Source organism: Takifugu flavidus, chromosome 4 (assembly GCF_003711565.1).
Source record: "Takifugu flavidus isolate HTHZ2018 chromosome 4, ASM371156v2, whole genome shotgun sequence".
Classification (NCBI taxonomy): Eukaryota; Metazoa; Chordata; class Actinopteri; order Tetraodontiformes; family Tetraodontidae; genus Takifugu; species Takifugu flavidus.
This window is the reverse complement of record NC_079523.1, coordinates 7292926-7437104: the sequence shown is the minus strand read 5'-3', so window position 1 is coordinate 7437104 and position 144179 is coordinate 7292926. Positions and strand designations below refer to the sequence as shown.

The 144179-nt window shown below is 45.1% G+C and overlaps 3 protein-coding genes across 8 annotated transcripts in view; 2 read left to right on the top strand and 1 right to left on the bottom strand.

Annotated features, from left to right (window-relative positions):
• Positions 1-11063: 11063 nt before the first annotated feature.
• snta1 (syntrophin, alpha 1) lies at positions 11064-29710 on the top strand. Its single transcript, XM_057030695.1, has 8 exons — positions 11064-11471; positions 16661-16846; positions 25169-25364; positions 25518-25707; positions 25973-26103; positions 26467-26663; positions 28120-28307; positions 28437-29710. Exons 1-8 carry the CDS (start codon positions 11189-11191, stop codon positions 28527-28529), a joined length of 1464 nt encoding a protein of 487 aa, XP_056886675.1. The 5' UTR covers positions 11064-11188; the 3' UTR covers positions 28530-29710.
• Positions 29711-37666: 7956 nt separating this feature from the next.
• On the bottom strand, positions 37667-111847 carry tox2 (TOX high mobility group box family member 2). 4 transcript variants are annotated; one of them, XM_057029723.1, is made up of 10 exons: positions 111272-111843; positions 86828-86920; positions 76074-76133; positions 61092-61373; positions 49336-49596; positions 48171-48401; positions 43636-43716; positions 40794-41189; positions 40529-40677; positions 37667-39601 (listed from the first exon to the last, which is right to left on the bottom strand). In XM_057029723.1, the coding sequence occupies exons 1-10, from the start codon at positions 111362-111364 to the stop codon at positions 39559-39561; spliced, it is 1689 nt and encodes a 562-aa protein (XP_056885703.1). In that variant the 5' UTR covers positions 111365-111843; the 3' UTR covers positions 37667-39558. The 4 variants fall into 4 exon arrangements, with proteins under 4 accessions (XP_056885703.1, XP_056885705.1, XP_056885706.1 ...); XM_057029725.1 differs by having other exon boundaries at positions 40794-40949; XM_057029726.1 differs by lacking the exon at positions 49336-49596 and having other exon boundaries at positions 111272-111847.
• A 27904-nt stretch (positions 111848-139751) lies between these two features.
• The window catches only part of st7l (suppression of tumorigenicity 7 like), an 11436-nt gene continuing 7008 nt past the window's right edge, over positions 139752-144179 (top strand). For all 3 annotated transcript variants that reach the window (XR_008950142.1, XM_057030536.1, XM_057030535.1), the window contains exons 1-11: positions 139752-139953; positions 140309-140391; positions 141120-141279; positions 141361-141415; positions 141550-141665; positions 141765-141843; positions 142064-142152; positions 142680-142780; positions 142911-143025; positions 143118-143190; positions 143266-143368. Coding sequence is in view for 2 of the 3 variants with exons in the window: in XM_057030536.1 (XP_056886516.1) it covers positions 139785-139953; positions 140309-140391; positions 141120-141279; positions 141361-141415; positions 141550-141665; positions 141765-141843; positions 142064-142152; positions 142680-142780; positions 142911-143025; positions 143118-143190; positions 143266-143368 (1143 nt within the window). In the remaining variant the exon portion in view is untranslated. The remainder of the gene's footprint in view (positions 139954-140308; positions 140392-141119; positions 141280-141360; positions 141416-141549; positions 141666-141764; positions 141844-142063; positions 142153-142679; positions 142781-142910; positions 143026-143117; positions 143191-143265; positions 143369-144179) is intronic.

The following is a 144179-nucleotide window of genomic DNA, read 5'->3' as shown; positions in this document are numbered from 1 at the left end:
GTAAACAATAACAATATTAATGCCTCACAGACTGGAACATTATGAATAGTTTGGATTTGGAGTCTTCCTGAAGAACATTCCAGTCTCTCCACGATTCTGCAGAAAGAATATGCAGCAATCAGGAGAGTGATGCTTAATTTTCCAAACGATTGAACATGCACAAAACGGTGCACGCACAGCCAAACTGTGCAGCAAAAATTAGAAAGTATTTAGCAATGCTAAAATGAATAAAACTCTGATTATTGTCCTTGATTCTTGCTGTTTTTCCAACACCTGCACACGCAGCTCTTATCAGCCTTGTTTGTTTTGTCTCTGCACAGTTTTAGCTGCTGGGACCACGAAGTCGCCTCTGGCATGTCTGCATCTTCACTGGCGTAAACCAGGACGTAAGCCAGTGGACAGAAAACTGTCACGTTTCTGTCAAAATCATACAATATTACAATATTCGGTTGTGAAGTGCAATCAGAACTGCAGGAATTCCTGCAGGGACTGGAATTCACATTTGTTTGTTAGCTTTCCTCAGATGGGATAAAGGGAGATGGAAAAAGAAACTGGGACGCGGAGGTTTGGCGGGACAATTGGACGGAGACGGAACGTCACACAAAGACAGGGGCACTGGTGTAACCTTGGAAAGCGTGGAGAAAAGGGAGAACCAATGCGAACTCCTCTTTGTCTGAGCCAAGTGGGAAATGATGGGGGGGGGGGATGGGCATTAAAAAGCATAACACGGCGATAAGTTCTATTATCCTGCTTTTATCCGTGACCACTCAGATTCACCGTGCAATGACCAAACCAACACCCCTCCACTTGAAGTAAAAGACCGAGTAAATGCTCGGGCACAATTCAGCCGCCGTCCTGGTAAAAGATATGTAGATTTAAATGAAACTGTAAAACACAAGGAGAACAGAAGAGGCTATAATCCCCTTTAGCTGAATGTTTCAAAAGCCATTTGACAAAAATATGCTAAACCATTCTTAAAACCTCCCCCTGAGCAGCCTTTCTGCAATAGTCAAATGTGTCAAAGTGATGTTTACGCTAGCTCCTGACACCTGAATGCATGGTTCGCAGCGGTGGCGGGCGGCAGAACACAATGACAGTGTTAACAACTCCCAGGAACTGCAGCAAAGGCTGCAATCAAGAGGGGGGCGGCTGTGGAAAAGGCATGTTTTGTCAACGTTTGGAGCAATACGTGGACACTTTAATAGCCCTCCTCTCTGGTACGGCTCGGTATTTCTGAGGATTGTTATTGGCGGGCGATCCTCGGCGCAAGATCACATCTGGATCCTATCCTCCCAGCTACTCCGAGCAGCGCCGCACAGCAACAAGAAACAGCTGTGCAGACCTGGCTTCAATTAGCTGCACATTCTCCCCGACAGTAAATCCCTTTCTACTCTCTTTCTCTCACTGTTGTTTTTTTCCTTTAATGGTTTGGTCACTCCTCTCCCTCCTTTTTTTAAAGCCTGACATCAGGTTGCCACACTGTCTGAAGTAATGGGCAGGGGAACAGAGCGGCCAATTGGAAACAGACAGAAGCCTCATAAGTCTCACAGATCTACTGTTTTGTTTTTGGTTTGTTTGTATTAAACAAAAAAAAGGGGCAAACTTATAATTAGACTTGTAAATTCAACACTTTCTAATTTTTTTTTGTCATCAAGTCATAAAGGCCTCAGCACATGTCAGATTTATGAACAGATTTGTCACGATAGATCAAACCATAGCTGACTGGATTCTTAATTGTGGTTCCGACGTGTGGAAGACTCGAGTGTCAGCAAAGCAACGTGCTTACTTAAAACGTTCATGTTCATGAGTCATTAATCAAACTCAGCCCGGATCGCACCGGTCCAAATGCGCACCATCTTGACTCACCTAAACGGCACCAGGGGAATCCAGCTCAGATCGGAAATGGGAGCCAGATTTTAGGTAACAGACTCGAGCTCATGGACTTGATGAGGAAATCTGGATGGTTGTGCAGTCATTGTAGCCCTGGGGCCCCGAATAAAGCACTAACAGGTGGTAGTGCTGGTGGAAGAGACCCACGCAGAGACCAGAGGGAGTGAGAATGATACTGGGCTCTGGGCCCAGCACACAAACACACACCCAAGCACAAGCATTTTGCAGAAAAACATAAACACAAGCCAACCACATGTGTGTGACACCACAGCAACCCACAGACGCAGGCTCCGGAGCCTAAAACACACACATGCACACACTCGAGCAGATATGTCTGATGCAAGCAGATACGTAAACACCCCACACACCCGAAGTCGTGCCGGGGTGACGAGCAACCTCTCGCGCTACCTCCAGCAATGCAAATCTCCCACGCGGCAAAACACAGAGAGCCCACGTCTGGCAGTCTGGCAAAGCTGACGGGGCGCTCAAGCCAAAACCAATTAGGTCCCTAATGCAGACCTGCTGGGCCCCTTTGTCTTTATTTCCCCTTTTAATGTCAGAGGATCGGAATCTGACTCCGTAACCCACCCCAAGAACTTAAAAAAAAAAAAAAAGGAAAATTATGGAGAGATCCAAAATGACCCACATGTTTTCTGGTTGGATCTAATTGAATCAACGGAGCATGGAAACAATTGATCAGTGCAAACAATGTTTAGCAAGTCGCCCCCCCCCCTCCCCCCTTCACATTTCCATACTACAGACAGCGGCCACAGATTCCCAGAGGGCCTCGTAGCTTTCCCAAGGCTTGTAACAACAATCACAATAAAGGATATTTTATTGTCTCTTGACACGTAGCTGCACATCCCAAAGGTGCTAGAGGTGTAAAAGCACAGCGTCTCAGTTCCGTGTTCCAGTACACGCTTTGCTGCTCCCTGCTGGCTACTGTACAGTAGAGTCTCTAACAATGCTGTCACTGTGACAGTCAAAGAGAATTTCTGTGCAGTGACACACACACAAACACACACATACACACAAACACACACCCACACACGCGCCCCTGGGCCCTGTTGACCCCACTTGCGTTGCTTGACTGTTCTTCTGACCCCTGACTTAAGCAGCCGCAAACCACAGGCAAAATGGAAAAGGAAAAAATAAAAAGTCTTTCTCCCGGCAGAAAAAACAGTGGCTCCAACCTGGTTTCGTGCTGCCTCGTGTTTTTTTTCTTTTTATCTTTTAAAGCTGTAAACTCCAGATGGTGTGAAGCAACCTTGAAAGAGACAGAAAGAAAGAAAGAAACTTCGTCTGGTGGATTATGGGGTCCAAATCCATCCTGAAAAGACACATAAAGACCAAAAGCTGCTATTCAGTCAAATCGGGGCATAATAGCTGACTTGAGGGATAATGCATACAATGTGTTATGTGTCGTATATTCTTTAACACTTTAATAGATTGTAATGAGCATCGAGCTCTTAGCAAACAAAAGACTTCTGTTCAGGTTATAATGATTTGATGGGATCTTAAATAACACACTGAAGTTTATTTTCTACAGACTCATTCTGCTACAAAAGAACTGGGAACATCCCTCTCACGTATAGCTCCCCCATCATAGATCTGGAATATATTTCCATATACATCCCTCAGATTTTCTCTTTAACAACTCAGCAACACAGAAATGACTCTTTCTTTGACACAGAATAATGTTCATCGAAGGTCAAGCGGAGGCATTATAACATCAGAATAAAACATCAGCATGTCAGGTAAAAGTCCCTTTTCTCAGTGGAAAGTTTATTGAACTTTGAAACTTCAAGTTGTTTAGTTCAACTTCAACTTCAAGTTGAAGCCACCGGGAGCTACAGGAGCAACAGAGAACCACTAGCGTGGGTGGTCCTGATTGTCAACGCTCCATTACAGCCCAGAAAGGGAGTCTCGGTAATGATTAACCCCCGAGCTGCAGCACAAGGACACCGGCGCAAGTACTAAAACCAGCGGACACGTTGTTCAATCCCCGTCAGCCGAAGCGTTTATGACCTCGACTTGTTGTATTGATTTCATTGCTCGTAGTCCGGAACGCCTCCACGGGCTGTCGCTGAAAAAAGAATGGAGGCTTTTCAGCTGGGCAGGTTCACCGTGAGGTGCTCTCGCTTGTGGGCAATTTTCCACCGAAGAAACTACTCCAGCATCCCTCCTTTAGTGTGTTCACACTGCAGCAAGTAGGGAAAAGTATAGATGAACTATTCGGAGAAGGGATTTTACTTGTGCATTGGATTCTATTCTGATTGGTCCAATGCCTGCACCCACCTGAACACATGTCAATCACAGCCAACCTGTGGATCACCAAGGTAGCGCTGTTGGATAAAACCTAGAAAGAGGATTTTAGCCTCCTTTCTGCTACCAGGACATGGGTCACCTTGTGCTCTGTGAAGGTCAGAGCTTCCGGTACATTGGATGTTTGGGCAAACTGGGAATTGATGCTCCCCCTTTGATTATTTCTTTGTGTCGCATCTCACAGGCGAAGCTTCTACTAACATCAATCTCAGTTCTAATGGAACAGAACAAACATGGACGGATCTCCACCTTTAAAAGCATCGTCGCCTGGATCCCGACGAGTTACGGCACCTCCCCCCAGCACAATCGCATCCACCCGTCATCCGTCCGCCCTGCTCTCTCGCCCCAACCCCCGCAGCCAGCCGCATATGCCACGCGCTGGTGTCCTCCCCCGCCCCACCGTCCTCCACTCCTGCCAGGCTGCCACCTGCTCTCTGCAGCATGCTGCACAGCTGCTCTGCTACAATAACAAATTAAGGTCCGCAGCGGCAGGCAGGAGTCATTACCTACAGCTCCTGCTGTACACGGCCCAAGGAGACACCAGCGACCCCAACTTTGTGCAGGGGGGGGGCAGAGCACCCCCCTTCATGAACACAGCAAGCTGCAGCACTGTCACTTGTTTGTCATGTGCTGGAAAATTCATTATTTAAGTACAAATACATATTTGCATATATAATTTAGCACTATACTGATGGGGGGGGGCTGTAGTTCCTCTTATCTCCCACCCACGCGGTCTGTGGCAGGTGCACACAGTTAATGAAGGAAGATGAGATGCTAGAAGGAACGTTACTGGGGTGAAGCAGGCAAATCCATGACAGTGGGTTTTTGAGTTAGCAAATTTACGCTGAGTCCAGACACATTTTCATGGACGTAGTCATGATTTATTGTGTGCATATTGTGGTGTTGTGATAATGGTGGAGGTTTAGTGTGGCTTTATCTTCAGGTTGATCTTCGTTATTCATCATTTTCTTCATTGATAAATCAAACCTGTAATGTTTTTTATACCTGTGTGTGTAACACTCATTCAGTGGCCGCCTGACACTGACTGGATCTGGACTGGGCCTCGTAAAGATGTCGGACGGAGTTCATCCTGTCGGCCGGCTCTGTGACGGGTTAACAATGACACGACTAGTCAGTTAGCAGGAGGCTGGATTCAAAGAAGAAACAGGCTCAGACGGTGTCGGGATTTGCCGTGGTCATTATTGTCCCCCCTGCGTGACAGCTGGCCGTTGCCCCCCTCTTGATCTCCTTTCAGCGTCTTTGTCACAGCGCCTTTAATCACACCAGCAGGGCTGTTACACAGCAAATCAGCTGAGCCGACCTGCTGCACGACTGTCTGAGCACTTCTATCTGTCCGTACCTCAATCTTCCTCAATCCAGGTTCTGTGGGAACACTGTCAACGTGCTTCTTCACATGCTGTTAGACCTCTTTTATTGCATTTATTTGAAATTCATTCTATTTAAAATAGTGTCCCTAAGTCATTAAACCGGTTCTTAATTGACCATATTAAATATGACTGTGTATCACAAAGGAACATTGCATTAATTAGCCACATTTTATATTGAATATATTGTCAAATATCTGTTCTGCTGCCATTTGTGCCAAATAACATTGGTTGTACAGTAAAACCCTCAAACTGAAAATGAAAAAAGAAAAGAAACCCCACCCTTCTATAGAAAGGTTGTGTTAGTTTATGACAGTCCTGCAGAGGATCCCTGAACGCCTCACAAACAACATGTCAGAATGTCAGTATGAATATATTAAAATAAACAATTTATTCTGTTACACAACAGCAAGATGAGGAACAACAGGGACAAAAATTGGATTTAAATTTATAGTTTATGATTAGTATCTAAAAGTTATATGCATTTTTTTCATGGAGGCAGACTTTAGCGCTCCTTTAGTCATTAAGCTGGATTCACTTAAGAAGAACACAAACAGGAGTTCATCCACGACCTCCAGTCTGACCTCTTGTGCCTTTTGGGGCGTTATGTGTCCACCTCCACTCTGCATGCTTTCTGAACTGCCGCGTTGGAAACCTTCCCTCTTATTTCCGTCTTTACATTACTTTATCGAGGGCTATCCGCGCCATCTGCGTCAGCGCCGTAGGTTGCACAAAGCCCGGCTGATTCAACACCTCCACAAAACCTGTTTGCTCCACCGTATCGGTCTGCTCCTTCCCCTTTTATATTTGCCTGTTCTGGATTATACTGAAGAAATGGACCCACGACAATTCTTCTCTTGATTTTGGGGGCATTTTAATTTTCTCCCCTTCACATATAACACAAGGCTGATTTTCATGACACACTTCTGGTTCCAAATGAAGACTTGGAGCTCAGCCTAAACACGTGTGACCTTATAACGAATAAACTGACGTTGCTCCTCTCTTCACTTTAGTTACAGGTTCACAACTATTCTTTTGGATCAGAGTACGGTGCATGAGTGTTTTCATACGGAGAAAACCAGGTTAATGATTTGACGTTTGAGATCTCTCAATCGTGTTAAGGCCCCCCCCCATCCCTCCGTTGTGTACATGCCTCCTCTTCCTCTCCTCCTCCTCCTGTCAAGCACGGCAGCTGACAGACCAGACCCTGCCTGCCAGTGACACCTCACCCACGCTGACCCGAGCCAGATCACTGGCCCATGACGCGGGGGCCAGTGCCAGAGCCAAGGCCGCTGTTTCTGCTGGGAGATGGGGTGTGTGCAGGGGGGGGTGGGGGTTGCAGGGGCCATCAAAATGGCCTCGGTCACGATAATCATTCATTGCCTGCTGTTCCTTCTGTCCTCCACCCATACTCCCACTCCTCCCGCTTTGTTGTCTTCCTCGTGTCGGGGGCCGGCGCGGCACGCGCATCAGCTGAGCCCAGGATGCTCGGAGTCAATGGGGTCAGGTGGCAGACGCCTGGTTAATTCTCCCGAGGCTGCTCAGCGCTCATGGCGGCTCCTGAAGCTGGAACGCACATATAAACACTCATATTCCTGCTGGTTTATGGTGCCTGTACGACAAGCAGAGCAGAGCAGAGCAGAGTCTAACTTGGTCGTGAGGTTATTAACGAGAGCTAAAGTGCCAGGAGATTTTATGACAGTTGACGGGTTCGTCCGATAAACACGAGCGAGGCTTAGGAGGGAGGAGGGTGAAGATTATAAACATATGAGCAGATGGACAGAGAGATAGCCCTATTATGTAGATCCCCTCGTCTTTCATGCATGTATACTTTTACATTATTCAGCAGGCTATAATGAGTAACTGAACGTGTTGGAGGGATGGTGGTTGGGCCTTTTAGACAGCAGAAGGTGGGCCACAGGTGTACATTGCTGAGAGTTATTCTTCAGCCTGACCCCTCATTATCAGCCCCCCCAATTTATAATCCTGTGTCTGCAGGAGGAGGATGGCGCCGTGTCTGCCGACCACAGGCTGTTGGCTGATGCACAGTCTGCCGTACATATTTCTGCAGATCCATTATGCCGTATCTTTTTTTTTATTGTCTGCGGATGTGTTTGCCCGTCTCGAGGTCCACCCATCTGTGCTACACTTTTGCCCCAGTTCTGATCACCTTTTCCACGTGGTTTGCGTTTGACATGGCAGCTGCTTATCAATGCAGGCTTCTGCTGACTGCACTGTAGGCGGTGGGATCGATTGGAATCCCTTCAGAACCGCACACTGCAGTGTATCATAATGATTGTTATCATTATTGTTGTTATTATTATTATTGTCTGTGATCACTTATTTATCCATCTATCCACCAGCTTGTCTCCCTGTAGAGGAGTGGTCTGTTGTTCCAAAGGAACAGGTGGAGCACACACACACACACAACACACACACACACACACACACACACACACACACACACACACACACACACACACATATGTGAGCTACAGGAAGGCAGGCAGACCGCCTGGTCCATATGGTAGACCTCTGGAGCTGTTGCCCTTTGCTGAGATAAAGGAGGGATGGAGGGATGGTTGGAGCCAGTGGCGAGTGGGGGGAGGTCAAAATCATCCAGAAGGCCACCCTCAACTGTCCACTGTCCTTGGGGAGTTGAGACATACATATATATACTTGAAATAGGGGTGTAGGGATGGGGGTGGTGCAGAATCTGCTTACCACAGAACAGGCTTTCAGTGTGTTATCAGAAACCTGTGTGCCAATAAAGTTCATCATGAGAAACTAAGACAGAAAGTCAGTAAGTCCAAAACACACCCAACATCTGTCAGCTATCTGGACCTGAGTCCTTCAACATTTTCATGTGTTACAGTGCTAGGGGGTGTTTATTGCATGTTGTTTATCACCCTTTTGTTGAGGGTTCTACTAGCAACAGAAACTCAAGAACATTATAGCATCAGTAATGCTGCTTAAAAATGAAGTACGGCTGCATTTTCACATAAGAATGTAATTAAACACTCAGACCCAAGAGTCTTTTTTTATAAATGGGATTTTTCTTAAACTACAGAGAGACAAAGCAGGAATATATGCGGAGAACATTTTTTGTCATGGGACTTTATTTATCAGAACAACAAAAGAACATTTAACAGGGGGTAACGTTAACTACAAACATTTAATGACTTAACGAGTCTGTTGTGCCAGACTACCTTACAAATCCTGTTGTTCTGCTGACTGAAGCTCTGAAAACCCCAAAGGTCTGCTTCTGTTAAAGATAAGCCGGCCACCTGCCATTCACATCACAAATGAATAGGCTGACAGATGTACAGACGGGAGGTCAGACCGTCAAACGCTTTGTCATAATGCTAGACGTGAAGTTGCATCAGAGCCCCAGAGTTTCTTTTTCCTTAAACATGCTAAAAAGTCCAACACTGCTGATTAGATTTGTTTTTTGCTCAGTCAACTGTATTCAGTTGTCAATTTGAGTGCTTGGATTGATAACAAAGTTCTGACTTTGCATAAATACAAACATTCAGTAGAGCACTCTTTAATCTTCTTCTTCATCTTCATCATCATTATCATCATCAATTTTAAGGTTATTATTATTATTATTATTTAAATAATATTTTGTAACAGATGGTCAACGTAATATATTTCTTCACATATGCTTTAGTATATATAGTATATTGACAGTGCTCTTAATCCGGGGACAGCTTTTAATTTTCATATAAATCCTATGTTTAAGAGGTTAATCCATAGATGCATTTGAGTATGCGATTAATAATCTCTGTCCACTAGCGGTGTTTAAGTAAATTTGATTTTATTTAAAAATAAATAAATAATAAAATCAGAAATCCCGACAGCTGAAGACGTAATGAGCACATTTGTCCACTAGAGGGAGACAAATTACGTGAATTAAACGGGCAAGCTCAGTGGGCATTATACAGGGTTTTAGTTTCTAATCTTTGCCTTCTGTTCAATAGACTCGTGTTACCTTGTTACAGAAAGTAAAAAATGAATCAAATCAGATATGAAGCAATAACAAATTAAGGCAACAGTCTGCGTCGGTCATCATCTGCTCCGCTGCTTTTAAGATTGTATTAACAGATGAGCCTGCAGTATCTGCGCCATCTGTAGGGGCTTACAGTAAGCCCGTGCAATGCTCCACGTTTGTTTTCATTAAGAGTGCAATTACCCTTCACCGAAGCACACAAGAAGCATGCACGCTTTCTAAATATAGACGCCACCGATTCTCTGCTGTTTCACCTGTTGTTAAGCAGATGCAACGCAGCTTTCCGGCTCACACAAACAGCTGACTGAAGACACACGATGGCTTCGTCAGCATCACCCGACTTCTTGTGCGTTCTTAAAAGTCTGCTCCATGTTAGCAGTGCACACTGACTCACCTTCACACTGAGTTGAAAGTCGGGGAAAGAAAGGAAATAGGTCAGAATTAATCATACAGAAAATTAAATTTCACTGTTGGTAAACTTCTCCCAGGGTTGTGAGCCTGTGGGTCGGGGACCTGGCAGTCATTGCCGTTCTGAGAAGTCCTCAGCAAAAGCACCACATCCACCGAAAGCTTTGCTTTGCTTTAACACCAGTTTTTGAAGCTCCATCATGTTAGATTTCCCCCATAAAGCCAAACATATTGCATATGTTCATGCAATTATTATCTGTTTTCATTTATCTAGTGACATATTTACAGAAATAGAAATGCGGGTCCACCAATTTCTGCACCTGAAACCGACCTTTCACACTTTCTCCTTCTTAAATCTGCCATTCATCATTCATCAATAGCTTTGGTGAAGCAGCAGTGTGACTTGGCAGGAAAGGGACTTTTCTTTTAAGCTGATAGAATCATAGAGGAACGTTTCAGGCTATAATTAGGTGTCCTCTTGACATCGCGTCCACTTCAAGCATTTTTATATCCTCTCGGCACGGCTCAAACTGGAGAGGAGCCGTGGATTTTAAGGCTGATAAGAGCCACGCTCCGTCCATTGAAAGGGAAGAATCTCCCTCTTTCTCTCTATGTCTTGCACTGGGAGCACTATTGATTTTAGTTTCTCAATGACAGAACTTCTGTAAAGGACCATCAAGCTCGGCAAATGAGATCTGTGGTCTAAGCTGCTGGTCTGATGTGCCGGAAATCAGTAAATATATTAATAAATCAACGTGTAATTATGCCTGAGTGGAGTGGCTCATTGATGAGATGACAAAAGAAGAAGCTTTTTGAACTTTTTAGCATGTGTGTGTGTGTGTGTATGCTATAGCATAGCACTGTAGTGAGGACCAAGTTATGCATTTCACCGGCAAAGTGAGGACATTTTGGCTTCTCCTCCCAACTTTATAGGAGTGTTTAAAGACTTTAAAGTTACGGGTGGGAGTGGGTTTAGGTCAGGGTGATGGTTCCAGTTAGGGTCTGCGCAATAGCAGTGAAAGTCCTCACAAAGACACAAGTACAAACGTGCGTGCGTGCGTTTGTGCGTGTGTGTGCGCGCGCAAGCGACCGCGCGCAGGCGGGTGTGCGCGCGCCCCTCCACCAGGACTGGCAGCCCGTCCTGAGTTATTCCAGGAATGCGCTGAACATGGCTGCCGCGATGAAGGCACAGAAAACGGGACTGCTGGAACTTCGAGTCACCGTGGACCGCTGGAGACGGGTGCTGGCGACACTTACCGAGGATACGCTGACGGTAAACCCCAGCGAGGCGAGCGAGGAGCCCGCGAAAGCCGCCCCGACCCCGGTGGGTGCTCTCAACGGAGACCCCCCGAACCTCAGCTCGTCCCCGGTCCCGGAAACCATCACCAACGTGAAGCGCACCGTGCGAGTCACCAAGCAAGATGTTGGGGGGCTCGGCATTAGTATCAAAGGTGAGACATTTTTGAGTTTTAAAGCGCCTGGCTGTCATGAACGGCGAGCGAACGTCACCTCTCATGAGTTCTGCCCAAGTTCGTTCCGTCCAACTTCGTAACGACTGAGTGGCCCACTTCAAACTACCGAGAAATGCCACTTTAGGCTCCTCGGCGGGTGGTGTCGGTGCCCCCCGAGCCTGCTCCGACAGCCAAGGCTGCTGCTGGGTTTGAGGGAACCTGACAGCTGCGGGGGGACAGGAACCGCTTCGGTGTCCCGGAGTGACCGAGCAGGGCAACTATGGCAAAAGTGGCCTGGAAATGTGGAAACGAGAGAATTATTACCTGCAACGGCGGGAAAAAGTGACAAGAACAACCGTCAGATGCGCGTTTTCTCTGTTTTGGGTTCGGGTATTTGCATGGGAGGGTTCCAACATTGTTTTAAAGGGGGGAAAAAACCATTTATAGCCTGTTATTAACTCATTTTAATATTGATCCCGTAGTGTTGTCTGTGGGTTTGAGAACTGCCTGCTGATAATGAAATAGTACAGCCAAAACCACAGTTTAAAACTTTTTTTTTAACAATCAGATAGCTGAAATCTTTGGTCTGTAACCTTGCAGAGGGGGAATTACCAGTTCTGATCACCAGCCTGACGGAACGGAACCCAGGCCGCCTGTAATTGGGATAAACCCCTAAAAACAGCTGCTTTTGCCCTGCACAGACAGGATTTGTGGCGGCACCACTGTTACGTCACCCTCTTCTGCTGGGCTCTATGGAAAAAACCTCCATATCTGCCAGCGCATCAACATAGCTGTGCTATCAAGTGTGCAGCTGCCGATAGCAGACCCCCCCGTTCTGTTTCATACAACAGGCCACTATCTCAGTGCGGATCTCAAAGCGAACCGGACAAGGATGAACGTGCTTAGATGTTCGGCATTTCTTTGATATGCCTTTTATTTAGCTTGCCCGCATTCCAGTGTGATGTCACAACACCAAAAATGATCCATGCAGTAGACGTCGTGCAACCTATTCCTTTAACTCTGAAATAACAGCACGTCGGGTTATTTGTGGATATTGTACACACAGGACATGTTATGCTGTTCATGCCTTGCGACTTTCAAAGGCAAAACAACTTATCTCCATAGTAACCTCTGGAACAACTGCAACGGTTATAAAAAGAGGTTGTTTTTTTTTAAAAAGATTATAAATGAAGCCATTTCTTGACCTTTACCTGTGGAACCTACTTGATCTAGAATGCCATTTTAACACAGTCTCATCTTAATTTTCAACTGTGTAGTAACGGCTCTTTATTTGATACATTCTGAGTGTCTCATGCCAGCTAGCATGCACAATAAGGGGAACTTAGAAATGTGCATTTCTCCTACAATTCCTTCCTAAAATTGGGTTGCTGCTCTGAAACGAGTCTCCCGCCTTGCATAAAGTGGATATGATTGGCTGTCGTGGTGCCACTCCGATGTCGCTCTTAACAAAGACGGGTCATCATTGTTGCTGCTGGTGAAATGCTAATTATATGGCCCCCCACAGCTGCCACTGGCACCTTCACCACCACCTCCACCGCAACTACCAAGAACAACATCAATGCCAGCCCATTATGACATAAATGTAATGTCCATCTTTGTTGAAATGGGTGGCTTTGAAAGTCAGACAGCCATGTTATTAAACCACAGTCTCAGCTGGCACCCCGGCGACGCGTCATTGTGGATGCGACGCCGGGCGGTTCAAAGGCGTGATTGAAAAGGGAGAGCGAAAGAAGGTAGCTGAAGAAAGTGAAAAGGAACGGACACAAAAAAAGGCAAGGCTGAGATGAAACAAACACAGCGGGGCAAAAAGCCAAACAGGGCACATGATTGGAAAGAAAATAAAAGGAATGGGAGGAAGGCATGAAATAGGAACCAATTAAGTGGCAACGGTACACAGAGGAAGCAGCAATGAAAGACGAGGTGAAGTTGAGGTTGGTTGAGCTGACGCCACATGGGGAACAGCTGAGAGGAGCAGCGGACAGTTGTCATTGGCCGAGGATAAAAGCCCTGGAGTATTCAACTAGTGTTTAATTTTAGGGAGCCTCCTTTTGGGCACTCGCAGTAAAGCTCGCAGACGGCCCGACCGGTACTGTTGCGTGTCTAAATTTAAGAAGCGCAGCTTGGAGGCATGGCTCCACATCTCTGGACTGAGCCACTGATCAGAGAAGAGATAAGTGGGCTTCCACAGAGCGCCGCTGCAGTTTTTCCTCTGAACTTTACACAATAAAAGACAGGCAGGCTGAGATGCTAACACGTTGGGGTTTCCTTTATAATTCGTCCAGATTTGTATCACAGCGTGACTCCCTTTGCTCCCTAAGGATGCTAAATTGTGGTAAACCCACTTCATACATCAGATTTTGGATGCTCATATTTGTGCGTGGATGCATTGTTCCAGTATATAGGCTATCTGCTCTGCTCCCCCATTCCTTTCCCCTTCCTGTTGTAGTTTCATTGTTCATTAGCCCAGTGCACTCAGCTGATGTGCTTTGAAACAAACTGCTGACCGTGCTGGATTATTTCAAAAGGAGCATTATCACAACAAACACACGGTTAGCATAGCTGGCCTAATTAGCTTCTTATCCCGTACCATTCATTTACCTGTCATGGGTACTTGAAGGAGCTTCACCTCCCCTCCTCTGCTGACACCCGCCTGGCGAATGAGTGATGGGCTGCTAGCGAGAGGGCGTGTATGATGTGAACAGTCCAAGAAAGAAATGCAGAGAATTTGGTTGGGGGGCGTTGTGGGTTGTGTAAGCATGATGGACGACAGGCACACTGATATAAGATTTCATCATGTCCACTGTGTAAGAATGATGGACGTATTGATATAGGATTTTTTTGTACCACGGCAAAATGTCAAAATTGTTTGGCCCCGTGTCACAGGTGTAGATTGTCATGTTTTCGTACCCCTTTGACCCACGTCTCGCCCATTTCTCACGTTCTGACATACATTGACATGCATATAATCTAACGTGGGGCATTATGTTGGGCTTTTGCTCATTCTTTACAAGATTTTACCGGCTTTAATGACCCTAAAGGTCACTCACCCTTTTTGATAATGTTATTTCCCCCCATATTTATTATGCATCTATATTAATCATTTTTTCCATATTTAAATCATTGTTTTGCCAAACAATCGGGGGTTTCTACTTCTGTCAGACTCTCTGTAGGTGTTCTGTGCTACTGGGTGTTGACTCTGGCTCCTTGTGTTGTGGGTAGGGGGAAGTCAATTTCTATCCATGATTGCTGAGTTGGTTTGGGATTTGAAGCATTTTGTGGTCCAGATCAAATCCTCGGACTCTCTGCTACATTCCTTGAGCCATTCCCCAATGATATTTATGGTCTGGCAGTGCATCAGGGGCTGTAATGGGTCTGCAATAATATTTTGATCACCTATGTAAAATCTGTGTGATCTCCACATCATTCTTTTTTCATCTGTTTCCTTTTGCTGCTGATCCAAGAGCATGTCATTATTGTTTCTGTAAAGTATGTGTGTGCAGCTCCTGATGAAGGTACCAGAAAGTTCTTAAAAGCATCTTGTGACTGGAAGGGGCCCAGCTGGAACGGTGTAACAGATCCAGACTGGACTGAGCCGTCCTGAGCAGCCCGTTCACTTAACATTGAAACACCAATATTTGGATTACTTTACTGTCTCTAAATGACGGCAGTACTTACTGGCGCCGGCTCCCAAACTTTCTCCTGCACAATCTAATGTACGTTGACATTTCTTTTTACATTATCATTTCCCACCGTATGTTTTTAAACACTTAAAAACTGTAAAAATCCTATTTCATAATAGTGAACATAGATGTATAGTTTTATAATGTATAAGTCTGTTGCTATATACCTAAATGCTACCGTGTTTGTTAATGACTGTTCAGTCAGCATGACACATTCTAATAATATAATAATAATTCTAACCAGACATCTCACTATTATAACCCACATCTCACTCACAAGTCCTTCTGACCATCGGGTCACCCATTTCTAACCTTTTTCTCAAAGCACATTTCATAAGCACGATGTGTTCTAACCATCCATTATCCCTTTTGTATCATTAGAAAATGCATTTTGCCTCCAGACAGCCATATGTAGCCAGTCCATCTGGCCTCTCTATCCCATTATTACGCGGCCGGTTGGCCTCAATGAGGCCCCTCACCCATGGTGATTAAGCACTGCAGCATTTTCCAAAATTGCGCCCGATGATCAAATGTTTTAGCTGTTAGCATTTTGCCATCCAAGAGACTACCCTTACGAACCGCTGCCGTTGCTCGTTGGGACGTGTCATTCATCCCTCGGGCTCTCGTCAAGTCAAGCTTTCAGTGGCTGATTGAGTGATGCTGTCACTTTTCACACTGCAGGCATTTCACTTATTTTTCCTGAAGTTTTATTGAGTCCAAAGGAAAATTTAAGGTTCAAGAATCCACCTAAGCATTTGGAATACCCTTTTGCCATTAGTCTCCTCTCACTGGAATTAATTTACATAGTAGACCATTTCTGCTAGGTTGCTAAGCTCTGAAGTAGTATAATTAGTGGATATGATGTAGTAATAGAATAGTCAGGGGGCTATAATTTTATACATGGCTGCATTGTTGCCCTTTACCTCCTGTCTGCATCACAGCAACGGCACAACATGATTCAGAGGCTCGGTAAGACCCCGACGCCCCTAATATGCCAGCAAACAATGATCTGATGCTAAGAAAGTCATTTACTAGCTTTTAAAGTTCTTTTAGTCGGACCTGAACAGCACATTTACAAGGCCTCGCCTCGGCTCCGGGGCCAAGTGACTGCGGCTTCCTCAGGACGATGCATGAGTGAAATCTCAAGGAAATAAGCAACCTGTGGAGGATGTATTTTAAGTTAATTAAATGTAATCGACTCGGAGGTAATTCGTCACCAGCCCCAAGGCCAGAGTCCCGAGTGCCGGCTGACATTAACGGTGATATTTTTCAGGGAAGGTAGAAGCCCACCGCAGGACGTTGGCTCATCAACTTTCTATCTGACCTTCATTTCACATGAGATGGGAAGGGATGGGAGCAGAGGAGGAGGAGATTGATGGAGGAAGCTGTGGAAGTGGATACACAAGGATAATTGTAGCCGTCCGCCCTCGTCTGAGAGCTCCACATGTGTGACCTAGGGGCTCAGTTTCCCTCCCTTTTTGCCAACAGGTGGGAAGGAAAACAAGATGCCCATCCTCATCTCGAAGATTTTCAAGGGCCTGGCCGCTGACCAGACGGAGGCGCTCTACGTCGGGGACGCCATATTGTCCGTCAACAGCTACGACCTGCGCGAGGCCACGCACGACGAGGCTGTGCAAGCACTGAAGAAAACCGGCAAAGAGGTCGTCCTTGAGGGTGAGACAGTTTTCAGTCCTAAATGGTTTCGTTACGGCGAAGAGTTCGAGGCTCAGAACAAAGTTTCCCCCACCGAACCAGCTTCAGCTGTCGCTGGGGACCAGGAAGCTGACACGTTGTTGTTTGGGTTATTGTTTTTTATTGATCTGCATCCGGCGTGTATCATAGTCGGTGTTTTGAGAGGGAGCTCACCCACAGAGTGTAAACACAGATGCGTTCAGTGATGTCAGTCTCAGGCCCCACGTGCTCCAAACGCTCTGCTGCAGATATCGCATATCTGTTCAAAAATCATTGGAAATGTGGGCTCCATTAAACGGTAATGGGAACAAGTTGCTGGGAAAATCATGACGGGAACTTTCCGTTTGAGAATAGGCCGCCAGTTTTCCACAGCGTTTCTGTGGTTTTACTGGTTCGGTGGTCCTGTGGTTCTAACAGCAGAGCACATGCAGCCAGGGGAAATTACTGCAGATCTGCCTACTGTGCGCTTCGACACTCAGGCAGAAAAGTGTTGATATCGTCGCCCCCCCCCCCCCTCCCCCCGAGGAGCCGATAGATGAGCAAAGAAATGCTCGGAGGGAAGAAGCTTTGTTTTCCTGCTATCGTGCAATTCCCTGTGTATTTTGGTAAACACCTGTCTGCCCCACACAGGCCAGGGGTTGCATCTGCACGCAGGATTTTCCTTAGAAATGAAGCGTTCAAACATAAGCGTTGTCACGATTGATTAGGAATATATCCATACGCCAAATAAAAAAGAAATACTCGCAACAACGCGGAGCGTAAAGTTCAACTGCTGTGTTTATTTTGGTTCTGGCGTCTTATCAAGAAACTCAGCGGGTAACAAACTTTTTCTTGGCACTACTGAAGTGTTAAAGGTCAGTCTAACAGTCTTGTTTACATGCGCACAACAAAAAGCGAGCGGCCATTGCTCTGCTCAAGGCTGTTTTCATCACTGTGAGGTTCACACGGATCCACCGTCAGAAGGAGAAACTATATCAAATAGATGGATTTGAGAAATATCTGCAGGAGTCCCTGCTTCACTGTTACATTAGAACCCATGCCATCTTTTTTTTTACTTCTGCACTTTGAGTTTCATGCAAGGATATGACTTTTCATGTATACATTTAAATAAATTGTCCTCTTTTAACGTCTCTCAGCATTTAACAGAACGTGGAAACCTGCTTCATGATTTCTTCCGATTCTGTTTTCAAAAGTGCTTTTTTTTCAGGCTATTTGTAGTAAGAAATGAGAACCTCTGCTTCGCCATATGTTCCCAATAAGATGCCCCTCAGTCATCTTTCCCTGAGTTTCCTGTCACAGCTCACATCAACAACAGCGATGGAATAATCAGTGTTGCCACGAGGGAGGGGAAGCAAACGCACGGAGGGTCGGATAAATATAACGAAACCACAAAATCCACGCTGCCTGCATTTCACGTCAGTGACATTTATGGTGTGTGTACGTGTCTGTGATTGTTCGAGTCAATGCGTACGTGTGTGTGGGCTTTAATCTTGTCCAACGACTGTAAGTGTGTATGAAGGGAGGAAAGAGACTGATGTGCTGATGATTCACTGTCCTTTGACCTTTCAGCACAATCGTCTATTGACGTATTTCAGGAGCTCTTACGTCTTCAGATGGCTCCTTTATTTTTTAAAGATGAAAATATAAAAATGGTGGGTTTATGGCACAAAGGGAAGTGACAGTGATTTTGGGACAGATTTATGTTTAAGCTTTGCAGTTTCATTCATTTCCACATCGGTTCTTACATGTTGGAGGTGCCAATCAGAATGAGACGTACTGGTCCAAATAGTTGTGAACGCAACAGCTTAGTGGGACAAGTGCAACAGTGTTGGATGCAGAAGTGTGTAGCATAAAACAGCTCTGCTGGGGATGGATGACCCTCACGGAGGGTGTGCACGGTCTGTACGCTACTGTACGGACAGATACATCGGAACTAGCAAAGTTTAATGTGGGGTTAGAAAGAAAGGAAATTCGAATGGGAGGATAAAGGCAGTGAATGTTGCTGAGCAGGCTACAGTAGAGGAGCCAGTCAGTGGTCAACTTGATCCTCTGGCCTTTTGCATTAATTATTTGGGTTGGCATTTTTATTCCTGTGTGGACCTGTTCCCATAGAGAAAGACAGAAACATGGGATTACCATTAAAAGTAGGGTTTGGCCTGCTTTCGCGAGTATATTAGCTGAAGGTCAGCTGAAATTTCTGCAGAATTTGACAATTTGGAGGCTGCCTGTGAGCATAAAGACAGGAGAAATTGGGAGGCAGAATGAGTAAGAGGTCAAGTGACTGCTGCCAAGACATTTTTGGACTCTTGTGGTTCTTTCTGTTGCTTTCTTTTCATTAAGGCTGCAGTAGTCCAAGTGACTAAGTGCATACGTAGATTAGGTAGGCTTAGTTGTGGAAGCTCTGTGGTTACACTCTTTTCCTTGACTACATGCTAAAGAGAGCGTGTCTTCCCCACAAATCTTTTTATATTGGGACAAAAGTGGTGTGGAGAAATTGACTTAAAGTCTTCAGCACTTACTTTGTTTTAATTTACTGTTTTTGACTGCGGTTTAGCCATCAGAAGTTAATTTCAATGGACACAAGCAGAAATAATATAGGAGGAATAGCAAAAGCTTTACGTCTGTTTAGGGATGCTTTGTTAGCATTCTCAGCAGTCAGCCCATCTTTAAAACACACATATTATGGATTATTTCTCTTTTAATGCAACTATATTCTATTGTTTTAGTACAGTACAGTACTACAGTGTGTAGTTACTGGTCAGATATAACATGAGTCAAGTCAAATGTAGTGTCTCACAGGGGTGTTCACCCATCATATGATCTGTAAGACTGTATAGAAACACATGGCTTCTATCTGGACTGCTACTCCAGAGGGGGTTAGACTACACTGGTTACACTACACCAAATGCATATCCAGGGATGCACGTGTGATTTTCTTAATTCCCAGTTTCCCCACAGCATTTTCACAGCCTGAAATAAAGAGCTGGTGTTAATGGGGTTCAGCTCACTTATTCATCTCACTGCTGACCGTGTTGATATAATAAGCATATAGTTTTTTAAAAAAAATCATCCATTCATTGATTTTGTCTGCCTGTTTCCTCCCCCAGCTAAATCATTTTCTAGCAGCAGTTAGCTGCTTGAGTTGTGTTTTCACTCCCATTGTTCCATTTTTCTCTCTCTTTCACCGATGAATCACCACAACCTTTTTCCATCGTTACCAGTCAGCTTTTTTGTTTTTACACTTTTCTTGCTTCACGTTTGCTTGGTTATTGAAAAAAATGACTCACAACCTCCAGTAGTCATTGATTACTCAGGACCAACAATATTATCTGGAAAGCATTGTTCCCCCACTTACTCACATGCCGATTCATACGCCACAATCAGGACCTAAACGTCATTACACTGCGTACAACTGGAGGACTGACGCCAACTGAGGCACATCATAACCGCCTACGCTATAGGTACAGTTGTACGGCTGACATCTGTATAATTAACTTCCTTGCTCTCAACTCCTGTGACAGAATAATTGTACTTTAAAATAAGCCTTCGCCCTTGAAATCAGAATGAAACCTCAAGTCGTCCCCCCCCCCCCTTATAAAGGCGTTGTAGAGTAGCCAAGAAAAATCACCATGTTAGATACTGAAGAATTGAGATTCATGTCTAGTGAAGACTCTTCTCTGGGTTTTATATAGTATGTAAAATATTCATAAGTAAGTGAAGAATAATTACTGTATACAAAATGATATTTTGTGTTACTTTGAGATACTAGCGGAAGAAACTGAGCGGGAGTGGCACCAATACACTTTCCACAAAAAGAAAATACATAGATGATGAGTACCTATGACTGCTGATAGATGTAGCTAAAGACTATGGACATCTATAGATAAAACATAGTATAGGAGGATAGCGCTAATCCTAATAATGATCATAGTCTGTTTTGAACGAAGCAACATCCCATCATCACATCCACCTGAACCGCTGTCATCCAGCAACAGTAATATTACCTGAATGCTAACATCACCTATTGTTTTTCTCTTGCAGCTTTCAATGCAGCTTTTTGTGAGAGCCAGCGGCGTCTCGTAGTTCTGCGGCTGACTTTCATCACCAAACTTCTGCCTATTTTGTCGTTGCGCCCCATTAAAGTCGGTAAATCGCCTGGATCCGTTTTCTTCTAACATCGCCGTCGACCGCAAAAGAAAAATAAACAACACCTGAATATTTAACTGTTAAAGATACTTTTTATCCAGTTGCAGTAGGCAAGGGCACTGCCGTCCGGGACTGTGCCGCCCTCCCCAGAAGCCCTTGAAAACTGCATTTCTCTGGTGTGAAACATCTTAACTCTGGACTCAAATGTGCAGCCTGGGAAAGCCACGAGCACGTCCCGCTCGGAAACTTAAGGCGACGGTTTAGCGCACAAAACAACACGGTTTTATCAGATCTCCATTCGGCCGTGCCCCCTCTCCCTCCACGGCATCATGTTTGCTTAACAGGCTGCCTGGGAGCGCTGCTGCCCTGATCCAGGGCCCCTGATAAATTGGTGGCCCAGCCTTTGTGCCATTTTCACTTCATTACAGGCTTTGACTTCACTCAGCCATCTCACATGAGCATGCTGGGAGAGGGCACAATAGTCCCCCCCCTTTCTAAACTGTGATTTAACCACAATTCACAATACTAAGTAGGTTTCCAGGTTTCCTTTGTTATTTTATAGCCTTTAATGAGGCTAATATGTGCCTGCTTTAAGCCATACTGAGCAGATTTGAATGGAACTGTCAATGGAAAATGAAGTTTGTTAGAAAAAAAATTGGGAATAGGTCTCCTGGTGCAAAAATTGGACGTCAAAATGAAACTGTCAGCAGACAAACCCGCCCTTTCCACAGTTTTTTTGGTTTCTTTGCCAGATCCTGTTCAAGTCTCCTTCGCTTTTACTTTGTTGAATGAGGATAATTAACTCTCCTGACACACTATGCAGAGCAGTCAGATCTGTGCTCTGGCAGTATGTGAATTAGTTAGAAAGTCCGATTCATCCGCTAGCTTGCTTTCCCTGCGATGCATTAATCTGACCTTGGCATTTAGCCACAATTTTAATGAGATGAGATCTGAACGTTGAACTCAACTCAAGTGACGCTTTTACAGAAAGTCAGAAGAGAACGTGCTGCTGATCAGATGCGTGCATCAGCATGCATGTAATGCCTCTCATTAATATAGTTTTACATGCATTAACACCACAGACTTCAGTAAATGGTGCTGAAATAGAGCTTAATTGATACTGAGCTAATTTAATGTCATCAGTGCTGTAAAGTCAGTCAGTCCCGCTTAAGTATTTTTAAAAACAATCTAATGTAGTATCATTAGAGTTATTAACTGTGCTTACTGGACTTTTTTTCTAAGGATTTAACGGACCTCATTGTGCTCCAGTCAAACAGCAAGTGTCCTGTATTGTGCTTCATAATTTATGACGTTATTTGGCTGAATGGATCTTTTCTTGTTGCTGGTGTAACTTTAGGACATTCTTCACTTGACGTGGTTTACAGAGCCAACAGCATATTTCTGAGGTCACTGACTGGCCAGTGACATTCTAGCTGTTCCCACGGCAACCAGTGATTGTGCATATGGGCGTGTGCGTGCGTGCGTGCGTGTGCATGCGTGCGTGCGTGTGTGTGTGTGCATGCGTGCGTGCGTGTGTGTGTGTGTGTGTGTGATATTTGAGACTGTCCAGGACACCCTAATAAACTGTGTAAAAACAGAATTGGCTGAAAATGTGTGGTCAGGATTTGTGAGATTCAATGTGAAGCCAGAAAAGGCTTAGTGGTAGATTCTGCAGAAGAAGCAAAGAAACACACACACACACACACACACACACACACACACACACACGTGCGCACACAGAGCGTACTAAAGTACTGTAGTTTCACTGGCTGCCAGATAAGCTAAAGTAATAACAGTGCCATCTCAGCTAATTTTAGCTGTGTATTGAATGTGTCGCCACTGGTATTCATGGCAGCATTTTTGGCTGAGCTGGGCTTTATGCTGGGTCTGCTGGGATTGCTGTCTCACTCTTCTCAGTCTCAGTTCACTTCATACCTATCTACCTATCCTCGGACCCTCATCCTTTTATTTTTCCGACTCATCACTTTGAATCTGAGCCGTCTGCGTCTCTTATTTGGGACAGTCGCCTCGCTTCCCGTAATCAAATTCTAGGAAGTATTTCAAAACCTAACAAAATCAGCAGAGAGCCATTCTTCATGATGGGTCAGAAGATGCGCATCAGCTCCAGATAATGTTGTGTATGAGTGTAACCTCTGCTACTGCTACTGTCAGAGGAAAATCTATTCGAATCCACACAGACAAAAAAATGAACCCTTCTGCTTCTTTATGTGCTCCCGCTGTCAAGGTCCCCTCTTACAGTTTAATGAGTGTGTTCGTTTAAATGTGTACACATGTGTGAGTTTCTAACTGATTTCTTTGTTCTTTTAACTGGAGCATCTTCAGCACTGAGATTGACATCAGTTTGTCCAGCAACGAGGAGGCGGCCGACTGTCCCACGGTACAAACATCAATAGGCTGGCAGAGCCGCAGACGAACGGAGGCTCATTTCCATGAAACATTGTTCACGCGAGCTGACAGCTGCTTCAAAGCTGTAGCTTGTTCTTACTGTTTGTTCCCAGGCTGCACGTCCTCCTTCTGGATTTAGCTCGTCCGTTTTGTCTTCTGCATTGAGCTGTTTGTGAAAAGGGTTAATGAGGTGATGGAATGACTGAAGTTGTCAAGCAGAGAGTAACTATGAGACTCTCGTGTGTTATGACGCGTGAATTGACGGGCTTTATTTAAAAGCACTCCTGATTTCTCATTCTTCGGCTATGATGAGCTCCCAGCATGTCTGTGATTATCTAGTGTCCATACATTAAAGGATGGTTATCAGAGACTCGGAGACATCTTTGATATGTATACGCATACATCAGTTTGATTTTATTACACCTTTATGTTGGGAGAGATGAGTCATTCCTTTTCGTTCTGAATCTTCAAATATTCTAAAAAAGGAACCAATTTCATTAGAGAAGGAAGGAAATATGAGAGACAGAGATCCAGGCCAGTGCTGCTGAGGCTGAATTCGTTTTTCAAATAATAAAGAATCCCTCCGACTCCGAAAAGTTCTTGGATTTCAATTCTGCCTAATTCTCATTCATCCTAATTTGAAAAAAAACAAACAAGCGTTCTTGAGCAAAGAAAAACACACTCTGCCATGAAATAATAATAAAAGAAATTCCAGTAGATGAGTGAAATAATAAATAATTCAATTTTATCACATCAGATCACGTGAAATCAACTTTTGTGGCATGGCGTCCTGTCATGCTACACCGTGTCACATGCAGTCATGTCACATCATGCCAGCCTTTATTCTCATTAGTAAGCCATTGTAGAACAAGACAACATGATCTTAACATTACAACATTATCACGACGGCCCCAAACTGAGAAAATGGATTTGGAGAGTGAAAGGATTCGCTGTTATTTCCCCTGCTAGAATATAAAGAGTAAAAGGATATTTTAAAGGACAAGGTGCTACAACATCCTGTACCAGTACCATGTTGATAATGCCAACGTTCACGGCTACATTTGATAAATATTACAATATTTCTTTTATCTGAGTAATCCCATGTGAAAGTGTGAAACGCTGCACAGGTCCGCTCCTCAGAACAGTTCCATACAGAATGCTGTGAAAGCCCTTGACCTTTATGACCCTTTCTGGAGCCATTTCTGCCATTGCAGACGAGAGAGGAATACACATCTCAACAGTTTGGTCATCGTTTACATGGAAGAAAACCACAGAAAGCCATTACATACTCCCAGATATAATCATGCTCTTAACAAAATAACTGCACGGCTTCCAGGACCTATTTTGAGATGGGTGGAAGCCTCGGCTCTCACTCGTGCTGTCATGCCCTGCAGCGCTTCACTTTGCCCTCTGGATAGATGTGCAGTGATTCACACTTTCCCAGTGAAACCAGAGCCACACCATGTCCTCTGGGCTATTTTTAACGCTGCAGTGGTTACCTCTGCCAGGCCCATACCACAACGTCTTGGACAGATCTGGGGTATGTGCGGATGGGTGGGTGTGCGTAGATGTTTAGGGATCGTGGGAGTGATAAAACTGCACTTCCAGGCAGAAAAATACGGGAGCATTAGCGTGGACAATAAGTCGAGTCTTGCTTTATTTGGCCTGATTTCTTCGCTAAACGATCTCCCCAGATTGAGGCTGTCTCCTTTTTTCTCTCCTGCTCTCTCTCACCCTCTCGCTCCGACCCAGTGAAATACATCAAGGAGATGTCAGCCTTCTTTAAAAGTTCGGGTTCCCCTGGGGGTGCTCTTCCGTGGGACTCTCCCCCCTCCACGCCTCAGAGGACTTCTGAGCCTTTACCCGCAGAGGTGAAAGAGCCCCGCAGCATCCCTCTGAAGATGTGCCAGGTGTCACGGAAACAGTGTCCTCCAGACACAGAAAACAGGTAGCAGAGATGTTGAGACGTTTTTGCTGTTCACCTTTGAACACCGTGGCTCAGGGACAGCTTTCCATCAGAACTTCTGATCTGACACTTGATTGAAGGCCCACTGAACGCTGCTTTGTCTCCCTTCTCTCTCTTTCTCTGATCTCCTGTCAGGTACTTTGAGGTGATTTCAGCAACCAGAAAGAACTCCATGTTCCTGCGAGCGAAAGACCCAGCCATGGCTCAGTCCTGGTACAACGCCATACAGAACAGCATCGCTAACCTTTTACCAAGAATGAAGGACGAGATGAAGGTCATGCAGCCGGGAATGGAGGTCAAACATGTGGGCTGGATTACAGAGCAGGTCATAGACTGTACCTTCATGGTGACACCCTGCTGTTGTTTACGTTGTAGATTCATTCAGCGACTGTGAAGTGTCTTACACAAGTTATCTGTCCTACATCTTGTACTTTATAATAGGTAACTTTTAAAAACCTGCCTTATTTGGTGTACAATTCTCTCTTGAACCTGAAAGCTTACTCCAAGTCTACACTGGCCGCACTACCGATGTGTCGAAGCATATTTTTATCTTTTAGGTGATCTGTTTTTATCTGTGTGTATGTGCACAGGTAATCCAAGGTCCAGAGAAACCAGTGTTAGCTGTGCTGACTGATAGAGACCTGCTGCTGTACCCCTCCCTGCCTGAGAGCAAGGAGGGCCTAAAGAGCCCCACCAAGAGTCATCCGCTCATCACCACCAGGTTCAGTATGAAAGCACGCTTGGCTTTTATTCGATGTGACATTGATGCGTCCTCCATACTGAGGAGATTTAGGTTTAGAGACCTTTCAGTGGGTTTGTTTTGTTTGGCGGGACAACATGAACAGGCTCACTCTTTCCATTACGAGACTGTTGGACAGTTTTCCCATTGACATCACACTCGTTTGGAAAACATGAGTGAAACCAGAATCTATGAGTCATGTTTTTCCCTCTTTTCAATCTCACCAGAGCTTTCTGCTTCGAGTTGTTCGCTTCTCAAACAAACACACTTGCATACTGTTTTGTTGGCTGTAATCTTTGATTTTAATTACCCTCATCCATCCAAACCCTTCTCATCTCCTGTTAGACTAGTTCACTCTGGCCCAGGAAAGAGTTCCCCGCTTCTGGACTCGGACCTCTCGTTTGGTCTGCGTACTGGCACGAAGCAAGGCGTGGAAACCCACGTGTTCAGGGTGGATTCTGCCAAGGACCTGTCCACCTGGACTCATCTGCTGGTGGAGGGTTGCCATAACGCTGCCGAGCTCATCAAAGAGGTCACGACAGGTGAAGCGCCGGCCTCCGGATTTCTCCATCGACAAATCAGAATGTTCCGAAGTTGGGTCAACTTGTATCATTTATTCTTGGGAGTGGCCCATTTTTGCAGAACCAACAACGAAGACTTAAAATGTTGAGCTCGCTCTCAAAAGGAAACTTGTCAGCATGTTGGTGGATGGTTTTTAATGTTCAACAGAGCACTCGGTCCATTTAGGTGAAGTTCATTCATACAACATATCAGTACTTCCTGACAAAGGCCAGACACAACTGTGCTGCAATCTTAACAGGGTAGTAAAACTAGGAGTTAGCGTTTGAGGTTTTTGAGAGAAAAACTTATTTTATTTCCAATATAAACATTGCATTGTAATGCTTAACTTCCATTATGGTAACATGGTTTCTCTTAGACCGCACTACGGTCTTAATGCACATATGGGACTATAAAAGAAGCATCTGTCTCAAAGCAAGGTTAGCTCATGGGGTTCTAGGTTTTCCTAACACCTCAGATTTCACTGGCTCTATTCATATAAAACTACAAATGTTTTACAAAGGAAAGCTTTTCTATAAGGATCCTTTTCCTTAGAGGGGATACATTCATTATTACAAGTTCTTCAGTATGTCTGGAACCTTGGTGCAATGTTGTTTTTACTTCTCTATTTCAGATTTTGTATGTATCAAAGTAGAGAGTATCAAAGAGAGTATCAAAACTAGAAACAAAGCACTCAGCATGTGCAGATCTCTCCAAAGTAGGTAATTTCCCCACATATTGACTTACGTCCAAAACAATTACTCTGATTAATTGGACTACCTTCAGTGAGTCTGTCCGCCACCGTATATGGCTTGTCTTACATTCAAGGGTTATCCTCGGCAAAAGGATTGCTGATCGAGGGGGCAGATTATAGACTATGACTCTGATTTGAGAAACGAGGCACTCCGAGAGATCTGAGCTGTCTTCCTCTAATATAGGTTGAGCAACCTAAACATAACTGCAAGTTAACCATTACCAGTATATACTGTACATAGGCAGTAGTCATTCAAAGCTCAAGGCTGTGGTCTTTGGAAGATCAAGGGTCAAAGTCCCTCTAGAATTCAGCACATCGGCCACATTTAATCAGCTTATCCTCGGCCCATTATCAACATTCCCTGATCATTTCTTCAAAACACGATCTTAGCTTTCTGAGTTATTTTGCTAACAGGCAACTAAACAAAGGGCAGCTGCCACATAAAATCGGGGGAGATGATGATTGTGGGAAAAAGTCTGCACCGACATACAGCTACAGACATTAATGTGAATACGCTGCCCCCTACTGGCCGCCTGAAGCGATGGCGCAGTTGTTGATCCATATTACTAAAAAGGCTCCTCAGATTTCCTGTCTTTGAAATAAGATCAAGTGCATAAAGTTAACCAAAAACGTTTGGTCTCTGTTTGGTTCCAATGTTTATGTCTCTTTGTTCTCCCTTCTGGCAGCATGTAGTTGGAACGGGAAAGAGTGCACCCTGGGAGTTCACATCGATGAGGGTTTCACACTATTCACGGAAGAAATGGGTGTCAGAAAAAGGATTCTGCTGCAGCATCCCTTCGAACATCTCAAAATGTCCTCAGACGACGGTGTGCGCATGATGTTCCTTGACTTTGGAGGCCCCGAGGCAGAGATTGTGAGTGGTCCACTCGGGTTTATGTTGGACACAGCCGCCGTGGAAAATCAGCCAGTTTCACGACTATATATATCTGGACCACATCAGTGGCTGCGGTGGTATCTGACTTTCCTTCCACATCTCTTTCAGCAACTGGACCTTCACTGTTGTCCGAAGACCCTCGTCTTCATCATCCACTCGTTCCTGTCGGTCAAGGTCAAGCGCCTTGGCCTCCTGGCATGACCAGACCCAGCCAGAACATCCATATCAAGTCTTTTTCCAGTTATCACAGAACCCAGAAGATTCCCCGAAGGACTCGGCACAGGAAAAGATGCCGACTGACCTGTTTTCTCCTCAGCTCTCTTCTAGGTTTCTAAAATTGTCACCGTGTAGGAACAAACACCGATGGACCTTTGTCGACCTTGTACTTGTGAGGTGAAGGCAGGTTTCATAGCCCGCTTTGCAGCCGTCGAAAGAATCTTGTATCTGTCATATATGGCCCACATCTTAATGTCTCTATGCTTGAAGCCCCAAACATTGTTTATTTACCTCAGTGTTGGGTTTGATTCTGTTTCTTGAGTCTCGACAGGCCTCCTTTCATCCCTCCGTCTGTGCTTCATGTGATGTGAACAGTGAGAGCAGAAAGCTATTTCACACGTGTCCTGATTGACGTTGGACAAATATGTTTGTTTTTTTTATATATTATTGAAGCAACTGCGGAAAAGTGACAGAATGACACGTTTAACAAACAAAGTCAGCCAGTTCTAAACTGAACTTCTCACAAGCTGCAGGCATTTTATATCTTTTGTTCATACAGCTCCAGAATGCCAGATCATAAAGATTTTTCTTTTGCTGCGGAGAGAATTCTTAACTTGAATTCTTAAGTGTCTTTGAGTTGAGAGGGGACGTGGTTCAGGAGAATGTCCTGGAGGGCCTTTTAACTCAGCTTTGAGCTGCTCAAGTAGATAAAATTGTGTTTTTCCTAACACACAGGTGGCCTTAGATGATATCATTGTAGATTATATACCATAACTGAGATCTGTGTATTTCCCACAATTATTATTAATTAGTAAATTTTGACTACTAAGCTTTGGTTTTGGATCAGCTGCACAACACAAGTTCTATTATTCATGTCTCTCAATCCCCAGAGAGATGCAGGCTTTCACTGAAAACTGTCTCACCATTTTATCAACAACTGAAGATGTTAATTAGGCATTAAAAAGACGTTTACGTCCTCAAGTGTTTCTTTTATTTAACTTTGTGTGCTGACAGAACATCCCCACTTGACTGGCATTAATATATATTTCAGTACTGAAACGTGTTTGCGTTGGGGCATCAGACGTATTGTATATTCCTATTTAAACAAAGGTGTGCCTTGCGGGGTTGTTTGTATATAAACATGTAATAAACTTTGTTAACTTTTACCTTGTTCATGCTTTATTGCAGCACTGCGTCCTTTGCTTTAATATTTCCTCGCCAGTTGTTGCAGTTCAAGTGCACTGGAAAAGTCATAGGGTTCATTTCAGATGCGATTGCCTGCAAAACCCATTTCCACTTCTTTCATTTTATTTTTATACCCAGCGTTAAATTCTAATGTGGTGTTTGGTGACTTACTTTTATTTAACGGGCTCTGCTGGTGGTCTGACGGTTTTATTCAGTCCAGACAGATGGGAATAATGGAGAGTCCTAAAGGATGCTGATGGTGATGATGATGATGATGATGATGATGAATGGAGGGGGGTGATGCAGACAGCGAGTCCTGCTGCTAACCATTGTAAAAGCAGCATGCAAACAGTCCCCTTGTATGCTTTTACTGCCATGATGCAGCGTTATCAGGGAGCTGCAGATGCTGTTGCTTACTCTAATAATATAAATTGTGTGTGTGTGTGTGTGTGTGTGTGTGTGTGTGCGCGGTCCTTTTAAAAGTGTATTACCGTGCATGAGCCTGAACTGCAAATAGAAGCCAGAGAATCAGGTAATAAATCTGAGTTGTACATCAGCTATCATATTTGAATAGTCCTCTTTCTCCCCATCACCCCTCTTGTTGAGAGGGTTTCCATGGTAACGGCAGGGAGCGCTCAGATTGGCTGCAGCCGTCTCTCCCCCCTGAACTGTGGTTTCATGGCTGAAATTGCCAATCAGGCTCTCAGATCTGCTGGAGAGGAGGAGGAGATTGTGTGAATATATTTTGATTAATATAAATGGAAAAACTCTCAGGAGAGAGAGAGAAAGAGGAAGGGAGAGAAAATTGTCAGAAAAATATGACGTTATTCCCCCTGAAAAGCCTTTAGACAAAAGCGATGCACCTGATAGAATGTGTTCCGCAATCTCTCCTTTTGTGTAGAACGCCGGAGAACAGGATTAGAACAGAGGCAGTGCTGACGGAGCTGATCGGTTGTTTCTGTTCCAAAATGAAAGCAACAGTAAAAGACGCAGATATTTACGTGTACAATCGCCCTAAAATAGGAGCGACTTCCAGAGCAGCTTTGTTGTGAATCAACACCGACATTAATCCAAGAAAGAGACCATTTTATGCATTTTAAGGCTGTCAGGGGCCATTTATGTAAACACTCAAGGGGACTCAACTGTGGACTCCAGGATGAACTGAGGTCAAAGGTCATGCTGCCTTGTGCTCATCCTGCCTTGCTGAGTTACTGAGAGTCGGTGTTTTTCTCATTAGAATGTGACAGAACGTGATATTCTGCAGACTTTCTCTTCAGTGCATTGACCTCTTTTACAAACCTTTTGATATTTTCTCTTCTCCCTGTCTGCTGTTGTTTAGTATCTGTCTTTTGTGTCAAAAAGAAAAAAAAAATCTTTGAAGGCAAACGAGTGGATCCAAAACGATCCCCAGTTGTGGGACAACACCATGACAGGCAGTACAGCGCCTGGCCGACAGGTGGCAGTAGAGCATCGGGGCGAGTGTGACGGGACAGATTTTATCAGTCAGCAGGGGTCTCTGTGTCTCCATATGGACTGATGGAGAGAGAGAGAGAAACAAGACTATTGAATATTGTGGGATGTCCTGTTCTGAATTAGGTCATGACCAATCAAAGCTTAAATGCTCTTTCTCTCTCTCTCTCTCTCTCTCTCTCTCTCTCTCTTCTCTCTCTCTCTCCATCCATTTCTTTTCTCCCTGCCTTTCTAACACAAAAGGACTGTGGCGACTAAAGAGGGTGAGAGATTAATACAAAGGCTCGAGCCGAGCAATTCATATTCCAATTTGAGGAGCACGTTATCTATTTTCTCACACTCGCTCATTGTGTCCTTCCTTTGCCGAGAGGCTGCTTCGCACATCAAAGCAGGACTTTCGGAGGGACCCGGCAGCACCCGGGGGGGCCCCCATAGTTGGAGCCTGGTCAGGGCCGGTGTTTTGGCCCAATGTGCCACTGGAAAGTCGTTCGTCTAACCAACAATCTAGATCTTCTTCACCTTCTCCTTTTCTTTCTCTCCATCCTAGAGGTGCTCATTTTCATACCCATGTAAAGGGTCCCCGCCCCCCCCCCCCCCCCCCCCCCCCACACACACACACCCTCTCCCCCATCACGATTATTATTCTGGTTTTAATGTTGTTATGACTACTCTGTGTCTTAAATACCCGGTGAGGGTTATTAAATATGCCAAAGCAAATTGTGCTTTTTAATTTATTTTTTTTTGCTCAGGTAAGCTCTTTGGAAGTATTCCATCAGGGGTGGCGGCCTTTTATTTCTCTCCAAATGTAGTTATGAATTTTAAAGTAGGGCCCGTATTACCGGAGGAGAGACGCGTGTGATCAGAATACCGAGCAAAGCCCAGATTGAAATTTCTTGTTCTTGGGAGTGAAAACCAGAATGTTCCCTCCCAACAGGAGGAGGAGGGAGGACTGACAACACCGAGGGAGGGGGTGTGTGTGTAAAGGTTTGGTTATTTGAGCCGATGGAGTTTGGACGGGTTGGTTTTCTGGTGCAGAAGGGCAAATCATAGCCAGCTTTTAAAGGTTTTATCTGGTTAAAATGCAGCTGTAACAGGACAATCTGCACCTCCATCTCCAACGCCACCCCTCGCCCGTCCCTCTTCTTCCTCGTTCTCCCGCTATTCATGAGCATATGCTGCCGTGTGAAGTCCCCCGTCAATAAATATGCACGGTCTTAATTGTTCCCATCATAATTAGACTACAGTTCTGTTCTTTTTGGCTCAGGTGTGCGTTCAAGGGCTTTCTTTTGTTTGTGGTTTGGCACCTCTGATGATTTCCATGACAATTATTTGCACGAGCGAGAGAGAAAGAAAGAGAGAGAGAGAGAGAAGGAGAGAGGGGAGGTGAGAAACAGTTGCTGGAATAAAGCCTCCTCTCAATGTGAATAGCTTATTAATAGAGCCGGTCCCAGGCAAACAGATGCCAGCTGCCAAAAAACAAACAGAGAAATCACAGAAATAATAAAACCTAATTCAATTAGTTTGGGGGAGCGTTTCTCTTCGTTGCAGTTATTGAGTAGGTTCCATTCATGTGATCACCGTTTTTTTGTTTTTTTAAAGTATATAAACTGGTTTTATATTAAAGGTTTGTTGTCGTGGAAAGCAGGAGCTGGAGCTGGAGCTGGAGCTGGTCCTGGTCCTGGTTCTGGACCCGGACCTGGAGCTGGACCTGGACCGAAGCCGTCACTCACTCTTGGTCGATGGAAGGAAGTTAGGCCTGCGTGGCAAAGTTGGGCTTTTAACTCGAACAGAACATTTTCAGCCAGGTGTCAGAGGTCAACATACCTGAGTTCTCCTGCACCCATACAGAGGCAGATTAGCCTATAGGGCAGCTGTCATCATCCCAGTCCTGCTGGGCCCACAATCCTGCCAGGTTGTCTTTGTGAAAGCGGGCGTCCACCTGGTAGGACAGAAAACCTGGGCGGATTGTGGGCCTTGTGGAACTGGGTTGATGAATTTTAACTTAAAGCGTTTTCACTTGTGTGACATGTTTGTGACGTGTGCGGCCATATTGGAAGTACTCCTCTGGCACCTTTACTCCCATTGTTCTTCCTGGTTTGTAAGCATTCTTAATAATAAGAGACTGTTTTGATTTGTACAGCCAAAAGCACGGCGTTAATCCAACTGGAATTTTCCAAGATAACATTTGAGATTTGCATCAAGAAGAGTGTTTGGCTCATGGTGTTGAGCACCTCCAATATGTGGCCCCCAATACGCCTCCATAGACAGTCAGCAGAAAACGGTTGTAAAGTGTAAAGTGTAAAGTGAACCTCTGCTTACCCTACAGTTTATAAAATGAAGGGTTTTCCAGTGCACGTTAGTAGTTGCTCTAAACTCTCTGCGGCCCAGTCGGCCCATTTTCTTGTACTGGTTGTGCCTTTATTATCATAATTGAGAGAAGATGTGATAAAATGTCTTCCTGGATCCTGAATTGCTGGTTCAGTGCAGACTAAAGGAAGCGCGATGTGTCACAACACGTACAGTAACTGTAGCTAACTGCAGCCTTGCCAAAATATTTTGTTAAACGTTTTCGCCTCACAAAGACGTGCACGTTAGCCTGATTTTAGACAACTGGGGTTCCAAGGGGCTCGAATAAGAAGAAGTTAGCAAAATCAAACTGATGAAAAATAGAGAAAATCTTTTGATACCATGAGTGATTTAACAATGATGATGTGTCCCCGACCTTCATCGGGAGCTTCAAATGCTGCAGCAAAATGAATTTCCGTTCATCGAAGTTAGCTCGGTATCCTGGAGTCATCCCTGGACTCGCCTCACGCTCAGGGGGAGCGCCGTGGCCTTGAGTTATTTCAGGCGAACGCTTCGTGGGCCTCGCTGACAAGATTAAACACTGCAAGGTTTAGACGGGAAAATGAACCTCTTTCATAGGAAAACAAATATTTATCTGTAAAATCCACATGTTGACACCATGAGGCCCTCATCGTCGGGTACCTGGAACCCTGCGAGATTGATCCCAGGATCATCCTTTCAGTTCAATCCCATTTTAGAATTCAATCCCCTCCCCCGTGTCCCCCAAGTCCTTAAAGGTAATGTACTTTAAAAAAAAATGGCGGGTTGGGGGTTCTGATTGCAAACTGTTTGGACTGACTGAAAGAATCGTTACTTAAAAGAGACAAGGAAAAAAGGAGAGCTGAGGAAGCTGCCGTGGCATTTGATTCTAATGAAAGCAGATGCTTCTGACAAAAATAAATGTCTCCTGGGAAGAAAAGCTAAAGTTTGTCTCACAGACATAAAAACACGGCGATGGCTCGTACAGACCGAGCTGAGGGGAAGAGAGAACGCAAACAAACAGAGATGCTGCAGAGACATTAGCACAGTTGTCTTCATTGTCCCATAGTTTCACATAACATTGGGATCCCATGTTAGTGCTTTATGCCTCACGGCTAGAAGGTTGTGGGTTCGATCCCCAGTTACCACGGAGCTGAGTTGTATAATCCCTGTGTCTGTGGGATGGTTTCCCCAAACATCTCGTAGGTCAGGTCCGTTGCCTCCCACTTCCCAGCCGCTGACCATGTGGATTGCTGGTCCAGGGCTCTCACGGTTGTGTGCCCCTCTGACAGGTTCTCCGTTAGAACAGTAGAACAATGTTGCTCCTGCCACATAATCTGATAATCTGGCGTCGACTGTATGAAGACACCAGCCGACTGGCGGGACGGCGTGCTGTGTTTAAATCTCATTCGCAAGAATCACGGCAGAACCTAAAACCTCACTTCCTGACAAGCTATAGCATTTTTCCAGGACGACTTTAATCCAGAACATCTGGACTGGAACCCCGGTGCACTGACTAATGCGCGGCCTTGCCCTCAGTCACCATCTCCACCGTGTAATTATCGCAGGACAAGGTGGGCGACGCGGCTCATACGGCGAGCAGCAGTTGCTCGATAAATAGCTTGGAATGACTGGATGAGGCTGACCTCATGGCATGACAAGATTTCACCTTCGCACGTTACCGAGAGGGAGAGACAAATGCACGCGTTGCGAATCGGAGTTCTCAGTCTGACTCATCAGCATTCCGACAGCGGCGAGGCGAAGAAACGCCACCACGGCCTCTCTGATCAGAAATCTGAAGTTATTGATTGGTGTTGTGTTCTGGATGCGTTCTAAGATTTTACTCCATACATATTATTTGTCAGAAAGAGTTGCTGCCATTACATGTTGAGCTCCACCAGCTAATAGGCTGCTCAACAAAGAGAAGAGCAGCCTTGCTCGTTAAGCTAGCTAAAGAGCTCATTTGCCGAAGGACTGCAGCGGTTTCCTGGTGATCTGAAAGGGGAACCTTGGCGACCCCTGCCTTGAGCTCTGGGTTCTGGCTTCTGGGTTTTGTATTAGTCTGTTTGTTTGTTGTCATTCGTCTGCTTTCTACAGTAGCTAAATTGATATTGTGACAATATTCTGCACATGGTTTGATCCAGTCATACAGAGAAAGTCAGCGTCATTATCTGGCGTTTCACAATGAATCTCAGGAGCGTTGCAGATGTTAAAACACTGAACCGGTTTCAAGACATGGGTCCGCTTCAAAAATGCAAACACATTTCAGGTTGAAAAACGAACAAAACAAAACAGAACAAAACAAAATGAACCAGTAAATGAACCACTAATTGAAACCGTCAACCAAAGGCAGCACCTCTGCTTGTCAGAGTCGACATCGGAGCTGTGCATGATTGTGTCATGGTGTTAAACCACAAGTGTCACTTATTTTCACCCTCTCCACTGGGCGTAAAAATTTAGAGCAAAAAAAATAATCTCCCCCCTTTTGCATCAAAAACACGGCTGGGTAACTTTTCGTGGCTAGAAAACACAAAACACTTCTGCAACGCTTTTGACGGAAACAACGGCGACCTATTGTTCACAAAATTTGGGGGGTGGTGATCCCTTCGCTGACGATTTGGTTCTCTTTGTGCGAGACAGTCAGCTAGAAAAAAAAAGCAACCTTTAACTGATTCTGAGCACAAAGTGAAACCATTTCTTGTCAAAACCGCCCACATTTCCTGCTGATTGTTGCAGAGCAGCAGCAACGTTGCAACTGTAAAACCTGGTCTGTGTGATATGATAAAGGTGGGTAAGAGGAAAAAAAAGAGAGAGAAAACACTGGAGAGAGAGAATATCTTAACAGGAAATATCTTTTTTTGTACGGACCAGTTATTGCATAATCTTGCAACAATGCGTCTAACCCAACAAAAATAAAACTCTACCAAACCAAAGGAAACAAAAATGACCAACCTGAGAGGAGAAACACAAATTCTTAACTAGGTTTTATTTAGCTACAGCGCAGAGCTAATGCTGCAAAGGGGAACTTTTCTGTATTTCGTAACATACACCCCTTTACTTTACTTCATTACTTTACTTCCTTACTTTACTTCTTTACGTTACATCTTTACATTACTTCTTTACGTTACATCTTTACATTACTTCTTTACGTTACGTCTTTACGTTACTTCTTTAGGTTACTTCTTCACTTTACATCTTCACTTTACATCTTTACTTTACTTTACACCTCTTTTACTTCAGCTATCCAGCAGCCTTTTGCTACTGCTGTCATCCATTTTGTTGCCGTTCAACTCCATCGACAGATGTGGAACTCTTTGGAACCCATTGCGGCGGCTGCTGCTGCTGCATTTATCTTTCCTTGAAGACACCCTCCCACCCTAAATTGCCGCCTTTCAGTCTGCACTGACCTCTCTTTGACTCCTAGACGTGGGCTGGGATTAAGGCCAGTGACAGGAGCGTCCATCTGACACCGCACGTAGTCACTGCAGCATGACAGAGAAAAACGGGCGTATTAACGGCTCGCGTGTAAAATAAAGTGGGGAAGTAAATGAAGTACTGCTGCAACGTGTGAAAAACAGCTACATGGAGAGAAAAGCAGAAATTGTGCTAAACAGGCACAGCCTCTTTTATCTGCCACTGCATTAAAAATGTATGAGTCATTTTCATATAATGCTCGTCACATCACAAAGTGGCAGCTTTGTTTTTTTGGGCCCAGCAGTGATTCTGGGAACCAGTCGCAGACTGGAAAGGCACGAAACAATGATTTGAGGGATGGAGACAGGCTTTTCTGTCAGAAAGTGTGCAAGTGGGGTAAAATCAGCGCTTGGACAGCTGCCTGAGCCTGTGCGCTCGCTCCAGTCCTCTCTCTTTATCTCAAACCCCAACGCCTACGATGCAGCACTTTCACAAGATTCTTCTCGCATCTGCTCTCCTGTTTGCTGATGGTTTACTGGCAAAAAAAGCACCGCACCCATAGCTAATTAGCTAATGTCACAAGAGTCCTGAGCTGATTTGAAAAAAAAAGCAGGGTTTGAGCGAGGCCTCTGTAAGTGCAAAGAAGAACAAAAATGGTGTAAAATGTTTGTGCTGGTGTAGTTTATTTATTTAGTGCTGGTGAGACGCTGATAATTGAAGAGGCACGGTCAATTTAAACGTATCTTTTATTATGCAGGTTGGAAATAAACAAAGCATCGTGACACAAACTGAAGCTGCTCATAAGGAAGAGAAGGAGCAGCAACAAAACATGTAAAAAAAAAAACAAATCAAGCAAAAAAGGCTGCGTTCATGATCATTTTTTATCAAACCAGACAGAAAAAAAACAGTGAAATAAGGAATAAAAATACACCTCCATCGTATGAAGCAAAATGAGATCCAATTTGGGTTCATAAATAAGTAAACCTGTCGAAATGGCTGATGGGCAACTAGCAAAACACTATATCGATAACCATTTAAAATATTTATCATTACTGGCTTTACAAATAAAATAACTACAATTGGCAGGTTGGGATTTATCTTTTTTTTTTCTTCTTTTGTACACAATTTAAAATTTCAAACCGAAAGTATGCTACAGTCAAGAGATAAATACAGGTGCCTGTCAGCAAAACGCAGTTCTGTTCATCACACAAAAGGATTTTTTTATTAAAAAAAAAAAAAAAAAGATGAGATCAACACAACCAAACACCAACTCCAAACTTAGAATAGCAAAATAAAAATAAAAAAAACTAAAAGGAAAAAAAATCACTTTGACGTGAACGATGACCCCGTTCACGTTTTCCAGAGAGGCGGCGATAAACCGACATCGTGGTCGAAATAAGACACAGGCGGGGGAGGGGCCGGGGCCCTCTGCAGCCGTATCCCACCCCCTCCACCTTTCTGATTCCATCTCAAGCCATCCTTTCTCTCTGCTTCTATCTCTTTCCTCTCCATTTCTCACCTGGCTCTTTCCATTTAATGATCTGCGGGACACATATTGTGTATTCAGCCTTTAGATTGAACTTTATTGGAAAGAAAAACACACCAGTGAGCACAGATTTAATGCAAGTACGCGAGTGTGAAATACTCCTCTGAAATCCAGCTGCACACGGCTGTTAAAATTCACGAGAAAGACTCCGAAACACCGAAACACTCTCGCACACCAGCGCGAATGAGGTGCATTCAGGCGCGTGCCCGCGCGAACACGCAAAATGACTCACATGTAATATTAAAGAAGAAACAAATCTATCTGGACTTCCAATTTCCAATTTTATCCCGTAAAAGTGATATTTACAATCACACTGTGACAGCTCGGCGGACCTCCAAAAGGTCGTTTCGTATAAAAAAAAAGAAAAGAAAAGAAAAAAAAGAAACTGTTTCTTGTCCCCAACCAGACTTCTTATATTAATCTGCAGGTCTTAAAGCAAAGCTACCATTAAGAGTTACGTCTGCGCTGAACCTACTAGAAGTTAATAGTTCTCTATGGTGCAACGCTTGTTAGCCGGAATAAAAAACAAAAACAAAACCCCTCAAAATAAATAAAACAACAAAACAGTTAAGGTAAATGAAGAGTATTTTATTCTCATCTCATTCTAATTAAAGCTGAATGGAGTCCCTGAGGGGACTTTAATGGTAGATGGGAGATGATGCTCTACAGCCTGGCCTGTGACGGGGGAGGGGGGCATAGAAAATACAAGGATAGTTGGTGGGGGGGGGGGGGGGGGGGGTTACAACGGGCCAGGGTGTCATAAGTGCTTGGCAAAACTTGAACAGCAAAAGGACCGCTAATACAGGAAGTGGTACAGACAGCAGTCGCTTGAAAAACTGGTCACAAGTTCTAGAAACGGAGGAAAAACGGGAGAAGAAGAATTCCACGGACAGAACAAATGTGGTGGCATCTGGCAATGTGTGTGTTTGTGTGTGTGTGTGTGTGTTCCTGCTGTATGTCGGGGGCATGTATGTGTACACCGGAGGAGGGCCGAGGGCGTTGGGGGGGGGGGGTCGGGTGGTTGAGAGAAGACTCGGCGGCGGCGTGTCTGTCGAGCGAGCGCGCTCTTCGGTTTCAGGTGAGGTAGAGTGGCTTGTCCCTGCCAATCATGCTGCCACTGCAGGGAGGAGACACAAACACAGGAGTAAACATGCGGAAATATACCAAAGACAGGAAGCACAGAAGAACCATTTCTAAATCCGTAAAGGGCCTGGGTCCATTTCCGGCGCGTGCCTCGGTTCTGTTCGGTTCGCTCCAGTTCACGTCTCATGGGGGGACTCAGTGTTTCTATTTTCTACTTCCATGAATAATGTAAGCAGGCATTTTAGCTCAGACGAGCTGCGTTGCTATGAGGTCTCTCGTCATGCAGCTGGTGTGTAGCAGCCCAGTTTAGCTAGACTGGAATGGACTGGTTCCCAGTCTGTGGTGGGAAGACCTGAGGAGCAACATGGTGCTCTGCAAACTCCTGATGTTGTCAGGGGTGACTGTGATATGTTATTAATGTATTCAGATTCATATCAAACACCATTGCCATGAATGCCATTTCTCCATCCAGGTTGCCAAGGGAACCGTGGAGACAGGCAGTGTCACTGTAACACCAACGCAAGCTTTTTCATTCAAGCTGTGGGTCTTTTCAGAGATGTTCCAGAATAGAGTCAATCCTGATGATCTATTTTATCATTTATTGATATTAGCTTTGATGCTAACATGCAAAAGTGCTCTTTTAAACAGTGAATCCAAGCAGGTTAACACATCAGCACGAGGCAACCAAACCATATATAGAAACTAGAGTTTTAGTTTAAATCCCACACAGGGGCTCAAGGAAATTTGACATATTAAAGTTGAAAAACCCTAAATCAACCCTGGAATCACATTCCGTGTTTTTTCCCCTTTCAATTCCTACTTTTTTTTCTTTTTTGGCGTCATAAATGCATCAGGCCGGCAAATAAAAACGTCCTCGTGGGTGAACTCAATTTATCTGTCTCCATTCCAAATGTCAGATTGGAGGCAGCAAATAAGGCAGCCTCGCTCCGTCTCCACTGACCTGCAGTGGCTGCCACACTCCCGATTGCAGTATTCACTCTCCCAGTCGTGGCCGTGAGGCACACCGGGGCCCGGACCAGGACCAGGGGCTCCAGGAGACTGGGAACCACCAATGCTCTTCTGGTACTCTGACTGTAAGTGGGAAAAACCCTGAAGAAAATAAAAGTAAGAGACCATTTTCTTTGGTTGGTGGTTCGGGTTGGTTGGTGATACTGGTGATATCTGGTTACAAAAACCCATCATCCTCAGGAACGATCGTGTTTTACCTGCTGCCCAGGAGGTGGGGAGTGAAGAGAGGCCTGCAGTCCCATCTGGTGAGGGGTGATTGGCTGGGACTGGACCTGCTGCATTCCAATGGGTTGGTTGAGGAGCGAGCTCTGATGCAGGGAGAACTGCTGGTGAGGGTGGAGCGGCGGGCTGATCTGGAAGGAGGAAGGGGGAGAGGCACTAATGCTGGGCAGCATCTGCGATTGGCTGAGTGTCTGCGACAGCGCGTGGCGGGGGGCGTGTCCTGCGTAGCTCTGCAGGTCAGCGAGGGGGAAGGCCCCGGGGCTCAGGTAGGGTGACGACGGCTGCACGCTGTACAGGGGGTTGGCTGGCATCATATGTGGAGAGGGCTGGCTCGTTTGGGCACTTTTTGTCTCCACAGGATCATTATTTGTCTAGATGGAGCGGGAGGAGAAGGAGACTCCAGATTCAGATTGATCTTACTCATGTGGTTACACTTTTATTTTTAAAACCCCCCCAAAAAAACAAACAAAAAGTTTGATTTCTTTCCGTCCGCTATTGCGTAATAACGCGGACGCGCGTCATGTGTTCGCATCTTCCACGTTTAGCAATTTGTAGGCAAATACCGCTGTTGCAATTTCCCCTTCATTTTGCCTCTAATGCATCCAAACAGAGAGAAAATATTCAATTTAATTATGCAAATACGGCCGATTGAGTGCGATACGAGCATGTATACAGCAGCTGATGGAGCTGATGGTCGGCAGATAATAATAAAACTGTCTCGTCGGACTGTGACAGACCGTCTCCAGGGAGCCTTTTCACAACAATGCGCCCGCGGAGCCAGAGAAAAGTAGCAGCTGGCATCAGCAAATTCAAATACAAAAGACAGTTATTGACAGGAATTCATTAATAGCCTGAGAAGTGGCACGTCTCTTTTGGTTTAAACAGAAACTGCCCGCTTTTAATTACATAAATATCATAGTAGCCCGTGTGCCAGTCTGTTGTGTACTTCATATAAAGATCCTCTCTCTCTCACTCACACACACACACACACACACATGCACTTCACATATGAAATACATCCAGTGTTTCTCATTAGCTGTCAGAGGGGCTGGAGTGATGCTTGCTCCTCCACCGTTTAGTAATGGCCCACATCCATCCCTCCCAAACCCCCCTGCAATAATCAATGGGGGAGGATGAAGGGATGGAGGAAAAAAAGAGACGGATAGATTTGCAGTGTCAAGTGGAAAATGAAGTAGTGACGAAACAGTGCGCGGGGAGGAGGACCGGGAGCGGGAGGAGGACGGGAGCGGGAGGAGGACCGGGAGCGGGAGGAGGACTGGGAGCGGGAGGAGGACGGGAGCGGGAGGAGGACCGGGAGCAGGAGGAGGACCAGGAGTGGCAGGAAGAAAGCCGCTTGGATCGGTGGCGTTTTCATTGGCAGAGTGTGAAATGAAATCGCGATCCATCCAACGGGCAGTCAAATAAACACTTTCAAGAGCAAATGAGCAATTCATTTTTTCTTCAACCAAATGTGGTGTTTACCACTTAAAAAGCAACAAATTTGCAGCCTGCTTTTACTCTACATATCTCCTCATGAATATGAGTAAACGCCTCCTTTATTTCCGACGTATTTTCATAACTACCGCACGAGGAAGACGTGAGATGCAGAATCATTTATTTACATCCAATAAGGGATTAAAAAACACGGCACCATAAATAATTAATTTGAGCCAGTGGAAGGCCTGCGCCTCTAATTAGCATGATTCTAAAACACATTAGTCCAGTTTGGGCGAAGGTGTTTAACCTTTTGGGAGACTCATTTATTATAATATTTATCATTTCACTTAAATAAAGCTTTAATGACGGTTTTGATCCATTTTTTGGATTCCTCCCCCCACAAATAAGCATTTGTAAAAATGCAGGGGACTATTAGTGGGCAAAAATCCCCCCAGGCTTATTTCTCCTCCTAAACAAGCTTTACAACATAAAAAGGCAACAGGTGCACGCTGGAGATGTGGGGCTCTGGAGCGACCCCCCCCCCCCCCCCATTCACTTTGAAAAGACTCCTTCACTGGCAATTACAACAAAAAAGAAAAAAGAGTCACTCATCATGAGATCATGTGATTCAACCCCCTGTGCCGATTATCCTCAATGAATTGGGGTTGTCTATCTCCCCCCCCCACCCCTCACGGGCAAATCTAACGACATATAGCACCAATCAAGCCTCTGAACAGCTCAGACATGAACGCGTCTAATTGCACTGAAGACAGGAAACAAGAATGGTCTTTTGGGTTTGGATGAATTACCTATTCATCCCCTAATCAAGGTGCTTGTTTTCGGGCCACAAGTGTGTGTGTGTGTGTGTGTGTGTGTGGGGAGTGGGGGGGGGGACGTGGAAGGGGAGGGGAGAGGGGCGGGGCTACGGTGCAAATACAATTTTGCAAATGTCACATGAAAACATCGCGCAAACCCTGAAACGAAGTGCAGATGAATTTTAGACAGGGAGAAAAGAAAATGGGGGACCGGAGATTAATTTGATCCCGTGAAATGGAAATTTTAATCCAAACGAGGTTGGACAGGATAAATGTTTTAATCTAAACGTGACAGTAAAGGGAGAATAAAACACACAGAGCAAACTGTTACTCCTCATTTCTCACCAGGTTGCAAACTGTGTGTTTAAATCCTAATTTAAACAGTCTGCCTCTGAACACACACATCACGCACGCACACCCACACACAGGCGCGCGCACACGCACACCCACCCACACACACACACACACGTTCCTTGAAAAACCACTGAGAAGAATTCTATCTAATTTATCATCCCTTATATCGCCGCTGACCCATGTATATCAAAGATGTGACCCCGGTGGTTACCTTGGAAACCAGACTGGCTCTGTAGGCGGCCAAGGCTTTCAGGTACTCCTTCTTTGCAGCCTCCGTTTTCCTCTTGTAGCTCTGCAGGAGCAAACACAACAACAGTAGTGAGGATTGATTACAAGGTTGATGCCAGGAGCTGCCTCAGATGCGCGTTAAGTTTGCTGCGATTTTTGTTCTTTGTGACGACGGACAAATGCATCCACTGCCCACAAGGACAGGTGACACAACACAAGGAAGGCAGCTGGAGCTTTTTCCAGCGCAGGTTTTCAGCATCATCCTGTGTCTCGTTTCGTAATCAGAGCTGATAGCCCAGCAAATCATTCAGACAAAGAAGAAGAAGAAGAAGGAGAAGGAGAGAATTCCAAACAACATTAGCAAAGTGGAAATCTGACGCCTCCTGAATGAACCTCAAACGATGCGTTCAGACAGGGAATTTAGGCTAATGCTATTACATGTCACTCACGGGCGCTTTCGAGCTGCCGCCGCCTTTTTTGATGTCGGGAAAACAAGGTGCAAAAAGTCCACCTTCAAGTCGACGTGGGGGGGGGGGTGGTTCAGATCTCTGGAGCACCTCAATGTGAAGACAAATGCGATTGTGCACACGTGTGCATGTGTGTGAATGCCCTGGATAATTGCTGATCCCCCCTTAAGAGACAGTGTGTGGCTCCCCTGGACGGGGGGTCACTTATCTCCAAGGGGTGGGCTAAGATAACCATTAAGCATTCATGTGTTGCCAAATGCACATTGGCTGACAGCTGCTAACACAGTCAGCAAACAAACAGACACGCACAGAAGAGCAAACAAAGCCGGACCAAGATGGATACAATCTCCAGCTCAAACAGCTGATGTTTATCCTCTCACTCATCCTTATTTGCAATATTCCCTATTTCCCATCCGAGCTACGTGCAGGTATTCTGGGACGAGAACCTGCGACAGCTGAAATTGTCTTGTTAATATAAAGCCAAAAAAAAGAAAGAAAAGAAAAAGTGACACCTCTCGATACTCAAACACAGATCGAGTCATGGACCCTCGTTAATGAACCCCAAACTTCCCCCGGCAGCTTTACTTTCTAATTAATTTAACACAGCTAATGATTTGTGCAATGACACATACTTTTAAATAAATTACCATGCCTAAGGATGTCTAATTATTCCAAAGTGAGTAGATTCATTAGCAATTGAAGCTGTCAGAGGCTGCAGGTCAGTATGAATTAAAAATAACAAAGCTGCGAGGGGAGTGCGAGCGCCTCCGCCGTAATCCCGACACAGAGGTGCTCGGCCTGAATTAGCCCCTTAATTGTACCTTAATGAAATGTTCTTGTTTGATAAGCAGTTAATTACAGGAGACAATAACTCTGCACCCCACTGACACTGAAGGGAGTCATTACCCAGACTACTCAAGGAGTGGTCGGTGAGGGGGGGCAGGGAGGCAGAAATGGGAGTTTGGGAAGGCGGAGACGGTGCAGCCTCGAAAATGAAAAGGAATGAGGAAGGAGACACCCACACCTTTGGAATATTAGTTGTTCTTTGGGCTAACACATTGCGCAGAGGTGTGTTTTGATCGAGATACGGATCAAAGAGGAATCCGCTCGCTTGAAACTGAAGAATGAGCGAATCTGTGAGCATCTTTTCGAGGTACCCGTGTTAGTAATGCACCAGGAAACCAACCCCAATCCTGAATCTGGATCCAGACTCATGCAACAGCGTGAAATAGCTTCATTTCATCCTTTTTGCTCTTATCTCAGACAACATGTAGTGGTCTAAACATGTTCATATAGTAATAATAATAACAACAACAACATCAACTACAATAATAGATCCAACATAAAACAGTGGCAACCAGGAATGACAAAAAGCTGCACTGAACAGGCGTTTGGGAAAGATTCTTATATATAAAACATATCTTGTTTATGAGAATAAATAAGAATTTGAAAAGAAAAAAATAAAGTTCATGTTCCACAGATGTTGGAGGGGGGTCGGGAACAGATGGATTCTGAGTGGAAGGGGGGTAGATCAGAGCAAAGAAGCCAAAACAACAACAAAAAACAAACACACGTAAATGCTACTCTACAAACTTCTTATGGCTCTTAAACTAAAACAAGCTGCCTTCACTGCATTTATGCAAATCCAGCTATACGGCGCGCTGCAGAGGTACTGGAGGTAATTGGAAACAGGGGCCGCGTTCTATTTCAAACAAAGCTGCGTGCAGGGGAAGGGGGCTGTTTACATTCTGGTACTCCTGCGCGGCTCCGTCGGGTCTGACTGTGACATTATACAACATACCTCATCTGTCCTATAGAGCTGAGCTGACAGCCACTGTAAAGAAAAAAAAATGGAATAGAAGGTTCGGCTGCAAACACGCCAAGAAACCCGGAGACGGGGGGGGAGGGGATAAACATTGGAGCATATTTCGATGCTTAAAGGTCCGGGGTTGGCTGCAAAAATCAAACGTTATAAATGGAGGAGTGGTATTAATCAGTTTGTCCACTTGCTTTCACGTCCCCTCGCGTATTCTGAACACATCTGAACCACACACAGATGTGGAGAGATCCAGTTTGTTCCTCAGCAGCCACCGTAGGCGCTGCAACTCTCCTGAAAAGGTTTTCTTAAGATAAAATAAGATAAATAAGATAAAATAAATTCCTATATTCAGTGGACGTACTCCTGTAAGTTCAACCAGCTGCTGTTTTACTGCATTTAATTCCATGGCATCATTGTGCCTCTGATCAAGCGTGTTTAAATGCATGAATCACAGAAATGTGCCATAACTGTGCAATAAATGGACATTTTAATCGCGCCGTATGCTCAGTGTTGACTCTGCAGAGCAAACTGTGCAGAGGAGCCGGCGTACGAAGGGTTAAGAAGCACAAACAATAACATTTCAGGAGCAGATGTCCTTGAGGCAAAACCCAAGGACGAGGCAATTGCTAATCTCGTATTCTCAGCATGATCAAATCACCAGGCAACAGATATAAATAAAAGGACAGGAAATGAGGAATTCACATTCAAGGGTGTCAGCGGCGAAATGAAGATTCATGGTGAAGAGGCCCAGCAAAAATTAACTGCAAATAAAAGGGACAGACGGCCTCCAAAGCCCAGCCAATGGCGTGGGCTCGGTGGGAGGAGGAACACTCGCACACGCTGGACGCCGTCTATGCAGCGTGGCTGCGGCTGAGCAGAACGGGCCGCTCTCGGTCACACAAACAGGTGCTTTTATTTGACGGCCCTGAGTGGATATTCTTAAAACACGAGCACGCAGATGATCATCTGACTGTCTGGCTTCTGCATTCACGACACCGTCCAATGGCGCCGACTGTCTGCAGCGAAACAATGATGTGGTGAGAGGAAGTGCTGCTGCTGCTCTGTCGGCGCGCGTGAGAAAGAGAAATATCATGCTGCACAATCACTGGAGAGGAAATATCAATACTGCTGATCGTGGGGAGATTTCCGCAGCATTAAAATGTTTCATCTGATTCAGCGGATTCAAAATACATTATTCTCACGTCATTCGGAGCTTCATATCAGGGCTGTTTGACCAGGATTACACGACGATCAGTGTTAAAACCAGCGGTCTGGTGCCCCCGAACAGCTCTGACCTGTCAGAAGAAGAGCGGCAGACCACTGTGGTCCACGCTGGGTTCCCAGATCTGCAGATCTCCGCCATGTGAAACACCTTAACTTTGCCGCACAGCTTTAGATGTATTGCCCCTATTGGTCCCTTTTCAGTAGCATGGAACAGAGCCTCCATCCACATTTGCCTACCCACAGTTTCATTGCTCAATTGTGGTCGTTTATAATGCGGATGTTTCCTTCCTCGCTTTAATACGTCTTGAACCAACACAACCACAGTGGTCACACCTAAAAAGTGAACTCGCCCACAGTCCAAGTTGGTCCGAGGGTAATATCAAGCTAACAACGCCGTATTTGGTGACTGTTAATGACTAAGTGACTGTTTCCCACTCTTCCAACTAAATAGTTACTTTTTCCACACATAAGGATTTTGCCATGTTGGATTATAAGGGAGGGGTGAAGGCAGTGAAAATGTAAACATTTGTTTTGATACAGAAGTCATTGTGGCCTCATCCTGATCCTGGTTGAGTCCCACTGTATAAGATACTAACGTCTAGAACTGGACTAGAACACCACTAACGTCCAGTCCACTGAGCCTTGGGCTGTTTCTGTATGTTTCCGTACCTGAGGACACCGAGTCTGAGGGGGTTAAAATAACGGGGTAGGATTATACTCAGGATTAACAGATGCCCCCAACCTCTGGTACCGTCTCTGTGCGACACTTTTCAGACTGAGGTGAAAATGATCAATACAAGCGATAAAATAGAAGCTTCACCACATCACGAAACACCTGCGCGGCGCTCGTGCGTTCAGTTCGGACACATCTGACCACTCGGCGGTAAAGACGCGCTCGTGTTAATTAAATGCTTCGTTTTTGGATTTTTCTCTGCGTCTGAAACTTTTAGAACCAACTGTGAGAGGACTGATTTTACCAATAATTATATGTCTTTCATTGAGCCATACCTGCTTTTGCTCCTCCCCCAGCCCGTCCCACATGGACGCCACGATCTTGGACACGTCTCCAAAGGTGGCGTTGGGATTCTGTCCCTTGATGGCTGCCTGGGTGTCTCTGAAGAAGAGGGCGTAGGCCGACACGGGCTTGGTGGGCTCGTTGGGATCCTTCTTCTTCTTCTTCTTTTGGGGTTTGGGCTTGGGCTTCATCATGTCTGAAGACGGTCGCTTCTCAGCCGTCATCTGAAACGAGGGAGCAGCTCGATGATGCGGCAGAAACCAAAGTGAAAGATCACATTTCTGATTCAACCAGCGGAGGTCGAGCACTGAATCCGTAAATAACCTCTCCTCAGTATGTTTTCCAGACATTGTCTGAATAATAATAATAAATTAAAAAAAAGAATTTCCTGGTTGAATTTATCGAACCTTTTCAAATCTTTATTTTCCAGTTTCCAGCAAATCATAAATCCTGACTTTCCACAGTAGGGGTGAAGGGAATTTTAAATCACCTGCTGTATCTGCTCAGGCTCTGATGTGCTCTCAGAATGAATTGGAGAGAGCAAATGGAATTACTTACTGATAGAGGAGGTGGTAATCATTTTTATTCACACACACAGCAAAAAAGCAGGGCACAGATGGGGCTGGGGGGGTGCATTTGCTGTAAGTTGGGAACTCCGTTCTTGTACGGCAAACTAGCGTTCAGATACAGCATGAATCTTAGACACTGTGGCTGTGCCATTTTGTACCATACACTCACTCACATTCTCCCGACCAGAAAATGGAGAAAACCCTCCGATAGGTGGGATGCTCCTGATGCTCCCCTTTAAAAAAGCTTTTACACAAAATGGTTGTAAAGAAGTGTCCGCAGAAGGGCCTCTGACAAGCTAGCAGTCTAACAAGAGTCCATTTCTAACTCTCTCTAGTCTATATGTCTCAAGCTAGGATGCAACCTAAGGGTCAGGGGCTACTAAGAGCTTGCCCGAATGCATCGACAGCTTCTGGCAGTGGGGAAGAGTTGTTCAGAAAAGCAGAAGCGAAGCATGTCGTCCAAATGAACTCAGTTCTTTGCTCTTAAAATCTACCATCTGCGTCGCACCATTGTTCACAGCAGCATTTGTTGTCCAAATGGACCATCCAGCCAAAAGTCAAAGCAGAAGTCCTTCAGCCGCATCAGTACCTTTAAATGAGCCTCGGCCTCCTCTTCCTGATTGGAGCTGGAGGGGGAGGGCGTGGCCGATTTACTTCCGGGAGGCGAGGGGGAGCCATGAGGCAGCGCGCCGCGGCTGACCTGCAGGTTTAGCTGCGTCAGCGCACTCATGGGGTTGGGCAGTATCGGAGGCGAGCTGTTTATCAGGGCTTGGTTACGGTTATAATGAGAGCCGTCTGGGAGATGGTGATGGTGTTGCAGCTGGTGGTGGTGCAAAGCCATCTCCTGCATCTGGGGTGAGAGAAGAACACCAGCTTTACTAACTCTGCTCGACTTTATCAAATGATCAGCGTTCGCCAATCAGCCAAATATACAAAAAAAAGGGGGTTTTGGTTGATGCAGTATTTTCGTGAGAAAAACATGAAATGATTCTCTGATGCTGGTGATCAAGACACTTCTCTTTTCTTACTCACCTGTCTGGTCTTATGGGACAGGTGCAGTTTACACGCTTGTAGATTTGTGGGCAAACTAATCTTGAGCGCATCTTTGGTAGCTCAAATTCAACCATTTAAACACTGCTGGCACAAATCTCGGCTCAAACCAAACACGGCAGCTCTCTCAGACGATACAGAAGCCGTTTGCCTACTAACTCTGTTGCTCTTAAGTGACAAGACCAGAAAAATCTCACTCTGACACCTGATTTGGAGCTCACAGGAAGAGCGGAAGCCTTCGGGTTTATTGTCATCTTGTTGAGAAGGGCGGAAAATCTGGATTTGCACAGAGATACAGCAGTATGGGAGCCTGATGTCAGCAGATAACTGCTTCCCCGATGTGCTCACATATCATTCAGTCAAGCAGGACTGGTAAAAATAACCTTTAACCATTAACAGCACCGCGGCGTCGGACTACTTTACTTGAGAATAATGATGAGAATACTTTGATTTGATTTTGTCTCTTATTCCTTCTCAGGAGTTGACTGGATCCGTTCTTTTGGAACTCTGCAGACTCCATTTGATGAATTGCAGAAAAGTAGGCATGTTAACAAAGTCAAAATATGATTCCCTCCCCCCTCTCAGAGAGGGGGCTTTAATATCTACATTTATTTTCTCACTGCATTTCATGAAAGTCAAGGCTCTAAGCTACATTTTGTCACTGCAAATCCTGATATTTCTCACAGGGACTCTCTCTTTTTTTTTGAAAACCCAATTCATCATTTCAACTTAATTGTATTTGCAGGAAGTGCAGGCCCTCCAGCATCCTTGAGATATTGTGCCACCTTTTGTAGTTGGAGGAAGACGGTTTCTGCTTTTGTAAATTCACCTCTAACTAGTCAAATTCTACATCTCAGCACCTTACGCAGCGATCGCTGCATCAATGGCGCCGCTCATCAACTCCATCAGCCCCCTGCTGATTTATTATGTCTCCTGTGCGCTAACAAAGCAACATCTGGCACTTACTGCCATGCGAAATAGCACCTTTTGCAAAGAGGAACAGAAACAAAAGCGGTGCTCTCAGCTGGAGAATGACCCCGGCGTGCAGAACGCACTTCACGGTGATTACAGCGTCACACAAAGTTCCACTCCGAGCCGTCTTGAAAGATCTTCAATAAAATAAAAAAAACCTACATCAAACGCTTCTCATGGAAATTCGTCGGGACAAAACGCAAGCACGGATCCATGCGGATGCTTTTAATGCGGACACAAATGGGAATGTTTGGCAATTTACAGATCAGAAAGTGATGAACTAGCATTTGTAAGCTCTTTTAAACATTTATGAGTTAAATAATACATTACACATTAGTGAAGTGCTAAAAAGATCAAATTGAACAGGCCCGAGCATATGAGGTCTTGATAAACACGAGTGGAGGTTCAGAGATGAAGGCTTGGCTCTCTAATCATAATTGGTCCCAGTAGATTGCCAGAATGGAAATGCACAACAGAGTAATTCTGTAGCAGGACTGCTTTGAAAAGGCATAATATTCACACGGCTTTAGACTCTGTGTGCGCCGCGGTAGCTGCTCACAAAAGGCAGTGCGGAAAAAAAAGAAACACACACATACACACACACACACAAAACACATTCTGTTTGCATTTCAAATAACCAGGCGGTAACCTCCCCCATTCGGTAAGAAACATCAGTGCATTTCATAAAACACGAGGAAATAGCTGAGGCGAAATCACTGGTGAGACAAGACTATGGCAGAAGAGAGGAGAAGCAGAGGAAAATCCATTATTTTCCCATTTTCAATGGACTTGAAGGGTCCTCACATACCAAGGAGCATTGAAAACCCAATTAATCAAACATGAATGGGCTATCATAGCTGTGGCTGACGCGTTTCCATAGCAACCGCCTCCAGGCAAAATTGTCATCCTTTAATGTGAGCGCCGGCGCGTTTAATATCAACAAGAAAGAGAGGCGTGAAAGCGAAAGAGTTTGGCGGCATGGGGCAGCGCGGCGTCCCGCTTGAGAGTAGCAACAGAGGTCAGCCCTGGAGGTCAGCCAGATTTTAGCCGGTAAAAGAGAAGCGAGTGTTATTTTCCTGGGGAGAAGTCCTGCAGGGCCGGCGGAGCGCCTCTGACCCGGGGCACTTGGGCTCTCCCTCCATCTGCTTTTTTCCCCCTCTCATTTTAGCATTAACTGAGGGTAAATGAGAAAAGACGGATGCAAATAGCCCCTCCAGACTCCCAACACACGTATCATTAAGTCTGCATCACCTGATTTAACCAGACAACCCCTCGATTCTTAAAAGACTCCCTGCTGTCATAATCGGACTTTGTTTAGTCGACGTTTTCACCTGCGCGCTATCACCGGGCGCCATCAACCGCGAGATAAATAACACAGGCCGCAGACGGCTGCACAAACATTATGAAAGTATCAGACAAAAGGTTGCCGGTTGCCATAGGTACTGTATGCTAATTCCTAATATCATCAGAAGAGCTGGCCCGAAGAGGGCGGAAGTGCACGGCGAGCAACACAGCATTTGATTGGTCACTGCTCTCTGCCTTTAGCATGTAACACACACCGACTCCCCTCGCAGACGGCGGTGGGGGGAGCTTTCTTCTCCCCGGCTGCATGACTTGATCCGTGAGGCAGGATGAAACGTAAAAGCTGACACTTGTTTGTGGAAAACGCTTGCAACTCAGCGCGTTTCACTCCCTCAAGCAGCTTACCCCCGGAACACAATCAAACCTATTTAAAAAATATTTCAAGGCAAAGCCACCAATTACGAGCGACTGCGGGAACACACCGGCCCAAATTTCACATGTTGATATTATTTATGAATTTGGCGCCGGTTCTCTCGCGGGTATTGTTGCTGTGCTCATAACCCTCGGGCAATTTGGTTGTTTGCTGCGGCGCCTCGGGGGATCAGAGCCGGTCGTAAACGGCAGAGACACGGGAAGAGGACACAGTAGCGGAGAACGAGCACACGAGCCCCCCCACCCCCACTCGCTTACCCACCCCCAAAGTTAGCGGGGGGGGGAAGATATTGCCTCCTGCCGACGAGCAGCAGACCTAAACTGTGATGTAAAGCCAGGAAACTGGATGTGAGCGTGCCCCTCTGACGCCATTACGCCTGTCCTGTTTGGAGTCACAACTTGTACATCATAGTCAAATGGGAGTCAAATGACAAAGGCTTTCCAATTATGGGAAGCACATTGGGTTCGAGATGGAATACCACCAATCCATTGTTGGGCCGCTCCTGCTGACCCTACGTTTGAAATGGTTTCACGGCTGCTCCAATTGCCTGCAATGTTTGATTTAGCTAAGGGGATCTGACCAGCAGCCCAGAGATGAGAGAGGGGAGGAAAAGAGGCCTGTATACCACCGCAGGAGGAGGAGAACAGAGGCAACCTCTGTCCTGATGACTCTATCTGTGTCTCCTTTGTGTCTCACTGCACCTTTAAGCGTTTCTTAGCTGTATTATTGTCATTTGGAACAACAGGAAGATGGATAAATGTAAAATGCTTTGTTCATCTCCTATGTAATATTCAAATTACCAGTCGTGCAGATGACGTGCGCGCAATTCTTCCTCTGCGACCAGCTTTCTTGGATGTTTTTGTTCCGAGCTAACGTGTTAACATGCACTTCAGTTTCATTTATAGTCGGATTAAGGCAACAATTCTTTTTTTTTAAGCGTTACACAACCCTATCTGAAAAACTGACACACTCGCCAAGTGGAACGCAGAAAATCGTCCTGCGTTTTGAATCGCTCCTCGGAATGGCTTCCTGACATTCCTACTTTCACGCCGCTGTTAGAATCGCAGCGGATTGCAAGGGAAGCCTGAAACTCTTTGAAATACCTGGAACTAATTCTGCATTTTGTTAAGTGTAGGCCGGACAATGAATCACTGCGATAAAACGCCACCTGGTGGCTAAAGTTAGCATCGGAAATGGTTGAAAATCTGCCGTTCACAGTGGCAGAATAGCGGCAGACATAACGATATTGCCCGATAGCGCTTAGCTGTTTCCTTTGATCTCTTTTAAAGGGACATCTAGTGCAGCGCTGCATCAGTCAGCGCTAACAGGCTGTCTCTCTGCCCCCCCCGGTCCCTTCCCGCCCTGCTAAAACACACAGTGATCAATGCTCCTGTGAGTCCTGAGACTTTCCCCTCCTCTTCCCTCTGCTTGACTGGAGCCATCTTGTTTAGAGTGATGACTCACTCGCGCAGGTTCACGGCTGCTATTGTAAAATCACCCAGCGTTTAATTGAAACAAATGACTATAATAATAGAACATTATCCCTGCAGGCAACCAGCCATGACAGCTTTAATTAGAGGCGCGTTGGAGACTGATCCTTCAAAAGCACAGCGGCGGAGCGACGCGGCGGTAAACACGCCTTTAGGTGGGGAGGCAGCCCTGGGCCTCGCAGCGCTCAAAGCTACTTCTCATTCACCCTCAGGGCAGAGCACTAACAACTCTCTTTCCCACAGAGACCCTTCACGCCGCCCTCTCTCCCCTCCTTCCCTCTTTATCCAGGTCTTTTTGGATTACAGAGCTCCCGCACGCCTCCGGAGGGTCACCTGCACCGAAACAATCTATCGGAGTGCAGAATTATTAATCATATTGTACTTAAGAATAAAGGCAAAAACAGGCGGAGACGTTCAATAAAGGGGAAAATCGACCAATCTTGGGTTTCAAAACTACTTTTGATACGGAGACTTTGATTAGACGGTAGCTGTGACCCGGGTGTACAGCAGCCAACTGCATTCAGCTACGCCGACCTCATGCCAGCGTTTGGCAGCCGCTCGGTGGTGCCAAACATGACAGCGCGAGGTTGCGTTCAGTGTCTAATCATAAGGACTCTTTTTGTTATTTAAAGTTTCCAAGTCGTTGGGCTGATCAGGGATCAAGTCATTAATCTGGCAGAAGGAAGAAGTTATTCCAAAACTTTAGCGATTTATTCCAGGGATGTTCCAGGCGGCGCCGAAACGTTGCCGCGAAAACAACAATTGGGGATTCGGCCCTTTCAATACCGCAGCAGGACAGGAAGGGACGGCGGTGGGAGTGGGATTTGCAGAGTTACTGTCAGCTGAGGTCGTTTCAATAAAGACACGGTGATTGACCTTGGGTTTTCCAAGAGTTGGGTCCCACCCCGAACCCCTCTCAGGGTGACACAGTGGCAGTAAAAAGCTGATCTGCAGTCAGTAATGTCATGATGTCCCCCTCGGCATCGTCCTCCGTGTTCCTCATTACTGCTAATGTCAGAAACTCCTCTGCTTTTATTTCCCCCTCCACCTCATCTCGCGCCTGTTTCTCTGCCTTTCTTCTGTGTTCTCTTCTTCTCTTCGCTCTCTACCCCCCCGCCACCTTTTTTTTGTCTCCCCCTGCTCTCAGCCCGGGTGTGTCTCTGAGCTCACCTCACAAAGAGGAGCGTCGCAGCATCAGAGCCGCCGCTGACATGACATGTGTGTGAGGAGCAGCGGGGACAGGCACCTCCTGACAGGGGGAGGGAAGGTTCCCCTGCTCCCACTAATGAGCCCCCTGACTGCAGTGTCAAACACAACACACGTGTGTGTGTGTGTGTGTGTATGCATGTCTGTGTGTTTGGGGGTGGGGGTTCCACACACACACACATGAATATAGATTCAAACATAATGCAAACAACAATAAACAAACACAACTGATATGTGGAGGCAGATGTGCCCCAATAAAAGGGGGTGAGGGGTGGGTGGGAGTGGGGGTGGGGGTGGGGGGGGGTGTTAGCTGAGTCTTAGTTCACAAAGGTAATGAACTAAAGAAGATATATAGTAATAAATGTTTTATAGCAAGTAGTTGAACCTGCTTTTATTCCACTTTCTTTCTTACTTAAATTGCTCAAGATGAACAAACTAAGATTTTTTTTTTAAAGGAAGCTGGACTCCTTTAAATAAAACTATATTTCTGCTAATGTAAAGAGACAATTATCTCATCGTTGCAGGAGGACGTACCGTGGAGGATTAATTCCACCCGTGATCCCTGCAGCAGCTTATGGCTCTTAAACTGTGAGTAGCGCTGCTCATAATGAACTGATACATGGATGCCAGGAGTGTTTTAATCACCCCGCGCCCGTTAGCAGCCACAGCCGGACCGGTGGCTGCTGCTGCTGCAGGGGAGGGGTCCCCATGAGATATTATGGGGGGAAGGGAGCTCTCCGACGTCATCGGGACGGAATATTCCTGGTGATGGAAGCACAATGAGCTGATGGATGGTTGAGATAGGCTACAGTGCAATATGGACATGATTTCATGGCATGATAAATCTCAGCAGGGGCCCGTGGCTAAGTGTAATATGAAATCCCTTATCTCGCCATCCGCCTCATAATGGATCTGCCTTTGTGCCTTTAGCTCCTGTTCTTTACTTGAATGGGGCTGTTGATCACATCTGTACAGGGAAGGATGGCGACAACAACACGCGTGTGCACTAGCACATCTTGAAATATTGCGCCGTCAGGGGTTGTCTATAGCTGAGCTGTTGCGCTGGCTTTGACGAGCACAATGGACGCGGATAAAGTTTTTCGCTAGTTATCTGACGGCACCTTCTCAAAACTCCTGATTAAAAAGAACGGCGGGGAATGATACGGCTACTCTGATTAGCTTAATCCCACAATTCATTGACGTTACCCTGGTGGTGAAATTAGACGGACCTCCGTCGCTGCAATAAAACCCCCCTCAAAATAACCTAATTGGAAAATAGCCCCTATTCCTTTGAAGGCGCCGCTTAATATACAACTACAGTTTCATATCCCATTGCCAGAGAAATAAGGCACTTTCTCCCAGGAGGTAAGAAAAGAATTGAATTTTTTCTTATCGGTCATCTATTTTTCCCCAGAATGCTATTACTTGCTGCCTGCCGTTGCTAAGCAACAGGAAATATTAATAGGACCTTTTATTAGCTAGGCTTTACCAGTGGAGTACGAAAATGAGGAAGTGGAAAACATGAATGCGTTACATAAATCTCTGAACCTTTCCAGTCTGTGTTTGTCCAGTGATTTACAGCTGCGACGGCTCATTTATGGGGGGGGAGGGAATGCCACATGGAACATTAGCCTAAGGGGCAATCTGGAAAAACAAAACAATGCAAACAAACAAGAAAAAGGAAAGAAAAAAGATGGAGAGCACTTTAAAGAAGCACTTTTCCCCCCAATATTTCCGTCGGGCTGCAGGCGCTGATCGGTTCTAATCATCTCTGCCCAAATCGACGCTGGAATAAATAACGAACGCAGGTCCCCTTCTGTCGCCGCGCTTGTTGAACTGTGGTGAAAAGCGACAGACATTCCATCATTTTTCCACAGACGCTCTAATCCCTTTTTTAAAACGTCTGGAAATGAAGGTCTTTTAAAGGAGAAATGGGTTTTCTTCATCTGAATGAAGAGCATAAAACGAAGCCTCAAAGAGCAGGAAGCCTTTAAAGGCAGAGGTAGGAGACGTTTAAAGTTCATGCGGGGAAAAGAAAGTCTATGAGCATCTAATTGCAATATTTTCCGAGTTTAAAAAAAAAAAAGTGGCGCATTCGGAGAGCGGAATCAACTGTGTGAATGTATCCCTTCATCTCTCATCCATCAGTAGTTTGTTCTGTTTCTGCAGGAGTACAGTGTGTGATAATGTGCCCGCTTCGACCCCCCCCCCCCCCCACACACACACACACATCACAGAGGCGACACATTAAAACACACCTCTGCTCTCTCATCATTAATTCATCCCAGCTTGTCTGTGACAAGTTCAGTTGACATTGCAGCTCATATTTCATTCACAGGGGCGCTGGGAGCCGGCACCTGCCGGCAGCACTTAATACCTCGCTGGTAAAAGTAGAGGGAACCCCTCACACCCCCACACCCCCCACCCTGCCCCACCCCACCCAATTTAACATGACAATCGCGGGGATGGGATTAATGCTCCATAATTAACCTCAACAACCGCAGATAAAGAGCTTGTGAGGAAATTCTTACATCCAAATGTAGCTGTGGATGAAATTTGAATATGAATGCAAGTGAAGGTGTGTGTGTGTGGGTTGGTGGGGGTCTATAATGTTCCAACAAAAGTTCTGACCAAGAGTCGTGCAGCCTCACAAAGAAGCAACAGATGAGATGATACCTGCGCGTAGCTCGTTTTGCTAATGCGCCGCGTTTATTCATCGCATCCACCGGCTGATTATACATTCATCATCTGTTCCATATTCAAAACATCACACTCCAGCCAGTTTGATGATGGCTAATACTGCATGCATCATGCATCATTCTGGGAGGGAGGGGGGCAAAAAAAAAGCTCAATCAAAGATAATTTATTCCGGTGCCAGGGACAGGTCGAACTCGACAAGCAGCTGAAATCCTCAATAGGTGGGTATGGAGCACAAACATGAGTGTTTTAGCTTTATTTCAGTGTTTTATGGCAGTTTTTGGTGTAAATACAGAGAGAGAGGATGGGCAACAACAAGGCCGGTTCACATGTGAGTCCAAATTATTCAGGAGCTGTAAGAGAGATGAGTATCATTCTGGGCTGTATTGATAAGATCAGTGCAACCTGAGCATGGCTATTAAATGTCTAATGTGTTTTGGAACTTGTAGATGCTATGACAGTGGGGGCATTAACAGAGGGAAGGAGGTAGAGAGAGGCTGGAGGGGAGCTGCCAAGTGCATCAGAGCATCAAAAAAAAAAACTCTGAAAGATATCAGGTTGGTCCAGGATGAGCTCCAACCTACAGCACAGTAAACATCAGGAGAAAGTGACTAAAGTTATTAAAACAATGGTGCGGTTGTCAACCACCTTTCTTCATTCTTCACTTCTTCAATCGTGTTTTTAACGACCCTAAGAGCCTCGTGACCTTACGGGTGATCCAAAACAAATGCATTATCAATAACCTTGTTGTGAATTAAGCGCCAGCTAGTGGTCACGTGCATAACAGTTTGTGGCTGAAATAGCTAGTTTATTTAGATGCAGCACTTGGCATATTCAGTACTGGAGAACATCTCTAAAGCACCTTCATGTGTGATGAGTAAAGGTTGAGAAATGTCAGGTCAGCAGGTGGAGCAGGTCCGAACAAAAATCTAATCCTAATCCCAACCTCCAGCGTGGTGGAAGGTATCGGTGTCACGTCTCCTGCTGCTAATGGGGGCGCTAACGTATGAAAGATTTGGATCGTGTCACGTGGCAGGGCGAATCTTTGCAACCTCTTATTGTTTGGGGGATATTTTGGATGGGATGATGGAAGAAACCTACATTTTCCCATTTATTACAATGACTAGCCCCACTTTAGGCATTGTTTAGCTAACCATTAGCTAAAAACAAGTTATCACCGACCGTCCTGCTCTGTGTGATTAACGGCTCCGCTACAAACTCTTCCTTTTTGTTGAAATTAGCCTGTTTATTTCATATTTACATTCTTGCACCCCCCCCCCCCCCCATTGGAGAAGCTTGGGGCTGGAATCATGTGAGAGCACTCAGAGGATCAGAGGCTGTCGGCCCTTTGTGGAGGCAGAATAACCTTATTTCACTCAACCGAATTATCTCCAACATATCGAATAATGAAATCCAGAAAACTGCAGGGATACGCTCGCTTTAAATAAGAGTTACCCCTTCCCTCTCTGCCATCTCTACCTGCTCTGCACAATGCCCCCCCCCGCTACCCCTCCTCCCTCCATCCGACTCTATTGCGCTCTTTTCATTGCCCAGCTCACGTATTGAATCTGCCTGATGAAAACAGATCTCACTGCAGACCCACAATAGAATGGCTGATGCAGGAAAGATGAACCCTAATGGATTTTTTTTTCTCTCTCTCTCTTTTTTTTTTCAATGTGCTCAAGATTGAATATAAGGCCTGACCTCCAGATGTAGTGGATCCATTTCAACAGCAGAGATATTGTCTGTTGCGAGGACGCAGGAACACACTCCGGACGCTCGGGAAAAAAATGAAAAAATAATAAATAAAATAAAAAAAACAACCGCGGGTGCGTTTTCTGCCACTTGAAATCGTCCAAAAATCCGAATGAACCCTTGTTATTTATCTCTGCGTGTCAAGTGAGGCATTCATTATGATAGCATCTCCTGTTTGAACTGCAGCGTTTACTTAATTACTGCGCTCGGCAGACTGTGTCAAGGTGAGCCGGCGCTTTAATAGACACTGGCTTCTCAGCACAAATGAGCCTCTGCTACGCTTTGCTAGTTTCACCAGTCGGGCTATTTGATTTAGAAATTCCTGAATTGCTTTATACGCTGCGTTTTCGGAGTCGAAACGCTTCTCCTTCATCCAGGAGGACCTTTCTGAGGGACGATAAAGAGGTTGGAGACGATTATGTTGTTTTTTTGGGACCTCAATCAGATGATAACAGCTCTTCAATGGCGTCAGAAATCACCTTTCCCCGAGTTGTCTTCGTTCTTATGCTCGTAATTGGCCCTGAATATAAACTCAATTTGGACGCGATTGTGTCCCCACTTCAAGAAAAAAAAGAAGAAAAAAGGGCCGCCCTTTAAGTGAGTCGCTTGTCAGAATAGCAATCGGCGCCGCTTACCGCCATCTGTCCTGTACGTCGTTTCCATTAATGTTCATCGTGTGTTATTTCACATCTCATGCATTTTTATGGCCGACCCACAAACCTGCCGTATCCGGTCTATTAAAGCTCCGAGGACGCCTCATTCAACGGTAACAGACGCCGTGACTGCGCGGGAGAGGAGCGGCCGATCCACGACAAAGGTCACGACCAGAGCGCGCGATCAACATGAAGATAAATGAGACAGGGATCAAATTTCCAGCAGGAATATTCCCACATTACATCTAATCGACAGGGGTGGTTTTTTTTTTAAATAGATGCAGTTTGGGCTGTTTTATCTTCATCGTTTCTAATCATGAAGAACATTGTTTGTTGTTTTGCGCACGTGAAAGACGCTTTCTGTTTACTCCAATCAAAACAACTGTGTTGCACAAAGGTTACATTTATTCATCGCACCAGTAAGAGCAAGGTTACTGGTAATGGCTAACTAGCAAACACTAACCTTTAGCCCGCATCCACTGGATCCTAAAGAAAAGCAGCGGGATTTTTCTGCTTTAGATGTGTGTGTGTGTGTGTGTGTGTGTGGGGGGGGTAATCAGCGCGTGTTGGTGTCTGAAGGTTTGACAGATTGACCGATGTGCGCTGTCAAGGTAGGTATGACGCTGATGGATTTACCCACAAGCCCCTGCGCCGGGCGTCAGAGCTGACACGGCAACAAATGAACAATTACACTCGGTTTCCTCTTGAAATCTGCGTCGACCTTCTGTGGTCGTTTCCGCACAGTCGGCTGGTAATTAGAAACGCGTCGTGCGAGGCGTCCACTCACCGAGGGCATCTGGTTGGAGACGAGGTGGCTCTCCTGCGCCAGCATGTTGGACATCATGAGCGTGGGCAGCTCCGGGTACGAGTACGGGTTGATGAGCCCGTTGTGTGGCAGCGAGTGGCAGAGGTAGCCCGTGGAGTCGTGCTCCATCAGGTGGAGAGGGGGGGGCTCGGGGTGGTTGGGAGGGGTGATGGGGGGGATTTCGTAGTCCTCGTCCCTGGGTCCGTTACCCCCTGCCGTGCCGCTGCCCCCTCCTCCGCTGCCCCCAGTCTGGCCTGTGTAGCTCTGAGGGGGGGAAAGGTGGAGAAAAGTCAGAGTGGCTGGAAGAGATGGATCCCGGATCATCGGAACAGGAGCAAAGTTAAGTTCTGCTACGTTCTCCTCGTTATGCTAGGGACCATTCAAAGAGCTGGTCTGGACGAGTGTCCCCAAAGACCAGTCACGTAGCATCATTCAGAGACAAACACGCAAAGCAAAGAGGCCAGTCAGAACCAGTAAGGGCACCAGTGTCACCAGCACGTGCCCTAAACTCCAACTGGAGGGTTGACCTTAACTCAGCGACCACATACTAAACCTCCTGGGGTGGCGATCAGCTGACAACCATGTGACTAAAACAGGAAGTGACATCTCCATAACGACGGGAGCCCCTGGAATGAAACGGAAGGAGCCATACTCGGTGTCAACGTATATTCTATATTATTTCATGGCTGCGTTACCATGGTTACATGGCCAAGGAGGCTTCCAGGAAGGTGAGTGGTTTGTGCAAGGAAACATCTCTAAAGAGGCTCATGTTTATTTATGTGAACGTATGTTAAAGTGCAGGGCAAATATTGAACATGCGCAGCCTTTTGTTGTTTCACATGCTCCAATTATACGTCTCAACTTTGCACACATTAATACTGACTTCAGGGCAGAATTAAGGTTAAGATTTTGTTTAAATTTGTTGCGATAAAAATGAAGCGCAACAGCATTTTGATCAGCTTGATATTTAAGTCCTTTAGACAATATTTCTGATCACTTACTTTGCTGAGAATAAGCATGACTTCATTTCAAATATTTGGACGTCTCATTTCGGAACTAAACCTCCGAGCCCCTGCAAAGCGGTAATAAAGAAGCGGCGTGTGCGCGGCGCTAAAACAGTAAGTCCAATCAGATCAGAGTTCTGCACAGACCAAGGAGAGAAAGAAAAATAGCAGGGGAATCCAACGGGGAATGAAAAGCAATTTTGTCTGAGCCGCTCCGACTTGACTCCCATTGTAATGACTGAGTCAAATTAATCATCACAAATAATATTCTTGTGTCAGCCATTCAAGGGTTTTTTAATAGAATTTTTATGATTCATGTCTAGCAGTATACATCAAACAGTCAGTTCTGCAACATTTCTGAAATCAATTCAATATCATCTTTGTGTAGGCTGTCATCCTCGGCAGCAGAGTGGTCATTTATCTCTCAAACAGATACTTTTAGAAAATAAGGTTCACCGGGAGATGGAAGAAAAGGGAGAAGGATGCAGGACACACACACACACACACACACCACACACACACACACACACACACACACATTCTTTTTGTGTCTCTCAGATTCCAGGAATCTGCAGTAATAAAAATATTCGTCATCCTTAGTTATAAAACTATTTAGTATGTGTGTTTTGTTTAGCTTTGCTAATATTCAGCTGGGGTTTATTTTGCCTTTCTGTACACGGTCATGCTCAGCACGCCGGGCCGACGAAGACACGTTCATTTAAATTGATGATTTTAAAACAAAAAAGAGGGCAAAGACGAAGCTGGAGGATGGTCCGACGGCTCCGACCTGCAGAACCACATCAGCCGGCTCATGTTCCTTTTCCCAGACACTCTTTTGAAGACAGATTTTCTTGTAAACCTGCGCAGGACGACGTTATTGTTTGGTCTAATGGACGAGAAAACGAACATTTCCTGAGATTCAATTTCCCTCATAATTGTTGGAAGGAAACTAAGTTGTCTGGTGTAAACACTGATGTTATTGTGCAGAGTTAGCTGCTGTTGGATGGATGGATGGATGGATGGATGGATGGATGGATGGATGGATGATGATGGAGGGATGGATGGATGGATGGAGGGATGGATGGATGGATGGAGGATGGATGGATGGAGGGAGGGATGGATGGATGGAGGGATGATGGATGAGGGATGGATGGATGGATGGATGGATGGATGGATGGATGGATGGATGGATGGAGGGATGATGGATGGAGGGATGGATGGATGGATGGTTGGATGGAGGGATGATGGATGGAGGGAGGGATGGATGGATGGATGGATGGATGGATGGAGGGATGGATGATGGATGGAGGGATGGATGGAGGGAGGGATGGATGGATGGAGGGAGGGATGATGGATGGAGGGATGGATGGATGGATGGATGGATGGATGGATAGATGGATGGATGGATGGTGGGTGAATGGATGGATGGTGGGTGAATGGATGGATGACAGACAGACAGACAGACAGATATAGATAGATAGACAGACAGACAGACAGACAGACAGACAGATAGATAGATAGATAGATAGATAGATAGATAGATAGATAGATAGATAGATAGATAGATAGATAGATAGATAGATAGATAGATAGATAGATAGATAGATAGGTCCCTCCTTGTGATTGTACACAGGGACGAGGGACCAGGAAGTGTCATGCGCTAAGAGTGCAGCGACGGCTAACCTCGCGCCCTTGACGATAAAATGTAAATACCAAGGACGTTCCCAGTTGGATTGTAGCGGGATAAATTATTCATCCGTCTGTATTCAGAGGGAGGGCGGCTGCATGTACAGGACCACATGTACACTCTGGCTAATGTAAACCCTTTTCTCCTTTACAAGTGCAATCCAAACAAACGCATTTGATGGATCATATGGACCAGCACGTGCCCCCCCCCATATTGGAATTAGATTTTGGACACAAAGCAGCCCACCACAGACGTGTCCGCCCCCCCACCCCATCTGACAGTTGTTCGTGGCTCTTTTAATTTCCAAGGCCGCGGCCAACACTCAAATAATAATTAAAAAAAAAAGAATAAGAAACTGCGCTGTGTGTTTTCACTCAAGCGTCTTTCATTTTCTTCCTCTGATCAATCGCGCGGCGCTTTAGGGAGCGCTCGTTCGCAGTCTGCTGCGCCTGTAGAGCGATAAAGACACAATGTGTAACATTTTAATTAAGTGGCAGATCTCTCCACCACAAGTGTTACATAGCAGCGCACCTTTCATTTGAAAGAAACAGATGAATAGACAGTTGGTCTGGTACTGAGACAGAAAATAACATTGATTGGGGAGCTTTCCAGCGTGGTTTCTATTTGGCACCGAGCTCCCGCTTCCCTCTGTAACACTGCCTGGGTACTCAAGGCCTTCTGGAGATGGAACTAACTGCTCGTTATCAGTATATTTGGCTTATTAGAAGATTGTTGTAATGCTTGTAGAGCTCTGGAATTGTCGCCATTACAATTAATATCAGAATGAGGCTTCCTGCTGCCACATGCAGGACACCTTCAGGTAATAAAAGGGATGATCAGGGAAGCGTGACAGAGTCTGATGGCAGACGATGGCAGGAGCACCGGGATATTTTTAGGTTTTAATACTTAACTGTGGTGAACAAAGACAGATGGTTTGATACACGAGGGAGGACATTTTCCGCGTCCGCCTCTCTTTCCTCTGCAGCCAATGCAAGACATGCTAGTTCAGATGGAGATCGTGTTTAGGCTGTCCTGAGTCGCTTGTAGTTGTTTGCAGCGTTTCCTCCCTGGTATCGATCCCTCTTGCTACGACCCAGCTAGCATAACAAGCTCTCTGCAGTTATCAATTCAGACTTCTCCAACTTAGGACGTTGGATGATAAAGCTTGGCGTTGATCCCTGGAAGCATGGTTGATGTTGCTCTACACACCATTTATCCTCTATTGTTTTGGTTCCTTTTAGAAGTTACCGTTTTGGGTCTAATTTATATTCTTGCATTCATTAAAAAGATGCTACTTTTAATCTGGATGCGGCCGTGACACAGTATTAAAATGAGCGATTCCTTGCAATTGAAAACTGCAAGCTGGATTGGATTGTGTGTGTGTGTGTGTGTGTGTGTGTGTGTGTGTGTGTGTGTGTGTCTGTGTGTGTGTGTGATGAAATAGGAATATGTATAAAATTCCAACCTATGGAGGTTTATATCTCTGTATGTTATGGAAGGAATGTGTTTGGGCCGTGGAACGCCGGAGCAGAGGAGGAGTCATCTCAAACCGGCATCAGTTTCCGGGAGGAGGGGGCAGGATCGACGGCCCAGAGGCAGACGATGACAGATCTGCCTCGCCGCTAATGTGCACTTATCTGCCTATTGGAGAGCTTTGTCACAGCGGTGATTCATGCACGCCGCGACTTCCATCACCTCCACGAGCCCTCGCTCTGACACCTCACCGTATCCCGCCACAAGTCACGCCTTGTTATCGCCGCTTTCCATGCAGTCCGGTTCGCAGGAGGAAGGCCGGATTTATCTTTGGGAAGAATTTGAATGCGTCCTCTCCCGGAGGAGGGATCTACTGTATCTTCATGAATGATCCTGTTTGTTAGAGTCCAGCCAGCGTCTGTTTTAATATTGTAACAGCTGCCGTCAAACGAGGAAGATCCCGTTTCTGCTCCCCTCCCCTCCTCACCCCCCCATCTTTCCTAGTCATCTCAGGCTTAATTAAGGTCATAGTTGTTCTCCTGCTGCAGTAAAATGCCAGGGGGCATCACACAGCCATCCTGGGCAAAAGCTGAAGGGGGGGGATTCAGTTACAGCCACCCCTCACCTCCATTCTCCCCTTCCTCTCTAGACCTGCCTGCTCCGAACACACAGACCACCACTACCCCTCCCCTTCATTCTAACTATCACCAACCCCCCCTCAACCCCCCCATCCCCCCCCCCCCGCTTCCCCACTCTCTAAAACAGCAAGGCCACATTATTTATCTGTCACTGTGTTACTGTGGAAATCATGAAAGAGGCTGTGGGGACGCTGATGCAAAACCACTGCCGACTTCGCTGAATGAACGCAGGTGGGGTGGGGGGGTTATGTGTGTGTGGGGGGAGGGGGTATCGGGAGGCAGAAAGTCTGCTTTCTAGAAAATAAAATCCGGCCACTATCTACCCAAGCCAGGCCAAAAGCACATGAGAAGTTATGATGCTGCTCTGGGAAAAACAGACATTTATCATTATACAGTCCCCACAGCAGTTTTAAAAAGTTTTTTTTTTTTTTAAGTTTTGCCTGAAAGTTGTGACACATAGTTGCATCGGTGTTACTCAAACAAGTGAAAAATGCAAAACTGTTTCTGTTTGTCCATCTCCACGAAGTCCCTCAGCAGCAGTCCTGGTTCTAGACGTCCTGCAGTAATTCCCCTGGACGCCCCCGCTTCTATCACCAGCAACGCTAGTTTGGGGGGGGTCCTCGGAGGTCATCGTCTCTGGTCGGTTGGACCTTAACTTCTGAGACTGTCCCTGTCTCCAGCAACAGCAACAACAACAACAGTGAAGTACACCACTACATTAGTCAGGGACATGTTAAAAGGGTCTAACTGACTTTTAAAATAATCCATTTAACGACCACTTCGGTAGCTTTTGTGCGACACTCATCTTTGCTTTTCAGGCGCTCTCCTGGGTGTGTTTTTGTGGTGAAAACGTGTTTGGCAATCAATGGTTTTCATTGATTTTTCCGGGGTTTAATGTCTAAAACACATCTACCTCTTTGCAAGTCATTGACAAGGAAGTGGCTGGAGACAGTTGCCGACATCGCTCTGAGTCACTACCTGGAGGGATTTGTTCCTCAACACATAAAAACCTGGAGTAACTGATGAGAGTTATCAATGCAGCACGTAACTCCCCACAGTCCAACGATCCCGATGGCTTGATTAACCCCCGGATACCGATTTGATTGCCTACCAACCCCCCCACGACTACCAGCGGCCTTCCTACTTGCAGGTATTGTCCCTTTCTTTGGAGTTTGTTTGCCTTCTTGATCCTCCGTGTATCCCCTTCCCTGTGCTTGTCTCACTTGTCAGTCAAGGTCAAGAGGTCATCCTCATCTGATCGCGTGTCAGAGCAGATTAGAATCAGAGCTTTTGTGCCATGTCATATTTCATTATGCATTTGACTCATCTCGCAGGTCGAGGGGTCAGTGCCATTTGATTGGATGACAGAAATGATATAATTTGCGTTTAACCCTGGGCAGTATAAGGCTCTGAGTGGCGCACTAATGCATTTTGCAAAGATGAGACAGGCCCTCACCCCGAGCGTCTAATTTGAAGTGGCACATTGAGTCGTTGAAGGAGAGCCAGAGCTATTGCAAAACATGCTGAGGTCATAATAGAGGCTTTATCAAATAATAAACACAACCTTTTTGTACCTCTCTATCTGCCTGTCTCTCGCATGCTCTCTCATTGGTTTGCACAGCCCAGACCCAAGCCTCCTCTGCCGCTCGATTCCGTACGTCCCTCCTGCGATTTTCTTTCTCTCCCAATTAGATCCGCCAAATATGAGCGCTGACAATCTTGTCTTTTGTTTTCCCATCTCCCATGTTTCCTCCTCGCCGCCTAATGACTCCTGATGCTGGCGCGGGAAGAGCGTCAGGGTGGCGTTCTGTCAGCAGCAACAGTGTCGTTCCAGCTGATCGTTCAGCCGGAACAGAAATAACAATTAACCCCATTCCCCAATGACTTCTTACCTGAATGGAATAATGTCAAAAAAGCTCAGAGAACAAATGTGAGAGTTCAATTTCCATAGGAGAGAGAGTTCGAATTTTCATAAATAAAAACAAGCAGTCCTTGGACAGAAGGAGCAAAGGGCCCTGCGGTAAATGATATGCAGATGTTGCCAAGGATCATGGAAAACCCAAACTGGGTGGGTGGGCAGAAGAATACTCAGGTTTCCTCGGGCGATTGTGATACGAGTATTGATACAACTTTGTGTGGAAGGTGGGGGAAGAGAGGAAAGGAAGAGGAGGAGGTGGAGGAAGGAGGGGGAGGGAAGTGAACCGCGATCCAACATTTCAAATGAGGACCATAATCAAACTTATTGCCTGACAGGGGGAATCTAGGATTACAACGTTACGCCGGCAGACATGCAGCGTTATCGCCAGAGTCCCCTCTGTCACTTCCTGTACAGAGCAGTCATGTCTCCATGGAGAGGGGACGCCGGTTTAACTTTGCTAGATGGTGCACGCACATCCCTGGCGCTCGGGGACATTTATGGACCCTTAGATGAGAGTTCTGGACTAAATAAACACAACATATCTCCACTTTAAATGCTCTTAATCTATTTCTCCTGTGCTCAGGCAAATTGTTACTAACGTGCGCACAATGGCGCTAGTGTGTCTGAATGACAAAACTAATTACTGCTACAGGAGCAGCTAAATGGACAAAAAGGCAGCACAATAAAGAGTTGGTGGATCAGTACAGACTGATTCGAACAATGTTGAAAGTAACAAAGGAAGCGCTGATGGAGCAGTCATCCAAACAAACGTGCATTGTTCTGAGAATTGTTAGCATCCTGTCACCCACAAATAACTTTGCCATACAACAAGGGAATGTGTGCATGCATACGCAAGCCCATGTGTCCTCTACTGTTATGTTTTAATTCACACAGAGAATAAGCTCATAACACTTTGCAGGTATCCCTTATGTTTAAAAAATAATTTTCTTTCAACAGCGATCGCTTACTTCGTGTATATATGTTGAGTGCACGTGCCCTGCTGGTTATGAGTCAATGAGGCTGTGTATTGGAAGCCCGCACAGCTGGTGTGTGCTTGCGACAAACATCTGGATCCTCGTACCCCGGGTGCCATTGTTAATAAGAGGCTGGCGGGGCGCGGAGGGGAGTGGAGGCGACAGCTCTCCAGTGTCAATGAACCTCCCTGTCTCTCAGCATAGAGCTCAGTGCTGCCGCTCCTACTTCAGTTTGTCCGCGCATATTTAGCATTGCAGCATATCAACATCTCAGCTTTCAAAGCTAAGCATGATGAAGTTGTTTGAAGTTTATTTTAGCTTTTAATGACGCTAGTGGAATGCAGACCTGCAAAATATGGCAAAACCACAGGTTAGATACCACTAAATGATAACATTTAGGAATATCATAAATATTGGAAAAACAACTAAACCTCAAAAAAGATTGAGCAGAAAGTATAAATAAGTACTCGTTTGTCATTGAGGTTGCTGTGTTACTCATTAGCAGCAGCAAAATAGATTATTTTACTGTGTTAGATGAAAAAGGCAGCCTTTCTTGTCACAAAGGTGATGTCTCTTTTTACTAATAACTTCCCAGTTTGACATTAATTATAACACGGGCTCTGTGCTAATTTTACCCTTCAATAAACTACGGACTGACCAGCCACTAGAACAGTGCTGCTCTTGGATTTAAAAGTCAATATTTCTGTTCCACTTAACCAGGTTAAAGATTACATCCTCACCTCATTCCTCAGAGGTGAGCAAATGATTCAGCATGGATCAATGTCACCTCGGGGCTCTTTTCATAATTTGAAGATGAGGCATTAATAATCAACCGAGTTACTTTGGGGAATAAAAGTTGAACAGGAGATTTGCCTCACGAGCGTTTTTGAATTGAATGTACTGTCAGTGACGAGGACGATTCTTTTAAGAGAGGAAACAGAGCATCTGGCATATTTTATAACATGTTATACGATGGCCTCTGAAAATGTGAACGTTTGTGCGACTATATTCTGTCCCCTGGATACGCAGTGAAAGACCAAACACATTACGGGCGACGTTAGTCGCGTCCAATCGCCTACGGCAACCGGACGATGGCCAGCTTGGCAGAATTCAGAGCCATCCGCAAATATACAGCTGTGTGTTTATACATGGTAGCATGTCGGATGAGCTTTTCAAAGGAGGACATTTAAACAGGGAGTGGGGGTTGGGGGTGGGGGGTCTTTCCCAGTGACTAAGAGGCCACAGAGAAAGAGTTTTCAATCTTCCTGCCTCTGCGACAAATATGCCTGCACATCTTTTTGCATTGTCTCTAGTCTCTGCTTCGTCAGCGAACAGCTATAGAAATATTTTGGCAGGCGGCTCTTTGTTTTCATTTTTCACAAAAGATTTGAGTGTGTGTGTGTGTGTGTGTGTGTGCGCGTGTGTGTGTGTGTGTGTGTGTGTGAAGGTGGGGATGGGGATGGGGGAAGCAAGGGGGAGATACACAGTGTGGAAAAGGTGAATGAATGTTGAATAATGGAAATTTGAGGGGGTGTCAGGAGAAGAGATTGGGAGTGGTGGAGTGGTGAGGAAGAAGGTGGGGAAGGGTGATGGCGAGGGACACGGTGAGAAGAACAAAACAACAGTGAGGTGACATAACAGGGAACTCCGGAGCATTTTGGGAATATGGGGTGATGAGGAGGGGGCAGGTCATGGAGCTGTAGAGGAGGGGGACAGGTGGAAGTGCAGGGGAGGAGGAACCTGCCACGCTCGGTCCCCAACTCCAGTCTAAACAGCAGGGAGGAAGTTGTAAATCAGACTAATGCAGCCGAGCCATAATTCAGACCAGCAGAACCACGGCGCTGGAGAAGGGGGTAGGAGGGGGTTGGAGGCTGGTTCACAAAACGTCGCCGCGAGGCTTTAATCAGTGCAACGAGCCGAAGATACCTTGTCCCCCAATCAGCGGGCTTCCTGTCAGTCACACATGACTGAGCTGGACCAATCGACTTCTGGTTCCAGACGGACTGGCTGGGCTTTGGGCTGCCGCCAAACAAGAGGATCACTCATCCAAACTGGAAAGGTGGAATGGGCCTTTAATTCAGAGCCCAGAAGGACGAGGTGATAGATTTGTCAAAGGTCGGACATAAAGGAGTGTGGGATTGTGTCCTACAAAGGCCCATGAGAAACATATGGGGGGATGATGAGAGACACGGGGGAGCGGTACACTTAATCATCCCCATCAGATCAGTTTAGCCTCTGAAACTAGTTTCTCACACCCCCCAAAACTCTTATCAAGTCATCTTAGCAACAACATAAAGGCCTCATTATAACTTCAATCTGCCAGTGCGTTTTATAAATGTATTCGTTATCACATGTGCTTGCTGCCATATTAAAAAAAACAAACCTTCATCGATCTACAAGCTGTCCTTGCTTCTCTGTGTCTCACAGATCTGCTTTTGGCACTCAAACACCTCTCTAATTACAATTACAACACCCGCGGGGCGTGCAATCATTGCCAGCGATGACTTACAACATGTCAAGTGAGCCAAGAAATATCATCAAACCTATGTTTGAAAAAAAACAACAAAAAAAGCCAGTTTTGAACTCCAAATAAGACAAAAAAACACAAACTTTTGAGTTTACACACATAGTCAACATCAAGAGCCGTTACCACACATGAAACACAAATGTGGGAAACTTTATTGCCAGACTTTGAAAGCCATGTAACATTTCAGCTTTAAAGCCAAGATAATGACTGAGGAGCGAACTGGAGCGTAAAACTGGATCTGGATTCTGCTCCAGAAGTCATGCGACTGGTGTGACTGGCTGGGTTACGCACACACTGTGCATGCTAAAACCACATGCAGCGCCTTGGCAGTTAAGACGCCACAACGGCAGCCAATCGATAAAACCTTGTTACGCTAATTGCGAGATCATAATCTCCGTTCCTACTTCTGCTGAATATCCAAACAGTCACTCCATTAGCCGAATTATTCCCCTGTGCGGTTCCGCCGTCTCTCCTCCTCCCGCTCCGCTTCCATTTCCTCCTGGTGCTCGTACTTTTCGGCGACATATTTCTCTCAAACTGCAGTTCTGCTAAATGAATTCATAGGTGGGGGAGAGAGACATCAAAGTGGAGCATTGTGGAGGTAAAGTGCTGATGAAGTATACTGTTTCTTCCAATTTGCTGCACAGCTCTGAGAAGCCTTCACCACAGTGTATTATCTTTGAACGCAAGGCTGTGTTAAGTGTTAGCAACAGAAATTCCACTTTAAAAAATAAGAGTCTGAACAAGAACGAGCGCCTCGTGGTTGCGCGGCTGCACCAGTCAAGCAGCCGTTTATATTCATATCCATCAACAACCATCAGCCTCACTTTGCTTTGTTGATCACAAGCCTTCTTCTTTTCTGTCGCGAGGACGCCGCTTGGCATAAACCACCTTTGCACATCGGACTAGAACCAACCAGGAAACGGCTTCAGAATTCCTCATCAATAAGACATGCATGTAAATATCCAGGACACATTTAGGTCCTTAAACTGGGTGTTGCAATGTGGGGCCATCATATATTGTCACCTTCGACTGGTTGGACTGGGTGGGGGAAAAAATAGGGTGATGTCTGATTAAGGAGTATCTGTGAGTGTACAAGGCAGTGTTGTTTGGTTTAGAGACTGTGGCCTTGAGGAGAAGAGAAGGGCTTCTTTTGCTTAGCAATGGTGGATGGAATCAAGAATGAGTTTATTTGGGGGGCAGCACATGTTAGATGGTTAGGAGATGGTTCAGGCATGTGACAATATTGAAAGAAGTTTGCTGCCTACCAGGCAGGAGAGCTAATGGAAGCCCTAAGACTAGATATAAGGACAAAGTTAGAGAAGACATGACATGAAGTTGTTGGTGTGAGGAGGAGGAGGAGGAAGAGGAGGAGGAGGAGGAGGAGGAGGAGGGTTTGGTGTGGTAACCCCTGAGGGGGAAGGCTGAAGTGAGACGCTGGAGTCTAAAATAGTGTTCAAGATGATTTCATGATTTCAAAAAAATGAACGTTAGAATTCAGGGTTTACCACCAGAAGTTTGAACTTGTGACTGGTTTCACGAAGGTCCCGTTCACACTGCAGCCTCCAATTATTTTTATTGATCTGGATTTTATCTGGATTGGTAACAATCTGATTTCATGTAGTGTGAACAGGAGAATTTGATTTTTCGAACTTTTTAAAAAAAAAAAAATCTGCGAGTGGCATCATCAAAATAGAGACGCTAGACAGCAGAATAATCCCAAGAGGCACATTCCTTCTGGTAACGTGGCCGGACCAGAACCACGGATCCAAACTGGACCGTGCCGTGTGTCCATTGTATCACTGCACACGTTTCCGTGTTGCTACTTCCGTGTTGATACCAGTCTCACCACCTGCATCGCTAGGGCACGTACTGAAGCCGACGTAGTTACCATGACAACCGAATCCTGATCAGGCTCTGAAGTGCAACACAATCTGATTTGATTGCTTGCAAACGGCAGCGTGAACACTAGAGCCTCGAGCTCAGATTTGAGCAACAAATTGGGTTTGGCAGCAGTGTGAACCTAAAGACCGGCCCGAGTCCGGCAGGAACCGACGGAAACCTCAGTGACGATGTCGTACAACGCATCGTTACTCTGCTGGTTGCCACGACAATGGAGAGCGGCCAAAGGGCCGGACGAAGAGCTTGTCGATGCCGAGACCGGGGTCTCTGACCCTGCCATCAAATCACTAACACTTTTATCACTCTGCCGGGGGGAGCAGAGAAAAAGAGCGAGAGACAGACTGGAAGAAATTCTTCAACTTAGCTGGGTCACAGTCTGATGTTCATGGGAACATCGATATGACAATGGCACTGACCCGGTTTCTTTATGACTCATCATGAGAACATGCTGTTTGATGTGGCTACAGTGCGACACACGTGTCCTATATAAACCTACCTCACCCACTTAAGAAAAACCAGTTCTATAGGTGTGCAAGACTCAATAGAGTGAAAACAGTGACATGCTGAGAAAATACATTTTCAGAGTTTTTGGAGGTAGAACCACTGACCCAAATGCATTTCAATGGAACAGAGTTAAGAGAGAAGAGCGAGAAACAGAGGGGGAGTCGGAGAGAATAGCAGAAAGAAATCAAGACATAATAAAGCAGAGAAAAGAGCTGCAGGCAATGCGATTTGTTGTTATTCAAAATGGAATATATTGAGAATAATGCCGAGACTGTATGTACAGTTTCTAGAAAAAGTAGTTAATGGAAAACGAAAAATCCACCCTGCAGATATCTTCCCGCTCTGTTGCATCTTACAAGTACATTTTTAAATCAGTAAACAGCACAAGCACATTCACAGTTCTAGAAATAAATGTAAGCTTCATTTTTCATTAGTTTTCAGATTTGTTTTCGTATTCATTTATTTAAATGCTTCCAAAACTAAAAGTCAAAGCAAAAAGGGATAGATGTCTTTATCTGAATGGGTGTGGAACGTTCTGCCCATCAACGTCGCTGAAGATGGCTCCCAGATCTATACTGTGCTGTTGTCTCTGCGTTGTTCGGTGTAGCTTTTAAAAATACCAGTTTAAAATATGAATTAAACATCAAGAGTGTTTTTGATGTACAATGTAGTGCACATACAAATGTGTGGAAGCAGCTCTGAGCTGGATAAATGTCACAGTCACAGCAGGTGAGTAAGAGAAGCAAAAAAAGGACAGTAGTACACTGGAATGGTGTAGTTGCTGTGGTGGAATAATAGCATTCAATTTGAAGATTGATACTTTTAAATAGAATTTTTCTTTGAAATCCAACCAATGCAATCCCACTTCTACTCAATATACTGTATGTCACATCTATGCTGCAGCTGTAATGCTTTATTTATGAGATATTTCCCCGTACATGTGCGTGTATTTGTGCGCGTGTCCTATTTGCTACATATGAAGAACAAAAATGCTTTTTCTGTTAGCAGACTGGGTCCATTTTGGCTGGTCCTCACGGTTTCAAAGGACCGTTTGAGGGTTACAACGTGATTTTAAGGTTAAGGTTAGTTTTGGTTTTAGGTTTGGTTGGGTTGGTTAATGTACAACGTTAGTGTCACACAAATATAGGAATACGAGGATGTGTGTGTGTGTGCGTGCGTGCGTGCGTGTGTGTGTGTGTGTGTGCGTGCGTGCGTGCGTGTGTGTGTGTGTGTGTGTGAGTCCACCCTGAAGGCCCTCTGTGTTTCTAACTGTCAGAGGCAAAGACAGGCTGAACTTGGTGGAGCGTAGAATCGAGCAAGGCACATGTCAGATATGAGGAGATCCTGCGTAAACAAAGTATAAAACAGAGCAAAGCCGAATCGGCTTTTATCCCATCACGTCTTCCACCTCCCCTCCCCCTCCCTGCCTTCCTCCATCTTTGGAATCGCTGTCCGTGCTCGTCTCCATCCGAACATTTCTGGTGTTCTGGCCAGTGTTTTCGTACAGGGTTGTTTATTTCAACACAACCAGTGATACACTCATCGACACCAGGATACAAAGAGCGAACGATGAGCGAGACTGGTCGATAATGGGGCGAAAGAACTGTGCACAAGCGCACACCAACCAGCGCCGCAGACGGTGCAACAGGAAAACTACTGTAGCCTGTGGCATCATTCGAATAATTGCAATTGACGGGGACAAATTCTCGGCTCCCTCATGAGCGTCAGATGGGCTTACTCCCAAACTCCACAAATCCTCCGTCCAAACACAACCATATGGTCTCCCAGTTGTTCAGGGCCAGCTGTGCTGGCACGGCTGGCGTGCAGCAGAGGCACGCTGCCTCCCGCTTCCACTCAAACTTCATCAGTCCTCACAAGTCAGCGTTGGTGAAACAGCAGGTTTTCCAAATTCAAAAGCGCACAAATGTTACAATCAATAAATGATTCACACAAAGATGCTCTCTGGGTATCATTTGGGAAAAGTGCGCAGGGTTAGACTGAGTAATGGGGGGGGGCATTAAAGAGTGTTCAAGTGCAGTAGAGTAGAGTGCATTATGCCAGGTGCATGCTGGGAAAAAGTAACTTTTTAACCTGTTTCTGAGAAACTGGAAATATCCAGATAGAGACTCACAACAGTGCGTGTATAAATATTATGATTCACAGTCACATCTTATAAATATGCTACTTCTCAGCATCTTTCAGTTGTACCTGCATTTGATAATGACATATATTATTTGAATGATTTATTTTAGGAAATAAAACAGCAAATGTAACGAATGATAATGTTGATTATCAGACAGCTTGGGCGGGTGAGGACAGGACAGGACGTGAACTCACCTGGTTGGGTGAGATGAACTCATGGTTGTTTTCGTTCATGTACATGTTGTCACCATCAAACTGTGGAAAGAAGAGAGGGAGAGATGAGACGGGCCGGCCGAGACGCTAACGGGCTAGTGCGGCCGTGTAACGACCGCGAGGCCCCGGCTTAAACACCTCGGTGGATGTGGGCAATTACAGTTCACATTAGAGACACATGTGATTAAGGCCTGTCCAAGCGGGTGTCTCCTCCTCCTCCTCCTCTCCTCCTCCTCCTCCTTTCAAATCTCATCAAAATTGTAAAAGTCTACTCTCTGGAGTGACCTCTTTAGCAGATTTGCCAGTCAAATTAAAACTAAAGACGAGATTTACATATTCAAATAGGCAATGACATTTAAGAAAGCAGGTCCAGGACTTTCCAAGGACCTACTTTTGTTCAGGCTCAATGAGAAGTTCTTGTGAAATCTCTTCCTCCTACTATCTGTTGCTCTGACCTCATTCGAGCAACAACAGACGATCCGTCATCGAGAACCAAACAATATGGCAGCACCATGACGCGTTTATCCAGGAGCACAAAAAAACACATAAATAAAACCCCCTTGTTGCTGGTGTCGATTGCACCAGTCAGTGAAAGTGTATCCAGTTGCTACACTGTAATCAGAACAATTTAAGCAACATGCTAACAAGGGCTCATTAGCAACCTTGCAAAGCCTGCGTGCCGTCAACGAGGTGTCCTTACATTGGACACCTCATCGCTTATTGTCCAACTCTGTGGCGTTAACCCAGGAAAATATACGATAATAATACAAAGGGAGAGCTGTTTGTTTATTTTGTACGACATGACTGTGGTTGTGATCATTATGTCTAAAGCCATTAGCATTAGCTCACAAATATGTGAGCATGTGTGTAGGTGGCATTTTCTTTGTTTCTGTACTTTTACTATTTGATGTGTTCTGTCCACAGCATTGCTGCCTTTGGTGCCTTTATCGTAAATAAGTAAATCACCAAATTGAGGCTGTTTATTTTGAAAATCCCTTTCATTGCCTTCCCGTCTCACACATTCTTCCATGTGTAGCGCTGCGCAAGTGTGGTCAAAACGATCCCGCCAGAGTCCGGGACAGTTCCCAAACGGTCAGACGTGTCCAGAGCGGTCAAGATCAACTCCGGCGGCGCATTCAGGACGTCTCCAGAGGAGCGAGGACGGGGAAGCCCACTGACGCGGCGCGCTGAAGTGCAGAGCGAGGCAGAGGTGGAGGGCTGTGGTGGTACAGTAGCAGCAGCCTGTGGTTGTGCTGGCTGAAGTGTGATTAACACTGGGGTAAAAGCCAGAGGCCACGGCTCGAAACACACAAGGGCCTGCAGGATAAACACACGCGTGCACACGCGACCGTTTATGGAAAAACACCTCAGGACAGCTGGTACTGGTGGAGATGAATTACCGCTGCTACTGTAAGGTCACGTGATGGGATGGACACGTGCCTACGACAACCTACAAAGGATGTTTGGTAGGACACAAAATGGTTCTATTTATAGCTACGCAACACCCCAGTGCAATAAAAGCGCATTTTCCAGGACACTTGTTTGAAATGTGTTCAGGACTGGATTTTATTTATGGGTCCTACAGATGTCGGTCTGATGGTTCCCTGGTTGTCTTTGCTGATTTTTTCGTTCTACAAATTTACATATGACACACTCAAAACACCAACTAAACCGAAGCACAAAGGCAATTCTTTCAGACATTATTCAATTTGAAGCTCCGGTTCCATTTCCATGTTACCACTGATGGAACTTTTACTTCCTGCGCCATGATTCCTCTCTGATAGCACTATTAGTTTGCCAGAGTCATTGTGTTCTGCGGCGAGAATGAAATCGTTTTCTTTTATAGCTGCTGGAAAATGATTTTACACGCTGTTCTAATCACATCGTGGTGGATGTGACGGTGTCTTGGAGACGGAGGTTATTTTCACACCTGCAGACCAGATTCCGGGAAGCAGGAGGGGCCAATAAAAAACAATTATGCAGAATGTCAAAGAGCAAGCCGGAGACTACGGTGGCCGCGCCCCTGTGGAGCACCGTGAATGCATCACGCAGGGCAAGCCTCTTAGAATAACAAGCAAAATCTAAATCGAAGGGAAGCGTAAAAATAATAATTTCCTCCCTCTTTGTGCTTCGCAACTGGTCAGTGAAGTGTAGCGGCGCACACATGTAACGGCAAAATGATCGGGTTTATTTCCACTCGCACTGGTCAAAGCTGAGCTTAATTCACCATAGAATGGGAACAAATAACAACATTTTAGGGAACAAAAACACAGAAAAGGCTGGTAAGTTTACACGGAGGACATGTTCAAAATGCCCCAATCAATCCACATAAAACCACAAAATATTAAAAACTCTTTTACAGGTTTGGAAAATGTAGCTAATGCAGCTAATTGTAGCCAAGTGATTTATGATTTTACATCATAAATGGATCAAAATGGATTTAAAGGTATAACAGGAGCGTGTACTCCAATAACCGAGACGCACAAACGATGTAAACTACCATAAAATACCAGATGGTGGCGTTTCTCTGCAGGAATATATTAAATATGACTTATGAGATGGAGATTTTATTCCGGTTGTTTTGCCCTCAGAAGCCAGAGTGAGCATGTGAGCCGGTGACATAAGAAAAGGGGAGATCAGGAGGAGAAGGACATCTCGTTTTCTATTTGCTTTCCTCCCCGCCGAGGTCATTAATCACAGCAGTCGAATCTACAGCAAAACAATTGAGCAGAGGAGAAAACGGACAAAGGAGGAGAGGAAGAGGGAGAAGGTGAGGCATGAGGGGAAAGTTCCAGGCCAGCCAAAGGAAGAGAACGGAGGCCCAGGGAGGAGAAGGGACGAGCGAGTAGCAACTGACGCACTTGACACCACACACTCCTGTTTGCTTAGCAGAAATGCAAATATAAGAGAGGGAAAGAACGGGAGGGAGAGAATCAGGTAGGAGAGCTGCTATAAATAGCTCCGTGTTTGCGTAATGCCAGAGCAATGTCAGGTTGATGCAGGAAGTGCAGGGTAGCAAAGAGGTTATACAACAGGTTCAGCTGCAAACTGCATTTCAGGAAAGTAGCACGAGTCAAATGAAGACATTTTGATGAAACCTGCCTATCACACATTAATCATCAGATATATCAGCTGTTTATCTTGATGCAGTGAGTTTGGGGCAAATTTAAATTTGAAACGGTCAACTTTTATCAACCAAAACAAAATTAACAAGACGCGGTTTTGTGCAATCAAATTCTTTACGTATCCCTGACTTTAAAACAATGATCCTGTGGCAGTTTTCCTCACATTTCCTCACATATACAGTCACTAGATTGCGCTCCACAGGGACGCGGGACTGCGAGCGCTCATACAAACAACACTGGACAGCGACCTTTGCTCTGATGTCATTGTCCTAATGTGCGTCTGCCTCGGTTTCATCGTAACGAGCCCCGTGTTGGCCGACAAAAAGATGTGGCGGTAATCAAAATACCTGTCAGAGCAGGACTCATTAAGACGCAAGTGAAAACACACACACAGACGCTATTTGTGAGTGTGTGTGGGACACATGGACGCTGATTGATTGCCCATATGTATACGTGGACATATCTGCTGCCGCTGCCGTTATATTTCATCTTTATGCTCCATATATGTGTTTGCATACTGTACACATCTTAGCTTCCAGCGCGTGCACATGGTACGCACTGCTGTGTGTGTGTGTGTGTGTGTGTGTGTGTGTGTGTGTAATGTATCCTGTCCAATAACACACACATTGATCCCGGCCAGATCGAGATAACAAAGTTAGACCTTCCATAATATTTATTTTCCCATAGCAGACCTGCGCTGCCACGCCCAGCACTATAACTCCATGCAGATGAAATATGGTCTTCATTAACTTTAAACAACAGCACGCGGAACGGCGGCGGCGGGAGAGAACAGAATTGCCCTTCTTGATTGAAAGAGCACAAAATGAAATGGAGCAGCTGAGGGTTTTCTTTTTTTCCACATTACCTTGACGAAAATGGCAAAAACGGGGGAGGTGGGTGAGCAAATGAGGGACAGCACACACACACACACACACACACACCACACACACACACACATATGCACACACAACCGGGGGGGGGGGGGGGGAGGGGGGGTACAGTATGACAACAGGCAGCAAAAGGGCAGATCAGAGAGACTGACAAAGAGAAAAAAACTCTTCTGAGTTTGTGCCTGACTGTAAGCTGTGAGCTGAGAGGAGACATAAAATAAGGCATTTAGTCGGGGCTCCTGTTAAACCATGCAAGTGAACGAGTCCCCAGAGGAGAGGCCCGCCTCTCTCGCCTATGATGGACCTAATTGCCTCTATCAGCGTTAAGATACAACATTCATCTCGGGTTTATTGCCCGGCTTTATGGTCGTGTCCGTCACACGAGGGGTTTTTCGAGAGGCAGGCCACTCCTCAAATGGCACCTTAGAAAAAGGAGGCAGATTGCAAAGAAACAAAGGCAAGGTGGGGGTGGGGGGGGACCGTCATTTATGTTTAGAGAAGTCGTGTTTACAAACTGATTTGGCGCACGAGGAGGCGGGCGGATCAGAATGGTCGTGCTAGCGCACTGGATTATTTGTCGGTATCAGGCTCTTTCAAAAATGCATCGCTCATCCGGCTGAAAGCGCAACACACACACACACACATATACACAGACACAGGCACACAGATACACACCCTCACACACATCTCCCACCTCTGACCCCTGAATGCCATGGGTAGGTGTAGAGTTTCAGCTGGCCGCACAATCATACCATTGTGCTCCTGTTAACACAATGAAAACAAAGCTAACACATCGCTGACATTCACCCCCCCTTGATGCTATCTTTGACTTTCTGCAGTGGAACACGGAAGACTGCATGAAATATGAAGAAAAAGCACACATGAGCGCTTGGAAAAAAAAACCCACGTTTGCTCCGTAATGCAACCATTTCATGTATTCTTGCTCGCTAGGCTTCAACAAAGGCCTATGAGGTCATTTCTTTAAGATGCAGTTCGAATCTCCTAAAAACCAGCTTCTGTCTCATATCAGGAGGCCTTGAGAACCGCGTCTGCATGTTCCATTAAATCTCTGAAATGCACTTGCATTATATCATAGTGGTGGCCACACAATGGGCGCCTTTGAAAAGGCAGTCCCAGAGGAAGCCAACAAAGGGCCCTCTCTCTCAGAGACTAGTCATGTAATTCAGAAAGAACCATTTTTACGAGCGTGGATCCACCGCGGCTACCGGCGGCCGTTTCCAGGGAGCTTTAAAAGAAAAGAGCAGCGAGATACCTGTTTTCTGTCCTCACAAGTGTTATAATTTGAAAAGACTGTTGGAGAAGGGTCCTTTTTCTATAAACACAAGTTGGGAAAGAATAAAAAGATTTGGTTTGTGTTCGAAACGCGAGACGTCCTACAACAACATCGCTCACCCTCCGTATACGACCAGATTCAGCATTTTTAATCATGTTTAGCGGCCGGTGCCAAAGTTGTGTTAAAATCTGGATGTGTGCTTGGAGAAAATATCCCAGCCTGGTTTGGATTAAGCAAACAAACAAACAAATGTAATCACGGACAAAACGGTACAGGTCGTAATATTTACGATATTCCAAGAAAAAACTCACAATTCCGCAAAAACCGCAAGGCTGAAATGATGTAATGTCAGCAAAATTCCTCTGGATGTTGTTTTGTGTTCAGACTTGTGTGTCGTCGACAGATTTAGGCGGCGTGGTCGTTAGAACAGCAGGGAGGTTCTGGGTTCGAGACCCATTCGGGCATTTCTTTGTGCAATTTCCACCTTGTACCCATTTCCTCCCAGTCCCCGTGCACGCCAGGTCACCGTTCCAGGACAGGTGTGCACTCTACTGAGGACTGGGGAAGTGCTGGCATTTTTTGCATTCTCGGCACTTCAAAAACGACGATAAGCTTCTTCCACGACTTAAATTGGTTACTGTCTAAAAATCCCGGCCCGCTGTTCCTTAATTAGCGCGTCTGTGCTCTGCTGTTTCATGCACAATCAGAGAGAACTGGGAAAAAAAGAAATTCTCATCATTTCCTGGCAAAATAGCTGCTTTGACAGAAGTACGCACTCCCCAACAGCTTTCTAGTCAGACACGACGTTTTCTGTTTTTCTGTTTTTTCGGCAGGAGTCGGGGGGGGGTCTCAACTTTTCTTTTCCCCCCATGCATATGACCTTTTCTATTCAAATCACAATTCCCCTCTCCTGCAGCACTAAAAGCATAACTTAAAGACTGTTTTCCTCCAAGAAAAGTGAAATTCACCAGTACAGTAATAACAGAACAGCACCGCAAGCAAGCGCGGGGGGGGGGGGTGCTCTCTAGATTCGAACCTCACCATGTATTTAAATCTATAAGCAGCATCCAGCGCTTAAAATAATTCGCCGTTCTTTCATTCAGTGCCACGCCACGAGCACGCCGGCATTTTTCTTTCCTTTTTTTTTATTACCGATCTAATTGCACATTCCACCCTGACAAGAGCTCATTAAACCTTAATTATACACATGTTGTTTTCTACAAACATCTCCATTTGGGTTTCTCTGCCTTGTAATTGTTCAGCAGGGACAACCAGTCGAGATTTTTTTGTTCCCTTTTTTTCCTGCAGAGAGAAAGAGAGAAGGAGGATCTGGAAGTAGGTCAGGCTGCTCCATAAACAAGGCATGGTTTCTAAAATAATATACCCATCCAGTGGAAGTAATGGCAAACAACTGAGCGAATGTGGAGCTCATGTAATATTTACAGAGCACTAATACATAGATGGCAGGTCTTTTTCTCAGAGCGCCCCCCCCCCCCCACTCCCGCCCCCCCTACGTCAGAGGTTTCTTTCTCTTTTTTTTAATGTTCTTTTTTTTTGGCTTTGCCATTTGAATTTCAGAGAAAGCCAAAGACATTGAAATATCTGCCGGGGGCTGGGGAGTGGGGGGGCGCCTTCCTTCTTTCCTCCCTCCCCATCCCGTCTTCCACTCACACCTCTGCCCCCCCTCCCCCGTTTCTCTCCAGGTTTGTCAGTCGTTGGCCGAGTGGGTCTGGACTGGGAGCGTTTAGGGCTCCTAGGGTGGGCATCACTGAGGAAGGTCCATGGGGCAGGGCTGGGGAGCCCGGTCCCATGGGGATGGTGATCTAGCAGGGTTTTCTGAGGGGGGGGCTCTCGACTGGGTATCACATGACCTGTGCTGTAACTTCTGTCCAATCATCGCTGCCTCTGCCTCCTCAAATGGGATGTTTATCACACATCAACAAGAGTCCAAACAGTTCAGGAACCAAAAAGCACCCAGCGTCCCGGCTGGGCCTCGCAGCCGTCGCCGGGGGAACCGTCGGTACTGAAGGTGTCGCCGCCGATACCCTTTTTTATCCTGATGGCTCCTGACTGGTATTCTTCCTGGAATCTGAGCGCATTTGTTTAAAACCCGATCTTTATTATTTTCAAAGGAATTTGCCTGGTGTCACTCTTTTGTTTGTTTATTCCCTCGGTCGGTTAAAATATTCCATTCTTTTGCGCAATTACAGCAGAGCGTCGCCGCGTTCTCGGCAACATCAAACGCGCGCGCCGTGCGGCGTGATGTGAGCCGTGTCAAGATAAACAAACATGACATATTAAACACGAAAATGAGACGCTCTTATTATCCCCCCAAAAATAAATGTGGAAAACACTAATTATAACAACCTGCGCCTGATCCTCACTGATTCACCCCTTCAGCTGTCGGGAAAGTGTGTGAATGCATGTATGTACACTGTGTGTGTGTGTGTGTGTGTGTGTGTGTGTGTGTGTGTGTGTGTGATATTCTTTTCTCTCTGCTGCCTTAATAGGCAGTCTCTTAGATATTCGCTACAGAATTGCACTCATGCAATATTAATATCACAAAATATGGAAGCCGGAGCCCCCACTCCATCACTCACTCCCTCCATAATTGACTATGCAAGGCTCCAAATCAGCTCGGAAAAAGAGCCAAAGACGCGGAGACAAAGGGAGAGAGAAAGAGAGGGAGAGAGGAGCCAAAAGGAGCTGAGGACGTGGAACGAGGCAAGATTTCTGAGGGGAGGCTGTCATCTCGGCGCCGCGGCAGACGCTGAACCCTCACCCGGCGCTAAAACAACAATAACAACAACTACAACAGCAGCTGCGGCTGTTTGACTTCACACACAGGCAGAAGCTGGAGCTAAAACAATGTACTGCACGTCGGAGCCTCAACATAAACCCGTTCTTATATTTAGGTGGCGAATCGGATTTCCCAGTGACGCTGTCGCAGGGTCAGCCACAGACCCAACACCCAACCCCAGCCCCTGACAACCGGGTTCAGCCCCTGACAACCCGGTTCTAGTGGGTGCTGACCTGCACGGACCAACACGTCCATTGCGTTCAAAAAGCCTGGCTGTATTTTAGGGGGAAAAAATGGGATAAACCAAAAATAGCGTCAACAGCTACATTAAGCTACGAGGCCGTGGGAAAAGTGACATGAGCCGATTGAGTTGATGAAAAGTCAAATCTCCTGATTTTACTGTGACTAAATACAAAGAGCACTTTTATTTTTGCATAAATCTTCCGTTACTGTAGCGACAGCAGTGAGCCGGGTCTCCCCTCAGATCAAAACACAGAGGTTTTAGCACAAACTGCAGCCATTCCCCGACATAATTAGTAAGAGAAAGAGAGGAAAAGGTTGTGGGTGCAGAGGCTGTTGGGGGGTGGGGGGGGTGTTGGGGTGGATGTGGGCTAAGCACCTTGACAGGAAACGTCGAGGTGAAGCGCAGGAGTTGGAGGTTAGCTTGACAGAGAGAAAAGGAGTGGCGGAAGTGCCGGGCCCACTCACTTTTAACTGAACTGTGGTCGGTGAGTGGTGAAGTGAGGCAGATAGAGATCAGGGGCAAATGAGAAGGGGGTGTGCGAGGGAAGGAAGAGGGCAAGAGGGTGATGGGGGGAGGGGGGGGCTGGGGCATGAGCCGACCCCACCTTGACAGTCGTCCTAACCGAGCACCTGATGCGTGCGATGGAAAAAGAAAGCAAACTGCCGGCTTCCTCCACTGTGATAAGCGCTTTATCTGCAACTGCACCGACGCCACACAGGTAGCAACAGACAGACGGACGGACGCACGGGCGGGTGGACAGGTCTCGCCAGCCTAATCTGCATCGGGGAGCGTGCAAAACAACTGGCTCCCGCGGAGAGACTGCCGTTTTGTTCGCAAGCATCTCCGGCGTCAGGATTTGGAGGCAGAATCTTATGCAGATGCACAACTTCGCCGGCGCACGTGCTCGCGCCGACAGGGAACTCATTCCCGTGATTTGTAAGTGGGTCCCTCCACAGAACAGCATTAACGGCGTTCACTTCAGATAACGTATGAGTCCGGAGAGGATGACTTTCTCAGAACTGCTTTGTTAGCACTCTCTCTCTCTCTCTCAAACACACAAATTTTCTGTGTCTCTCTCCCCTTGATAAATGATTGAGGAGACGTGGTTGGACACATCAATACAACCTCTGTTGTAATTAAAATTTAAAAAAAAAAAGAAAAGAAAAAGGTGCACACCAACAATAATACCTAGCTTTCTCTTTGTCTGCCTCTTTCTCTTGCCTACTCCCTCCTCCTCCTCCCTCCTCCCTCCTCCCTTCCACCCTCCCTCCTCCCTCCTCCCTCCCTCCCTCACCCCTCCTCCTCTCACTGAGCCCTGGAGCGGAGAAGAGATAATTCAAAAAGCACTTGCATTGAGTGAAACATGAAAAAAGACAGACACATGAAATTAAATTCTGTTTTTTGCTCTATTGTTCTTTCATTTTCTCTCCTTTGTTACATAAATGCATAAAAGCAGAGGCAAGCTAGATTCCAATTACGATTTCAGAAACACAAAGAGGTTTTTTTTTTTTCTCCTTCACTATTTAGGAAAAAAGTCACAAACAAAGTACGCTTGTTCTTGCAGTCAAATTACACCTAACGCTGCATTAATACACCTCCATGAATTCAATCTTCTATCGTCTGTAGGGAAGAAAAGTGCAGCAGAAAAGTGGGGACCTTAAAAGTTGCCACTTTGAAACAAAAGATGTAGAAATAAACAAAAAAAACACATTTATACTCCTCCACTCCATCAAAATTGACCTTTTTTTTGCTTTTGCTAAACTAAATGAGGTCAGAACCAGAAGCATCCGGTATTACAACGCATGTTCTTTCTTTCGTTCTTTCGTTCTTTCTTTCTTTCATGAACACCAGCAGAAGATGGCGGTTTTGCAGCTGCAGTTGAACGCAGCATGAAAGCCACCAAGGCCAGTAGGTGCTTAACTGGGACTCTTCGCGGTGAACGTCCATAATCATAAGGTAGTGCACCACACAAAATCTTGTCCCCCAAACCAGAAATCTCACTTGATCACACGTGATCCAGCAAAAACGAATAAGAACCTGGTGCTTCAGCAGGCTAGCCACGCTTGTTTTTATTTACTTCCTTGTTCATGATTGGCTACGCTCCTGTACCACGTCACAATTGACAGCGCCGCGACTCGGGAGTCGTCCGTTTTCCTCACACAGACACACAAAAATCTTTGGTCGGAAAAATTGAACGAATTTAATATTTGTGATTTTCGGGCCCGGCCGTTCCCACAGGCTAATGGGCCATTTGCCATTTACTTGGTTGGGAAGGTGAAAAATCAGGGGAAAACAATCCGAATATCTTTTTGTGTCTACCCTGTTTAAAGGTATCAAAGGGTTGAGATGAAAGAGTTGGATCGGGGGGGGGTCTAAATCTTACCCCAGTAGAGGGCAGTCTCTTGCCATCAGGGTTGGGGCGCATGGGCAGTGAACTGTAGAGCCTCACACCTCGATCCGCGGCACCGTATCTGCTCTGGAGGGGAAGAAGAGGGAGAGTTTTAGTATTTTTTCCTCTAAAACAGGAGGGTGAGAATCACAATCCGCAGACATTCACTGAGTCTGGCTCCAGAGTCCCGGTGGAGTCCTCCACTGACGGGTTCCTAAACTCGCGCCATCGGTGAGCGGGCCCCGCCACGTTAAATCGCATCACCTCACGGTGATCTGCTGAACATAATGACGGGATCAGGTGGGTTCAGCGGCGGCACTAATGGAGCTAAGCTGTTGTGTTTAGCGGCCGGGCTTCCTGCGCTCTGGCACCGCCGCCTTCCGCCGCCTCTCCCAGTGCCGTCAGGCGTCGTTGTGAAGGTTTCAGGTGCAAAGACTGGAGGAGTGCTGAGAGAGAAGCTAATCGCCTGCAACAAGTGGTCGCCATCAGGGAGAGGGCCCGGCACTGCAGGCCGCGGCTGCATCCGTAGCAGGAGCTGCCAGGATCCACTCCAAACCTAATCCCTCTCTGCACCTCTGCACTGAAACGCTCAAACCTCCAACAGTTGCCTCATAAAAACTGCATGTGTGTACATGTGTGTGTGCATGTAAATGCTCAGAATGACTCTGTACTGGGGAGTCTTAATTAATGCCATAACTGTTTCATCACCGAGTCTCAGGATTTAGCATTTTAGCAACCGCCTGCTAAAGCGTATGGAACACATGTTGCTTTTAAAACTAGGTAAAATGTCACATTATTTTCCTTGTACTTAAAAAAACAAAAAATCCCGTATGCCATACAGGCGCACATTTGGAAGATATCTTCAGATATCGGCTGCTCAACATCTCTGAAAGAACCACAATTGAAAGGAGATTTTTTTTTACTTCTGCGCAGTTGCCTCAGTGAAACGGACAGTAAACATGTGGTTGCAGGTTGCCGTTAGTGACGGCCTCGTAGTGAGACCCGGCAGTGCTGCTCACAAGAGCGTCACAGGCAGCGACGGGCCTGTAGTAGAGCATTAGGTCCAAACCTGCTCTCGGCAGCATGCCATGCAAGGCTACATGTGGCGCGGACCAGGTTTATTTAACACTATAGAGTCCAGGACCCCCCCCCCCATGTGTGAGGGTAAAAGGGGATTTTCGGTGTCAGGTTGTGATTTCCTTTGTTTGCTCTGAACGGTGAAAACAGATGAGACAATAGCAGTGGCCATCTTGTCGATATTGTTTATGTGAAGGTTATTTAAGACAACGCCACCTGATAGATAGCTCATAGCTTGACTTTTATGCCTATTACACTCTTTGTGTTTTGCACATGGTTTAATCAGGCATTTCCTTTTGCCGTTGCTGCTGTGCTTTCCTGCTGTGGCTTGTTAAGCACGCTCCGAAGGCGCGGCAGAACCGCTGCTTTCGCCGATGCAGTAAGTGAATGTTTGATATTTCACCACTGTGCCAGGCTAATCTGGCCCTGTGGCATGCCATTACGGGCCTAATAACAGCTGTCTGCGGCCTGGCGGGGATGCGGGCAGCCCCGGCTGCTCTAACTGGCCCTGACAGACTCATTAGGAGTGTTGGCACCCAGAAGAGCAACAGCCAAACTCCTCACATTTCTCCGTGCGCTCGCAACACTTTGCAAGTGCACAGTGCAATTCGCGCTCTAACACGTTTCTTTTCTTCTCCACTCTCGTTGACGCTCTCACCTCCTCACCTTTTTAGTTGACCCCGGGTTCTCCGGAGCTAACCGGATACCATCTCTGCTCGGCACCACAATAACTTCCATCATTTCCTTTTTTCCCCCCGTTTCTGCACACCTACACACTAAAAGGAGAGTGTGTCCTGCTCTCTGAAAAAAGTAAAGAATAGTAACATATGTAATAAATATAAATCCTCAGATGTGGAAAGAGAGCGAGACTGTACTTGATTTATGGTAGCAATGCAAAGTCGGCCCTTCAAAGCATGATTGAAACAATTTTTCATTTAATGGTTCTCAAACATCAAAGCCACAATGTTTTACAGCCAGGTCAAACAGACATTGCTTGTTTAGCCACAAAAACCACAGAATCTGAATAAAAGTGGGTTCTTAGTGTACTCTGTTCTGGACTTTGTGTTCAAGAGTTTCCCATTATAAGATAAAAATGCTTTTCCGTAGTTACAGCTTAGCCATAAAGTGCTTTGTCAAGTCAAAAGTGTAAATATTGATCATAGTAAGTGACACAAATGGCTTGAAAACATTGATAATACATAAAAAAAAGATTGTTTCCCTCCTTCTCACAGTTTCTGCAGCTACAGGAAGATGCTGTGCCCCACCCGGAAGAGACGAGCATCCTCTGAACTTTGTACCGGTCCTTGTTTGAGGACAAAAGGGACTTCCCCGGGGGCGCAGAAGAGCAAACGCTATCCCGGCACCTGGCTGGGCGGAGCCAACCGGTGCGAGGCGAGCGCAGCTGGCGGCCAACACAATAGGCCAATGGCGGCGTCCACAAGGATGTCGAGCCGTCAAGAGCGGGGAGGGAGAAATATAAGTTAGGCTGTGGTTGCAAATACGCGGATCAAACCAAGCACAACGTGGGACCGCGTCATGTGTTTATGTCAGAGGCTGGTTGACAGCACAAGAGCTTTAAATGGATGTGCTGCAATTACCAAAGGCCACAATTAGAGTGTACGGCACTCTACTGCTCCTACAGCAGCTCTAATTTATTAATTTATTATGCATATATATACTATAAGAAACTCTTCCAGATACATATTTATGGAGCTGTAGCCACTTTAACCAGACATCTTGCTTAATGTTTATACCTTATGAATGACAAGAAAAGAGAAAACAAATAAAATCCATTATCTCGCTTGCCTTTCCAATCTAATAAATATTCATCAGCTTTTCTAGAAATCAGCTGTACAACATCCACGTGGCTCTGTGCACCATGAAGCTGGAGGCACAGCTGCGGGGGTACGGTTACCTGTAATCTTAGCTGTTGCGTGTTATATTATTTACGCAGATCTGAACTTAATGGAACACATGTGTGTCTGCAGTCGACATTCTTCCCAGATTAGCCGAAACGGAGCGCGCACATCAGACTCAGCCGACGGTCGGAATGCAAGGCCCAGACAGGCTTATGGAGGAAACCCTATCACTCATCTATATGCACACACACAACCATGTGCGTTGTATTTATACATTATGGAGACCTCACACTGTATGTGCAGCATGCACTCAACAACTCGTGCTCACTAACATCGGCCAATCAATAATACAGAACGTCAACTCTCCCTGCTTAAATACTGCTCACTTCTGCCATATGTTAAAGCATGAAATATGCACTCCTATTGGTCCCATTGTGTAAATATAGTACATCAAACCAGTCAGACTCCAACCAGTGGTGGTCTGACAGCCAGTATCAGAGAGTGAATCACTTTTTCAGTGGTTTATACACTTTATTCTAAGCGCAAACCAGCTGCGACATATGGCCCCAGTTGATACTGCAGCGCATCATGAATCATACTGATGATTCACACAGTTTCCACCAACGTAGAGAGATAGATAGATAGATAGAGAGAGAGAGAGAGAGAGAGAGAGAGAGAGAGAGAGAGAGAGAGAGAGAGAGAGAGAGAGAGAGAGAGAGAGAGAGAGAGAGAGAGAGAGAGAGAGAGAGAGAGAGAGAGAGAGAGATAGATAGATAGATAGATAGATAGATAGATAGATAGATAGGCAGGCAGGCAGGCAGGCAGGCAGGCAGGCTGACTGACTGACTGACTGACTGACTGACTGACTGACTGACTGACTGACTGACTGACTGACTGACTGACTGACTGACTCCAGCAGGAGAACTGGACTTTCACATCATGAAGCTGCTGCTTGTGTTATACAGTGAGTCAATGGGGAACATTGATTAACATGGGCGCCACAGAGCTGCAAACATGCCACAGCCGTCAATATATTGTGCCTGTGCCCATATGTGCGATGTCATGTTCCACATGTTTCACATGTGAGAAGGTGTAAAATAAAGACGTCAACTGAGGTCGGAGCAGCTCAGCCGTCGCAGGACATGAACCCAGGAGCCAGCAGCCCCGGGACGACCAGTCAATCACGCCATCTGTGAGAGCTGAGGCTATTTATAGATTCATCAGCATCAACAATCTTTATTTAAACAGGGGGAAATTGCTAAGAAGGTGCATTCTTAATTAAGCAATAGCCTGCTAGGAGGCAAAGACTGATCTCCTTAGGGGTTTGGGAATGAGGGCATGAGACAATTACCAAGACAGCTAAAAGCCTGTAGGGCGAGAACAGTAACAGATATGAAGGTACAGTAACCGAAGTAGCAATACAGGATGGTAAGTGGATAAGAGCACATGCAGATAGGCCAGTAGTAATAAATTATCCCAGTTAGTTTGAGAAACTCTCCATCCTTTGATCCCTTACACTGTACATCACCTGCAGGATGATGGACAAACAGTTTTACTTCATCGTTACTGAAATTGTTTCTCTAACCTTGATCCTGAATTTGGCCTGAAAGACTGGTCATGAAAGGTTACAGAGGTTACTGTGTGTCTCCATTCCTCAAACTTATATATTTGGTGTCCTCCTCTCTCCCCCTTGTCTCTAAACCCGCATCTGCTGAGGACTGTCATAGGAAGCGGATTCTGCATCCATTGGAACGAGGTTTCAGAGTCCGGCCGTGCTGCCGCTCAGGTGGGCAGATAGGAAATTCCATCTCGCAGCGCACTGCAGCTTGTAGACAGTGAGCGGATTATAGAGTGGATTAAACGCTCCGCATCTGAACCGTCCATACAGGAAGAATGGAATAAACACCAAAGATATAATTAAGGAGTTTTGCTTTAGTCAGTGGTGCCTCGCGGAGTCCGTCGCAGGATTCATCGGCGTGGCGGTCCGTCCCAAAGACGACCGTTCATGAATTCTGTCGCTCATCGAGATCAAAAAGGCGAAGTGAAGACGCCAAAGAGGCCTGGATAATGCCGCCGAGGGGAACGTGACACCAGAAATCTGATTGCTTTCACACCTCCTGCATTCATGTTCACTCACAACTTCCCTCCTTATAATGTTTCCTGCCTAAATGCAGGGAAGAGGCAGCATTAATAAAGGGCAGTCGCTCTCTCAGTCTGACACAGGGCAGCAATAAGAAAGCTCTCATTCCCTGTTAAACCCCTGATCGTTTTTCCTCCAGACCAGGTGACAGGCTGGAAAAAACCAACTTCCCAACCGAAAACAGGAGACAACAACATATGGGTGGATCGCTGGGCATGCTTAGTGTGTTACCACCCAAGAAAAGATCGTTGTGTTCCGATTTTAGCCAGAAAAATCAAGACTTTCCCCCTGCCATGGCTCGCTGAGGAGCAGCTTTCCTGATAAACACGTTTATCAAGTACGTTTGGCACAAATAAAAGTTGCCACAACGCTTTAAAACCTAGATTTATCACAGTGAGCGACACTTAAAATGCCTTCCTAATCGTTTCTGGTGCGAAACATAAGCCATGGCTTGACTTTAACATCTAAGATTAATGAGATACGAGCCTGCAGAGGAAGTTGGATTAGGCAATTCTTGAACAGTAAGTCAGATTCAGTAACATATTTAGAAGTTCAATCACACGTTTGAGAGAAAGGGTGAGAGAGAGATAGAGAGAGAGATACAAGGCAGCAAAGAACAGAGAGCGGCAGAGGCAAGAATATAGAGAGATGGCGAGATAGAAGGAGAGTTAGTTGAGCGCTGATATGCTGACTACAGGCAGTTGATTTGGTTTCAGAGAGCATTGTTACGCTGCTTTGAATTAATGCCTCCCAAAGAGTCCAATTGTGATTCTTGGGCTGCGCTGACAGAATATTTGACAGCCGGGCTGTGCTGCTGATCTCAGCTGAATCCTCTGTTCTCTCTCTCTTTTAGTATGTGTGTGCGTGTGCGTGTGTGTGTGTACGCGCGTGTGCGTGGAGTACCAAGATCCTCCTTCTACCAGCAAAATGGGGCCATGTTTGAGAAGTGGGGCCATTTTGTTGGGCCTCACATATAGATCAAAGAGTTTCTGAAGGTTAGAACATGGTTTTAAGGTTGAGGTTAGAATTGAGTTTAGGTCATGGTTAGGGGTTAGCTGGGATGGTTATAGTTAGGGCCAGAAGATGAGTAATGATGTCAAGGGTAGAAATGGGAGGATGTGTCGGGGGGGCTTCTAAACACCTGCAATATGCATAGAGTGAAATGAATATTTGTGTAAATCAAATCTTAAAACCAATTAACAACGTGCTAAACGTTCAGAAATGACACACATTCGGCTAAACGGAGAATGTTCTATATATAGATGTATGTGGCAGCACGCTTCATGTTAATGACTGGAAGAGAGAAAAATGTTTCATGGTGCTCAGAAAAGCGTCTTTGTTTTGATTTGTTTTTATCAAGTATATTTAGTTGGGCGGCGTAATGTTGGATAAACGGATCGGATCAAACAAAAGGAAACACTGTCGAACCTCAGCCACACATCCTAACTATTCAATTCCGTGGCCTCTCTGCTGAGGCGCTATCAGAAATAATCGAAAAAATAAAACCAAGACTCGGGGGGAAAATATTCAAATGATATAATTAGTCCACTGACACAACTGCTTTGATAAGCCATTAATCACCTCAGTCATTCCCCAAATCAACATTTGCTCGATGATGTGTGTGAGGAAGGAGAAACTGCGGCTGCGTCACTGAGGCTAATGTTCAAATCATGTGGAGAATGTTATTATTCCCACTCTTAAGCTCACCATGACAGCAAAGTAGCTGAGCAAAAATGTGCACGGTTATTACGTCGACACTAAATCCCCCGTATCTGAGCCGCGATGTAAAACCCAAAAGGAAGTCCACCATTTTGAATGTGCAGCCCTCCGATGCATCGAGTCGCCGTTTGCCTCAAGACCCTATCGAGAGATTAAATCTGTCTGAGGCAGCCGCGCCACAGTGCGGCAAAAATCAACGGTTCACCACAAAACGAGAAATTGTCGTCTGGCGTCCACGCGCGTCGCCTAACCTGACCCGAATTCTTCAGCGCTGAGGTAATCAAACCGCCACAGGAAACGTAAGAGACGGCGCGTTCTGAACCTTTACATTCTCGCCCGCGCAGATCCGAAAACATTGATACCACGCTCCTGGGGCATCTTATGTTCAGGCCGTTGCCGTGGCAACACTTTTGTTGTGGTGAAACAGGAAGTTTTTAATAGAGGGATTCCCCCCCCCTCATACAAAAAAACATACATGTTTGCGCATGTCTGCGGCGTGAAAACACTTTGATAACCATTACCTGGGCTGTTGTGGAAGTTTAAGGAAAATTCTACTAGTCAATGAGCATAAATTTGCCTTAACGAAGGGGAAATCGTTCTCGTTTCTGTGGGACTGAAATAAATTAAGGAACAAGGAATTTACAGACGACCAAAATTTAAAGAATTGAACGGCAGGTGTTGGTTCCCTGGATGGATAGACCCCTCTTTACCCTCTGCTCTCTGTTTCAGGCTGCTCTCTGTCTCCCTTCCCTGCTGCCTTTACATCTCTCCCATCTCAAGTGCTGGGCCTCACCCTAATTAGAAATTCCCAATCCGACCAGCAGAAATTGAATTGCCCATTATTTGCATAATGATAGCTCACCGGGCTGACGGCCGATTTACCATGAGATGAAATGTAGCAATCACTTAAGAGAGTGACCATGAGGGAGGGGAGGCAGAAAATGTGTGTGTGTGTGTGTGTGTGGTGTGTGTGTGTGTGTGTGTGTGTGTGTGAGAGAGAGAGAGGGGGGGGGGGAGCAGGGAGGAAAGAGGAAGGAGCGAGGAGTAAACTGGGGATCAGAGAGATGGAGCGAGGTTAACAAACCCCGGCAGCAATCTGACAGGTATTTAGGTTATTGTCTCGTCCTGACTCAGGCAGCACAAATGCTGCAGGGGAGACCGCGTCCTCGATGTGACAGGAGCTGGACACAACAGGGACACGCGAGGACGCTTATGCAACACCCTCTCCACTCGTCAATACATCTGCATACCGGCTCTGATTGTCATACCGCACATTTGAGCTACTGCACTCATGTTTCTGCTTAAATTCTCTCCTCTGAAATTGTACAAATGCATTTTAATTTTCCAAGTGTCATTTTAGAGCTTCCTCCGGTTGACATTTCCAAGTTACGGTTAATGGACACGCCGGTTTTCTCGTAGCGAAGGGACATTTATCAGTTCAGACAAAAAGTAAAACTTCTCTCGGTCATTTGAAACAGTGACATATTCAATCAGGCAGCACAGGAGCTCTACACAACAAATATGGAACAAACCATAAGAACACATCTGAAAATAAAGACATTTTTTGCTCCAAAAGCTGATTTTGTGTCATAATATTCATGAAATCTGCAGATGGTTGTGCCAACATGTCCCATATTGGCCGGATCCTGTTGAGGTCTGTGCTTTGAAGGGTTCATTCCAAGATCTTTAGCATTCCATATGATTCTTTCTGTCACAGGTAATTCTTCAGTAAATTAAGGAATGTTCATTTTAATGGCCAGTTTAAACAAATGAAATCGCCTAAATGTACCAATGGTTCCAATGACTTTGACCTCCTCTGTAGTTGGCCTGGAGGTTTGGTCAGATTTTTGTTTAATGGAGTTTATCAAATGACCTTATTATAGCAGCTGAAATCACTGAAATATCAGCATTCGATTGATAAAATGAGGAAACTTCTGGTTCAATGAGCCGCCGTGACGTGCAAAAAAAGATAACCTTTGGCATCTAAAGTCGCTGTTTGTCGATCACATCAGCTGCGTGGTGAAACGGTGTTGAGAATGTTGTGAATTTGTGTTTTCAGATGGCTGCTTAACGAAAATGTCTCACATTTGCATGTTCCATGTTCTGAACCTCACCCTACGCTTCCTGTCTGCACTTAAAGTACAGTTTCTGGTTCTCTAATAATAAAAAACATAATGATAAACATTGTTTTAAGGACTGACACACACACAGAATATACCTGCAGGACCAGCGGAGCCGTGAGTCATATTGTTTCTTATAGTCAGGATGATATGTGGAGCTCTCGGGTTGGAAGCTCTGTCCGGAGTCCGATAAGGCCACTGTTTATTGTCTAACTTCCACTGTTGAACCTGAGGAACCCCTGACTCTCACACGCGGTACTTTCCACCCATTACCTCAGTGCGCGTGTACTGTACGTGTGTCCGGCGCGACAGAGCCGCCGTGTGTGTGGCCGCACTTCTCCATCACAAGTGCTGACCTAATTAAAAAGACCTGCCAGCTCTTAATGAGTGAAATCGCGCAGCGGCTCGCTCAGACTGCTGCGTTTAACAGAAAATCTCTTCTCCTGCGTCCGTCTCTAGATAAGTGATCAGTGACCGCGTGTAAAGTCAGCTGGTCCAGACAGGAGGGAGTTAAGTCTCTTATCTCTCCTCCCCAGAAGAAATTCCTACTAGAGGCCTCACTCTGCTGGTTTCCTGCCTTCTTGCCCAATGCCCTATTTTTACTCATCAGCGCTCTAGAATACCAGGGGCAGCTTTTTCCTTGTCACTAACATATTTCCTGCCATTCTCACTCTGACATTTCTCCCCGCCACATGTTTGGCTCGGATCGTTGTCCCTCTTTATGGGTCATAACCTCTCAGTCGGGGCCTTATTCAAAAGTACCTGTCAGTGTGAGCTCACCTGTCACTCTCATACACTCTGTGTGTTCACACCTGTATTCTATACGTATGACACCGTATTTTCAACAAGTGGAGCCCTACCTGTTCAGCCATTTAATATATGTTTGACAACTTGAAACTTTACACTATAAGGTTTCTACTTTAGCAAAAGCTTCAGAGCTAAGCTAACGTGGCTAGCACACGCCCCAAGTAGACACATTTGCTTTCAGTTACCCTGTTAAACCTGCCAAAGCTTTTCATAAGGGGGATCGCTAACGAGTCAGGGTAAGATGCTGGAAGGTCCTGGAAGGGAATGCCAAGTCAGAGGATCCTGAGGATACTTGGAAAAGAATGAACGGGCATCGAGTGGATGTCTGCAGAGAGGATCGCTCCGGGCGGCGTTCATGCTATTCACACCCATGCAGGTGGATCAGCGCTGTTACCGGTGAGGGAGGAGGATGCAGTATCTAACATTTCGAGTCGTGACATTTCAGATGAAGAGCTTGGCCTCGGGTTCACAGCAATAATCACTGTGGCGAGCAGTTTTCAGCGGACCATCGATAACGGGCACCTGTGCTCCCACTGTCTCTTGTATCGCTCCTCTTTGTCCCTTCATGGGAACACAGATGAATATCAATATTATTCCCCACTTGGAGGTAAATGGCACTGAATGGTTGCCAAGCTGCCAGAGGGGGAGACGGTTGAGCTGAACTAAAAAGGCTATTCTCCATTTTATCTCCCCCTAAATGCGTATTTGTGCATGTGCAAGGTTGCGTCACCTGACGCGCGGCAAATACTGCGGAGTCTTGAGCAGAATGCAAAGACAGTAATCAGACCATAAATCAAAAATCACTCAGCTGCAGTCCGGCCCACGTTCTCTCCCTGATGCTGCTTTTCCTCTTTTATTTGCATTTCTCCTCCTTGCAAATGTCACCATTTAGCATTATATGTTTGGGATGTACGTATGCGTGGCGAAATTAGCTTCAAAACAAGCCATTTTGGAACTTTAATCCAATCAGATTCACCCAGACGCCAGCTCTCCATGCAAACAGTCACTAGCTGGTCCGCGGCTGTGAAGATGCAATGAGAATCCCAGACCCGTGAATGTGGCTCCCTGATGCCGTCCACAAAAGTGGGGGTTAATTGTTTTGCAGCACGCTCGACAAACGTGATGGAACATAAATGAGAGGCATCAATCGGCAAACACCTTTCAGCAGCAGAAACAGCTGACACGGGCAGGCAACCATCCCAAAAATATCTCCGGCTGCCTCCCTCCCGGACGCGGAGCAGAAGACCGAGCCGAGACAAAGACGTCGTCATCGCACGGGATGAATCATTTGCGGTGAAAAATTGCTCATTCTGCTGTCGCGGCCTATTTGGAATATTAAAGAATTCACCTGCTTCCGGTGGCAGATGACAATAAGTGCTAATTAGCTGCTGATGCTCGTGATGTGCTGGTCACAGTAAATTACTAGCCGGACACATTTGTTAAAGCCAGACACCAAACGCCAGACTAATTCCTAGTTCATTTATAAAATACTACTCTCTTCACCTGTGCTGGAGGCCTTTTTTCTCTCTGCTAAACCCCTTTTGGGTCCAAGGCAGCTGGAGGCCGGGCTCGACGTCTCCGGCTCATTGCAGGGCCCTATGTCAGGTTTTGGGAGTTTGGTACCTTGCTCAAAGGTACATTGGTGGTGTTCTGGCACCTTCGCTTCTCAGCACCACACCGCTTCCTTCCTGTCTTTGCTCAACACTTATAGCGCCACCTACTGCACTGGAATGTGTAGGCTTCTTAAATAACTAAAAAGCTATTGTTGTTCAACATAAGAGTAGAAATCAATCCAATAATAATAAACCGGCCAGATCTTTCTCGTGCATCCTTGCATGTTTTCATTCAACACAAATTTTGCATTTTTCAGTAGGTGCTGGGGAAAGTTTCGGTCGACTTTTTGGATAGAAAAAAAGAAAACTCTGTGTTTCACTTAAACTACGAGGGATTTTCCCTGAAGTCATCTCCTTCTAGCGACACCCCTGCACGCGAGACACATATATGTTGCATTCCATGACACGTGCATGCTGCCACTGTCTCGGGAGGCCCCGGGGAGCTGTAATAACGGGGGTGGGGATATAAGATGTGTAAGGGAGGCGTGGCCCTGGGGGCGGCGGGTGTTTCCTCCTTATCTGGCCGAGATTGTTGCTCAGAACGCATTCAAAGGTCACATGATCAGGACTCATCGGTCAAAGGAAGAACCATAAGAAACGACCGTTCACAGCGGAAAAGACGCCACCGCCGGTACGCCACGGCGGTCCGAGACAACCAGACCTGTCCAACGGAGCCGCAGGGTCGAGCTTTGTATAAACAAATGCTTGGATTCATAATGAGAGCGGGGAATGAGCCAAGGAGGGTGCAGTGAAATCCCCCAGGGCTGAGGAAATTATTCAGAATAGAGATGGGGGAGTGTGTGTGTGTGTGTGTGTGTGTGTGTGTGGGAGGGGGGGGGTACAATTCATAACAATATTGGAAAGGGAATTTTCTTTCTTCCGTGTTGTGAAATCCATGCTTTTAAATGTAAAACCAGCTCCACATATTGAGTGGCTTACTTCAATAAGGATTGAAAAGCATCTGCATGCAGGTGTATTCCTGGCATTTTATGCTCTATGGTAATTATTAAGAGAAAAAAACAAACAAACTTCAGATCTGCAATCTCCAAAACCTACAATCATTTTACTTTATTTGACACTCATTCAGTCCTGCGAGGTAATTGTTTTGTTTTGGCCGTAATTAAATCAGCTTCTGGAAAACATGCTGCAAGCTCACCTGTCAGTTACTAGAGAAAATGCATTTTTAATCACAGAACATTACGTTGATAACTCAATAAATCTGCAGTGGACGGAGCATCTGAGCACGTCATCCAAGCCACTCAGTCGCCCTGCAAAGCTAATGCAGGCTCAGCCAGAGAGAGAGAGAGAGAGAGAGAGAGAGAGAGAGAGAGAGAGAGAGAGAGAGAGAGAGAGAGATAGAACAAAAGGAGGTTTAGAGGCGGAAGATGTGAAAGAGGGCTGCACAGAGCGACGAAATCTCCTTGCAGACGTTGGCACTGAGAGGGGCTCAGTGTCTCACCTCTCTGGGTTATTAACTCTTAATCCCAAATTAGCTCGTTTGTCACCTCGTTGTCGGACATGAGACCTACTTACGCCTCACGCTTTGTTGCTCAGGAGGAGGCGCCAGCTGCCAAATACGCCAAACGAGCAACCTTAAAACTGTAAAGGGGCGTCGTAAACGCACGCAGCACCCAAGTGCGATGCGAGCGCGACTGTGAATGAATGCTAATGTTCCAAGTCCTGACAAAGAGCTGTTCAGAGCAAGGAGAAACGCAGAGAGGTTTTCAGGAGATTTTAATACGGGAGCAGCTGAAAGGTCAAACCCTGACTTGTGGATTTCCCCTCCGCGTGCATGCATTTCGGCCAATTACTTTCCAGGAGATGCCGCGCTTTCAGAGTGATGGGTGAAGGCTGGACGGCTGTGATCAAACTGGGAACCAAGTGCTTTCGTCACTTACCATTTAAAAATAGATGCAGGTCTTTTAATATTGTACCAACAAAGGCATCACCTTTTCTTTAAACTGCCAACACCTGACGAGAAGCCTCTTTGAGAACAGAGGGGGCGCGATCATAGAGGCCTTGTTTTCTTAGATAGTTTTTGCTTCATCGCCTCGGTGAGGGTGCAATCGGTGACACCCGCGCTGCACAACAGGACAGCCGGGTCGGCCCAACAGGACAGCCGGGTCGGCCCAACAGGACAGCCGGGTCGGCCCAACCGGACCTTGCCTCAGCACGGGCCTTCATGCTAACGTGCGGTGTAAGCGGGCAGAACTGCTCGCCACACCTTCGACACTGCGTTGCATCCCTAAGCCGAGTCCTCCATCTCCACATATTTACTCACACCTTATCGCATTTGGCGAGGCAATTAGGGAAATGTCTTTACTCGGATGTGAACATATGCTTAACAGGCATTTGAATACAAATCTGGCACGCGACGTGCAGCCTGGAGGTATCCCGGCGCGTGTCTGTTTGCAGTAGATCTGCCGCTCCATTGAGGAGACCGAGCTTTTTGATTCACTTAGCAGCCTCTGTCCAACATATGCATGTTGGATTAAGCCTGGAAATTAAAACTGTGCAGCGTAAGCAGACGCGCTAACTTAATCGCTAATTAGCGATGAATCGGTCGGCCTTTCAAATGAGCTCATCAGCACCTCCCTCACTTAATAGATCTAAATTCATCGTCTGCTTCCTCAAACCGTCATTACGCAGCGGCATCGTTTAGGCCCAAAAGGTGTATGAAAATGTGTTCCCTGAGGACGCTCAGGATTTTGTAGTTTTCTGTCTCAACTGTGCAGCTCACACTAAAATAGCCCGCGGAGAGGCTAAGTTGATTTGACAGGACACGTACAAGGAAAAGCTATTATAACGCCATGCCAGGCTGATTTTGTAAGAACAGCTCGACTGGGCAGCTCGATCCATTTGCAGATCAGGGCGCTGTGCATCAGAGGGAGCAGAGGGTCGGGGCGCTTTTTTTTCACCACTTCACAGCAAACACAACAAGCCACAGCTCTGACTTAATATCTGCTCATTCCACTTCCCTTCTATCCCCCATTTCTCTCATAATACAATTGTTAGGGCGTTTTCACGCTGCAGTGACTGCTGGCGTCGGAAATAGCTGATATTATTTGACTCTTAAAAATGCAAAATGAAAAGAAAAACAACCAACCCCAAAAATAAGTGAACACAACCCTGGAAGTCCTCTTCAGACAAATCCGGAGAGGTTATTTTATTCGCTTTTCTTCTTTTGAAAAAGAAGTCAATCAATCTGCAAAACCGAAAACCAGCCGCAAACGCTGAATCACATTGAGCTAAAGGAAAAAAGCAGATTACAGATTATTTCTGATAAGCACGTGTGATTTCTTTAAAACGCTGCAAAGAAAAAAAATAGCATTATTTGGTCTTAAAATAATAAAAAATAATCCCCCCCACCCACCCAAAACAGACAAATGATGAAGCTAGCAGAGGCTGCGTGCATCAGAAAGACGGCCCTGGAGCTTCACTATGGCACCGAGAAACACTCGCCGGCGGAATGTTTCAAAGTCATAACACATCCGTTCAGAGAGTACTGGACATGTTTGACTAGAAAGAGCTGGTTCTCTAATTTAAACCTTAAAAAAGAAAAAGGTATGGCTTAAGCATATGTATAGATGTCACAGATGATATATGTTTAGGTGTTCACAATATATTCAGCTCAAGCTTTATCGGTTTAGGATTTTGAAAACCTCAATGTAAAAACTAGAGCAGCATGTATGTGAGCAACATATCCAGACAATGGTGAAAAGCTATTTTTAGAGTTCTGGGTGGTCTCGCTTCAATTCTGTCACGTTCCAGTGAAGTACGTTGCAGGGCCTCGTAAGTCATTATTACAAAGTCCCCCCACCCCCCCCTCTGCCATTGTCTTGTGGTTCCTGATATCACAGAGGCAGTGAAATGAAGGCAACACCAATTTACAGTTTATAACTAAACCACACATCAATAAAAAGAAAGAAGAGGGGGGAAAAAAGCAGATTACAGTAAACCTACGGTTCAAAAGCTGCATACCTTTGAAATGTCAGAGGGGAAACCACAATGGATAACTCATCTCAAAACTCATTTCAACTGCACGGTGCACGCTGTATTACAAATATTCAACAGCCTGCTCTTCCCTCCAGGTATTTTTCAGGCAAACACGCTATACATTTTCATTTGCGATGAGGGGAGGGGGGAAAAAAATGGAATGTGTTTTTCCCCCCGCTGGCAAGCAGCCAAACCACTTTAATTACATTCCAAATGGGTGCAATCTCCACATAGCAACCAGCCCAGTGTTGTGTTTCTGAAACTTCCACAGCCGGCTTGACTTTCTCTGAGCAAATGAAATCTTCCCCCATCAGCAGAAAGAGGCCGAACCGAAAGGAGAGACGAGCAGCGAGGATTGTTACAGTAAAATACGGTTTATCTGAAGAATAAAATGATGGCATTACAAGCATCAGAATAAGATATGATAGCAGCTCTGAATGTAACATTTCTGATTCCTGCACCTGGTTTAGCTTTTATAGAACGATCAATTTCAAATAAAATGATGATATTCAGCAGTAACTGAGGATTCTACCTGCGAGCTGTGCACAGTTATTAACAATCTATTAATTATTTCCTATTTAAAATGGCACAGCAGAGGGGCGCTTCAGTAAAAGTGCAGTTTAAAAGTGCGCCGATAATCCCGACCAAAAAAGATCTTTTTCTGCTTCTGATTTGACTCTGATAAACATCTCAGCTCTCATCGGGAAGCAAAGACACTGCGAGCTTGAGAAGATGGGTTTCAAGCGAGGACTCGAGCTGTGTGGAAGTGGTTCAAATATAAAACGTGCACAGCAAACCGCAGCGAGCGCAAGAAAAACTGCAACACAAAAGAGGAAAACAAAACCAATACGGTGCGAGCGTCTCGAGTAGGCGCGGCTGGAAGGCAGGCAAATGTCACGAGGGGTTAGCGTGCTTTTATGTGACACCTTGAATATTTTCATGCAACAATTTCCGACTACTTTCTGTACGGTGACTCGAGAGCGGCGGGGTCAGATGGCGTTCGGCTGCAGCTGCACCTCACGGGCCAATCAACATGCTGAGGCCTGCAGCTCTGACCTGAAACTGCTTTAATCAATATAAGGAGCACCGTTAAACATTTTACTGCAACTGTAGTATAAAGTTCCCAGAGAGAAGAGCATTCGCGGAACGTTTCAAAGAGAAAAAGGGGGGGGGGGGGGGAGAGGAGCGATGTCACAACACATCAGGAGTGCAGCGAGATTAAGTGTTTTTAATTGTTGCCGTTATCTCGGGGTCGTCGCTGTAAATGAAGGGTTCCCAGAAACTATCAACGGACGGCGAAGGGAGTTCCTGGAGGGTGAGATAAAGCTCCACTGAAAATATCATGAACAAAGCCTAAAACTGCCAGAGGTGGTTTACTAGACTGAGGCAAACGAAGGCCTGGGGGAACGCTGTGGAGAGGGCCCCCTCCCCACGTCTCTCTCTCTCTCTCTCACACACACACACACACACACACACACACACACACACACACACACACACACACACACACATGTTGCGTGCCTACCATATACTTCAAGGATCTTGATGCTGACTTCCTGCTTCTCCTTTATACGGCCCCTAACCTTAATTCTTACCTGATCCCCAAACTAAAGCTTTAAGTTGTGAAGGTTTCATTACAGATGCCACGATGTCAGTCAAATAGCAGTGACCAACACACACCGGCAACCTCATAGGAGTCGGAAAACACACACGCACACACAAACACACATTTGGCAGAAGAGACCCAACGCTCGGGAGAGGACGAATCCTCAGAGACCCGACTCGTCCAGAGTAACCAAACCTGAACCGTTGGTAAGATTTAATCCTCATTTCATTTTATAAACTCACATTCGCTGCGTCTTGGCGAAGGGAATGTCCCCGCCACGCTGATTGTGCGTCTTTAAAAGCCGACACAAACACATTTGGTCGGATGCTCACACAGTAATCCCTGCAGCAGTGGCCGCAAGAAGACAACAGCAACTCTGTGGTCTGAGCGTTCACACACGTGTGTTTATGCCGTCCGTACGCTTGACTCTCGGTGACGTCAGGAGAAGGCGCATTTGCACCTGTGAGAAAGTGTTTGCACGGTAACCCAGGCAGTGTGGGCCCGAACAGGCCGACTCCAGCTCAGTTTGCAGAGGACATGCCTCAGGAATCGCTAACCTCTCCTAATACAGCCCACAGCTGCATTCCTCTGCCGCGTGGACATTGTGTTTATTGCTGTTTCATACATTCATCACGCTCACTAATAACCTGAACAAATTCCATGCTTTTTGTGGATCTAAAACTTTCAAATCGAATACATCTAAACTTTACATCTTGTTCCTGTCTGCTGTATCTGTAGGACTGTTCTGCCAGGTTCTGGTGTGACAGCAGCATAAAGTGGAGCCTTAAGTTGGAGGAGGGCCTTATTTCACTGCTACACTCAGCCACCAGAGGGAGACAAAGAGACAATTTAACAAGTTATACGAACAAACTAAACCAGCAGTTTAGTTAACAGTCTTCTGGCTGGATTTGGATGGCCAGTTGGCACCTACATAGCTTGACAATCCAATTTGTGCGCCATTGTTTCCAGAAGATAAATTTGCCAATTGTACTGTAGTGGTGCCTTCCTGTAGCGTATCCATCAAGCACGGCCTGTAAGTCCGGAGAAGTCGAGTGTTGGTGTTCCATGTGGAGTCTGGCTAACCAAGGTACATCTCACCGGTAGTTCCTACGGTAACTGTTAACCCTGAGCTTAATTCGCCACCTGAAGTTGCATTTCCATGTTTATTCTCATTCCTGCCGAAACAGTGGAGAAGGTACTTTGCGAAAAAGAGTCTCAGAAGTCTGGTTTTGTTTTGCACGCTCTCATATCATCAATCACCCTATAAACACCAATGACAGTAGATTTGGACAGCTCATTTCCTCCACCCACGGCCTGGGACACAGTCAGAAAGATGATGTTTAATAATATCTGAATGCAGAACATGCAGAAAAGAAACCGTGTGACTCGGAACTGGGAAAGTTCGCCGCTGCTCTTGGGCCACACCGGGTGAATCTCAAACTTCTCCGTGACCTGTCAGGTTGGCTAAAAAAACTCTCCCACACCGCCACCCTATCTCCTTGGTGTTTCATTTCCTGCTCCGAGGCTAAACAAGAGTCTCACGGCGGTCCACAGATCACGATCATACCAAAACACAGGTTGTAATATAGCGCTCAGCCACAGATGAAATGAAAAACAAATTGCCAGATGAACCGGGGGGACCTTCGTGGAGCGGGGAGGGGGGGGGGGTGAAAGTCAGAGATGATCAGCTCCGTCTGTGAGTACGTCAAATTTCGATATGGTGTTCTTGTACGATGATTAGGTTAATTTATGGAGCAACGGCTGCTTTAAACAAATCTGCCAAGGCCAATAATTGCGCTCATGATCTCGGGCGTCGAGAACAATCACTGCGTGGGCTGTTTGTTTTGCCATGAAATAAGGCAATTATCCTAATGAAGATCAGCTTTCTTGTCGAGCGGAATTATGACAGAAAAATGCGCTCGATTTGTCGTGCCGAAGATCTGAAGCTGAATGATTAAATAGCAAATATATATATATATATATATATATATATATATATAAATATGCCTTGCAGACGCGTAGCTGAGGTCCGCACAGAAAGAAATCGCTGCAATCTTGCTTAAAAATCAGACCAGAATCTCTTAGGAGAACCGAAACACTCCGGTTTTATTTTTAAAACAGAAACACTCTTCTAGAGGGACGTTCAGCCCAGACAAGCTTGCACGGTTAATATTGGTTTGTTTTTTGGTTGGTTTTTTTGGTTTTTTTTGCAATGCTGCTGTGTTTCGTGTAAAGGCTCATTGCAAAAGCTAAACACAACCTCTCAGTGCTGCTGTAACTCATTAATAAACTAATGCCGAGCAGATGGAGCAGAGGATAAATCAGAGAAGGGGTTAATAGAAATCTTTCTTTGTTTTTCTTCCACCCACGCCTTCATTTGTGAAATCCATCAATCAGTGTTTTACGCAGTTCGAGTTGAAGCCGCACCAAATGCACTGAAACAATAAACGCCTGGACCTGAACACATCTGGTGGCAAGGCTGACTCTGGCTGCCGTGTCATCGGACTGACATTAGAGGCTCAGTGGCAGAGTGAAAAATCATCCCGGGTAAGAAAGAAATCTCCCTCCATTTCGGCTCTTTTTCTTCTTCACACGCCACCCAAACCCTGGCAGCAAGACCACCCAGACAGACAGACGGACACATGGACAGACTGGGCTTCTGAGGAACCAGCGACCTCGCGGGGTGAGGACAGTTTGAAGCCTCTTGACACACTGAACTCCTTCACACAGGTCCGGGGGGGAGGTGGAGCATGGGTGAGGGCAGCAGGACTGCAGCCTTTGAGTTTAGGGCCGGTGACGATAATTAGGGTTAATGCGGTTTAATGAGGGCCACGAGTCAGGCCAGGGCCAGAGTCGCCGCACTTCTCCATCAGTGTCAAAACTGGAATTTTCCTGACATCTTGAGACGCCTGTTACGGTTTTATCAGCAGGCCTGAGAACCTGCTGTCCTGATTTCCTTAAGAAAACCAAAATTCTGGCTGATGCGTGATGGCAGCATGCGAGCGATTTGGACAGCAGCAGCTTGTGACAAAAGGACACTTGACATAAAGCTATGTCAAGACTAAATTCCTGGAAACGAACACAATCAATGGTGGCTATAAATAGCCCGTTTCTATGGGTCTACTGTAGAAGGTGATTAAGTAGCTAACCAGGCGGTGTAAGCTATACTATCTATTTCCATCTATTCATGACTTATGACCCTCTTAACTTCTCTAGTAGCTGTGACTCATGTCTGGTGTAGATTATGAAGTAGCCTACAGAAATCAGCACAGGGACAGTCTGAATCAGGCTTTCTCACCTCACATATTAAAAATTAAGTTAAAGGTGCTAAATTGCTGCTTTGGACATTAGTGTACCAAAGAGAATTGGTACGTTTGCATATGGACAGCAGGGTCATGTCTATTCCAATATTTGCAACTTTGCAGGGAATAATTTGCATATTTTACTTCAAAGAAAACTCCTGTCTTCTTTTGGTAAAGGTTTCTTGTTCCACAAAGCTTCCAGATGCATCCTAAATGTTGCAATACCGTCAATAACAGCAGGGGGCAGTGTTGAGCTCTGGGAGCGACAGTTCAAGCAAGATTAGGGCAACACAACAAAGAAGAATAGGTGGGGGGTGGTCTGTCCTGGTACAGGTGCAGGGAAGAGTGGAAGCTTCTGGAAGGGGCAAGAATACTGTTTAAATAATGTATTTATCATCAGACATAACTCTAGCATATGTTAGCCTTAGCTGGCTGCATCTAGTCACATTCGAGAGGATACAAAAATAAGAATAACCTCTAAAAACACTAACATCATGTTCACTTGCCTGTCAGTAGCTATTAACTGTGCACATTCTTATCATTCCTATAACAGTTACAAGATCATTTTAAATGGATATTACCTTACAGAAACCAATCAAATCAATCTTTCCAAAGCATCTTTCGTTATGATTGCAGGATGCGCATACATATAAAATTAGTGGGTCTCTAGTTGTCCTATGTGCGTCTGTTTAACATGAATTTAAATAAGTCGGCCTTGTTTCTACCCAGAACTTGCCAGGGATGATCTGATTAGAAAAAAGGGTCCTCCTGTATTCTTCTCACTACAGAATCTAATCCTCAAGTAACGCTGTAGCCACTTATCATAAACAAAGACACAATCAGTCCCGGCTGATCCTGCTTCCCTCGGTAACCTTTTGACATTGCTGCTGGGAAGGTAACTGAGAGACAAAGAGACAGGGAAGGGTGCGGGCAAAAAAGAAAAAAAAATCACTAGTTAGAGATGGTCCGAATAAGACTCATCCAAATGTTTATTTAGTTCACTCTTGCTAGCTTCCTGAGGAAACATTAGCATTCCTCTCTAAAGACTATGTTCCCCCCCAACCTCACTGGAACGGGGTCGTAGCCAGGCATGGGTTAACATTTCCCCGTTGAGAAAAGTTGGGATACTGCAACTTGGACTGGCCAGTCAGCGGAATGTTATGAATGGGCACAATGAAAAAGCCCGAGTCTGCGCTGTCCGCCCGAGAATGCCTCCATGTAATTAACTTTTCTCTGTGCAGAATAAGATGCTGCTGGAATAACTCCTTCTTCCCCTGCATCCACTGCAGCCATGCTTGAAAGGAGCAAAGAGAAATCAAACACACTGAGAATTCAGCATGGACGGTGATTTTTTCCCTTTTTTTTGGCGTGTACTTTGAAGCACACCGTGACTAATGTGGCGATTCGGATGGTGGTGGAAGAGGAATAGACCACTCTGCAAAAGCCGGCCTCGTTGCTCTTGGGTGGACGGCAGCTTGTTGTTGCACATGTCTGAGGATACAGGCTTTAACACAGCTTTGGCACAGCAGAGTATGTGATAACACCTGAATTAATATACTAGAGAAGTAAGGGTTATAGTGTTAAACAAGCCTCCTACATACAAAAACAGCAGTGGTTTGCTCTGGTTACAGCTCCTGTAATAGCACTGCATGGAGCGTTTGCTCTGCAGCGAGTGCATTAAAAAGGCTTCTACGTATATAAATAACGTACAGTTGCTTGGAACTGGACCGCAGCCATGTAAAGAATAACATCTGCTAACCACTGGATTATAAACCTGCACTATAACTACGGTATAATTACACAAGAGCCTCTCTCTCGGGCACCGTGCTGTTAGAGGGAAGAGGGATGTGGAGAAAGTGGAACAGCTACAGTAATCTATCCAACTTCATTTCAGCAGAGTGATTTTGCCCTGGGGCACGCACAAGTCATAATGCATTTGACAAATAGTCTCCTGCTAAAACAGGCATTTGCAAAGAAGTGGCCTTCAGCGCTGGTGTACACAGCTGAGTGTGCGCTGAACAAACAAGCCTCCACTCAGCCAGGAAAGATACAGGGAGGCTTCAAAAAGATTAGGAGAAATCTTGGGTGAAAAGTAAAGATGACTCACGGTGATTGTGCAAGCGCAGGACAATGCAGGCTGGACGGAGTTGAGAAGAGCAACGGAGCTGTGGGGGTTACAGCCGAATACAAATTGACTTTTTTTCCCTTTCCCGGTGGAGGAATTTACACACCGCTGGGTTTTTTGTGTCGACCTTAACGGTGCCGATTATGGGGGGGTTGCATTTTTGCTCATAACATTTGAGATGTGGACCATTGTCTGCTTTCAAAGGTCAAGTGTAGACACAGATCCAAGGTAGTGACTCATCCTGTCAGTGTCATCCGCTCCTCGATCAACCCATCAATCAATCAATCACCAATCGCTCAAGCCGCTGAATGTGGCCAATCAGCACAAGCCAGTTTCAGCTTTCACTGCCTTTACAATTGCTCAATTATTAACCCTTTCATTATGAAAACAGAGCAAATACAGGTCATGTGATCCACACACCCCATTATTCCAACAAAGCTTAAGTTTCCACCACTGGACCAGGAAGGGATCCTGAATTTGTGTAAATTTCCTGCCTAAAACCTCTACATTGTGATTAAATAGCCCCACAACATACCTTTAAAAAGGGGGGAAAATGATTTAAAAGCTCCTATTTGTGGTTGGCACAGAGTGAATTTTTAAAAAAAAATGCTGCCATGAAGAGAAAGTGCCATTAAAAATGTCAGCAGAGGCTCGGTCCTTATTCAACAGATGGGTGCAGCAACACTGAGGCTTTGGTTTGCATCTGACTCACAGTTGTTACTTCTGTGATGGCAATTACGATCACCAGAGATCATCAACATCCCCTTTTAGATGTGGACTGATGTACATGATTGCACTTTACAGGGAAATGCATTTAAATCGGGGTTTCTGTGAAGGGTGTTACAGCAAGAACTGAAGAAGCGAGAGAGAATGTGTGAATCCACCCTCTGCAGGAGAGCGTGGGAGCGTCATGTATACATACAGGTGAGTGTGAGTGTGAGCAGGAGGGATTAACAACTCAAATATTGTCCTGTGCTGTACTGTTTCACTTTGTCATCAGAAAATGATCTGCTGGCCTCACTCCAGGTGCAAAGGCAAGCAAACGCATCTGAATGGCTGCATATGCTTAATTTAAATCCAAACAGTCTGTTTAGTTTTACCTCGGTTGCATGATGACAATAATAATCATGGCAATAATGATACTAATGCTAATAATCAATAGGGCTTTTTCTATCTTGACGGTTATCATTTTAAAAATGTGACGGTTTTTTTCTTTCCAAATCACTAAAAGAAACACGGCGAACAAATGTGACCCACTGAAAAGGTCAGGATTGCACAACCTGATGTAACAATATTTGACACCAAGATTATTGACTTTGTGGTTGTTTCCTTAACACTGATGGTTTTCGGGGTTGGTTCTACAACAGTACGCACAACAATTTACGCACACACAAAGGGGCTCCGGCAAGTGCGCCGCGTAATCTTTTTTTTGCCAAAGCTGAATGCAAAGTTTTCCTTATTAAATATTAAACTAAATGTTTCTAAATCGTTTCTTTGGGATTCTTCAACGATTTACGGGAACGCCGTTGCATATAGGAGAACGCTGACGGAGGTTTGAATTGGCAGTTTTGTGGTTCATTTGCGAGTTTTGTGAAATGGAGCATCACAAAGAGCTCCAACATATACCGGTAGATGCAATCCTGATGTTTGCGCGTACACATGTGGGATAGTGGCGTATTTCCGCGTTCAGAGCGGCCAGGATGGATCAAAACTCGGGGCAGTTCTGCTCTCCGTGTGGATTTCTCCGTCTCGAAACGCACAAATTTGCGCACAAAGATGGGGAACTGGTGAGTAATTCCAGGAGAAAGTGCTGCGCTCTGGACCGGTTTAGTTTTACTCTCCGAGCATCACGCTGTCAAATCCCACCAAACCCTGGAGCAGGTGCACCAGCAGCGACGCAACAAAGTTCAATCGACAGATCAACTTAATTTCTCCCGATGGAAGCGAAAGTCGAGCACTTGTCACCGCTGGTCTCCCCAGCGGATCATCCTGTGTGTGTGCGGGCTCATGTGCAGCCCATGCATCTTCAGAATCTGCACATGTGACGCGCTAATAAAGTAGAGAAAATTCTTACCTTGTTTGGGTGGTAATAGTCCAAACCGGAGTCAGTCGGTAACGTACATGAACCCACGCTTGCAGGAGGAGCTGGATAAAATCTGACGTCCATCTCAGAGTCCGCAAGACTGACGGCATGAAAGCGTAGCTCCAGCGACTCTCTCTCCCTCTCTCTCACACACACACTCTGTCTCTCTCTCTCCCTCTCTCTCTCTAAGGGAGCGAAAAGTAAAACAAGAGCAAGGAGAAGAATACGATGCGCTCGTTTTCGCTCCTCACACCCGTCAGGGGCTACTTCAGTACCGGGTTTCTGTGATGCTCTGCTATCACATCCCTAAAGTTGTCTTTCAGAGAAGGTGCAGAGGCGTCGGGAAGCTTCTTCCCGACTCGATGCCCGCAGAAAAACCAAAAGTAAAGCGACGCTTGAACTTCTTCCTCGGCGAGGTCAGGGGCGGGGAGGTCGTATCGACACACAGTCGTTCCTGTCGACGGTTTCACTCCGACAGAAACGCTCCGTGCTCCTCTCCTGCTTCCCAGACGCGCCGTAGCTTTGTCATGTGGCTGCGCTCGGACGCGTCCATGTGTTCCAGTCCGAGCGCGGCTGCGGCTGCTGCGGCTGCGACCTCCACCGGCAGGAAGAGGAACACGCAAATAAAAGGAACATTTAGAAGCCAAAGTGAGTCTCTCTCGGTCTTGTTAAACACAAACACTTGTTTATTAGGACTTCATCTTTGTTCACTACAGGCCAAATGTTTAGAAAAAAATCCTTTGTTCTCATTTGTACCCACCATCTCCCCAATTTACCTACCGGTACATTAGTGATACCGTATTGCTGACTAAATGACAGCAAAAGAAGAGAATGGCTCCGTTAGATTAGAGAAGATTTTTAGTTTGAGAAGATTTGCAGCCAAAAAAAAGAACAACTTGTGGGTAATGCCCTGTACATACCATGCTGTTGCTAATGCTAGAGGAAGTTCCTTTAAGAAAGTCTAAGCAAGAATATCACAAATATCTGTCAAATATAGTAAAGTGTATTCTAATACTGTCCCTATATGTTATAACCATGTTGATATTTGTTGCAAAGTACACCAATGAAACTGTAATTTATTTTTATAAAAATGTGACCTTTCTTTTAAACTTTGACCTGCACTTTATAAGCAAGCTTGAACGCAACACACACATGTATTTTACACGTGGTGGGGAATAACGTTTCTTTAAAAATCTGCAACATATCAATACGTTGCTATAAATATTGAAGACAGTGTAACACTAGACCGCATCGTGCTTATAGAACTCTTCTCGAGTGCTTTAATGGCAGAGTCGGCTCGTGCCTCCCGGCCAATCAGATGTCAGGACACAGCAATAAATATAGTAACCACCTAAATTCAGGCATCTCTAACTTTACCTGCTTATATGTGTAACACTGGCATATAGGACCACAGAGTTCAGGCAAAGTCATGTAAAGCATTTCTGATAAAATCTGATTCACTCAGTCGACTTACACAACATGACTTCCTGCAGCTATTTTGAAAATGTGCTGGTTTTTCCACTTTATTTCATCTTAATGTCTGTCTCCAAGCTGCTGGGGTGTTGGGCTCACACTGCGAATACACAGACTACTCGTGGTAGCTGAGTTAAGCTATGCTGCCGCTGTGCTCCGGCTTTGACCCCTGGATGCACGCACACACACACACACGCACACACACAGACGCACGCACACACACACACCTGGATAAAACATACTCACACAGCAGTCAACACAAGAGGATGTAAACTCTGAACAATGTTCTAACCAGATCTTCAAACAGACGCAGCGATGGAGGGTGAGAAAAAAAGAAAAAAAAACACCAAAACACATCAGTCGCGGCCAAATGCGTATCCCACTGTTTTTAAGAATAGGGTGGAGTGGTGTTATGTGCCCACTCATACGTAGGAGAGTGCCATTAATGGGATTTTTCCAACGCAGAACTAAAATATGCGTGTTAAGGGTTCCATCCAGTGTGTGCATTTCTTGTCTTCTGTGTGGGATTCTGAGCGAGTGTGTGTGTGTGTGTGAGTGTGAGTGTGTATGTGTGTGTGTGTGTGTGTGTGTGTGTGTGTGTGTGTGTGTGTGTGTGTGTGTGTGTGTGTGCGTCTGTGTGTTAACCAAGCTGCTATTGTCATCCCAGTGGGTGACTTGTTGCCCCCTCAGGACTGTGTCTGTGTCTGTGTAGCTATTATGCAGCATGGTGTCTCTGGCACTGGAGTGTGAGCCTGCTTTAATACCCGGCACAGATGGGCCTGCACCACGGGCCTGCTGTGGCAGTCTGCCATCAGCCACCAGCTCCGGCGACCCTGACTTCAAGCTCACGGGGTTAACATCACAAACATGACGATTTCCCTTCAGTCTGTATCTCTGTGCTGTTTTTGTCTTTCCTCCCTGAGTCTCTTCGACACCGTTGGTAATGCAAAACTCTGTTGGGATGGAACCTCCCGCCCCGTGGAACCTCAAATCAAGGCAAGGAATGATGTTTATTGAGAAGGGAAGTTGTCTGATAGTGAAAAGAATTAGATAGCAAAAACATTTCTAAATGGGGGAAGCAAAAAAAAAAAAGGAAAGAGGAGTTAATATCTCAAACCATGAAACCTTCAGGAGTTTCTACAGCAGGATCACGCCCTCGGGCTAATAGCTAACGGTCTTCGAATAATTTCATCCACTTGAAGCAATAAGCAGAACAAACACTTTTTATTGCCTTGGTAAGAGCTCCTATCACTCGGAAATGTGGGGGAAATTATAAAATGCAATTTCCATTAAAGTCTCCAACCCCGTCAATACTTGGAGGACGTCAACAGTTTTACGTTCATTACTTAAGGGAGAGCTCAAAGTGATCGTAATGTTTTGAAAATTGGTGTCAAATTTCTATGGAGTTAAAAGCATCTCCAAGTAGTGACAGATGTTTTAATATGTCAAGGATTTCAGTCATATCCGCTTTCTTTATTATAATATTTATAAGTGATCTGTTTGATTTATTTTTTTTCCACTGATTCCCAGGTTTATATTTGTTTGGCTATTGTTATTATCTTTAACTAATATCTTCACTAACCTGCTCCTGTCATTCATAATTGCTATCTTCATGCTCTTTTAATAAACAAAAATGCACTTTCTTCGGACACAACATTACTTTACATTATGAAATATAACCACATTTTTCAGTAAACCAAGTTTTCAGGCCCAGAAATGAAGGTGATGCATGTTTTAACCGTCAGATGATCCTTCGGGTCGTGAATGTCGCAGTTCAATTTGCCTTATTAACCATCGCTGCTGTTTCACTGGTGTGCGATGGACCAGCAGCATGAAGGTAAACAGGAACTAGTCCGACAGGTTCGTTAAACAGAACGATGACTCATTAACGGTCCACGTTCCCATCCGAAACCGCACGGTTTTGGTTTTTTTTTTTGCTGGAAGCAGCACATCTGCAGGGCCGACAGGCATCATGGAAACCGACTGATTCACCTTTCATTTGTTTCCGGTGAGTCATTGTGTGGAAGGACAGCTTGTAAAATGTGGATGCTTCCTAAATGCATCTATTAATGACTTTGCCTTTGCTACGAATTTCACTTCATGTCAAGCTCCGCTCCGTGGAGACGGGTACTTAGCTGATTTGTTTTTCATTCTCCCTGCTTCCATGTGGATGAACCTCACTCACCCTAGAAGTTGCCTTTTAGTGATGGACATGGACTCTCTTGTTCAAAGTGAGAACATTCATTTCCAAACTGAACTCTGTAACATTGAAGGCTCCTTTGTCACAAACAATAGTGATTTTGTGAGATAAATAGCATATAAAGACCGCCCAGCTCCAAATCAAGTAGAAGGATGTATTTAAATTTGTCCTGGAGCCCCTAAACTGAGGACAAAGATGCCTCCATCTTGATGACATCATTAGCCACCAGTGTCTCTGCAGTAGCCTCCCAGACATAAAGGTGGCGCTGTAGTAGCAATAACTTGTCCAGGCAAAAAGCAATTTGCTTTAAATCTTAATGTTTCACCCCAATGTCCAACAGATTCACTCAGCAAGTTAAAGAATGTTTAGTTTGGACTACTTTCTTTCTAAAATATAGGAGGGGGCGGGGCTTGAGACGCTCGCAACAGACGTTCACTCCGAAATCAAACAACCGGCTACAACCAATCAATCCCATCATGGTGTGAGCTGGTGTGAGCTGTGTCCCACCCCCTGTACCTCTTCAGAGTGAGCGTCGGACTCTCCTCTTGTCTAGTCTGTAAACGACATGACAAAACCCCAGATCTGAAGAAATGAACAGAAAGAAGCGTAATATTAAAAGAAGGAAAATGTGCCGCCCTAGACTCATGTCCTGTCCAGGAAGTGGCTCGGAGGCAAGGTGAGACTGTGGCCGGACGGTTTCCAGCCTTCAGTGAGTCCTCTTTAGTCGTAATGTTTGCAGCTTCAAATGGATCTTCAGGGAGGTGTCGTGACGAGAAAATGATCAGATCTCAGCTCCAGGCAAAATAGCTCCACTTTAAAAATATATATCCAAAGCAATTCACTTCTTTTCTTTAACATGGAGTGATGCTAACCCACATTTGCTCACCCCTTGGATCACGTTCCTGTGCATTCTGAGGCTCAGCATCCGGAAACAGCGACCCTTCTATCCCAGACATCGGCGTCCAGGACATACAAACATTCCCCCTAACCTGAAACTGCGATTAACCAACACTGACACTTCCCGAACCAAAGCAGCTACATGCCAATGAATTCTCCGCAGAACGTGCACTGGTCTTCACCACAGCATAGTTGGGTTTTCTATCAAAGCCTGTATGAATAAATTCTGTGTGAGGCCGTGGCAGCAGCGCCACAAAGGGCCGTTCAACGTGAACCTTAGCTAACCTTTTCTAGCCACTGACCTTCAATAATGAGACTATGTCGTCTCTTGTTCCTTCGGACAATCGGCCATTGAAACAACTGCCATTCATGGACTCCGCTCCTCCCTCTGTGTGACCCTTTTCTCTGTTTTTTTCCCCCTGCCGTTCGTAATTAGCTGCTGTTACGTTTTCAGCAGATGCAAACCGTCCACACACAATATTTGCTGTTCGTATGCACACGCGTGACGCCTTAACAATAGGTTATTTGTTTTCACCGTTTCCATGTTGAGCGCGACCAAGGCGGGCGGCCGAGACGGCTGGTTGTTGTGAGACGTTGTTGTCATGCAAAAACAACTGTGAAACAGGCGCGACTTCAGATTTGCCCCCGCAGACGTGTTATTGCAACTTCTTTTTCCACAACCGCCCCCCCTCCCCCCACCACCAGCACCAGCACCAGCAGCATCCTCTCATCCTCCCTTTCCACTCCTGACTAAGCCCTCCTCTTCATCATCCTCTCATTCCGCGACCTTCTACTTATGTTGCACATGAGAAATGAGAGGGGGGATGGGAGCAAAGATGAATGAAACAGGGAGTGGAGAATGAAAGGGAGTGGGGGGGGGAGTGGGGGGTGAGGGGAGAGAGAGAGAAGAGCAAGATTGGGAAAAATGCCCTTTGACTGGATTTAAAAGTCTGTGGCATTTCATTTTCAGAGAGAGGGGAGCTTCATCTCCTTCAGATCCTTTAAGGGCCAACCTAATTGATTAATGTTTCCATCTCATTGGGAGGAGGAGGTGGGGGCCATTTGAAGCTTAACTGGAGCCTTTTCACATTCCCATCTCAACGCAGAGACACCAGAACGGAGAAGATGATGACAGAATGGGAGGCAGAGCGATGAAACAAAAGGTCTGAAATTCCTGGATGAGTGAAACACGCTGAAGGTCGAAATCATTCCAACAATAAATTGCGCGGAGACGAACGGGGACGTGACTCAGGCGCCGCCGTGATCTCTCCCCGTAATGGCGTGATGTGCGCGGTTCTGCTAGGGAGGAGTCCGCTTGTGTCCCGCAAAGATGGCATCTCCAAAGGTTGTTCTTTACAAGGAACCCGATGAGGCACGGCCGAGACGTTTCAAGCAACCAGAAGGAAAAGGTGTTGGATCAATGAAATCTGGTCGTTAATCCAACAGTTTATCGGATCATTTACGAATCACCAATTTTCTCCAGTCCTGATTCTGATACCGGGGAGACGGGGCTCGGTTTTATATGCGTAACAACCTTATCTTAAATGTTGCATTGAAGAGTATCAGATAACCTCTCGTGGCTGCTTAAGCAGTCTTTTCATGTCCTGTATGATTTCAGCAGGACTAAATAAATTAAAAAACTGAAGAGCAGCATCTGAAATGTATTTCATCTAGCTGTTTAGTTGTTTTGCTCTGGGATGCTTTTTTTTGCTAGCATTAGCGCGTCAGCATGGCGGACTGATGCTGGCCTTAACGGGAAGGGTTTAGCATGAACATGGGATATGTTGGCTGGATGTAAAAAATGCCCTCCATATGGTAGCATAGAGGTGGGGGAAGGTGGGTAGAGACAGGGGGGTGGGGGGCAGGGGGGCCTGGAGCAGCCAGGACAAGGAAGGACAGAACTGCTGGAAAAGAAACTGGATGTGATGAGGAGGAAAGAGTGGGACGCCTCCAAACATGAAACTTTCCACCTCCATTTTAGAACGATCTCCCCCTTCATCTTCTATATTCCTCATTTGGACGCAGGAAGTGACGTCACTGAAGTGTTGAAATGCACCCCTCTAGTACGTGATGATGAGAACCTGTGTCAACGTGTGTATACCCTTAAATGCAACCATCAGTGCACCGAGGTTAAGGAGAAGGTGTGCTTGAGACAGATCTCACTCAGACAAAGAGTCACTAAATGAGTTGTAGTGGGAGTGTGAAGAATACGTGCTCAAGGCGAAGAATATACATTAACACTTTGATAATGTCAAGCTATGTACAGGGGCTCTCCCTTGGTGTTAAACAATTGACCTGATTTTTTTTTTAAAGCAGGAAAATCGCTTCCAGAACATCCAGTGTGATCACCTGCCCTTTACATGCTTTGACAACAACATTGAAATATTTATATATGGAAGACTCTGTGAGCATTTGCCATCTTAGAAACAAAACCAGTAGAGAGAAGCCAAAACAGCGGTGACCTTTATCCAACATAGTACACTAAATATGAAAGGTCAGCGCGCGTGGCGGGGGAGGGGCGCCGCTGATCGTCCAGCACGCAGCGGACGCGGACAAACTCCGGTAATGTCTGCGGCAGGATCCTGTGCTGCCTTCAGAGGTCGTTTGAATGTGAGGGGCTGGGAGGGAAGAAAAGATGATGGGTGCATCGCAGATGTGCTGCACTATATTCTCTGCCTGTCAGACATATTAATGCTTCAAAATCTGGCAGGAACTTAAACACTTCCTAATTTCCTCCCCAAATTCTGTGAATTTCAATGAAATCGTAGAATCAGCAAAACAAAATGTATCTATTCTCAACAATGAAGGCTGTATTAGAATTATAAATATTACTCACAGATGAAGGGCTGCTGTTGGTTTTAATGGCCTGCTGTCCGAACTAATCAGCAGTTTTGATGAACTTTTTCGTTTATGGAGACATAAGCGAGGCAGAAGAAAGGAAGAGACACGTGGTTTCATTTGTGTTTATCTGTAATTTCTGTTTTTAAATCATTCATAATTATCTGATCGAGTTCATCAGATTAGTTACTAGCTAAATTACAAGAACAGGAGGAAAGTTTCTGACATACTTTAGTTTCATTTCCGGTCTTACCAAAACGATCATTTGTTTTTTCCCACTTTCATGTCAAATACATTAGCTTTGATCTGTTTACTGTCAGCTTTCAATATAACATCAAAGAAAGACTCATGAAGTTAGGCTTCATGATTATTCTCACTGATCCAAATCCCAGATTCTCAAAACATAACAAACACACACACACACACACACACACACACACACACACACACACACACACACACACGACACACACACACACACCACACACACACACACACGACACACACACACACACACACACACACAGATGTGCCTGATGAACCATTTTTGCTCTTTTAATGATAATGTGACAATAATGTGACTGAAAGTTTGTGGTGGTTGGTTTTCATGAGTCCTAAATTTAAAATCAGTCCGTGTAACTGACCTGAAGTAATGAGTATTAGTGATGACTATAATAAACCGGAGGCTCTGCAGAGCTATAATTAGAACTACACGCTCTCCAAACCAGATTAAAACAATCACAGTTAAAACAATCATTAACTCAACACAGATCTGGTGACAGTGATGGTGTTAAATTCTACACTGTCATTTTTTAACAGTAATTTACCATTTTAAATGTCAATAACACGGACCTTCTGTCCTGTGGCATGAGCACTTTGTTATTCTCTCTGTTCTGTTTTATTATTTCCATCCAGCAGAACATTTAGTGGAGTCGACTCCTGAATTCATACACAACATCAGGCTGATTGTTTCTGAGTTTCCACCACAACAAATGGGAGCCAACAGGAAGCATAAAAGTCGGTCACTTCCTGCCTGGCTGCTTCTCTTACCCACAGTTACAGTTGTTGATTAAACACGAATGTTTGAGCACATTTAAGAAAGACATTCAAATATGATTTAAAAGCTTTTGAAAACTCAAAATACATCTTTGATTTTTATTTGTGTTGAGGAAATTGTTTGATGAATGAGGAGGGAAAAAACAATGGTTTTGAATAAATAAAGCTGTCAGAGCCATAAATAACATTATTATTATTAGTATTGTTAGTATTATTATTAGTAGTAGTAGTATTGTTATTATTGTTGTTGTTGTTAATAATAACAATAATGATGATAGATGATAATAATAATAACAATAATACTAATAATAATAATACTACTAAAGGGTATATATTTTATAAAAACTAATCAGATTTATTACATCTAGGGAATGAAACTGGAGTACTATTTTATAGCGGTACTTAGAGAACAAAACTGACTTTATATTAGCATCATTGATGATTAAATATACATATGAAGATTATCCCGCTGCCTCGAGGGTGACTGTGTCCTAATCATCGGGTCAACCATGTCTTAGTTTGGCATCATTTAATTGTCCTGGCCTCCATTAATATGGATAATGATGTCTTGTGCATTCATGGATCTATCAAACATGTTCATGTGTTCAGATTTCATGGACATCAACAAACATATTATTAAATCGTCTTCCTCCTCGCCATCACCTCACCTGCAGCAGTCAGCTGCGACACCCATTGGTCAAATATGACCTGGGGGTGTTCTGGTGATAATACAGGAGAATCTTTCACGATTCAAGAATGACTGAAACCATTTTGAAAAAACAAAACGTTTTGCTGTTAGCCACATAGCTAAACTAAAAGTTAGCATCTAGCCTTGAAATGGTCAAGACCATTTCTGCACAAACTTATGGGTATGAACTGGACTCACTGCCCCTGGGTTATGTAAGACTGAAGCAACATTCCACAACGCCATCTCCAAACACTGACAGGTTCACATAAACCAGCTCATCAAAGCAAAGCTGTTTCGTCCTGGGGTTGTTCATTTATTTTAAGGGAAAACTGACCATTGCAATAATATTAGACACCACTTCTTTTTTTTTTGATGGTGAGAAGAAGCGGCCATGAGACGGACCAGTCTAATGCACCATAATCAGCTCTCTCTGCCAGCAGTTTTCATCATCACAAAAGATCTCTCTCCGACTTAAGTAAATGAGAAGAGAGGATCTCCAGATTTATACCATCTTGTTAAGTTATATAAGACACTCTGGGCTCATGACATACTTAAATAAGCAAAGGTTATGTAACCGCTCCATAACAGCACTTTATCACTGAGCAGCAAAGTAAATTAAGCAGGCACACAGGAATTTACAAGTCAAGCAAAACACTGGAGCAGATTCCTGCTTTTGTTCTCCGTGTGCATTAGCCCTGTTTTCACCTAAAAATCAATGTACAGCTGTAAAGTATTTCCTCCACCGCTGGTGACTCACAGGAAGTTAAAGAGAAAAGTGAAAAATAAGCCTGCAGACGGCACACACACACACACACACCACACACACACACACACACACACACACACACACACACATGGATGAGGTGTTGTGTACCCATCTATTAGAAGAGAAAAGAGTGCAGTTTGCGAAGGTGGGGGAAGTTATTTATCATTATTCTGTGTCACCGTGCTGCCTTATAAATTCAGAATAGCTGCAGTTATGACTAAAGCCTTTCATGGAGTCATTAATATTTCACAGAAACACGGCCTTTTTCATATTAGTGGAGCCTTTTTACCATTTCGTTCATCCACTCCTGTCGCGGGCCCTTGTGTCATGGTGCATTACAGGTTTTTGCTTTTATCTGGCTCGGCTCTATCGCCGGATCTCTCTCTCTCTCTCTCTCTCTCTCTCTCTCTCTCCCTGTCTATCTCTCTCCCTCTTTCTCTCCCCTCTGAGGTGCAGTACTCCAACCCCATCTTGTGATTCCTCCTCCTCCTGATCTGCCTCCACCTCCACTATCGTGCTTCCATTTAAACCCCCCAAATTATCCCCAAACACCACGGCCAGGGATCCGTCACTGTCACGTCAAGTTGTTTACTGATAATTGCTGAGCTGATAATGAAAACAGATGCAATCAAAAGACAACCATCAGGGGCCTCCTGGTATTTATAGACAATGTAAACATCCTGCATAGTTTATGATGATTCCTCCATCAGGAGGATCCCTGATCCTCACATGTCCTCTTCGACAGAGTTTTAGCTTGTTAAGCTATTGCTGTATTTATTCCACCAGTTTTGTTTGTTTGTTGTTTCCCCCCTCTCCTTTGTGTTAATATGAGATACCTGACAGCAGATGGAAACACTTTAGTTATATTTCAATTAAACCAGCTGTGACCCTGTTAGCAGGTAACTTCTCATTGGTGTTACAGGGAAAGGAAAGTTTGTGCAGCTGCAGCTTTTTCATATTCAGCGTCTATAAACTCCCATCTTTATTACAGAACACTGACTAAAAAAGCACACACTTCACATCAGCAGTCACAGCACTGGAAACATTAAGAAAAAGCTCATGACCATATTTTTAAACGCTGCCTACGCTCAGAACGACACCTTTGTTATTACTGCAGTACAGCCTGCATTATGATGCATAAATTGCCTTTTATAATGGCCGTATGTTCATGACTCCACCAGGCTGAAATATCTGCTCACAGTTCACTGGGTTGTATGTGTAAAGCTGCTTTCATTTGGCTCACAATGACCCATTAACGGCAAATTATTGGCAGGTTTCGGAATCAAAGGCAGATCGTATTTGCGGGCTTGCAGAGAGGACTCGGCGTGGAGGAGGAGGCAGCAGATTCTGGACCAAAACACCATCTCTCTGCAGATTCACGAGTCCATAAAAGCGTCAAACGCTTTACTACAGGGATGGATAATTTTAGGAGGAGTACTTAAGTTTATTGGGTAAAAATATGCTGTTGTAAAGAAAATGCTGCCGCACTGTAAAACTACAACAGTTGTTTTATGAAGGCAGCATTGACTGTTAACTTTTTTAAAAACAAGCTCTTATTATTCTCAACATTTGTGCCTTGAGTTCATGTTAAATTATAAATTATTCTTCTAAAAATATGTTCTAAGTTATTAATCACACACTTTATCTCACGTTATGTGATTTATTATTTTTTTAAATTTATATTTTGTAAAGATAATTACCCTTTTCCAAAGTTAATTTTTTATTTGTACCAAGATTGGCCTTTTGTAAAATCCCTTCTACAGATAACAGTTTTGCCTTCAGGCACCTTTTTTTTTTTTTTTTTTTAAATAAAATGTGAACCAGTTGCTTCTGAAACAGCCAACACCTTCTGGGCTTTTCCACTGACATTTCTCACTCTCATTTCACCTAAAACCATTTGTTTCAGTCAAAACTCTGAAACATCATTCTTCACATCTATCTATCTATCTATCTATCTATCTATCTATCTATCTATCTATCTATCTATCTATCTATCTATCTATCTATCTATCTATTTTATAAAGACTATGAATATTCTGCTCTATATTCTACATGAAATACACATTAATGCAACAAACTAGAGATATTCCCTAAAGAGAGCTTACACAACATTGTAGGTAATGTCTGCTGTATTTATTCTATTAAACCCATTTGGCTCTGCATTTTTTTTCGTTTGTGTACCTTTTTCTTCTTTTTATAAACAACAGTGACATCACTCGTGCAATCACTCCATCTCACTGAAGTTTCCCAGTAGCACCAACGTCAATGCCAGCATCACAATTAGATCCGTCAAAGTCATTAGTTTCCTTTCAAAGCATGCTCTGATGATGATGATGATGATGTGTGTGTGTGTGTGTGTGTGTGTGTGTGTGTGTGTGTGTGCGTGTGTGCGTGTGCGTGTGTGTGTGCGTGTGTGTGTGCGCGTGTGTGTGTGTGTGTGTGTGTGTGTGTGTGTACATACGTACACATGTATATACAGTATAGGGCATATATACTAAATTTATATATTCATAAAATCAAACAAACAAGCTCCTGTAGACCCTCAGCAGCAGGCTCACTCTATTATTTCCATCCATAATGTGCACAGGTGCTGCTTAATTCAATTGGAAGATATTACTGTGGCTGTACACATGTCTCCCAGTTACCAGTAAAGCAGTTGTCATGGAGATGATAGGGCTTACATAAGCTCAGAGTGTTTTTGTTCCAAATGAGTGCATTCTCTTCGCTGTGCTCATTTCATTTTAATTTGTTTAGACCCACACATACTGTAGAAGCAGAATTGATTCAACAGTATGTCTTTTTTTCCCCAGACCGAGTATGAAGCAATTTGAGAAGTAAACATGTATTTTTGTGGCTGGTGAGAGAGGAACGAAGGATGTTTTTATACCTTCTGCAAAGGTTGATAACATGCCTCCCTTTGGTACAGCCCCCCTCCCTCCCTCCCTCCCTCCCAAATGTCTTTTTCATGGGTATTCACTTAAAAAAAACAACGGGAGATTTTTTACCTCTCAGCCAAAGTTCTTGCAGTCGCGGGGATGGGGGTGGTGATCACCTTTGACCTCTGGGTCCAGGAAGGACCAGCTTTCAGCAGAGGATTAAGCGGCTATTGACAGAGGAGTGACATGATTGACAGGTTAATGCGTCCTCCCTCGTCAGAAGGGCCCCTGTGTCTGTCTGGATCCGACGTCTTCCCAGAACTCACATCTCACATCCCAGTGTGACCCGGACAAGTTCTGGGCTTCTGTGAAACGAAAGAGAAACACAGAAGAAGCTCGGCTCTAGACCGGATTCCTCTACAGACACTAGGAAATCAAACCCCCGAGTAAATTTTGCACTCAAATGTCACGTTATGGTCTTCGCTGTGTCCGTTGTTGTTCAACACCTCCAGTGTGCAGCAGACGCGCGTCTCAGATGAGGGAATTTACAGTCTCAGTGGAACATGTGGGAGTGGGTCGTTGCTGAATATTCATTTGAATCATTTCAATGTTTTTCAGCAGCGAAGTGGGGCATCGCCGTTTTCACAGAAACAAAAGGCAGCGAGCCCATTTGCGCCGCCATCACTTTCTGATCATTATTTGATTTCCAGTAATCAGATTATTCAAGCGATCCCACGAACAGCCACAGTTTCCCCCGATGCTGCAGGGACAGGTCTTCACCCGTTAAGATTTATTACCAGATTTAGTCCAAATTATCAGATTTTGCCGGACTTATTCCGTCCACCGAGGAGGTTATGTAACAGTCGGCATTTGTTGTTGGCAAATAACATCTTCAAAAGATCAAAGCCAAGGGGCTAAACCTACGAATTTATGTGTTACTCTATTACTACTTCTTTTATATATCTACTACACTGGATGTCGCAGGATGTGGGTAAATTAGATGCTTGGCAAAGATCTGCACTCTCTCTAGTTTCTTTCTTTTTTTTAATACAGCTTTTAGAACAAAGGAAGAAATAATAGAAAACCGAACTGATGTGGCCACAATGAGATTGGAAGACATATGAGGACAAGTGTGGCATTGCAGCGACAAAAAGTCACTTCTGAAGTAAAAAGGGGACAAATTTCCTGTTGAATAAAAATGGAAACCACAGCTGGACAGCTGACACTGAGACCATGGGCAGCGCCATGCTCATCAAGACAAGACCGGATGCTTGAAAAATAACAGGAAGTTTAGTCTTACATCACTGTGTACATCGGCATTCTGAAAGGAATCCAGTAACCGCACTAAACATGTAAACCAATAAAGGTTTAATTATTGCGTTTCTGTAGTAAACAAGTCTGCTCTGATTTTTCCAAGGTATCAGATTTGTACGGCCGTGTCAGCAGGCTCACTAAATGATTTAGTAGAGTCCCCACATCATGATGCTCGTTCACAGCTCTGTCTCCATATTATTCTATTATTACCAATATTATTTGTGTTTCCAGTGATGTAAGTATGAGCATCATGGTGCGTTCATGGAGAACCCGAGATTATCCCTAAGTGCTTGTACTATCTTGGTGTTTTGGTTGGCTATTAAAATTTGCATTTCAATATCGATCTGGTTTTATTTTGGGGTTCTTTCATTGTTCCTAAATTCAATTTGGGAATCTGAGTATTTTTGGCAGGATTTGTGCTTATGTTCACCTATTTTGCTGTCAGACGATACATTCAGGTACGTTTGCATCACTATGGATGGAGAAATGCCAGTTTAGAGTGTGAGAGGAGATGAAGGTGTTCATCGTCCAAAGATTAGCTGCCGGTTGGCAAATCTGAGCATGAACGATGCATCAGGGCTGTCATATAAAATGTGAGTGCTTTTTCCCTGAGCAATTTAATCACCACCTTTTATGGAGGCATCAGCCAGAGTCTGAAAGACAGAGTATGAGGCTTGTCAATGGACTTTTTTTTTTTTTTCAAATAAATATAGGGAATGTGTGCTATAATTACACAGTGGTGTAATGATCTTCGGACCACTGAAAGGCTAATGCCTGGTGATTGGCTTAATGTGTGTTCATCAGCAGAATATGCGCCATATTGACGCTTTCCTTCGGTTTTCTTTCGTCTGGCCACATCAGCCATCATTGTGAGGCTTCGGTAACCTTGTAGAGACTCATCATGACCCTCGGGGATGGTGGGTTGACTGGAGCCTTTGTCTTCCTAATAAACGAAACTTAACAGAAATGGCCTATTCTGTGTAAAATGAGTAATTTCAGTCGGCATCTGAGGTCAGCGCTGCAACCATAAAGCAGCTCCACAGTCTCTGCTACAGCCGCGTGGTGTGAATAGAGGCCGCCTGTTAATGACTTTCGTTTGTGCTGAAGTCTGGGTGGGATGATGGTGTTTTGTTTTCCTCAGCAGTTAAAGGTAAAACGAAAGCGACGTGCCGCTATGATTTAAAGAAATTTAAAATGAAAACAGCAATTAACATTTGCTCATTATCAACCCGGTCAACCTATTGCGCAACCCCCGATTGAGCAAAATTACACAAAGATGGCTCTTCCCTGCTGAAAAAGCATTATTAAATGCTAACTGCCTTCATTGTGACATAGAAATGAGTCTATACCGGAAACTGGGCGGATTCTAGAGCGCCTGGCAGCCGTCATTCTGCGCTGCTACATGTCTACGCGTCACCTCTGGCCTTTCCAGTCCCATCAGCCAGCTCATTTTCCTGTTTCTCAGCCGAGCAGGTCGGGGGAATCGCCTGCTTCTTCTAGTAATGCAGGATTTTAATCAGAATGAATGCAGGGTATGGCTCCGCACATGCACTGTACATGCACTGTGACAGAACAGCGACGATGATTTGTGTCCTCCTGCAGGGCACTTTGATCACATGATCCTGATCCAGACGAGATCTAGACTTGCTCCTCATTCTGTTCATACTGCACCAGGAAGTGGAACAGTAATTAAAAATTGATGGTGTCACGTAAGTTGGTGATGGCGCCACCTAAAGGCTGAGACACACTTTTCATCATTTGTTAACGAAGACACAATAGGATCCAGGTCTGTGTGTGTGTGTGTGTGTGTGGTCATATCTGCTCAGGATCTGGGGGAGGGGGCACACAGCATTTCAAAATCCTCAGTAAAACTCAATGTGACAAGATGGTTACTTTCTCTCTCCGCTGTGACAGTTCATTCTGAACCAGGAAAAACGTCAAAAATGTTTAGCTGCGGTTGAGCAGAGTTAATTACAGAGCCCAGGGCAACTCAGACTGGGGCTGCTAATGGCCTTGACTCGCAGATAACGTTCCATTTACCGTTTTTAAGCCTCTGATGTCATTTATTCAAAATCAAATATTTTGGCAGAAGTGATGGGGTTGTGAGTTTGGCGTAGAATTTAAATTAACCAAGAGTCTGCTGTTGTTTTACCTACCGCTACCTCACTATTTTAATTTTTATTGACATTTTTGGTTTCCAAGTATTACTCAAAAGTCAAACCTACTCTGGCATGCAACAAAACTGTCACCTGACATTTAGACACCCTGTTGCTTCCTCTGTCTGCTCCTTTGAGGCCATGGCGCCACTCCCACGTGTGTCCGTGGTCGCATCCGTTCCTCCTCGCAGGTCACGTCGCTGTGGCTTTGTGAACACGCGGGTGTCGATGAAACAGCAAGCGGGAGCTTGGCGGCGGTCAGGCCAGAGCCAAGCGAACCGAGTTGCAGAGCTCAGGACCCAGAGATGGCCTGTGAAATGAGCTGGAGTTGGAAAATAACCAGGGGGATATTCCACGCCTCGCTGCCAATTTCACTATCATAATCAACCTCAGCTTCGGCGATATTATAGGGCTGAGGATTTTCGCTGACGCCCGAACTGTGATCCCCCCCCCCCCCCCACCCCCCGTGCAGGAGATAAGAGAGGAGATAAGAAATATGTGGGCGCCAAACTGTTGATCATGCAAAATAGGGGGGGAATTAAAACTGGAGCGCTGAGTCGGCATAAATCTGGTTTGAAATGTTCTTTCATGAATTTCCTCCATGAGATTGATGCCTGGCTTCGCTTGGTCCCATGTGCTAATTGCATCCATAGTGCGACGGCAGAAAAACACGGAAAGAGAAACATATTTTGCCGCACCCACATTCACCGTTTTTATACAGCTACACAATGCATCCAAGCTAGCAGTGATTTTACTTTAACAATGCTCCTCAGAAACAAAGACGTGCAGCACACACTTCAGGTGAGACTCATATTTGGGATTCTAAACCTTAGCAAAGCCGTATATATGACTGTTCTACAGGTAGAGATTTGAATGCTACAGAATGAACAAAGAGGCTGAAGACCTTCGTCCTCCTTCATCCTCTATCAACAGGATGAGCCTGGGTCTGTTCGAGGTTTTTTCCTGTTAAAAGGGACTTTCCTGGACACCATTGCTTCCTGGGGATCGAGCTCTGATTGTGAGCCTTTCCAATCCCGAATTCTATTGTAGTCCATAAAGGGTTCGGTATCATTCAGCTCAGTAGCTTCTCCTCTTTCATGTGACCACAACCAGGACTCAACTGGATTCACAACAAATAAGCCCTTCATTCCTTTTTCTGGTCTAAGATGACAGAACAGTAACAGAACTCAAATAACCACTCAGTACAACCAAGGACCACAGAAAACCACCTCCGATCTCACAGTTCCTGGAACGTTGAAGAACAGGAAAGCGAGCTTACAATCTGCACAGAATATCCAAAATTGGACAACAGAAGACTGAAAAAACTGCCAGGTCTGAGTCTCGATTTCAGCTGCAACACTCCAAAGGTAGCAGCAGGATTTGGTGTAAACAACATGAAAGTCTGGATCCGTCCTGCCTCGTGCCAAGTGAGCATCATTTAAACGCCGCAGCCTACCTGAGTGTTGCTGCGGACCAGGTCCCTCCCTTCATGACCACAGTGGACCAGCTTCTGGTGGCTACCTCCAGCAGGATATTACACCGCGTCACAGAGCTCAGATCATCTCAAACTGGTTCCTGGAACATGACGATGAGTTCCCTGTACTCCAGTGGCCTCCACGGCCACCAGATCTCAATCCAGTGGAGCCCCTTTGGGATGTGGCGGATGCCAGTCACGCTGGCATACAGGAATATATCTCGATCAATATGTGCCTGTTGCCTGCTGGAGACCTTTAGAAGTCTATTTCTAGCGAGGCATGAGCTCCAGCCTCATTGTGTACCTGTGTGTTCTACACAGGAAATCTCCAGGATATTGCATAGATCTTTCACTGTAAGTACATCACACCCCTGCCATGAATTTTGCTGTCATTCCGGCACGACAGAACACACTCATTAGTACTGTGGTGCACTTGTTCTGTAGCATCAAGCACCTACCAGCCCTGACTAATTTTCTGTTTGTGGTGTGAAACAAAAGCCCTCTAAATCCCCCCGTAGGCTCCGGAGTGGCTTTACCGCACATCAAACTACACTAATTACCTCTTTGCATGATTAATTGGCCCAATTAGAATTAGCAGAAGAAGGAAATGATTCTTGGCAAGGTGCGAAACACTAATTAGCCATAAAAGAACATTTATTAGTGTTCAAATTTAATCTGGGGGAACACAATGGGATTAAAGAGGAAAAGACAGTTAATATGTGGCGTCTTCAGTCACTCTCTGCAGCAGATGGATTAATGAGTGTCACTGCTTACATCGGACTCTCTCTCTCTCTCTCACACACACACACACACACACAACACACACACACACACACACACACACACACACACAGTGTTACTGTTAGAAAACACCCGTCTTCATCCATCATACAAAGTGGCAGTTGTAACACAAACATTCCAGCACTGATTGATGAGTCCAGACCAAACAAACGACTTATACGCAGTAATCCCGTGCAAGATTTATGACTTTGAAGGCAATGCATTTCAAATTTGCAATAACGGAACCTCCAACAATAGAACCAGTGGCAGCACCAGCGGCTAATGGGGCTTTAGCTGTGGCAGCATTTATAGCGGAATGCCGCGACACGGCTGCAATAATGACGTTGCTTTACATTAGCAAGGGCGGCGCGTCTGCAGCATGGAGGGTGACAGCTGCACAACATTTGCTTATGATGGAGGGGGGGGAAAGACGAACAAGCAAGTACATAACAGGCAGTGATGAGAGGGTGAGCTTTGGTCACATGCTGCACGTTCATGAACACAGAGGAGAAAACTACAATCTGCACACGAGCCTTTGGACACAAGCAAGATCATAAAAAGGAAGAAAAAGGATCCTATCAGTGCGCCCCACCACTCACTGTAACCCCGTCTCCATGAAGCAATCAACCAGCCGTAAGCTTTACATAACACGACCTTATAATTCCAGGCCTGTGCAATATTTACTGACAGCGAGCTGTGAAAAATAACAGTGTGCATACATGATGCATGAAAATGTATTCAGCACATCCTGGGATTCGCTTTTCCAACGAGGACGACGGCAATATTGTCTAGATGAAGTTTGTTTTGGCAGTGGGGCACAGTTTCTCGTGATTTAAGCGAGTAGGAGGGAGTTTGGCAAGAATGAACACATCCCATCATCGTTCTCACAGGATCAATGAGCGTGATGACTGCCTGCCCAGCGAAACCAGCAACACACACGCAGATGCAGCAAATCACAGCAACATCTGTCATGGCTTCACACCACGGCTTTGAGCAGAGATTCAGGCCACAATTACATATTTATTCTAGCTTTCACACTTAGAAAAGAGGAGCAATTAACCAGACTTGGTAGTTGTTTGATTTTTGTGGAAGGGAGGGGCTGAAAAACAAGGTAATAAAAGGAGAACATCAATTTCCTTCAAATTGTGAGGGAAACGCTGCCAGTCACGGGGCCTCTGACCCAGCCATAAAGTAGATTAACAGCATCGGCGGACGTCTGTGGACATTAATCTATTGATGGTTGGTGATTACTAAAGTATGATCACAATCTCAGGGAGCCCCTCCTCTCCCTGGGAAACTCCTAATGAAATAATCGGAAAAAGTTAACGGGCCACCCCTGAAAAATCACACGTCACTTATAAAGGTGCATCAATAAAGGCGGCGCCGCGCTCCCAGCATGCAGCAGTTCCACGTGCTCGTGAGGGAGAGATCACCCCAGAGTGGGTGATGACCAGTAGAACGCTGCACATTTCAGGGTCGGGGTTGATGTCCAAATGACACCAGAAGCTGCAGCCTCTGATGATTGTTGGTGCTGGATGGATCGGATCCACTGGGTAAAATAATATGGGATTTCCTGTTATTGGTAGGATAAAAACGCTAATGAGGTGCTACTGGAATTGTTATCTTAGCAAGCTCGTGCTTTTCATCTTTCACTCCAAATGACTGAATTATGGTACTGCTGCCTGTACACTGTATGTGCTATACGACAGGTGTAAGTCATAATAAGTCACAATATAATCACGTTATTTTAGAAACGGGAACAATATGATTCATTTCAATTCATCTTCATTGTGTTGTCTGTTAACCCCTCAGTGTGATGTCATGATAACCAAAGTTAGCTAAATAATGATGCACTAACTTCCAACAGCAAAACAGTTCAATGAGGGCTTGGACACTCAAAAATAAAAAGATAAGGCAAAACTCTTTTGTTATCAGGTTGGTTCCAGGTTTTTTATGCAAAAATAATTCATTCTCAGAATTCAAACCTTTTACAATGTTACCATTACCGAGTGCTACATCTTCTCACGTAGACGTCGCCTTAGTTTTTAGCAAACAAAGGGCGTTTAGGAGGAAAAGTGGATTCAGGATATACAGTCACTAAGCAACAGCTCAATCCACTTCAATCCACTGCAAGAAATGTCATCAGCTTCCTGCCACTCGTCAGTCTCCATATTGGTGTCAACTTTATGGGGGGTGTTTTGGTGGTTTAAGCCACCAATAGCAACGTTTAAACCCTCCATTAATTCAGTCCCAAAGTTGCTGCGGGGGTTGTGTGTGTGTGTGGGCGACAGTGGAGGTGTTTGATTCAGGATTGTAGACTTCTTTGCCATCAGAGGCACCAACCTTTACAAATAAATACATACATAATTTAGCAACTACAGCAATTTAGATGCCTCGTGCAACAGAAATAGACCTAAAGAAGCAATCACACCAACTCCACTGCACTGAGTGCTCGTGGGTGGCAACAACGTCCACTGGTTGACATCCGGGTGGGAACGCTCACACTTTTGGAGACACACTGTACCGTCGTATCGCCACAGATCCAAATCTGAAGATAGAAATAGGAAAACCTCATTGTCTTTGCACGAGATGGATCAAACCTTGTGTCGTAAATGTTGGTGATGATCCAGATTCCAGAAGGACCTGTGAGCTTCCAAGCAACCTATTTCATGCAACTTCGTATTAGTACTGCCTTTAAATGCAGTTTACTAAACTACTGGTGCTGGTTAACCTGTAGTTATTTTAAAACTGAACAACCTCCTTTAAATGAAGAGAGGACGCTGGAAGACCTGCTCACCCAAGGTTGTTTTGGCTGTGAGTCGCATCATGTGGGGAAATGATAGGCACTAGTTGGAGGTCTGTGCTCTCTGAATGCTTCTCTTCTACTGATCACTCTTATAGCAACATCCTGTTGCTTGTAGAAGGAGTTTTTTGGGCTGACAAAAACATCCCCACTAAGCTTGTTATTTGCTCCCTTCGATGCAGACTTTGATCCCTTCACACATTCCACATCTGTTGGAATGCATCACAACTGGTGTGAGTGTCAGTAGTGCAGGCAGTTCATCTAGTTCATCTTGACAAATGAATTATTTTGTGCCTCTGACGTGTCACAGTGACATTTATTATTCACCTTCCTCACCCTCTTTATCCCGACTGTCTAAGAGGTCTGATGTCTTCATTAAATTGTCATATACTGTATTATTGTTGTCACAAATGCTGTCTTTTGCGTAGCTACCTTTGGGTAAGTGTGTTCATATTCCTCCTTCCTAAATCCACCATGTGTGATTTCCAGTGTACATCAGGTGTATGTGTTATTACATTTGTCTGCTGTTAGCGCCTTTTGTTCCTGAGCAGGCTGTCAGCTAATTACCGCAGTTTAGACAGGCAGAAATAAAAGGAAAGACAAGACAGAAAGTAATTACCCAAACCTTGTTTTTAATGAGTTTTATTGCAGCTTATAGCAGCTGCAGTCCAGTTTGCAGGCTGACTTGGGCCAATGATATTTTAAACCGAGCAATCACAGGTATGAATCACCAGCAAATCATTTCTCAAATCTCATTTCATTTTCCTGTTTCATGTGACTTTATATGAAAATCCTTTCCGTCGAAGTCATATGGAAGAGCAATAATGTCCAGCACTAATTTAATACCTTATTACCATAAGCCTGGTGCAATGCATGCATAATAAATAGTTGTATCTTTTACACGGCTCAGGCATATGGTTGGGGGAACGGATTCTCTTCAAACTGCACCAAATTTGCATGATAGGATGTGAGAGTTGGATGGATTTGGGGATTATGTGAAACACAGCTTCCATTTCCAGTTCATTGTGCGAAGGAGAGGTATCACATTTACACAGATGGTAAGGAACTTGGAAAGGCACAGCTTCTGTGCAACACAAAATGTGCATGGGAAGCTGGGGGGGGGTCTCTTCAAAGACCAAACTGGAAAAAAGGGTTTTTCAGCATTTTTTTCAAATAAAAGGCTTTTTTGCAGCCTGCTTGTAGCTGATCAGTGATGTTGTGTTTTATAAACCACAGTTGGGGGTTAAGAGGACCCTCATGGTGTCTGTTATGGTCAGGCTAATCTATTCTGATTTTAAACCCCTCCCGTAAATATGAAAGACAAACTTTCCTCCTGTCAGTCTTAATCAGCCTCCTCCTGACGTCTGACTCAATGTGTAACCACAAATACTAGTGGCCGGGAAATGCTGATGTGCAGGGACGTCAGCGGCGGCGGAGCAACCGTGAGAATCGGCATCCCTCCCTCCAGGTGACACCAGGTTCCCCCTAAAAGGTCGCACACTCAGCGCTCACAAGAGCTTTGGGGAACACTCATTTTTTTAAGTACAGAATTAACATGGAATCCCAATGACACGCTGCATCCCACACATTCTGTTGCTTTGACGGCTCATCCACTGAATAAAAAAGGTAGAATCTCTTTTTATGTGTATTAGTTTAATGGATAAAATGTTCCCTCCTTCCAGCCATCGTCCCAAACGTGTTGAGCTCCAGACTAGCCCAGCTCGCCGTGGTGATGTATTGTGTCGAGATAAGCTTTAGATTTAGTTTGCGTTCACATCCACATCGGGTGTGCGGGCGGCTTCATCTGACGTCCCCTCTACATGCCACACGCAGGAGCGGGGGGGCTTTTGTTGTTCTTTTTTATTCCCCTTCACATCTGTCTTAAGTTACTGCCACTGAAGTCCACACAGACATACCAATCTTATCAGGTTACAGAGTCTACGTATGGTTGTTAAGGCTTACAGAAAGCATAGTAAGAACCACAGAGCACTGAGAAGCTGAGTAAACCAACTCAAGGACATGCAAATCTTTAATTTACTTGTGAATACTTGGCTGCTTCCCTCCTTTTATTTCTGCCTTTCTCTGACTGTGTCACTCCGTTTCACCTTTTGTAATTGTGCACTACAGGTCTGATCCAAAGCACAAAGCCCCCCCCATGCACACACACACACACATACACCCACACACACACACACACACACACACCAAAATTAGCATGCTTCTGAGTCATCTTCGGACCTTCCCTTAAAGGTTACATGATTCTCAACAGCAGCAGCTGCAATCAAGACCTGCTGCTTTCGTGACCACAGACACCAGCGCGCTCAAGGGTTGTGTCACAGTCTGACTTGATCTGGTTGTGTGGCTGAGAGGATTGCGTGTGTTGTAGCAAATGCTGGTGAGAGCGTAGAGCCGTACAAGTGCTGCAACTCTCCAGTTCCTACTGAAAGACTACCATTCAGACGTGGCGGTATCCGAAGTCAGGTTGTATTTTGCGACAAAAGGGATTTCCTCACCTTTTAAAGCATATAGGGCAGGAGCAACCTCGCAGTCCTTATAGTCTAATATAAAGCTTCTCTTCAGTAGGGGAATTTCTGGGGCCACCCCATTATGACACCCCAGTAATGATGAGACTATTAAAATGACACATTTGGTGTGATACTGAGATAATTTCTGTAAATCACTGGTTGGATCTTTAGAACTGGATTATTTCGCGCCCCTGTAGATGCCCAAACACGAACTTGGTGGCTGGCTGCGGCGTGGGCTTAGTTTTAGCATTTAGGACGTATGATCTTGGTTGCTGGCAGCTGTGGCAAGGCTAATCTGGTTTGTTTGGTGATGATGATAGATGGGGCCTGTGTGGAGAAAACGGTCTCCAAGGGTTGGAGCGGATCAGGGCGTTTCTGTTGTAAATCATATAATAATTTCTTGATATCTGCTCCTGCACACCCTCCCTCCTGTGCAGTTTATGCTATCAACCATGCACATTCAAACATCCAGCCAGCGGCTGTTGTGATGCTGCTGCATTATAGTCCACCCAAAAAAAAAAAAAAAACCACCAGGACGCTCCCAAGTTCATGCAAGCATATGTGGTGTCTGGACGGCGTGGACAGTGGACACAGAATCTCTTCTGTTGTGTCGGGAGATGATTATATTACATGTTTGTAGCTTCAACAGTGATGCAGGGAAGAAAAAAAACAATGGAACGAAATGGCACAATGGGACCGTCTAGCTCAGATTTCCCTCAAACATCTGCATTTTATGAATGTTTGTGTATATTTAAGCACATTAAAGGTTTACCATTTTACCAAGAACCTGCTGGCCACTCATGGAAATCCAGTAAAATCGTAAATTTAGGTTTGCTTCTGCAAACAAAACTGATTTAATCCCACAGGTGGAGCAACAAAATGCCAAAGAATGCGATTTGCTCTGTCAACACCGAGGCAGCACAATATCAGCTGATCCGGTTTCATGTTATGTCCTGTTTAATTTTTCAGTCTTTGAGTCCATAACATAATCACAGAGAAGAAGTCTCTATGCCTGGGTGAAAGCTTCGCACGCAGAAACCTCCCAGTCCCCGGCCGTGGGTCCCCACCCGGGGCCTAAATGAACACACACTTCCATCTCTTTTGGAAAAGAGGCCTAGTTGACCTCCCGCTCACACACAGATGCGCTGCCATGGCGATGGCTCCACGTTCTCATTCCTGTCACCACTTATCACCGTCAGAAGTTTACTGTTATACCGATCTCACCCAGGAATCACCGTGCTCTGCTGTTCCCTCACTGTACCTTTGCTTTTCCATCTTTGCTCTTCGGCTTTTATTGTCACTAAAAATAGCTTTGGCCACATGAAGGTAACATATATCTATAATTTATTCCTCTCCCGCTATCTTTACCTGCAACTGGACACAATCTTTATGCTGTGTGAGCTGCACATGGCTTCATTTATGCTGTTGATTGTATTAATTCCCATGTTACCGGCAGGAGGATGTTGCTGATGAGGCGGATGATTTATGATTAAGTGGCTGAAACTTTTACTCATAAAGTGTTAAAATAACAGTCTAGTTGGGGCTGTTATGGAGGAAGTGATTTGCCGTTTTTGTTTTCGTTTTATTCACTGGTACCATTGCTGTCAGATGTGGCTAAACAGCACGGAAAATAAAAAAAATTAAAAAAAGACTTGTCTGAAAATGAAGTGTTTTGAGAGAAATTGGTTACTGGGGGAGAGTCCCTTCAATGGAGATAAATATGAGAAGCAGTGTGGGAGAGGAGAGCCAGTTTCATAAAGTTTTTCCATTAGCAGAGACCACCAAACAGAGCTGAAAAATGACCAGTTTGGACCACGTGTATGCAAGGCACAACACGACATACATTATTCATCAGAATTCTGCTGAATTTATGCTTCTGATTGTGCAGAAGTGGAGGGAAATTGTCAAATAAAGTCGACAAATAACGCGAAGGGATGAAAGATGAACACGTGCTTTAACAATTCGGCCAAAAGCCTTTTTAATGAACAATAATGAACACAATTTTTTGGCAGCTGCCTCTTAAGTAATAATGAGAGTGAGAAATGTGGTGCATTTAAGTGAAAACCATGTTTAATTATGTATGATTAAAGGACTCTTAAAAGCCTTTGGGGGGGCGAATGACTACATAAACAGAACATGAAGTCCAGGATGGCTGAATGGATCCCAGACAAGAAATTGTAAATGAACCTTAAGTATACAGGTGACTGCAGAATGATGAGGGGTATTGGTTCTGCATGGCTGGGCTCGAGCGGACTCTCTGTGTACATGTCATGTTGCATTTTGTTGTACGGGACGGTAAAATGTTTGGGATCTTAATGCCAGTGTTTGGTTTTATTTTGCCGCCTGCCGGTGAAGAGAATTGAAATGATAATAGTGTTTCTCAGTTGAAGGTTTGGGGTTGAAACGCAGACAAATGACGGAGGACTCCTCAGACAGCAGCGTTAACGTCTGCTCTATTTGCCTTGTGTTGATATTTAACCGTTGTAAGTGGTACAGTCTGCACGCACCAGGAGATAACGTTGTTTACCTGTCATGTTCTTGGAAGCTCTGAGTGTGTCGCATCAAGAAATGAATCACTAAGCAGAGGTCATTTGGAAATATCATTTCAGCTGGATGCGCATGCAAACTTCAGATGTGGCAACTTCATGCAGGCGTATCTTGTTCCTCTCCTTGTTTATGTTTCATTCCTCTTCTTTTCCCTGATCTTGTCCCCTCTGCCGCTGATATCGTGCACGCTTTCACCTATGAAGTGATCGCACCTGATTTACATGACAGGCCTTTAACCCTGCGTGTGCTTGTCCATCAGTGTCAGACAGAAAACACCCAAGGGCATCTGTGAGCGCAACCAAATCTGGCTCTCTGTCATTCAGTGGCTGCAACCTCCAACCGGCACGATAGCAGATCACATTTAATTCAGCAACCTTATAATGCATAGGGTGAAAGGTGGAGTGGGGTAATAGCTCACAAATATCCTACTGAAGCAACAAGATGTGATTTTTCTATTTTCTCCTCATGGTTGTATACATTACTGAAAACATCATTTGGTGTGTAATGATTAGTAGTTAAAAAGAAAATAAAGAATTTAGGGACATGGAATTTTAATATGAGAGGTCTGACATTTACAAATTAATTTGTATTTAAATGTTTAAATGATTTCTAATGCATCTTGATGAATGAATTCGAAGATGAGATTAGAACAGGGGTCGGCAACCCAAAATGTTGGAAGAGCCATATTGGACCAAAAAAACAAGAAACAAATCTGTCTGGAGCCGCAAAAAATTAAACACCTTATATAGGGCTTATAATAAAGGCAACACATGCTGTAAGTGTCTATATTAGCTGTATTACCTACTTTCCAAATGATAAGTAGGCTACAAATACATAAAGAGCATTCATGATTAAATGTTTATTTTCCCTGCAGCATCCTGGAGAGAATGACGCACCACGTGGCCGCTCTGCTGTACGATGACGCTTTAAGTTTAACTTCCATTATAATGAGATGTTGAAATTAAATATTTATTATACACATTTATACAGCATTGGAAAACTTTAAGAATGTTTGTCACGTTTTTCCTCCTACAGAAATTATATTAAAACAATTTCCATTTTCATATTTTTGGGAAAAGCTCCAGGGAGCCACTAGGGCGGCGCCAAAGAGCCGCATGCGGCTCCAGAGCCGCGGGTTGCCGACCCCTGGATTAGAAAAACCAGCCGATACATGTATTACCGCTGTAATACCACCACCTACTGGTCATAGAAGGAACTGTAAGTAAATATGTTAAATATGTTACTTCTGTAAAGATCAATATTTCCAGATCTCATGTTTGTACTTGATCTTAGGACAGACAGATTCTAAGATATTAAGAGATATTTAATCCGTTAAATCTTTCAATGAATAATATCTGCGTTTCACTACACTCTGTTACAACGCCATTTCTGAAAGTGTGAAAATAAACGATACCTTAAAACACGGAAAAGAGCAGCGTCGTTGGTTGCGGTCCTCAACAAAACAATACCAGACATCCCTAACATCACTGCAGGCTCTCAAATGTTGAGATCTGTATGAAATTTAAAGGTGAACTTTAAAGGTTGAGTTCTAAAAGATAAAACATTATGCAGGAAGCACCTCTACGAATATAATAATTGATGAAAATGAATCAAAAATATGTCTGCAGCCCCATATGCTGGAAAAAGATTTAAGGCAATTAGGATAAAATGACATAATTATATTATAAATCATAATTATAAAGTCCCGGGTTGAACTTTTGTCCGCGCAACTTGCTGGTGGAGCCGGAACTGAGAATTTCGTAGTGTACTATATTTATGTATTGCTTTTCTATGTTATTTTCATATGTATTATTCTGGATCAATTGTTTAAAATGGATTTAATCTATTATTTTCATTAAATGTACGTTAAGTGGATTCCATGGCCTGATAGAATAGAAGTAAGAATGCTAATGATCTTGCTTGGTTTAATTAGCGTTTCTCTTTTATTGGTTATTATGTTGTACATCCACTCGTCCTTCTTTTGCACCAAAATTACCTTCTATGTTTATAGTTGGTCTTCTCCGGAAATGAAATTACTATCGATATTTCAAAATAAAAGCCTGTGGCTTCGCGGTCACGTGACTCCTCTGTTTACAGGCATCCGGAGAAACATGGAGAACACCGCTGGCAGTAATCCACAATCTAATGGATTTACAGAGAAATTAAAGTCCTGGCTCTCTTGGTCATGGACTTACGTTTGCTTCATCTGGTTCGGCATGGTGCTGATCATGATATACGTGCTGTGGAGTCCGCTCAAACTGCAGGAAACTCTTGCATCAGGTGAATAAATGCAAAAGCTAGCTAGCTATTGTTAGCCTTCGGCTTTAGCTGACAGCCAGCGAGAGCCTTGACAGATAGCAGTCTGCTCCAGTTAAAAGGGGAATCTTCGGATTCTTTTAGCTCCAGATTATTTTTAACTTTAACAGAGATGTGCGAGGCACGAAGCTTAACTTTAGTGATTATTTCCATGCATGATCATTTTGTTCCGAATAGCCGAATCAGCTGTCTTTATTTGCTAAACCGATGTGTTAATAACAATGAAATAATAATGATCATTATTGTGCTCTGTTGATTTTTTTTAAAGCAAAAAAATTACACTGATTGTATCGCTGTGCTGTTTTCTCTCTTATTTCAGCTTCAGTGTTTTTAAACACACTGACCCCAAAATTCTATGTGGCTCTCACTGGAACGTCTTCCCTCATCTCTGGACTTATTCTTGTGAGTTATTTATTCTTACAGTCCACAAGCATGTGTAAAGCTTTTGGATCAGCATGATGCCTCATAGAACCTCGGGTATGATGGAACTATACCCAAAAAAAAGCCTTAAGACTTTTGATCTTATTCATTATTATTCTTATTGGATCAACAATTCATTAAAGTCATTTAAAATCCTTTTTTTTTAGTGTTTATCATCATTGAGAAGATATGACATTTTGAACTTTCTGCAGCATTTGGAGCAAAACATCAAAAATGCTCTTGGTGAATTAAAGTGAATTAAAATGTGAGACTATTAGCAGGATCCACACCATTTGGCACTTTTTTTTCTTCACTACTGTATCCCTTTGGGGGCCATGGGCATATGGGCAAAGGCAGTATACACCCCTGAATGAATCATTATGAGCATTTGGAGATTTGGTACCTCGCTCAAGGCCACCTTGACAGTGCCCCGCAGGTGTCCTGGCACCCCCCACTACTACCAGAAGGCTTCTCATGTTTTGTCTGCACCGGGGCTTGAACCAAGGACCTTCTGCTTCTCAGCCCAGTCCTCTCCTGGCTGACTCAACTAGTGCCACTCTTACCTACCCGACTTTTATATATATAAAAAAAAAAACCAAATATAATATCATAAAGTGATGACGTAATTACATAAAAAGAGCAATTAAAACCATGCTTTGTGTGGTATCATTTTTAAAGAAATGTTGCCACTGTCTTTGTTTCCATGGCAGATATTTGAGTGGTGGTATTTCCGTAAATACGGGACCTCGTTCATAGAGCAAGTGTCAGTAAGTCACCTGCGTCCTCTTCTCGGTGGGGTTGAGAGCAGCTCCGCGACTGGCCTCTTTACATCAATTAATGGCGAGACGGAGCCCAGGCCCAGTGTTTCAGGTAAACATGCTGTACATGTGGTCATTAAAACAATCGTGGTGGATGGTGCGCTGACACTCTGTTATGTTGTCATTCTGATAGAGTGTAAGGTCTGGAGAAACCCACTAAATCTGTTCAGAGGAGCAGAATACAACAGGTACGTCTGCCTAAGCTTAAAATACCTCTAAAATTACTTCAAATTAAAGGTTGTCTGCGAAGTCTTAAGTGCAAACTAAAAGGGAGGCTTGTTAGCTTCATAGTGCTGTTTGCGGTTTGCTGTGTGTGCTGCAGGTACACCTGGGTCACAGGGAAGGAGCCATTAACCTACTACGATATGAACCTTTCTGCTCAGGACCATCAGACCTTCTTCACAGGTGACACCCCACAGTTGAGGCCAGAAGACGCTGGTGAGCTTTAGTACACAAAAGACCCAAAGGTTACAGCGGTGTTTAACACATTCTAACTAATCAGAACATCAAATTTAACATGTTTCTATCACACGACAGTAATGCAAAAAGCCTGGCGAGAGAGAAACCCTCAAGCCAGGATCAGAGCAGCCTACCAAGCCCTGGAAATGAACCAAGAGTCAGTGTTTTTCCTTTCAACAATCATACTTAATGCTGTTTTGATGAGGTCACTAAACACGTATTAATGTCTGATCATATACTTTCTAATGGCTGGATAGATGCATAATAAAGGAATAACACATGATTATACTCAAAGTCGCCCCTGTTATAGGTGATTTTCTACCCGTATGGCACAATTTTGACAGTAACGTGTGCATGTCCCTCAAATGTGTGTGTAGCTGTGCCGCGGCTTACGTGCTCCTCGCAGAAGAAGAAGCCACAACCATCACAGAAGCCGAGCGCCTCTTCAGAAAAGCCCTGAGCATCGGTAAGTGTGTTTAAAACACATCTGTGTTCGCCCAGGGAAGGGTCAGCACGGGGCGTATGGGCACGCTTCAGCCACAGCGCAGCGATTTTCCCCGTTTCTCAGTGGAATATTTGGACGTTTTCATGGGTCTATTGGATGGACACGCCCTCCTCCGGTCATAAGCTGTAGATGATGCACTTAGATCATCGTAATTCATCAAAATAAAGAATCTAAATCTGACGTCTCACGTGTAAATTTTGAAATATTTGACCGAACGTCCGTTTTTGGTCCCTCGTGTGAAACCATCTCGTAAATCGCGCCGTGTGAAAGCAGGCCTCTACTCCGCCCAACGCCATCGCAACAGGAGTCTGGCAGTGAACACTTGGGTGACGCAGAATGAAAGCGAGCGTGTGTGCATGTGGAGGCCGACGGAGCCTCCTGCCTTTCTCATTTGTCCTCGTGTTTTTATGGAGACGCCCTACATATTGAATCCGTAGCCTTACGGTGCTTCGGTATATAAAATGTCTCACATTTTCTGCCCCCCACAGCTGGAAAAGACATCAACCTACTGGTGTATATTAAGCGCAGACTGGCAATGTGCGCACGCAAACTGGGACGGGTTAAAGAAGCAGTAAAAATGATGAGAGATGTGAGTTTCTATTAAAATCTATACCTCTTGGAGCTGTATGTAAAGATTGTATTGGCCACTTTTATATTTTTTATAGGTCATGGGTGCCGAGGCATTGACTGTTAATGAGTTATATTTCTTCTTTTTATAGTTAATGAAGGAGTTTCCTCTGCTAGGGATGTTAAATATACATGAAAACCTTTTGGAAGCCCTTTTAGAACTTCAGGCATACGCTGATGTACAAGCAGTCCTTGCCAAATATGACGGTAAGGCTTAAACCAATAAAAACTTGTGAAGTGACTTTCCCATGCTTGGGTAGGAATGTATCATGTGAGATCTTTTATTTCTGCCGTCCCAGACATCAGTTTGCCAAAATCGGCCACTATATGTTACACATCTGCACTGCTGAAAGCGCGAGCCGTGTCAGATAAGTATGTCGCACATCAGCCGAAGCCAACCGCATATTTGAGATGTGCGTGCGCTCATTTTGTGTCTTTCCCCGTCAGGTTTTCTCCAGAGGCGGCCTCGAGACGAGGGTTAAGCTCCGCGGAGATGAACGCTGTGGAGGCCATTCACAGAGCCGTCGAGTTCAATCCACACGTGCCAAAGGTCAGTCTTTAGTTATGTTTAAGGGATAGAAAATTGAAGACTTTAATCTGCCTATGCACGTGAGGCTGTGGTTTTGGTCTGGATCTCTACATATTTTTAAACTGAAAAGAATTATTTTTCTCCAAACGTGTTATGCGCAGGTTCGCCAGCAGGTGTCAGTAAGAGCCTTGATACAGTTACTTAATTTAAATTTAATTGATTGAACTTTAATCCATTGTTTTCTGAGATCATCTACTAGTAATTTTACTGTGTCACGGATTTGTGCTTTCGAGTGTTTTATTATTATTATAAATCTTTAAATGGCTTATTAACCAAGTTTAAGTTTGCATCTGGGATTTGGGATCTGCATCAAATTGCAAATAGAAAACACAGAATTATTCTTAAGTCTTTCAGTGGAGAGGCCGTGGCATTAGACTTTACACATGCAGTTTTGCCTTTTATTCTCAAGATTATAGGGGGGATTTGTGTGTATGAGGGAGAGAGAAAGAGGGCTCTCCAGCCACCTCTTTGATGCAGCCTTTGAGTTTAAATCACAGGCCCTCATCTCCACCTGTCCCTCGTCTCTGCTCCGCCCAGAGTCGGCTGTCGTCGTCACCTCTCATCACGTACCCTCATCCCGTCTCTTATCCTCCCCTGCTCCCTCATCTCCTCTCATCCCTTGTTTGGGCCAAACACGCCATCGCAGCCGTCCTCATCGAGCTGAGTTTCAATGAATGGCCAATATTATGAAAATTGTCACGAGGCTTTCACAGAGGATTATTGGAAAGGCCTGTCTTTCAGCATCCCTCTGTGGGGATTGAGGAGGGTCTGC

Bases quoted from the DNA above. Each gene is read 5' to 3' on its own strand.
- snta1 (XM_057030695.1), top strand. From the start codon at position 11,189: ATGGCTGCCGCGATGAAGGCACAGAAAACGGGACTGCTGGAACTTCGA. The intron at 16,847-25,168 runs GTGAGACAGTTT...GCTCCGACCCAG, and splicing joins CAAAGAGGTCGTCCTTGAGG to TGAAATACATCAAGGAGATG. The intron at 25,708-25,972 runs GTCATAGACTGT...GTATGTGCACAG, and splicing joins TGGGCTGGATTACAGAGCAG to GTAATCCAAGGTCCAGAGAA.
- tox2 (XM_057029723.1), bottom strand. From the start codon at position 111,364: ATGGACGTCAGATTTTATCCAGCTCCTCCTGCAAGCGTGGGTTCATGT. The intron at 61,374-76,073 runs GTGAGTTCACGT...TCCCCCCCTCAG, and splicing joins AGTTCATCTCACCCAACCAG to AGCTACACAGGCCAGACTGG. The intron at 40,678-40,793 runs GTAAAACACGAT...TATTTTCTTCAG, and splicing joins CCCCACCTCCTGGGCAGCAG to GGTTTTTCCCACTTACAGTC.